Raw genomic sequence first — 142,962 nt, forward strand, 5'->3', positions numbered from 1 at the left:
CCAATGGAGGCGAGCTTGGGCAAACTCAGGGGGATAGTGTGGAGAAGGAAATGGCAACCCACTCCAGTATTCTTGCTTAGAGGATCCGGTGGACAGAGGAGCCTGGTGGGCTGCTGTCCGTGGGGTCGCACAGAGTCGGACACGACTGAAGCGACTTAGCATGCGTGCATGCCTTGGAGAAGGCAATGGCAACCCACTCCAGTATTCTTCCCTGGAGAATCCCAGGGACAGAGGAGCCTGGTGGGCTGCCGTCTATGGGGTCCAACAGAGTCGGCCACGACTTAAGTGACTTAGCAGCAGCAGCAGCAGAGGGATAGTGAGGGGCAGGGAGATTTGGCGAGCTGCACAGTCTACGGGGTCGCAAAGAGTCAGATATGACTTAGCCACTAAACAACAACAAAGGGGTCACAGGCCTCCAGAACCAGGCACACATGTAAATTTCAGGGGCTCGCGGTCTTTATCCTCTCGGTCGACCTCCCTCCTTCCCTCATCCCTCCTCCCTCCCCTCTCCCCCTCCCACCTCCCCCGTCCCTCCCGCGTCCCTCTGCCCTCTCTCCTCCCTCCGGGCCTCCCCGCCCCTCCCCGCCCTCCGACTCCGGCCTTCGCGGAGGCTGGAATCCTGGACGGCCACTGGCCCGCCGGGATCCCGCCGCGCTTCGTCACCGCGTCCACTTCCGTCTCGGCCGAAGGCGCCTCCCCGTTCGGCTGGTCCCCGACTGGCTCCCCTGGGTCCCGCAGGGCTGCGGCGCTGCCCTCTCCTGTCCAGTCCCCTCCTCCTCGCGGGGTGGACAGCGGTCTTCAGGCGGCTGGAGGAGGTAAGTGTGCTTTGCTGGCCCGAGGACTGCGCTGCAGGTCGGCGCTGTTCTGACTTGCGTGCGTGCGTGCGCAGGGGGCAAAGGAGGTCTTTGGCATACGTGCACAGGGAATGAACCTATCCAGTTCACTCTCGACACCCGCTTTTAGTAAAGCAGGACATTGTCCCTTGCAGGACCGCCAGCCCGCCATCCTGCTTTGGAGTGTTTTCCTGTATTACACTTTCACTATACATTTTGAAAAGAAAGTTGAACTCATACTCTGCATAAATTTGCAATCTTTTTTATTTTTTTCCATGAAACACCATGTCACAATCCTTTCCTGCATGCTACTCTTCGTGACTGAGTTCCTACGGTTGAACATTTTGGTTGTAAAGTTCTTCCTATTAACGTAAAAGTGTGCGGGGGTGGGGGGGTGGGGGGGTGGGGGGGTGGGGGGGGTGGGGGTTGGGAATGAGCATACCCGGGTCCAGTCGGTTCTCCACACTTTGAAGCATTTATTAACACGTGATGGAGAAGGGAGTGACAACCCACTCCAGTATTCTTGCCTGGGAAATCCCATGGACAGAGAGGAGCCTGGCGGGCTACAGTCCATGGGGCTGCAGAGAGTTGGACACGAAGCGACTTGGTGCGCTGTTAAGAGAGCCTGGGGCTGGTCTAGGAGTGTGGCATCCTGGGTGCTGGCTGGGTCCTGCCAGCAGAGACTGTACAGTTCCCGCTGGGCCACGTGTGTCAGGAAGGCCCAGGCCTTGCTGACACTGGGCCCTGTGATTTAGGGCCACTTGCTGATGGGAATGCCACCTGTTGTTTTCAAAACCCATTTAAAGTAAGGTGGTCAGAAGTGAGCCTTGTGGGTATCAGTGGGAATGCCATCTGGGCCTCGCCACAGTCCAAGAAAAGGCCAAAGGCAGGTGTCTGGTTGCCAAGTTCACAGGCCAATCTAGCCTCGTTCTCAAGACTGTGTGCTCTCTGGAAAACACAGCCCAGACTGTGTGCGTGTCAGTCGCACGGTGGTATCCGTGTAGCCCACCGGTCTCCTCTGTCCAAGGGATTCTCCAGGCAAGAATACGGGAGTGGGTTGCCATTCCCTTCTCCAGGGAATCTTCCAGACCCAGGGATCGAACTCGGGTCTTCTGCATTCCTGGCTGATTCTTTACTGTTTGAGCCACCAGGGAAAGCCATGATTACTGAAAAACAAAAATAACTGGAGGAGTTGATGTTCACAGGACCATCTCTAAGGGTAGAGACTGAAGATCGATTGCCCTGCAAATTCCAATGTTGGCCCTTAAAGGAAGCCCCCCAGCCTTTCCCGGTCCTGTAACATTCCTCAGTGTTGCTTTCAATGTCTTTGCAGGGATCTCCATCTCTAAATCTCCGAGGCTGCTGGCACTTTATTCCTTGACTTCTTTGCTAGTTGCATTTCCCTCAATGCCCATTTGCTTCACTCATTGAGATCTGCTTCTCTGTCTCTGTTAGAGAATCTTCATTGCTTGGGAAGTGTGTCTCCTGAGTTATTTAAATCCTTGGGAGGATGAAAGCAGAGACCAGCTTTACCACCCATTTCTCTCGCCTTCTGCCCTCCAGTGAGAAAAGGAGAGTGTTCAGTTACACAGTTAAAGGGTACTTTTCTGCGAAAGGCAAAATCATGACTCTAATACAAACATGAGCATGTGCTAAAGATTCTGTTTTATTCATTAAAGAGGGAACTAGGCAGGTGTTATCATTGCTTCAAAAGAAGAAGTCAAGAGGCACACATTCGTATGGAGTAAAAGGATGCCTCCGGAAGGTGCATCTTAGGGGAAGAGGGAGGACACAGCAGCCCCTTGGACTCTGCAGATGGAACATGCCCCAGGGATCTCCGTGGGTCTGCTGCTGCTGCTGTCGAGTCAGTCATGTCTGACTCTGTGCGACCCCATAGACGGCAGCCCACCAGGCTCCTCCGTCCCTGGGATTATCCAGGGAAGAACACTGGAGCAGGTTGCCATTTCCTCCTCCAATGCATGAATGTGAAAAGTGAAAGTGCAGGTGCTCAGTCGTGTCTGACTCTTTGCCACCCCATGGACTGCAGCCTACCAGGCCCCTCCGCCCATGGGATTCTCCTCCGTCCATGGGACTCAGTCCATGGCAAGAGTACTGGAGTGGGTTGCCATTGCCTTCTCCCTCTGTGGGTCTAGACTTGTAATTTGGTGGAGACATTTGCTGTGCGAAGACATTTTGCAGTAGGAGAGAGGCAAGGGGCTTTAACTCCAAATGTCAGGAAAAGTGGGAATTTCTAGCCAGGGAGCAGAGTAGGGGTCAGTGGATGAAAATAAGGGGATTCCGGCTTAAGCTGACGTAACAGGATTCTTGCAGAAAATGAGCCAGGGTGAGCAGACATCCCCTGGGGGTTGGTGGAGGAGGAGGAACCGAGTCAGATATGGAGAGTGGGGGCTGAACTGACTTAGCCCGGAGTCTTACTAACACTGCACGAAGCCCAAAGTCAGAGCCTGGCTGAGAAGAGAGTTCAGAGGGTCCTGACTGGAGTCAGATCAAGGAGAGCATCTTTGTCGAGGGATGAGAAAACCGGTCTGTAGAAGGTGGCTCTTGCAGTCATTCACAGTTGTGTGGGATCTTGCATGGATGTGGTGGGCAGATTGCGGGCTTCACTGCAGCATTATGGGTGGCCTTGCCAAAAAAATTGTGCCCCTCGAGGTCTCCCCTGCTGGGGTCTGTCCTGGCCACCCCTGGTGTCATACAGAGGACTCTGACTTCTGGAGGTGTCCGTGGTGAAGACCACAGGTCTGATCTTGGCGTGGCTGGCACATGTGGCTTAGCCCACCTGCCATGATCCAGAAAAGCCCTTCTCGGTACATTTTATGAGGCCCCCACCATAGGTGTCAGCCCACAGTCTGATCCCCTTACAGGAGGAAACCTTATCACTCACCATGACCTTGTCATGTCATTGAAGGAACTCTGTTTCAGTGGGAAAGTACCCGTTGACTATAGCACATCCTCTGAGCTGTGTGGTTCCAGGCCTGTTCACTGTATTTGAGCTCTTCTGCAGCTCTGTGAACGTTGGGGGTTGCTGATAGGTTTGTAAATTCTGTCCTGACTGGTGATAAACTAATTGGCTTCCTCCCCTATGATGGAAAAATCTGTTTGGTCTCCACGTACAGTTCATATCAAGATCACTCTCCTGGGGAGACATCTGTGCCCTTTCCTTTTCCCCTTAGGCCCAGTTACAACATCTGCTTTATTTCCTCATTACACGAATAATACACAAGCCTTAACATGAAGTCATTTTGATAACTCTTCAGGAGTCAATAGTTTTCCTTTGTTTCCTGAAAGTTATGTTGTAACAAGTGTGTACTTGGGGGGTAGGGTGAGGGAAGGGCCCAAATCCTAAAGTGTCTGTGCAGAAAATTTATGTCTAGTACAGTCAGTCGAGCGTCAAGGGCATGTTTCCCAAGGCTCTTGCCCGCAGAGTAACTGTCTGCCCTGCCCGCCGTGGCCTTGGGCTGGGGCACACAGGCTGGGCTGGGCTGCTGTGCCACGTGAAGGCTCTGGCAGGAGTCCAGCCTTCGTGTGTGGCATGGCCAAGCCTGCCCTGGCCACCAGCCCTTTCTGCGGGAGAAAGACCTTTCGGGATCAGCCCAGAGAACGGCTCTCTTGGCTGTAAACATTCCCTTCAGAAAGTGGATAGCAGTGGAAAGTCCAGGAAAAAGATTCTGATTCGAGGTTGCTGCTTTTCTGCTGTCTTGCCTCCTCATTGGACCGTCCAGGTAAGAAATTAGCCGGAGGAATTGCTTTTCAAGAAATCGTGTGCAGTGGCACATGAAATTCACTGCTGTTGATTGCTCTGACTTCTCTTACTAATCATCGTTCTATAACGTTGTTTACGGAAGCGAAGCCGTGAAAGATGCAGTCAGAGTTTTCTACGATCCGGTGGCCCACTCTGTTTGTATTTTTTCTGGTTTCCAGAGCTCTGCTTAGCGGGCAGTCTTGTTGTTGTTGTTGTTGTTGTTTTTAGCCCGACTCTTTGCAGCCCTGTGGACTGTAACTCGCCAGCTCTGTCCGTGGGATTTCCCAGGCAAGAATACTGGCGTGGGCTGTCTTTCCTTTCTCCAGGGGATCTTCTCGACCCAGGGATCAAACCCGAGTCTCCTGCATTGGCAGGTGGATTCTTTCCTTACTGAGCCACCAGGGAGGTTGTCAAATGACTAACTCTTAATTTCTCTTTCCTTAAAATGTATTTATTGCTAGTTATGAACATTTAGAATCTGGTAGAAAGTACAGAATAGCATGTAACAGCCACCTATAGTTATATGACACAGATTTAAGATATTAATATTTTGTCCTATGTACTTGAAACCAAAACTTAAAAAAAACAACAACAATTTAATTTATTTATTTGATTTTCGCTGTGCTGGGTCTTCGTTGCTGCACAGGATTTTCTCTAGGTGTCGTGAGTGCGGGCTACTTTCTAGTTGCACTGGGAGGGCTTCTCACTGTGATGGCTTCTTGTTGCGGAGCGCAGGCTCGAGAGTGCTCGGGTTTCAGTAGTTGCAGTCCCTGGGCTCAGAAGTTGCAGTCCCTGGGCTCAGAAGTTGCAGTCCCTGGGCTCAGAAGTTGCAGTCCCTGGGCTCAGAAGTTGCAGCCCGTGGGCTCAGAGGTTGCAGCCCGTGGGCTCAGAGGTTGCAGTCCATGGGCTCAGAGGTTGCAGTCCCTGGGCTCAGAAGTTGCAGTCCCTGGGCTCAGAAGTTGCAGTCCCTGGGCTCAGAAGTTGCAGTCCCTGGGCTCAGAAGTTGCAGTCCCTGGGCTCAGAAGTTGCAGCCCGTGGGCTCAGAGGTTGCAGCCCGTGGGCTCAGAGGTTGCAGTCCATGGGCTCAGAGGTTGCAGTCCCTGGGCTCAGAAGTTGCAGTCCCTGGGCTCAGAAGTTGCAGTCCGTGGGCTCAGAAGTTGCAGTCCGTGGGCTCAGAGGTTGCAGTCCCTGGGCTCAGAGGTTGCGGTCCGTGGGTTCAGAGGTTGTGGTCTCTGGGCTCAGAAGTTGCAGTCCGTGGGCTCAGAAGTTGCGGTCCCTGGGCTCAGAAGTTGCGGTCTGTGGGCTCAGAGGTTGCAGTCCGTGGGTTCAGAGGTTGCGGTCCGTGGGCTCAGAGGTTGCGGTCCCTGCGCTCAGAGGTTGCGGTCCGTGGGCTCAGAGGTTGCGGTCCGTGGACTCAGAGGTTGCGGTCCGTGGGCTCAGAGGTTGCGGTCCGTGGGCTCAGAGGTTGCAGGCCGTGGGCTCAGAGGTTGCAGGCCATGGGCTCAGAGGTTGCAGGCCGTAGGCTCTCCAGTACAGGCTTAGTTGTTCTGGTGCATGGGCTTTGTTGCTCCGCTGCATGTGGGATCTTCCTGGATCAAGGATTGAACCTGTGTCTCCTGCATTTTCAGGCAGATTGGTCACCCCTGAGCCACCAGGGAAGCCCCAAATCAAAGCTTTTTAAGGAAATAAGATGTAGCAAATACAGTTAAAACCAACAGTCTCCGTCCCTTACCTCCTGCCAATAACCACTGTGTAATGTGTGGTGTGTTTTATTGCCATGTGTTACACTTTTCCTACAGTGTATTTGTTAATGGAATATTATTATTTGGAGGTCTTAGTGTTTATTTAGCATCAAAAAGCCATTGTCTTTTTATAAAACATGAGATTTCGAGATTGAACATTTTGGTACATATGTATGGAGTTTGTTCACTGAACTTGCAGTGTTGTTTATAAGAATGGATTAGCTTCCTGCAGCTGCTGTAACAAATCACCACAAACTGGCTGATTTAAGACAACAGAAGCTTACTCTCTCGTTGTCCGGAGGCCGGAAATCTGAAATGAAGACGTTGGCAGGGCCATGCTCTTCCTGACACCTGTAAAGGAGTGTTTTTCCTTGTCTCTCTTCTGGCTTCTGGTGGTGGCTGCAGTCTTGGGCATCCTTGGCGTGTAGATGCCTCACTCCAGCCTCTGCCTGTGTTGTCCCGTGACTGTATCTGTACCCAAATTCATTTCTCTTCTAAGGACACCAGTCATTAATCATATTAACACCCACCCTCCTCCAGGATGTTGTTGTTCGGTCTCTCAGTCGTGTCTGACATTTTATGACCCCATGGACTGCAACACGCCAGGCTTCCCTGTCCTTCACTATCTCCTGGAGTTGGCTCAAACTCATGTCCGTTGAGTCGGTGATGCCATCCAACCATCTCATCTCCTGTCGTCCGTTTCTCTTCCTGCCGTCAATCTTTCCCAGCATCAGGGTCTTTTCCAATGAGTTGGCTCTTCCCATCAGGTGGCCGAAGTATTGGAGCTTCAGCTTCAGTATCAGTCCTTCCAATGCATATTCAGGGTTGATTTCCTTTAGAATTAACTTCCTTGCTGTCCAAGGGACTCTCAGGAATCTTCTCCAGCACCACAGTTCTAAAGCATCACTTCTCTGGTGCTCAGCCTTCTTTATGGTCCAGCTCTCATTTCCGTACATGACTACTGGAAACACCATAGCTTTGACTATATGGACCTTTGTTGGCAAAGTAATGTCTCTGCTTTTTAATACGCTGTCTAAGTTGGTCATAGCTTTTGTTCCAAGGAGCAAGCGTCTTTTAATTTCATGGTTGCAGTCGCCATCTGCAGTGATTTTGGAGCCCAAGAAAATAAAGTCTGTCACTGTTTCCATTTTTCCTCATCTATTTGCCATGAAGTGATGGGACCAGATGCCATGATCTTGATTTTTTGAATGTTGAGTTTTAAGTCAGCTTTTCCACTCTCCTCTTTCACCTTCATCAAGAGGTTCTTTAGTTCCTCTTCTTAACCTGGTTACCTCTGCAAAGACCTTATTTCCAAATAAGGCCACTTTCATAGGTTCTGTGTGTTCAGACTTGAACTGTATCTTTGGAGGGGAACATGATTTAACCCATGACAGTGAGTAAATGACAGTGTATCCCATTCTCCTCCTGATGGTCCTTAGGTTGCTTGCATAGGTTGCTTGAAATTGTTGCTACATCTTGATGGCAAGAATAGTCTTCCACATTCTCTGCGGGTGTGCGTGGTGAGCACATACACACATATGCATGAATTTCTCCAAGGAATACACCCAGTGGGGGATTTCTGGGCTGCAGGGTGCGTTCATTGTTGCCTTTGCTGACCTGCTTCCCAGAGTGTGTAGCAGTTTTTACTCCCTTCCTCCTCCCTACATGGGCATCATCTCTGGGTGCTGAAAGACTTATTGCTGATCTGCAAGAGGTAAAATGGTATGTTGTGTTGTTCTTAGTATAATTTCCTTAAATACCATTGAGGTTAAGTATATTTTCGTATATGTTTATGGACCATTCATAAACATTGTGAATTGCCTATTCATATCTTTGGAGCATTTTCTATTGGAGTTGTCTTTTTCTTGTTAATTTCTAACAATTCCTCATGTATTTTATCTGGATCCAACAGCCTCTACTTTGAAAAGAGTAACTTCATTTAGTCTGCATCTTGTTTTCCTCACTGTTTTTTTATGGAATCTTTTATCTTACAGTGTTTAAAATTTTAATGAGAGTTTGAAAGCTTTTTGTTGTGGAACATCTAAAGGGTGTGTGAAAGTCCAGAGACTAGTACAACAGACACTCCTGAACCCCTCACTTCCAGCACAGTCAGAACTTGGACACTCTCTGCCACCTTCATGGCCTACTGGGAGAGCCCCAGACTTCTGGTCATTTATTAGTATGTGTGTTAGCATGTTGCTATAAAAGATAGGACTCATTAAAACCAAAACTATTGCTGATATAATACTATTCCTCTTTGCCTTCCCTCACCGCACCCCCCCCCCACCCCGTTAAAATGATTCTCAATATCACCAAATACCCAGTCCGTCGATTTTCTCCAATCTTTTTCAAGTATGTATTTACTTATTTGGCTGTGCTGGGTCTTAGCTGCAGCATGCAAACTCTTACTTGCAGTATGCAGGATCCAGTTTCCTGATCAAGGGATTGAACCCAGGCCTCCTGCATTGGGACTTCGGAGTCTTAGCCACTGGACCACCAAGGAAGTCCCCTGTTTTCTCATAAGTGTGTTTTAGACTTGGTTACATTGGCACCTTCTTGCACTTAGAACAGTAGACAGCACTTCAGCACTTCCCATGAAATCATCAGCAAAAAGCACAGAATTACAAAAGACATGGCTCTAAATAGACCATGAGAAGGACACTTGTTCACAGCATGCGAGCTGAAACAGGAAGTGAGAGCACAGCCTTGTTCAGCCTTGGCTGGGCATGCGCGTCTCGGTGGCTCAGATTTTTCGCACCTCTACACGGACCTGCAGATGACGCAAAAGCCCTGCAAGTATTGATTTTGGCCTGCCGAGTAAATGTAGCAAGTAGGCAAGTTCATGAATATAGAATCTGCCGGTCATGAGGTTCGACTGTGTGTGCTGATCACTCTCAAATGCATATCTTCAGCTTGGCCCCCGGCCCTGAGCTCGTGTGTTGTCATCCAACTGTCCCACTCAGGGCGTCTCAGAGCCATTTCAAACTCTCATGCCCCAGACTGAAGTCCTGGTCTCAAACCTGCTCTGTCTCACCCTCCTCTTCTCGGTGAGACCTTCTGTCCTTTCCCAGTTGCTCAAGCAAAAGACCTAGTCACCCCTGACTCTTTTTGGTCAAGTACCCTACCCATGCCATCTGTCAACAAAACCAATTGGCTGCACTTGAAAAATCTACTCAGCCCCTGACTTTTCTCCCTCTTTTCTCCATTGCCCCTCTTGCAGAAATAATTTGGCTTTTCCTCCATATGCGATGGGAGCTGTTGGAGGATCCTAGGAAGTGGAATATCCCCCACCACCCTCCCTGATCTTTCTGTTCCAGTTACACTCTTCCTTGTTGTTCTTCACAAACTGAAAGAAAGGGGACGTCCTGGGTGGCTCAGTGGTGAAGAATCCGCCGGCTGATGCAGGAGACAGGTTCGATCCGTGATCCGGAGACATCCCACATACCACAGAGCAACTAAGCCCGTGTGGCACAACTATTGGGTCTGTGCTCTAGAGCCCAGAAGCCACAACTGCTGAGCCCACGTGCGATGACTCCTGAAGCCCACATGTCCTGGAGCCTGTGGTCCACAAGAGAAGCCGTGCAGTGAGAAGTCCGCACACTGCAAGTAAAGGAAAGCCTGTGCGGCAATGGAGACCCAGCACGGGCAAACACACACACACACACACCCACATACACACTGAAAGCAAGCCAAACTTGTGTACCGATCACCTAGGTTCAGTAAGTGTTTGCAGTTTGCCATAACTGCTTTACGTGTCTATATGTGTGTCTTGCATGTCTGTTTGATGAATGATTTGAGGGTAAACTTAAGATGTTGATACTTCATGCCCACTTGAACATACATCTTCTAAAACTAAGAATGTTCTCCTGCATAACTATCAGTTCAGTTCAGTCCAGTTCAGTTGCTCAATTGTGTCCGACTCTGCGACCCCATGAATTGCAGCACGCCAGGCCTCTCTGTCCATCACCACCTCCCGGAGTTCACTCAGATTCACGTCCATTGAGTCAGTGATGCCATCCAGCCATCTCATCCTCTGTCGTCCCCTTCTCCTCCTGCCCCCAATCCCTCCCAGCATCAGAGTCTTTTCCAATGAGTCAACTCTTCGCATGAGGTGGCCAAAGTACTGGAGTTTCAGCTTTAGCATCATTCCTTCCAAAGAAATCCCAGGGCTGATCTCCTTCAGAATGGACTGGTTGGATCTCCTTGCAGTCCAAGGGACTCTCAAGAGTCTTCTCCCACACCGCAGTTCAACAGCATGAATTCTTCAGTGCTCAGCCTTCTTCACAGTCCAACTCTCACATCCATACATGACCACAGGGAAAACCATAGCCTTGACTAGACAGACCTTAGTCGCCAAAGTAATGTCTCTGCTTTTGAATATACTATCTAGGTTGGTCATAATTTTCTTCCAAGGAGTAAGCGTCTTTTAATTTCATGGCTGCAATCACCATCTGCAGTGATTTTGGAGCCCAAAAAAATAAAGTCTGACACTGTTTCCACTGTTTCCCCATCTATTTCCCATGAAGTGATGGAACCGGATGCCATGATCTTCATTTTCTGAATGTTGAGCTTTAGGCCAACTTTTTCACTCTCCACTTTCACTCTCATCAAGAGGCTTTTTAGTTCCTCTTCCCTTTCTGCCATAAGGGTGGTGTCATCTGCATGTCTGAGGTTATTGATATTTCTCCCGGCAATCTTGATTCCAGCTTGTGTTTCTTCCAGTCCAGCATTTCTCATGATGTACTCCGCATATAAGTTAAATAAGCAGGGTAACAATATACAGCCTTGATGTACTCCTACTATCACACTGTAGAAATTTAATATTAATTCATAATATCAACTATCATCCATATCCATTTCCTTGATTATTCCCCAAATGTCTCTTATAGCTGTTCTTTTAAAAATAATTTTAGGTATTTATATATGTATTATTTATTTATTTATTTATTTTTTCTTTATTTTATTTATTTTTGCTGGGTCTTCATTGCTGCTCAGGCTTTTCTCTAGCTGTGGAGAGTGGCGGCTACTCTTTGTGACGATGTGCAGGCTTCTCATTGCAGTGGCTTCCCTGGCGTGGAGCACAGGCCTAGGTGACGCGGGCTTCAGGAGTTGAGGTACACGGGCTCAGTAGTTGGTGCTCCCCGGCTTTGGAGCACAGGCTCTGTTGTGATGTACGGGCTTAGTTGCACCGAGCCATGTGGGGTCATCCTGGATCGGGGATTGAACCCACGTCTTCTGCATGGGCAGGTGGATTCTTTACCAGAGTTACCAGGGAGACGCTTTAACTGTTCATAATTTGGAACCAGGATGCAGTCAAGATTCACACAGTGCATTTGGTTTTCTTTCTCTTTAATCTCTTAATCTCCTGCTGCCTCGTCCTTTACTTTTTCTTTTCCATTGATTTCTGAAGTTAGGAATGTTTCCCTCTCTCGTATTCTGTGTATCTGTCGGTTTTTTTCTGTTTCCAAATTTAATAGCATGAGGTTATTCGTACTTACTATCTATGAGTTTTAAAAGGAAAAATGTAAGTTTTTCATTCCTTGTGCGATTATGTTGTTGCTATGTGTCTTTATCATTCTGTCATTTTCACTGATCCGGTTTCCTGGAGATATACCTATTTTATAACTCTTCAAAAAAACTCAGATTTTAATCATTTTCTGTTTTCTTCATTGTTTATTTTCATCTCATTATTTTCTTCTTTGGGGTTTATTCTGTTTTTTCCCCCCCTCACTTCGTTTTTTTTTTTTTTTTTTTTTTTTTTTAAGCTGAGCTTTAAAGGATCTTAGTTCCCTGACCACGGATTGAACCCTGGGCCCCTGCAGTGGAAGCTTGGAGTCCTAACCACTGGACTACCAGGGAAGTCCCTTCTCTCACTTCATGAATTGGATTCCTAGCTTATTTATGTTCTTTTCTTTTGTCAATTACATACACTTGAAGAGCATCAGAGAATGCCATCCTCAAATATGGCACTTGGGCATATTGATTATTTTGAGCTGAAGGCAATTGAGAAACAGCAGATGAAAAAAGAGTTGTTTTTCACTCCCACTTTCTACTTGTCTGCCTAAAATTAGGCCATAACTACCCCCTCCCCCGCTCCCCCGCAATGAGAGGAGCAACTGTTATCACCAGAGATGAAGAGCTGTCACTGAGACAAGTCTGCATTAACAAAGTGGGCTCAAAGATCCTTTTCTTTTTATCAATTCCCCATGTCTTTCCTGGTCACATCTCCACAATTTATCACCCTTTGTTAAAATGGTATATAAGCCACGTGTCTGCTTCTTGGGCTTTCACTTCTTTTCTGCAAAGCCCCTGTGTACTCATTAAAAATATTAATAACATGTATGCTCTCTCTCCTGTTAATCTGCCATTTTTTAAAAAGGAACTTTCACTGAAGTATGATATATTCACTCCTTTTAAGTGAACAGTTTGCTTGATGCTGAAGTATCGAACTAGGTAGCCACCACCAAAACCAGGGTACAGAGCATGTCCATCATCCCAGTAAGCTCCCTGTCCTTTTGCAGCCAGTCTTCTTCCACTCCCAGCCTCTGGCAATAGTGGTTTAATTTCTTTCTCTATTATTTTACCTTCCCTGGAATGTCATAGGGGCTTCCCTAGTGGCTCAGCGGTAAGGAATCTGTCTGCCAATGTTGGAGGTGCGGGTTCAGTCTCTGGATCAGGAAGATCCTTTGGAGTAGGGGCTGGGTACCTGCCCCAGTATTCTTGCCTGGGAAATCTTTCCTATGGACAGAGGAGCCTGGTGTGCTGCAGTTCATGGGGTCGGGTTGCAGAGTCGTACCTGACTGAGCATGCCTGCACATACTCTTGTACTTCTCATGTTTGTAATGGGAGTGGATTCTGATCAGCCTTCATCTTATCACTCAGAACTAGAAGTGATCATTGACTTCTTGCCTGAATACACTTCCCCAGTGGCTCAGTGGTAAAGAATCCGCCTGGCAGTGCAGGAGATGTGGGTTCGATCCCTGGGTCAGGAAGGTCCCCTGAAGAAGGAAATGGCAGCCCACTCCAGAATTCTTGCCTGGAGAATGCCACGAACAGAGGAGCCTGGCAGGCTGTAGTCCATGGGGTGGCAAAGAGTCAGACACAACTGAGCAACTAAACAACATCGTAGTTAAAATTAATTTTCCCTGTGCTCTTGATTTTAGTTGACTTGTTGTTTGTAAGCTTTGTCTTTGCACCACTCAGAGTATAATGCCTGTTCTCTCTCTGTAGCCCGAGTTGAGTATCTCCAATGGCTAACGAAGCTCATCCTTGTCCGTGTGACATTGGCCACAGAATAGAGTATGGAGGGCTGGGGCATGAAGTTCAAGTGGAGCACATCAAGGCTTATCTCACCAAATCCCCTGTGGACGCTGGCAAAGCTGTGGTTGTCATTCAGGATATATTTGGCTGGCAGTTGCCCAACACCAGATATATGGCTGACATGATTGCAGGAAATGGATACACGTACGTATGAAATTCTGTGTGTGGGTTTTTTTTGGGGGGGCTTAAATTCGCGTAAATTACTGTATTTTGTTTCCTTCAAAGGAAACAAAACCAAAAAACCCTGACTGTGTTGTGACGTACATTATCTATTTTCTTATCTCACTGAAAAGAAAAACGGAAGTGAAGTCACTCAGTCGTGTCCGACTCTTTGTGACCCTATGGACTGTAGCCTACCAGGCTCCTTCATCCATGGAATTTTCCAGGCAAGAGTACTGGAGTGGGTTGCCATTTCCTTCTCCAAGGGGATCTTTCCAACCCAGGGATCGAACCTGGGTCTCCTGCACTGCAGGCAGATGCTTTACTGTCTGAGCCACCAGGGAAACCCTTAAAATGGAGAATGTCATATGATAGCCAATATCCAATGGAAGCCAACTGCTCCCAACTCAATCTCTTGCCTTCAGATCCTTTGGTTGGCTGGCCGTGTAGACCTGCCGAGTGCTGAGAGAGTTATTTCCCCATGTGGGGCCCCACACAGACACTAGTGCAGGACAGCTGGGACAGAAGTCAGCAACTCTGAAATGGACCCATTACTTGGCTCCTGAAGCATCTCCACCTGGGTCAGCTTTCACACACAGGGCGCCCATGGTTATCCTGGTCTGAACACAAACTGTCATGTCAGAGTGAGATCTCCCTCACCTCCTGAAGGTCATCTCTTGGTCACGTTGCGTGGGCATGACCACCTTTGGTGAATGCTGTCATCTGTTTGCTCCTCACCACCCTGGTGTTGGTAGTAGCTTCAGTAAAGCTTCTCTGATAGCTCAATTGGCAAAGAATCTGCCTGCAATGTAGGAGACCCTGGTTCAGTTCCTGGGTTGGGAAGATCCGCTGGAGAAGGGATAGGCTCCCCACTAGAGTATTCTTGGGCTTCCCTGGTGGCTCAGCTGGTAAAGAATCCACCCGCAATGCGGGAGACCTGGGTTCAATCCCTGGGTTGGGAAGATCCCCTGGAGAAGGGAAAGGCTACCCATACCATATTCTGGCCTGGAGAATTCCATGGGCTTTATAGTCCTTGGGGTTGCAAAGGGTCGGACACGACTGAGCGACTTTCACTTTCTTTTCAATAAAGCTTGGAGGAGAGAGGGGAGGGACCCCTCCTCTGTCCAGCTTCGCTAAGTGGAACGCCCAGCAAGCCCCGAGTGTGGTGCGCTGGATTCCCTTTTCTCAAAAAGAGGAGCTGCAAAGCAGAGGGAGCGCCTGCCTCGTTCTCCTACAAGGAGAACCCATTTAAAGAGTGCACGCCCACTGACGAGTGATGTGGATTTACTGTTGACCGGAGAGAGGGTCTTCATTTGACTTTTCCCGTTTTCGTGCCCTCAGGTTTCTTTTTGAAGATGTGTGCTTAGCTGCTTGGTCGTGTCCGACTCTTTGCAACCCCATGAACTGTAACCTTCCGTGCTCCTCTGTCCAGGCAAGAATACTGGAGTGGGTCGCCATGCCTTCCTCCAGGGGATCTTCCTAACCCTAACCCAGATCTCCCGCATTGCAGGCGAATTCCTTACCAGCTGAGCCACCAAGGAAGCCTCTTGGAGATGAGGCAGCTTAACTCTCCAGGGGCTACCCCAGTATAAAAACAACAGCCAATCCTGGTTGCCTTCTGGCTCGGCCAGACCGTGGGCTAGGGTGGGTCCTGGGCAATTCTCCTTCATCATCCTCCCAACAACTCTGCCGAGGTAGGGCTGTCGCAGTTCTCATTTTGCTGGTCAGGAAACTGGGGCGTGAAGGCAGAAGTCTCTGGGGCCCTAGGTCACCTGCTGTGACCAGGAGGCTGGATAGGATGGAGGTTTCTATTGTCTCAGTTCCGTTCAGTGCAGTCTTCAGTCGTGTCTGACTCTGTGACCCCATGGACAGCAGCATGCCAGCCTCCTTGTCCAGCACCAACTCCCAGAGCATGCTCAAACTCATGTCCATCGAGTCGGTGATGCCATCCAACCATCTCATCCTCTGTTGTCCCCTTCTCCTCCTGCCCTCAGTCTTTCCCAGCATCAGGGTCTTTTCCACTGAGTCAGTTCTTCGCATCAGGTGGCCAAAAGCATTGGAGTTTCAGCTTCAGCATCAGTCCTTCCAATGAGTATTCAGGACTGATTTCCTTTAGGATGGACTGGTTCAGGTGGGTCCATTAGCTTGGGACGGAACATAAAAATTGGGTAAAGATGCCTGTGACTTACAAAGTCCCTTCATACTTGTCTATTTTCCCTTCAGAATAGTCTTCTGAGGTTGGGTGGTGCTTGTCAGATCAAGAAAAAGAGGCTGAAAGTGATTAAGTGACTTGTTAAGGTTCCAGGGGGATGTCCCTGGTGGCTCAGTGGTAAAGAGTCTACCTGCCGATATAGGAGATGAGGGTTCGATCCCTGGGTTGGGAAGATCCCCTGGAGGAGGAAATGGCAACCCACTCCAGTATTCTTGCCTGGGAAGTCCCATGGACAGAGGAGCCTGGCGGGCTACAGTCCATGGGGTCGCCAAAAGGCAAAAAGTTGGACATGACTTCGTGACAACATAAGGTTTCAGGGCAGAACGGGGCAGTCCTGGGACCTGAACTTAGATTCTCCTGACCCGATTTCAGTGTTCTTCGTCCCACCACCACCCCCCGCCCCTGCAAGAGGAGGAGCTGTGTTCCTCTGTCCATGGCCGTGACCTTTACTTTAGGGACTGGGTCTCTGGCTGGAGCCACGTTGCCCAGTCCCTGGGCTGATGCTCATGGAAGGGGCTGACGTGGACCCCACAAGCCATCTTGTCTGCTCCTCAGCCCTTTTAGAGCCTGCCCAAGACCAGACCCTCCAGGCAGGAGACTGTGCCCCGTTGGCCTCTTGGGCGGAGGCTGAGAAATTGCTTGGTCATGGTGACTGGACTGCTCAGAGGTGTGCCCGCTGGCCCGAGGCTAACTCAAAAGGCCTGCTGAGAGGTGCGGCTCCCCAGGGGTAGGTGCCACCCAGAACCTTTGTCCCAGGTGTCACACCTCGTGGGCATTGTGCTGAGGCAGGCGTTTCGGAGGGGTTGGGCTCTGAACAGGCTGCTGGCGGCCATGCACCTTGGGTTGTGAAATCCAAGATGCTCCGGCCTGGGGCCAGCTGGCCTGTTGGCCGTGATCACAGTCCACCTGGTGGCCACTGCTTTTTCTTTTCGCGTGGTCCAGAACCTCCAGCTTGGTAGGTTTCGTAAGGAAGGTAAACAGAGCTCGAGCCCCAGCAGCTCGGACACTAAGACGGGTGGCTCTCCTATTTTACAGAACCATTGTTCCAGATTTCTTTGTCGGGCAGGAACCATGGCATCCCTCGGGGGACTGGTCCACCTTCCCGGAGTGGTTGAAGACCAGAAATGCCAGAAAGATTGATAAGTAAGTTAACGAGTGTGTCACCAGCCGGCATGGCGGTCTTGGTGGAGCCCCCAGGGACCCAGGAAGCAAGAGGCTGGAGGGAGGGGTGGGTCTGGCTTCTCCATCACATAGGACCTTAGAGGCTACTGCTCACCGAGTCCTTCCTGAGGCAGGAAGACAAGGTCTATGCGGTGGAGGGGTAGAACCGCACAGGCACCCTGCCGCCAGCAAGCTCACTTGCTTTGCCTTCTGGGAAATTCTTCATAGCATGGATGCTGAGGGAGCTTTCTTGAAGTCTCTGGGGTCCCCTCTCCCTTGGGCTCTCGGGGGCTATAGATCAACATGCCTTCCTCTTCCTCGGGCTGCAGAACCGCTTGAAACAACAGGCAGAGAAGAGAGACTCGAGAAAGGCTCAGGCCCGTTTCTGCTCAGCGGATTGGAAACAAAGCCTTGAGTGCTGTTCTCCCCCAGTGAGCCTCCCCACCTCCCTGGGGAAACTGCGGGTCTTTAGACCAGACCTGCCAGACCAGGGCTGCTGTCTTGCCAGGGTCCAGGGAACAGTGGGAAGAAAAGTGGGGGGTGGGAAATCCCCCAGATTGCAGCCTTTCATTGAATTGGCTCCAGCCAGTTCAGAAGCAAGGACCAGAGTGCTCAGCTGCCACTCGGATCCCTTCTCTGTCTGGAGGGTGAAGGATGGAGACGGGGGAAGAGGCGGGATGTTCTCCAGGGCCAAGCTCCTCCTGAGTTAGAGACCTGAGTCCCGGGCAAACGACTCCACCAACCCCTAGGCCTCGGCTCCCATCATTGGACTTTGTCCTGCCATGCATGTGAGCCTCGTGTTTGATAAGTTGCCCCCAAGCCCAGGCTGGGGCAATTGCAATAACAAAAGGCTCCCTGCCGGTGGCCACCTGGTCCCTGGACTCTCCGCTCCTCTAGAGCTGACCCCGGGCTGTGGGCCCCTCCGTCCCCCGACCTGGGGGACCCCACGCTGACCCCTGCCCCCAGCCCCCAGGGGCCCGAGAATGGAGCTGGCATCAGACAAAGGTGTGGAGATGGGCATCCCGGGGATACCTTCTGAGCTATGGATCAGCCTTTGCTCAGAGTCAGAAGATACCTCCCCAGCCTATCCGCCGTCCGCTGCAGCTCCTCGGCCCCCCTCCCCACGCTCACTGGGGTTCTGGACACCCTCTCTCTGGGTGCCTGTGCGGAGCAGCCATGACGCTCTATGGCTCAGGCCAGGGTCTCCCTCGGGTCCCTGCACAGTCCGTCAGGCTGGGGAGATGCTGCAGGCTGCCCTGGGAGCTCCCCTCTTGCCGGAGCGTATCAGCAAGAGTAACAGCCTCAGGGTCTCACTGCGGGGGAGACCAGGGCCAGCGGCTCCCTTTGGAATTGCCTCTGGGGTGTGAAGCACCTTGTCTTGCGTCCCATCCCGGGAGATCTCACTGCAGGGCTACAGAGGCCCGGCTCCCTTGCCCCAAGCTGGGGGACCCTCAGAGGTCACCCCAGCTCCAAGCTCCCCGAGGAGCCAGGTGAGGCTTTTGTAGAGACTGTGCCACTCCCCACTTTCTGTCCCCATCCTGCTTTCTCCCTTCCCCAGGGTGGACCCCGAGATCACTGGGGACCCAAGCTCCCACACATTTATCTATTTCCAGGCCTCCCTCCCGGGGGTTCAAGCTGCAAGCCGAAGGAAAACAAAATAAGCAAAGAGTTAAGAGTAAATTAGAAGTCGAAACACAAGAAAACCCAAGAGCCTGGGATGTGACTGTGAAATTCAGCTTTGCGTGTGGGGGTGGGCTGGAGAGACTAGTTAGGACATTTTGAGGAAGAGCCCACGGGGCTGCCTCCCGTTTGTGAGTTCAGATCTGGGTGGTCCTTTCTGGCAGGCATCAGAGCAGCCCTAAGGGAACCCTCCACAGGGGATAAGGAGAACTGCACCTTTTCAATCAAAATGAGACATAAAATGCAAGCACTAATTTGGAAAGTCGACCGAAGTCCTCGTGCCTGGTCAAGTCTTTTGTTTGAAAGAAAAGCCATCTTGAACTTACTGCTTAAGCAGTCGTGGGATTTGTTGGCTGACAGAACTGAAAAGAGGTAGTTTCTGGCTCTGAGCAGAGGTTGATCCGTAGCTCAGAAGGTATCCCCAGGATTCGACCTCCACACCCTTGTCTGATGCTGGCTCCATTCTCGGGCAGCGTTTGCCTCTGGATGACAAGATGGCTGCAGCAGCTCCAGCCTCCTGTTGACTCTTTTCCTAGCAACCCAGCAAAATTCCCATTTTGTCCTGATGGTTATGATTGGGTCATAGGTCCATCCTTGAACCATTTATTGTGGCCAGAGATCACTTATACTCTGACTGGCCAGGCCTGAGTCACATATTACACTCCTGGAACCAAGGCCCCCAAGGTATATGGACCAAGCATGGGGATGAGAGATTCGTCTAAAGCTAAATCCTGGTGTTCCTGGGAAAGTGGGGAATATTCGCAGCAACAAAAGCAAAGATAGGGTCACTCGAGTCGGTTAAAGAATTTTTACAGAAATGCCCTCTTCCTTCTTGTCCCCTCCAATTAAGGCACTTATTCTTCAGATCAGAGCATTTGAGAAAACCCAAAATGACACAAACAGTGGCTTATTCCATTTCATTTTGCAGAATTACTCAGTTACTGCCCTTCTAACATTGTGAAAACTACTTGCACCCAGAATGGTATGATACAAATGTTTAAGTATGTTCCAAGATATCTTATGATTAAAGGAGAAAAAAAGTGCAAGAGAATTGTTTTCTCTCTCCCGTTCTCTTTTTTATCCTTAATTGCAAACAGACAGCATTTCTTTCTTATCAGAACAAGCAGAACTTTCTGGGCAGGGCTTGCAGCCCTACCTCCATTTTGGCATCTTGCGTCTAAAAAAAAAAGTTGTATGAGTTCCAAATGACCAGTTTGCAAAAGAGCCATTTGCGAGAGGAGGGCCACTGTCCCGGGTCCCCTCGGACTTGCCTTGTCTTTGTGGCTTTCCCAACACCGCTGGGCTCCTGGGCACCAGAGGAAAGAGGCGAGGCAGAGTTAGAGTGCTGGGCAGGGAGCACGAAGGTGCCCGGTCAGACAGGGCTGGGGGGCTGCCTCCTGGTTGCGGCTGGGCCCTCCTGGGGAGGAGAGAGAGGAGCTGGAGGTGCTTTCTGGGGCAGGACTTGGATCAGGCCCTCGAGCTGAGCTGCAGTCGTTGGCTTTGATTCCAAGGCTGTGGGAGACTGTTGCTCAAACTCGTCCTGTTTGTGCCGCCCTGTCGGGTGGTTGGAAGAGGCTGGGCTTGGCAGGGAGACTTCCCGGGGGATAGGGCACTGGTTACTCATCAGCTGGGCAGGAGGGCAGGGCTCTGAAGGTACGAATCTCAGACCTTCCCAGAACAGCTGCTGACAAAGCCCTGTAACCATTGGCACTTGCTGCCCGGCTCGCTTGCAAGGGGCCACACGATACCTTTTTTTTTTGGCGGGGAGGGGTGGGGGGTCGTGCTGTGCAACTTGCTGGATCTTAGTTCCCTGACTGGGGATTGAACCTGGGCCCTGGCAGTGGAGGTGCTGAGTCGTAACCACTGAACCACCCGGTTATTCCCCTTGAATGACTTTCCTTTCTGTTTCTTAGAGAGTTCGATGCAGTCTTGAAGTATCTGAAGCAACAGTGTCAGGCCAAGAGAATCGGCGTCGTGGGATTCTGCTGGGGTGGAATTGCTGTTCATCATCTGATGTTGAAATACCCAGAGCTCAGGGCAGGGGTGTCCGTCTATGGTAAATCTGCCTTGTGTGTTTTTACACAGTGAAAGCCGGAGCGGGTGTTGAGGGACAATGGCCGCAAGCCGCTTCCCCAGCTGAGGGTCTCGAATGTAACACAAAACCCAGTTGTGTAGAGATGTTGTGCTGATCTTCAGGAAACGGTTTTAAGAATCTGAAGCTAGAGGTGGATGTTCTAGCTGACCAGAGGAAACGAGGGCCCGGCAGCGTGCCTTTGGGAAAACCCCCTAGCCCACGGGCTCAATTTTTCACCTAGGATGGAGGGGAGAATGTTTATTTCCACGATAAGGTTAATATCAAACAATATTGTTAGCCACAGCTTTGAAAAGATTTTTTTTCTAAGATATGAATTCTCAACTACTCATACATGTGTGCCCTCCTGCACACACACACACACACACACACACACACACACACACACACACGTTTCCCAGGTGGCACTAGTAAAGAATCCGCCTGCCAGCGCAGGAGATGGTTTGACCCCTGGCTTGGGAAGATCCCCCGGAGGAGGGAATGGCAGCCTGCTCCAGTATTCCTGCCTGGAGAGTCCCCATGGACAGAGGAGTCTGGCGGACTCTTTAGTCCATGGTGTTGCAAACAGCTGGACACGGCTGAGCAGCTGAACACCCGCACATGAAGAAAGGGAAAACCCGCTCTAAAATGTAAATAGCAACATAAACATTTCATCCAGATAGACCAAAGGTATCACAGCAGTGACATAAGAACGTTGTTATCTGTGTCAGTCAGTTCAGTCTCAGTCCTGACTCTTTGTGACCCCATGAACCGCAGCACGCCAGGCCTCCCTGTCCATCACCACCTCCTGGAGTCCACCCAAATCCATGTCCATCGAGTCGGTGATGCCATCCAACCATCTCATCCTCTGTCATCCCCTTCTCCTCCTGCCCTCAATCTTTCCAAGCATCAGGGTCTTTTCACATGAGCCAGCCGTTCGCATCAGGTGGCCAAAGTATTGGAGTTTCAGCTTCAACATCTATGTACAGAAACATTGTTAGGATGTGAAACGTTTGATTTTGGCTTTTTTTCATAGTCGTATATTCCATAGTTATGCTAGAGGTTCTTATTTAGCTTAATGGTTCCTTACTGTGGTATTTTCACTTACTTTTAGCGTTTAAAAAGCCCTTTACCTGTTAACTTACACAAAGGTGTTAGTAAGTAGCTAGTTGCTGCTGTGCGCAATGGGGCTGGCCACCCAGGCGCTCCGGCGTGGACTGCTCGCCGACGCCCCCTCGTGGTCGCTGCTGCGAAGTGCCAACTGCGGAGCCTAGCTGGTCTTAGAGCCCTGGGGTCTCAAACGGAGGTCCAGCCACCCAACCTGGCCTTAACAAGATAGTGCAGAAAGCATGGCCCTCTTTCCCATGCCTCTTCTAGAGAAGAATTGCAGCTAAAGGGAGGCTCTCCGGGTTACCTAACTTTGCTACAGAAAATGGGGAAATTTTATCTCCTCCCTCCTAACCATGAGTCCCCATGACTACCCTTGAGTCAGGCTCCTCTGTGAGTCCTGTTTGCCTAGGTCCCGACCTTGGGCTCTGTCCTTGGCAAGAGTCCTCCACCCTCGATACGTGATCAAACTCCTCATGTCCCACCCTCGATGTCTTGTCACCCTGGCCTGCCTCCAGCAAGGAGAAAGTGTTAGTTGCTCAGTCCTGTCCGACTCTTTGTGACCCCAAGGACTCTCCGTGGATTGTACCTCTGTCCATAGGATTCTCAGGCCAGAATACTGGAGTGGGTAGCCTTTCCCTTCTCCAGGGGATCTTCCCGATCCCAGGATCGGACCCGGGTCTCCGGCACTGCAGGCAGATTCTTTACCGTCTATGCCACCAGAGAAGCCCTGTCTCCAGCGAAGGCTTTGTCAAATGCTATCTGGCCAGCATCCCCTTTCCGCTTGGTCCCTTTGTGACTTTCCATCCACCAGTCCTCACTCTGCTTTATTGTCAGTAAATCCTTCTTGTCCTTACAGTGTGGTTGAGTCTGGTCTCCCTCTGCCGCTGCAGATTCTCATTGAATAAAACATCCATATCGTGTTTAATAGGTGCCAAAATAATCTTTTCTTAAAGCTCCTCTTGAGCTTCCCTGATAGCTCAGCTGATAAAGAATCCACCTGCAATGTGTGAGGCCCTGGTTTGATCCCTGGGTCAGGAAGAGCCCCTGAAGAAGAGAAAGGCTACCTACTCCAGTATTGTGGCCTGGAGAATTCCATGTACTGTATAGTTCATGGGGTTGCAAAGTCGGACATGACTGAGTGACTTTCACTTAGAACTTCTCTTATTTCAAAATATCAATGGATGGCAAAACTTTTAGAGATTTTCCTATAGGACTGAGCACACCCACAGCTGTCTGAATCCATGAGGATTTTGACTAAATGATCTCTAAATTTCTAAAGGCACCTTTAGAAGGATAAAAGCCAATTATTATAAGTGACCCGCTAGGACCCTGCGCTGTCCCCGGGGACTTCATACGCTTGGTCTTATTTGAGCACAAATACCCCGTCGAACACTGAAGTCAGAACCTCGGGGCTTGAGTAGACTGTGAGAAACTTCCAGAACAGCCCTGGTCAGATGCTCCAGGTTAGAAAGTTATCAGTTCTTGGTAAATGAAGGCACAGCCCGGAAGGGAGCATTTTTCAGGCTGCTCCGCCGCATCTTTACCAGCCAGGCAGCCGGCAAGGTCTACAGTCATCATTTAATGGCCCGATTCCTGGTGAGTGAGGTGGAGAGAAGGGAGAGCTGACTCAGCAGCCTTCTCTTTGAGCCCAGTTGTATGGGCCAGGCCACTTCTGTGGAACTGCTAAAAAAGAGGAGAGAGAAAACCCCCAAAGCACATGTCTTCCTTTGGAAAATCAAGCTCGCGTCATTTTCTGTGGCTCGCGTACGGGAATCATACCCTTGTGTCTGCCCCTTCTCCAGGCATCATCAAAGACGCTGAAGACGTGTACGGTCTGAAGAATCCCACGCTGTTCATCTTTGCTGAAAACGATGCTGTGATTCCTCTCGAGCAGGTAAGCTGGCATCTTGTTTAAGAGGATGACTTGACATTTCGGGGAAGATATCCCAAAGGATTTGTGTGTTGCTCCAGATAGTTTTCAACATTGAAATTTTAAAAGTGGGTTTTCTTTTGGGGGGGATTGTAGAGAGAGAGAGAGCTGGCATGGAGGCTCCTGGTAAGCAGGTCCTGCCTCCCTGTGCCCCGTGTGTAACCCACCAATTACCATAAGTTCTCTGTCCTTGAAGACATGGTTTTGTTAAATCCAGTATGTTGATAAGGAAAAGGCAGAAGGGAACTGTGGTTCAAAGCAGTTGTTTGGAAATTACTGTAGTTATTCATAACCCTTGTTGTTGTTCAGTCACCAAGTCGTGTCTGACTCTTTGGGATCCCATAGACTGCAGCACGCCAGGCCTCCCTGTCCATCACCATCTCCTGGACTTTGCCCAAGTTATATCTATTGAATTGGTGATGCCATCCAAATACAGTACATCATATTACAACCAATGCATTATATTAATGTTGAATATACATTTCAAACAACTTATATTTGAATCTACTGAAGTACAGATTGAATCCACTGAATATTGTGTGGTCAAATAGATTGAAGTATATTTTGAGTAATATGTGAATATATTAATATAACTTCAAAATAATGGATGTATCATTTTTATCAACATACTGCTCTGAATTCTCTCCTTTGCGAGAGGTTAGGATGGTGTCAGTTATAAAATTAAAAGTGAAAGCTTCATTCTAACTCTGGCGCTTAAAGCACGGACGTTAAAGCTCTGTGATGAGCATTCAGGGAAGGAGTGGAGACCGGAACATATTGCTGGAGGGGTAATATCCTATCTTCATGACATCTTTTTCCAACCAGGTCTCTTTGCTGACTCAGAAGCTGAAAGAGCACTGCAAAGTGGAATATCAAATTAAAACGTTTTCCGGGCAGACGCATGGCTTTGTGCATCGCAAGAGAGAAGACTGTTCGCCTGAAGACAAGCCGTACATTGACGAGGCGAGGAGGAACTTACTCGAGTGGCTGAACAAGTACGTGTAGCCACGGGCAAGGGCAAACTTTCTACAAGTAGCTCTCATTCGGAAATGTGCTTTGACACGTTTAGATCATTTTACTTTCACTTTACAGAAAATAAATCAAGGAGTCCTGAAATTCATCGTGTCATTTGAAACACAAATTCAGAAGGAAAAGTTAATGTATGAAATACGTTCATCTTTAACATATGCCCAAAATAAGATTTTTAACAACAGGTCAATACCTGAAGAATTTGGGCGATAGAGTAATATCCTAACTATTAGCAAAAAATCCTAGAGGTCCCCAAGGAACACATGACGACTCAGGTATGGCCTTCCTGGCTTGAATTGAGCGCATTCTCTAGAACAACTAAATTAGTGAAAGCATGAAATGTAAACTCAGGTAGAGCAAAAGCCCACCGTCATTGTACTTTTATCTCTGTCTTTACAGGAATGAATTTGTCATGATCATATACATATTGAGATTAAAGTAGGGTTCCATTGAACTAATTATATAAAGCTTATAACCTTGATTTTTTGGGTTTTTGAATCTGTGGCTTTTTCTAAAATCTAATAAACAGTGGATGAGAGTTGCCATCTGGCTGTCTCATGGTTTTTCAAACACGGCCGTTTTTGGGCCCCCGGGATTGGAGCTGCATCAAAAACTGCTCCTGTATTCAACCAGGAGGTTGGCGGTGTCAGAGGTGAAGCTTCAGTGTTTACATTGAAATTCATTAAAATGAAATCAAAGCTAAGGGATTTCCCTGGTGGTCCAGAGGTTAAGAATTCACCTCTTCATGCACAGTGGTGTGGGTTCAATCCCTGGTTGGGGAGCTGAGATTCCCACATGCCTTGTGGCCCCCAAACCAGAACATAAAACAGAAGCAATATGGTAACACATTTAATAAAGGGCTTTAAAAAATGATTCTCATTAAAAAAAAAAATCAAAGCCAAGCCCTGGCTCCTCAAGAGCCGCCTCCCGAGTCAAGCCTCGGTAGCCGCGGGTGGGCACAGCTTCTGAGTTTCTGCATCTGTGGCTTTTCCCGCATGCCATGGCCACACCCTGCTGATGCCATGAGACCTGCAGCCGTCCTTCTCGGCTGCAACTTGGAGACTCTCCACCCAGCCGGGTCCTCAGCCTTCCCTCCCACTGCCCCTGGGGTCTGCAGACACTGAAGGCTGCTTGTGTTCCCCCCGGGGGCCTGGGCCCTGCAGGCAGTACTCCTCACAGGCTGGGGGAAGGGAGCTTGCTTACGTACTGAGCTGCGGTAGGCTTTTGGCCCAAGGTGCATGGGCTACTAGACCATTTCTTGTCAGGGCTGGGGTTTTGGGGTAAGGGCGAATCGGGACCCTTCTCTTCTAGAAGACGGGGAGTGAGATGATCCCTTCAGCCCCAGGGAACCTCTCTTCTGGGCCTGCAGGAGCCCAGGGAAGGGGTGGCGGCTGATTGAAGCTCTTCCTGGAGGGACACCTGAGGGGCCAGGGCTGGAGGGCTGGCCCCTCTGGAGAGTGAGGGGGCCAGGGAGCAGAGGTGCCAGCCTGACCCTGTGGGGGTGGGGAGGGGAAGAGGGGCGCTAGAGCATTAGGAAGGGAGCTGGGAAGACACAGGGTCACCTGAAGTCGCCGAGAGACCATGCAGGAGCAGGGATACCACAGAGAAGTGGAGCTGTGGGGAGCAGAGTTTGGTTTCGGTCCAGCCTGGAATATCAGGTCTTCTTAGGCTGCAAATAACAGAAAGGCCCACTAACAAACAGTGGCTCAGACAGTCAGAGCTACGGTGTTTCCAGTGGTCACGTACGGATGCACGAGCTGGTCCATAAGGAAGGCTGAGCAACAAAAAAATTGATGCTTCTGAACTGTGGTGTTGGAGAAGACTCTTGAGAGTCCCTTGAACAGCAAGGAGATCAAACCAGTCCATCTTTCATTCATTGGAAGGACTGATGTTGAAGCTAAAACTCCAATACTTTGGCCACCTCGTGCAAAGAGAGGACTCATTTGAAAAGACCCTGATGCTGGGAAAGATTGAAGGTGGGAGGAGAAGGTGACGACAGAGGATGAGATGGTTGCATGGCATCACAGACTCAATGGACATGAGTTTGAGTAAACTCTGGGAGTTGGTGATGGATAGGGAGGCCTGGCGTGCTGCAGTCCATGAGGTCGCAGAGTCGGATATGACTGAGTGACTGAACAGTAAAGAGAGTGATGGTGAAGTCTCCCCCAGACACCCTTAAACGGACCAGGAGTGGCTCAGGAGTGTCAGGATGTGGTAGGTGCCTGCTGCTCTGGGCCTCTCGCCTCCAGGCCTCGTGGGGAGGGAGGGAAATCCTGTCAATTTCTGTTAGGAGGGAGCTCTCCCAGAACCCAGCCTCTCCTCCCCCTAGCTGTCCTCCTGCCATGAAGGAGGCTGAGTGAGCCTGAGCCGAAGGGGGTCCATGGTCAGGACTGACTGGTTCCTGGCGCACCCCAGGGTGGGCCCAGTGGAGGCCTCCTGGTGGGTGGGCAGTAGAGGAGCCCCACGTGGATCTTGGGATTTGGGAACCAACTGCCAGGTGGCTGTGCCCCACGTGGGCAGAGGCAGGTGTGGAGCAGGATGAGAGTGAGGTGGGCGGGGAGGGGTCCCAGTATCCAGGCCCCAGCGTGTCAAGCTCCCGTGTGGCTTTGGGAAACGCCCTAATGCTCTGACCTCTGGGGTGGTGGTTTAGGTGCTCAGTTGTCTGACTCTTTGTGACCCCACGGACTGTAGCCCGCTAGGCTCCTCTGTCCATGGGATCTCCCAGGCAAGACTACTGGAGTGGGTTGCCATTTCCTCCTCTAGGGGATCTTCCCGACTCAGGGACCAAACTGGTGTCTGTTAAATCTCCTGCACTGGCAGGCGGATTCTTGACCACCCACACCCTCTAGTTCTTCTCAATGGGAAATCTACAAAATGAAGAGTAACATTGTTTTGCAGATGGGTGTGGGCTTGTCATCAGGTGCTGGTCAGGGGGCTGAGCTGTGGTTGCTTCTGACTGTGTGTGTCAACCTGCCTTCACGGGTGCTGCAGAGGAGAGGGGCGGCGGAGCCCGCGCTCAGGACCCAGAGGGCTTTGCTCTGTTCTGTTTTGTGAGGTGAAATGGTGAGAGACTATTTTTTGGGTACCATCTCCAGATAGTGACTGCAGCCATGAAATTAAAAGACGCCTGCTCCTTGGAAGAAAAGCTATGACCAACCTAGACAGCAAATTAAAAAACAGAGTCATTAATTTGCCAACAAAGGTCAGTTTAGTCAGAGCTATGGTTTTTCCAGTGGTCATGTATGGATGTGAGAGTTGGACCATAAGGAAAGCTGAGCGCTGAAGAAGTGATGCTTTTGAACTGTGGTGTTGGAGAAGACTCCTGAGAGTCCCTTGGACTGCAAGGAGACCCAACCAGTCCATCCTAAAGGAAATCAGTCCTGAATATTCACTGGAAGGACTGATGCTGAAGCTGAAACTCCAATACTTTGGCCACCTGATGTGAAGAGCTGACTCATTTGAAAAGACCCTGATGCTGGGAAAGATTGAGGGCAGAAGGGGACGACAGAGGATGAGATGGCTGGATGGCATCACTGACTCCATGGACATGAGTCTGAGTAGGCTCTGGGAGTTGGTGATGGAAAGGGAGGCCTGGCGTGCTGCAGTCCATGGCGTCACAGGGTCAGATATGACTGAGCGACTTCATTTTCACTTTCAAGAGGGCAGGGTGAGGATGCAGAGAAGAGGTTCCAGCCCTGCCCTAGGGCAGCTCGCTCCTGCTCCGTGCCCGTGGCTGCTGGCAGGAACTCCTGTCACTATCACCTCCAGGGGCCAGGCTGGAGGCCGCCCTGGAGCAGGCCCTGGCTGTGCCCAGAGGGAAGTGCCCCTCGGGGCCCTGCATGGCGTGTCAGTGCTTTGACCTGGAAATGATGCTTCTTTCTGTTCATGGGCCCGAGCTGCTTACATGGCCCACTGGCCACAAGAATCCAGAAGTGTGACCCTGTCGGGTGCCCAGAAAGTGCTGGTGTGACAGACACGCACAAACTCTGTGGCTTAAGGACAGATGTATGACCCCACGGTTCTGTGGACTGGAAGCCCAGATTGGCTCATGTTGGTTTCTCCACTCTGGGTCTCCTGAGGTCCCAGTGCAGGTGCTGGCTGGCCAGGCTCTGGGGAGGATCCGCTTCCAGATACAGCTGACTCTTCAACAACAGGCTTGAACTGCAAGGGTCCTCTTGCAGATTTTGCAAATGAGATTTCTCAATAGTAAACCCAACAGTACTACATGTTTGACGTTGGCTGAATGCTCAGATGCAGAACTGAGCCCATGGAGGACAGGCTGTAATTTTTTCTTTAAACGGCACAGATGGTCAGCGCCCCAACCTGTGTTTAAGGACCAGCTGTTCCTTGCAGCTTAGGACCGAGCTCTCGTTTCCTTCCTCAGGACCTAGAGGCCTTCAGGGCCTGCACGCGGCCCCTGCATCTCAGGGCCAGCAGGTGGGCGTCCAGTCCTTCGCACCTACCCGCCCCCCGCTTCTGGGTGTGGTTGCATGGGGCCCACCCACGTCAGCTTTCTAAGGTCTGCCAGCTAGTACTTGACTCCACTTGCAAAGTCTCTTCACAGCAACACCTGGATTAGTGTCTGACTGACTGCACCAGCAGGCTGAACCCTGGTATACATTCCTGCCTACCACAGGGAGGGGGTGGGTGCGTGAGACTCTAGGTGGGAGCATGGAAGCTGGAAGTCCACATGGTCAACTTCAGTTGTTTTTGAAACAGGAGTTGAGATTATAATGCAAGTATTGATAAAGCTCTTAGTGCTTATCTTCAAAATATCTGTTATATGAACTTGAGTTTATTTCAGGCTGGTGCGAATTATGTAGCACCTCTTGAATCTGTCCATGACCAGCACTACTCATGAAGATTAGACGTACTAACAGAGCAGCTCTCAAACATTTTGATTTCAAGATCCCTGAATACTTGTCAAGCCCTGCGGAATGCCCTACCCCCTGCTGCTTGTTTACGCCAGTTACACTAACCGGCATTCAATGTGTTAATGTAATTTCATATTTTCCAAAATGAAAAAAGGGAGCAGCAGCATTATTTTCCACTTTTGCAAACCTCAATGCCTCTTTACAGAGGACAGTTAAGTTCTCCTATCTGCTTCTAACGTGCTCAGTCCCTCAGTCGTGTCCAACTCTTTGGGACCCCATGGACTGTAGGCCCCCAGGCTCCTCTGTCCATGGGATTCTCCAGGCAAGTATACTGGAGTGGGTGGCCATTTCCTTCTCCAGGGGATCTTCCCAACCCAGGGATCAAAACCATGTCTTTGGCATTGACAGGCAGTTTCTTTACCACTGAGTCACCTGGGAAGCTCTATTTCTGTGTGATTGCTTGTAATTAAAGATCAAGCCATTTAACAAACATCAAATAGAGACTTCCTTGGTGGTCCAGTGGTTAGAACTCTGCTTTCACTGCCAGGGGCTGAGGTTCTATCCCTGGCCGGGGAACTAAGATCCCAGAAGCTGAGTGGCATGGCCAGAAAACAATAAAGCAGATGAGTGGCATCGCCAGAAAACAATAAAAAACTCGCCTCCAACCCCTGAAACACTGAATAAAGCTGGAAGTGCAGGAACTAGGAACCAACAGGACAGTGCTGGGTACTGTGTGGGCATGTGGTCTCAGGGTCAAGGGCTTTATTGGCATGAGATACTGCTGCTGCTGCTAAGCTGCTTTAGTTGTGTCCATCTCTGTGCGACCCCAGACAGCAGCCCACCAGGCTATTCTGTCCCTGGGACTCTCCAGGTAAGAATATTGGAGTGGGTTGCCATTTCCTTCTCCCATGCATGCATGCATGCTAAGTCACTTCAGTCGTGTCCGGCTCTGTGCGACCCCATAGACAGCAGCCAGGCTCCTCCATCCCTGGGATTCTCCAGACAAGAATACTGGAGCAGGTTGCCATTTCCTTTTCCAATATCTGAAAGTGAAAGGTGAAAGTGAAGTTGCTCAGTCGTGTCTGACTGTTCGCAACCCCATGGACTGTAGCCTACCAGGCTCCTCTGTCCACGGAATTCTCCAGGCAAGAATACTGGAATGGGTTGCAATCTCCTTCTCCAGGCATGAGATGGGGGTCAGCCAAAGCACAAGGGATGTAAACAAGCCATTTGGAATTGAAAGATAAAGGGCAACGTGGTACCTAGAAGAGGTGCTTTTCCTGGAAAGAATCAAAAGCATGTGAGCAACACATCTACGAGTTTGTTCATCAACTACGCAGTTTCTTTCAACCAAAACCCTTCAGGAACGTCTGTGGTTCCCTGTTGGAGTGGTTTAGTCTTCACTCAACCACAAACCGCTTCACGTAAGACTCTGGTTCAAAGCAAGCTGTTGGATGTTCTTCACAGGCTGAAATCTGCCCTTGTAAATCAACTCATCCAGACAACTAGGTCACGACAGTTATCTGAGTCGGTCTGTGTCTGCACTGAAACCAAATTTGAAATCGATGCATTCTGACGCTGCACCCAACAGGTAGTAAATTATAAACGAGCCACTTCAGAGGCCATTTTACGATGAGATACATACTAGGTTGTACGTTCATCAGGAAGAATGATGTTAGTGTTCCTTGCTAAGTTTTCTAATGAAACCACCAATGTATTAACATGGAGCAAACACAACGACCCAACAGTTAAGACTGGCCAGCGTCCAGGTTCTCAGGAGAAACTAACAGCTCCAAACTCTCTCCCCTGGGGGCACAAGAGTGCACGTCATCATCACATCCTCTACGCAGCATGCTTTTAGAAAAGCAAACACAAGCCAGCAGGGGGCAGAACAGCACGGGGAGGGGGCACCCCAGAGAAGTTGGCCAGGGTGTCCGACCCCACTCCACTGAATGCTGGCTGGAAGACGCTGGCCCATGAGGCCATTTGTAAGATGTGAACAGTAAGAAGGCCTTCTCCAACACACGGTGGTAACAGGTGAAGCGCTCGGAACACAGCCTGGCCTCTGCCAAGGGCTATGCCACTGTGAGCCAGTAGTGTTTAGTTGCCAAGTCACGGCGATTTGCTTCTTGACTCCATGGACCATGGCCCACCAGGTTTCTCTGTCCATGGGGATTCTCCAGGCAACAAGACTGGAGTGGGTTGCCATTTCCTCCTCCAGGGGATCTCCCAGACCCAGGGATCAAACCCACAGTAAACAGAACTAACTTAATACCAACCTACACACATGGTAATTGCAAGGTGTTTCCTTCCACTCAACCCTTTTTTTCTGTTTCACTCTAACCTTCACTTGGTTTGTTCCCTGGAAAAAGCCCAACTGGCTTCTGAATGGCCTTCTAAGCACCTGAGGGGGGGCCAGTCTGTGCCCACCCAGGCCTTCTCTGCATGACACTGGCCAAGGCTCTGGGTGGAGCCAGGCCAGGATAATGCTAGGGGGCTGTGTGAAGATCACACCATTAATGCTGGTCTACTCAGCACTGTGGGAACACCCCAGTCAGTATAACCCAACAGCACAGAAGACAGTCCATAGTCGTATGGTGGATACTCATCTCTGAAGGGTCTCCACAATCAAAGATTCACCCATTTAGACAGATGCAGCACTTAAATAAATTTAATAGGACCAAGCCCATATTCCTCAATGTTAAAGTAAATCTTGAGACAAACCAAACGTTTAAAACTGTTAAAAACAGGTCGTACATTAAAAAAAAAAAAAAAAATTAAACTCAAACCCCTTCAATTAAGGCATTTGATGAATGTTATAGTGAATGTTTAACTTAAAGAGCAGAATATAAAGGCTGTTTAGAGTTCCCTTTAATATAACAAATACAAAACCTTGTGAGATCACCTCTACACTTCCATGTCTCTAACAAGTGAAACTATGGTTACAAACAGCTACTGTTGTCACAGCATCTACGACAGTGTCTGATACGGGACGTAACAATAAATAGCTGTAGATGCAGCACAAGACCCCCATTTATTTAGTCACAAGAGTGGATCTTACTCCTTATTTTACTCTAAATTCTCTTTACTCTTCAGATTCTCCAGGCTTACGGATGTCGTCAATCTTCAAAATCATTCTGACCATTTGTGTTGCAAGAGAGATCTGTTGCTTTTTGCCGATCAAAGTTTCTATGACATGTTGATGTTTCATATCTGAAAAACACAAATTCATTACTCTAAAACAGCATACTCTGATCATTAATGGAAAGTGAACATCGCTCAGTCGTGTCTGACTCTTTGGGACCCCAGAGACTGTAACCCGCCAGGCTCCTCTGTCCCTGGTGATTCTCCAGGCAAGAAAACTGGAGTGGGCAGCCATACCCTCCTCCAGGGAATCTTTCCAACCCAGGGATTGAACCCAGGTCTTCTGAATTGCAGGCTGATTCTTTGCTGTTTGAGCCACCAGGGAAGCCCGTTATCATTAATACCTTGTTCCTATTTATCAATCAAAGTAAAACTTAAAAGACACAGAACTTTGAAAGCCACTAGTCTCGGTTATGTTTTCAGAAGAATACAATTTCATTACTTCCCAGGACATCCTGGAATGTGGGCCTGGTTACTGGAACACTGTGGAGGACAGGGAGTCCTCTTCAATAACAAGGTGAATTTCTCAGTGACTTGCTAAAGAGGCAATCATTCAGTGACTTCTCACCCCACAAAGTTCCCTACGCTATCGGTTAGTAAGCCTGAAGTCAGATCAGACGGTGCCTGACATGTAAAGCTGCTTCAGCAAAACACAGACATTCAGGTTAAAGAAATGTAAACTGTCTGACAAGAAGTTGCTGCTATTACTAAATCCTCGGGTTGTTAACCTAAAATCCAGAATACACCTGTAGTTCTGAGTAAAAAAAATAAGCCATCAGATTCTGTGGTCAGGATTGAGACAGAACCCCAGAGATGGCCCAACTAGTAAGGAATCTGGGGATTCACCAGGACCACCATCCCACATGCTAGGGCTGCGCTACCGTTTCAGCAATGAATGATGAAGTGCTATGAAGCCACAGTACACACTCCATTTATAAAACACCCTCTGATTTACGGGACACACCCACAGAATCAGTGGTAGACTGAAAGTCAATTTCACAGCTGTTCACTGACAGACATTTGTATAAAAGAAATGGGATGGGAATGACTTTCTACAATGGAAATCACCTTTGGAATAAATACTGCACTGCAGTTTTTTGTTGTAGCTTGCTAAAACCAGCATCCTAACAATTCCCCAGGTAATTATATCAAACACTAAAACTCAGGACCTGGGTACCTGAAGTGTGTTCAAGAATTTAAAAAGCCAGGACCAGTTCATGGTACACGCTATGCAGCAATAATTCCCCAGCTTAGGTCAGATTGCACCCAGTGCCTCACCATTGGTCCCCTTGTGCAGACAGTCGATCCCAAGGGCGGGGTTCACCTCCTTCACTTGTCTGGCCCGGACCTCGGTCATGGTCTGGATGGGGTTCATGCCGCTATTCTCGGCGAGCGCCATGGGGATGACCTCCAGTGCGTCGGCGAAGGCGCGCATGGCGTACTGCTCCAGGGTCGGGCACTGCGAGGGCACAGGGTTACGTCAGCGTACTTGACAGAACCCCCAGCAGCTATTTGCGGACATTACAGAATGACACCCTTGGACAAGCTAACTCAGGACGAGTCCTCAGAACAGGCCATCATATGAGTCGGCTACAGGGCGAGGGTGCAGAAGGTACATGTCAGAAGTCAAGAGAGCCAGTTTTCCTGCTGCACCTTTAGTTACAACGTCTAAGCAATTCTCAATTCCAGTTAATACTAAGTGTGCAGAGATCTGTGTCAAGGCTGCAGTCTGAAAAAGGCTGACAGACGCTGGCCTGTGGTAACCCACATCCACATCCTCAGGCACAAGGATCAGCTCAGATCAAAGGCCCGGAGTCCAGCCCCCGCTGCACACCATGCGGTCGGTCACACACTGCGGTCACAGGCCCTCACCTTGTCGGCCTCCTGGCTGACTGCCAGGGCGCAGGAGATCTCCGCAGCGCCTCCGCCGTACACCACGCGGTTGTCCCGGATCAGGTTGCGGATGACGCACAGAGCGTCATGAAGGGAACGCTTGGCCTCCTCGATGATCTGGGAAAGCAAAGCTGCCCAAGTTAACAGTTCTATCTTCATTCTACTTTTCCTCCCTATAACGTACTTAGGGAAAAAACTCCCAAAATACCGGAGTGAGCCTAGGACTCAATCCAGGACATATGACCAAGTGGTAAAGGGGGTCAAACAAAAAAGACAAAGCAACAGCCTTACAATGAATGAGTCTTACTCATCGTGATGCACTAGAAACCCATCCCTGGAGAGTGGAGAGCGCACCCACGCTCCCTCAGGTCTGCGTTTCTACCTGAGACTGAGGAAAGGCAAGTGTGCCCTGTAGGCCCAACAGTGGCACATGGTCTTCAGGGTTTTACACTGTGACACAAACTTATTTTATCTTTTTTTGGGGGGGCGGGTAGGGGAGAGGCCTGCACTGCATGGCTTGAGGGATCTTAGTTCCCCGACCAGGGACTGAGTCCAAGCCACAGCAGTGCAAGAGCAAAGTCCTAACACTGGACTGCTAGGGAATTCCGGAGGTGTCCCTGCTTCTCCAAGAAAGATGGCCCCGTCCTTCTTCAAGTGTCCCAGCTAAATACATTATGTGAAAAGCCCAATCACATTCCAGAATCAGAAAAAATGCAGGACAAATAAGCGAGTCCTTACCATCTTATTTCCTCCTCTGATGAAAATGGTGACGGCTCTGGAGTTCTTACACTGCTCGATGACCAGCATCTTGTCTTTGGTGGTCCCAAACGAGATCTCTTTCACAAGACCCGCAAAGCCCAGCTTCTCAGCTGTGAGCTCTGAGAACCGAGGGACAATGCGGCCGCCTGTGGCGATGGCAATCAACTGACGGGAGGAATGGAAAGACCAGCGTGGTGAGCAGGGAACTCTCAACACCAGACCACAGATGAGCCGATCGTGACCCACGACCGCCGTGCTCCCTAGAACCACTGCCCAATCCAGCCCAAGAATCAAGGTCCAGCCCAACGCCTTGTTCAGGGAACAAGGTTCTGAAGGGCGGGCGACCTGCCACTATGACCCTGCACACACTCTCAGCTCTCCCCCTTTCCCTCCCGCCCCCATGAGGACCAACTACGCCTTGTCTGTGGGGCCACAGACCATGTCTGGGCAGCTCTGAATGTTTATGAGGCTGACACAGAAGTGCACAACCAGTCTGCCCCCTCAGAAGGCCAAGCAGACAGCAGTGAGAAAGGAAAGCACCTGAAAATGCCACGGAATGCCAGAAACACATGCATAAACAGCAGGAAGGTTCTAGCATTTCCCCCCTTGCAGCTCAGCCTCTGGTCTGTGGAGCCTCAGCACAGCATGGGAACCACAGCAGGGCGAGGTCACGGGGGCTTCGAGCAGAGATGCTCCGTGAGCTCCAGCCCTACACGCAATCTCCTCGCAGGGGGCCTCCTACCTCAATTTCAGGTCCTCCGACCCAGCGAACCGCCGGCAGCTCATTCTGGAGAAGTAAATGATTCGCTTCATCGTCAAAGCCCCATTGGCAAATAGCTAGGTTAGCACCAGTTTCTTTAATCTGGGAAAGAAATGCCACAATCACGTTAACAGAAGTATTTTTTATGCTCTTCTATTGGAAAAATGGTTGAAACCAAGGTGAGAAACACAGCTGGGTATGTAGGTGGGAGCATTAAAGTACAGAAAAGAGAAAGAAATACACAAGTGGCTATGTTCTGTCAGCTCTAGTTTAAATCTCACTAGGAGCAGTCTTAAGGCGCACCTGCCGGATCATCTCTTCAAACTTCTCCTTTTCGTACTTCTGAAGAGCTTTAAAATCTTCCACAGATGTCACATCCAGCTTATGCTTCGTCTTTGGTTTTGGTGGCTCAAATGGACACGTGAGGATTGCAATCTTAGCATCTTCCACTTGCTGCAGGAAGAGACAGAGACGTATGAACTACCTGGAGGGCTCAAGAGGGAGAAGCCTGATGCCATGGAGGCACGGCTCACCTTGGGCATCTGCGGGTGACTGAAGTCCTTGTCCACGATCACGCCCTTGATCAGCTTGGTGTCCTCCAGCCGCCCGCCCACCTTGCCTTCTACCTTGATGAGCTCGAAGTCAACGTCCCTGCGCTGCATGTCGGCCACGGTGAGGACGGCATTCACGGCGATCTCGGCCATTTGCCGGTGACAGCTGTTAACCCTGAGGGGACACACAACACTGACCTTTCCTGTCCACGCGACAGCAACTGCAGCCAGAAAGAACACATGCTGCAAAACTCAGACAGCACGGCACAGCATGACCCACAGGTATGTTACACAACTAACATATTCAGCGTCCCCAGAAGAATGTCACCGCTACCTGTACTTTCAACAGTCTGGGGAGGGACGCTTAACCCGGGTCCAGGGACTCCAAAGGGAATCATAAACTGGGATGGGAAAAAAATTGTTAATAACTGTACTGTACTATTTTCTTCCATTATGAATGTACACGAAGAGACCACTAACGTATGTCAAGAACCAAAAATTTACCAAGACCACTACTTGGTAGTAGCACTAACACTTTCAAGTCAAAACAGAACAGCAGAGAGAGGAAACTACCAAGGAGAAGCCAATCTTATCTACGGGACGTGCACCACTCAACATCTGAAGCGACTGTTCAATTTCCCATCTGATTCTGAAAAAACCACAAAGCAACTGTAGCCCTCCAAATACAGTGCCTGGAATCCTAAGTTACCTGGAAAAGATAGCGGAGAAACTACAAACATTGTGTGTCCTAAGTAACTGACAAACAATGTTTCAAAGTATGTTGAGTGTATCTGGCCCTTGTTGGTCCATTTGAACATTTTCTATAGAAAAGATCTACACATACCGGAGTTTTCTAAAGACTTGCAAATAAAGCTGAGTCAACTTAGAAAGCAATAACACAGAATGTGTGCATTTCAAGAAAGGGTAACGCCTTCCTTCCAGGAGAACCAGAGTGCTGTACTTACAATAAAGGCCACCCCGGGCAGTCACCCCTCCGAGGCATGGTCTCGGCTCAGACCTGCGACAAGGGGGCAGCTGGCACCACAGAGGACAGAAGGAAGCAGGCAACTCTGCTGCACTTGCCCCACCCTCTAAGTTGAGCCCATGTCATCCTTTAGGGCACAAATTTAAATACTTCCCAAATTGATGTGGATTAAGACAAACCGTGCAATAAGGTACCTTACATTAGGTTTTTTTTTTTTACCTTAGGTTTTTATACTACATTTTAACAAGAGCCCCTAAGTCTCCACTGTTGTTCAAGGTGAGCTTGTCTCGTGGCTGAGGCGGCTGAGTCTCCAGGGGCAAGAGCTGTTTTGTGTCTCCAAGACTCCAGCTCTAGGCCTGGCAAGTAATAAGCACTATGTAAATGTTAGCAACAGCCCGTGTTAAGACAATTTCAAGACTGCCCCTTCATACTAAACTAAAATTCTGGATCATTCAATTCCCTGTTGAATGAATAAGGAGCAGAACCTCTCCATTAAAATGCTTCCTAGCAAAGAAATGGTAGAAAGTGTTAGAAAAAAACGAGTACTGCCCACTAGTAGGACCCTTTACCACCCTAGCCTATTTTGAGAAATAAAGAACTAAATAGCTTACAAAAACTATCAAGGGGACTTAACCAAACCTGGAAATCCAGCCTCTAACAGAAACACAAAATGCCCATATTTATATCTGCAGTAAAGAGAAAGTAAACCCAAGTAACAAAACCAGAAGGCAGTCATTAAATCAGTATGAAGCCACCGTGGATAATTCTGAGCTGTCTTTAAGACCCAGCACACGACCACAGCCTCCTGCACGAACGTGCCCTGCAGCCCCGCACTGTACACGCACACTTTGGAGCCCAGCGTGGTCTTCGCCGTCTGGATCAGGGGCTCAGTGTTCTTCATGTCGACAAGGACACTGTCGCTGATCTTGTCCAGGTGCTCGATAGCGATGCGGGCGGCCTGCTCATAGCCGTCGGCGATCCTGATGGGGTGAATGCCGCGGTCCAGCAGCTGCTCGGCCTCTTCCAACAGGGCGCCAGCCAGGACTGCGGATAAGACAGCACACCTGGCTCAGGAAACCGCTAGAACTCAAAACACATGAGATGCTGCCCTGGAAATACCAAGGTTCCAGATGTAAGCTAAAAGTGTCTCAGAGGTAGAGGCCATCCTTAAAAATGGAGCCTCGTGTTTTGGTTCTAACAGGTACACAGATGGATGCTCAACTCTCAGTGATGTACAGAACGCAAAGAATGTAATACACAAACATTTTTATAAGGGAAAAAAACTTCCTGTTTCCTGGGCCAAGGGTTTTCTATTCAGTGAAATTTATGCTGGCATTATACAGTATTAAATAAAATTTGTTTACTATCCCTCCCATAACCTGTTACCCTCCCCTCTCATTTTAGCATCACAAAAATTAAGTTTGAATGCTGCCGCACTCCAAGTACATCCAGAACAGTGTTTGGTTCCCAATGAATATATAAGATATTTGCTGAATTAATTAATTCAAATTTCAAATGCAGAAAAAATAACACTGAAGATATTCATCTCATCAATTCTCTCAAACTTAAAAAATTTTCAAACACTGAAAACAAATATCAAGAGTAATATAATGAATAGTTTACTTATTAAATCAGACATGTCACTCCTGAGTATTTTAACATTCAGCTCCTAAGGACAGGCACAGTCTCCTGCATCGCTGTAACAAAACTGTCACACTCAGGAAATCTTTTTATTTTTAAGGAAATCTTGACGTTGGTAAGATACTAATACATGACCCACAAATGACCCCACATATCCCAAACATCCTTCAGAGCTGGGAGAAAGAAATCTGGCACCCAGCCAGGTTTCACGCATTCGAGCTGCTGTCGCTTCTCTTGAGCTCCCTGAATCCAGATGAGCTGCCTAACTTGACTCCCCACCCCCTTCCTCTTCTTTTATACTGACACTTTTGAAGCGCCTGGGCCATTTGTCTTGTATCGTGTCCTTCCACATGGATTTGTCAGACTGTCTCCCCATGATGTGATTCAGAATAAACACTCAGCAAGCGTGTTAGGCTTGTAACATTCTTTGCAACCCCATAGACTGTAGCCCATCAGGCTCCTCTGCCCACAGAATTCTCCAGGCACGAATATTGGATTGGGTAGCCATTCCCTTTCTCAGGGGATCTTCCTGATCCAAGGATCAAATCTGGGTCTTCTGAACTGCAGGTGGATTCTTTAATGTCTGAGCCACCAAGAAAGCCCTTAATATTAAATAACTCCTGTCAAATGAGAAAGGACATTTTCCCTTTTCTTACCAACCACTCCTGTGGTTCCGTCTCCGATCTCATCATCCTGTGATTTGGACAGTTCAACCATCAGCTTGGCGATCTGGTGGTCAACGTCCATCATGCTTAAGATGGTGGCGCCATCATTGGTCACAGTCACGTCACCATCTTTATCCACCATCATCTTATCAAGCCCTAAGAGACAACCATGTTTAAAATGACTGAGGGTGAAAAAAAACCAAAAACCTTACACTAAACCTATAAAACAGTTACTTTGACTTCTTGACCCAGTACCTATCTAGGAGCTTATTAAAATAATTCAACATACATGAAGGAATATCTCCATGAAGACCTTTTTAGATTGGCTAACCTAAAGCAAAACATTGGAACAATTTAATGATGGCTAAAACCAGAGAAATTGCAAAAAAAAAAAAAAAAAAAAAAAAAAAATTATGGAGCATCACTAAATGTAACATCACAAAATATAATGTTGCAGAAGACAATAGCTATGATTTGGAAAATGCTAATGAAATTATGTTAAGTGGAAAAAACGCCTGACCTAAATTTGGATGTAGCATGATGACTTTAACTGTGCTGAAGGTCTGGGATACATCCTAAACATCTGACCATATTAGGGGGAGGATGAGCCCCCCTGTCTCCTAACTTTCTGTAAACAGGTTGAGTTGACTATCCTATACAACGTTCCTGAAAAAACACAGAATGTTAAGTTTCTTACCGTTTGGTCCAAGAGATGTTTTCATTGTATTTGCTACAGCCTTCGCTGCCATTATATGAGACTAAATGAAAAAGAAAAAGCCAATATTCAAGTTAGACATAATTTTAAGTTAAGAACATATAACTGATGGCTGTAAAACTCATGACACAGCTTCTATTCTCAAGAAAAGGCAGCAGACAGGTCCACATCTACCTGTGAAAACTGTACAACTCCTAGTGTTAGAAGACAATTCTTGTGTAAAACAACAGAGCCAAGTGCTCTGTGCTCACTCTGCAACCCTCAACACCTCTAACGAGGCAGGTTCTCCCGGCCCATTTTACAGGCAAGAGCAGGGACAGTCTGACCCGAGGGGCCGTGCAGGACCACACGAAGCTGACTCCATGCGAGGAGTGCAGCTGTCAACACACAACACCCCGAACTGTCACACCGTGGTTTACTGTACACTCCCTCTCCCCAAAGGTCCCGAGGTACACAACTCCTCTCCCCAAAGGTCCAGTCAGTACACAACCCACAACCAAGAACTGCCCACCAAGGGAGTCAATGCTGAAAATAACAGAAGCCCAAATGCATCCTTTCCCTTCCCATACATAATTACACTCATATTGCCTCCAAATACCTCATTTCCTGTCTTCCTATTCCTGCCGTCACCAACCTAACTGATCCACCACACCACAGATTTCCAGGGTCTCATTCACTGATCCTTCAGATTCATCCAGCTAAGTCACCCATTTTTCCGAACGTGTCGTTTTCCGCAGTCCCCAGCCCTTAAAAGAATTCACCAGTACTCCGACTCTCAAGTCTGTAAGTTTCAGGTGTTCTTCAAAGTCTGAGACCTCGCTCTGTGCCAGTGAGGGCGGCCAAGGCCTGCTCTCCAACTTGCCCTCTGACCCCTGAAGCCTTGATGAAGACCTCTGCTCATTAAATCCTGACCAGTTTACACAGCAGTTCAAATGCAATGTTCTGTGCAGCCTTCCCTTGTCACCCCATCTCACAGGTTAACAAGACACAAAGTTCACTAGGTTTGTAAAAATACTGGTTGTTCTTAAAATACATCTTTGACTGATAGGTCTGCATGATGAAATACGTAAAGAATAATGACCACAAACAGGTGGTTCATAACCAGGGGCGAATGTGCCCCCAGGAGACATCTGGCAATGCCTGGAGACATCCCTGGTTGTCACAATCAGGGAGGGACCGGAGAGGGTGGAAGCCAGGTGCTGCTATGCATCCAGTACAGGACAGACCTCACAACAAAGCAGGATCAGCCCCAAGGCTGCGGAGCAGGCTTTAGACCACTGGCTGCAGAGTCAGACAAGGCGGGTCTGAACGCTGGTCCTGTTTGTTCTTTACTACCTCTGGGACCACGTTTCTCTCTAAGACCTGTCTCAAGAGACCGAGGATTTCAAAGATGTGGCAGAGGCAAAATCACCTGCGGCTTCTGTTATACTGGTATTTTGGGTGCATGTGTTGGGTGTTACTTTCTCTGCTGGTTGCTTCCCATGAAAAACAGAACTGAACACGTAACACAAGTGGCCTGAGTGCCCACCACTGGTCAAAGGCTGGGTGACCACTTCTTAAGTTACCCCATTTAATTCTTGTCCTCCGCTTGACAGGGATGTATTGCCCCCACTGGGAAAGGAGGTGTAACTTGCCCTAAGTCCAACAGCCTGGGACAGACCTGTAAAACCTCAAGACACTAAGGGACAGCTCAGACCTGATGACACGGTCATACACACCAACTTCATGGACTCCACCCCAATGCCACCTCCTCAGGCACAGTTCTACCTAAATTGTTACTCTGTCCAAACGCCCTGCAATGGCTCTCTCCCATCCCTGGGGATAACATGGTCACGTCAAGGTGCTCAAGAACTTCCACCTGTGCGAACCCCTGCAACTCAGACTATGCTGCTGAAACCAGACTGCTGTCTCCTCCTCCAAGGTGCCACGCGTTCTCCGGCTTTTGCTGTTCCTCTCCCTAGCAGCTAGCTCTCTCCCGTTCAAAACAGCGCTCCGTCCCGGACCAACAGCCAATCCTCTACCCAAAGTATTAAGGACCCCCTCTGACTTTTGACCAGCACGTACGCCCTCCCATAGTTGGTGACTCAGGTCACACACTGCCTTGTACTACGGTTATTGGTGACCACTTTTCACTCTTGCACCTGTATTTTCTTCCTTAAAAGCGTACGTTTTTAACTTTTACGAGACCACACCCAGAACACGCCATATATAAAGGAACTCAAAAATGAAATCACGCTGTCAATGGCTAAACCTTTAGGATGCCACGACGAAAATGACCCTCATTTCCTTTGAGGCCGTTGCTGGGACACCGACTGAAAGTTAAGAGCCAGCGTCCTAACCGGGCAGGTGACCTGAGAACAGCCCCCTGCATCCTACAGACGAAAACACTGTTCGGAAAACACTGTTCGGTTGGAGAAACCAGTGGGGACGCGCCTTCACCGCCTGAGAATTCAAGCCGCCCCACCCAACTCTGAAGAGCGCCCGCGGGCCACCCTAATCCCCAAATGAGACTAAAGGCTTAGACATCGATTTTCCCGGGCGCGGGGCGAGGGACTGGAGACCAGAGTGGGCTCCCTCAAGCTCCCCCCGGAGCACATGGCAAAACGCCTCGGACATTGCGCAGGCGCAGAACCACCGGCTTCGGCCGCCTCCCCTCATCCCACCGCCAGTGCGTCCCGGGCCCGTTACCTTGAGGGCCTCAAGTCCCATAAGACGAGACTTGCGGTCCTGATCCTTGATGATGAGGAAAGGACGGCCATATTCATCGAAGGCGAGGGTCCCCACGGACGCCATGATGCGGCAGCAAGAGTTACACTCTCTCAACCGGCGGAGACCACGCCGGAACCCAGAGCCCGCCTTCCTCTCGCGGGAGGGCTCAAGAGCTCGCGCAGGCGCAGTGCAGGCCGCCCGAGACCTATTTCTCACTTGAGACTAGTTTAACGCCAGACAGTACCTTCTGGAAGCAACGACCTTCGGAAACTTCTATCATCTAGGAAGCTCTGGGGGGGGTGGAAGTTTGAAGACAGAACGGGAACTTTAGAATCCAAAAGCTAGGAATATATGTAAATCAGACATTCATTAAAGCTCGAAAATTGACTGTTTCTTGATAGTGTTTCCCAACGAGGAGCTCATTTACTTAGAACATTATTTTCTCCCTCGTTCCCCTCCCGGCTCTGGGAAGGTGGTAGAGTCCACTTCCGGCTTTCTAACTGCCGGAAATCTCGCGATGGATGGAGGAGGCGGTGAGGCCCCCCGCGCGCGGGAGTGGGCGTTTTGGGGCGCGGGCGCGACGTGGGGTTCGCGGTCAGTCCCCGAAGCACCGTGTCCGAATTGGGCGCGGCGGGCGGGGGATCCTGGCGCTCGGTGCTCAGTGTTCGCACCTGCGGTGCGTGCTTGTGCTTGGCCCTGGTTTCTGCCCGCCCGGAGCTGTTCTCAAGCGCCTAGCGGCGAATAACTCATTCAGTTCGGCACGATATTCCAACACGCGGGCCCTGGAGTCCCGCTGTCCCGGTTGGGGAATCACAGCTCCGCTTCTTTTTCTAGCTGCGTCTTTGGGGAAGTGACCTGTCTGCAGCAATGGCAATAATAACACTAGCATCTCTCTTTACGGGTTGAGGGAGAACCGTGCCTGACCCTTGGCAAGCTATGTGTAAGAGATCACTTGTTTTGCGCAAATACTTCGGTAACTAGCCCAGAGTTAACGCAGCTCCTAAGAAGAAAATGGACCTGGCCTTGCACTGAATTTCCACCCCCTGAAGCCCGGAGTTGTGCTGCTTCTGAAAGTTTTTTCCTGGCAACCCTAGCGAAGTCCCAGGTCCTCAGAATCCCTCCAGATGCTTTTTCTTCAGAGCGCTGATTACGACCTAATCGCTTGTAGGCTTAAATTGATTTGTTGTGGGTTTCCAGCCTCAGCTGGTAACGAATTCGCCTGCAATGCGGGAGGCCTGGGTTCGATCCCTGAGTTGGGAGGATCTCCTGGAGAAGGCAAAGGCTACTCACTCCAGTATTCTGGCCTGGAGAATGCCATGGACTGTATAGATCATTGGGTCGCAAAGAGTCGGACACGACGGAGCGACTTTCTCTTTCCAGCCTCCCACCATTCTGGCTGCCATAGAACAGGGGCTTTCCCTGTTGTATTATTCCTAGCCTTTTATTGTTTTGCTCAGAAGTTGAATGTGTGGGGCTATAACATTTAACCGTGGCCTGACAGTTAGGAACGGGTTTTGTCACTGGAGCCAGTGGTGATCATTTAACCTTTTCTTAGCTTGGCCCACTTGAGTGATGCTCCAAGGACGTTTAAACTTCTGGAGTCAGGTCTCAATTCATTTTAGCTTGGCCAGTTCAGTGTTTCCTCGTTCACAGTGATGAATCTTGCAATCCATTTGGCTCCTTAGATTGTCGTGTAGTGCAGGGAATGTCTAGTGAGGTCTGCTATGCAATTTATCTTTATTTTCCGTCAAAACATGGGGAAATTTTTTTTTTTCTAGTATCAGTACATTCTGTATTTCAAAAAGATACAAGAGATGTTAGACCAGTACAGGAGAGACTTCTCCAGTGGACAAAATAATGCACGTTAAAGGGACGTAAAATATATGCTGTAGTTTTTCATCCTGTATGTATATGAAAGTACACAGTGGATAGCCCTAAGATAGTGACGTGCAAATACAAACCCCCGCTTTAAACACAAATGGCAGGTCATAATCCCGGAAAGGCCTCTCCTTTTTTCCTGGCCATTTTACTTTGACTTGAATAAGAACCTTGTACCTTTTTGTGCCTCTTGCTCTAGGTGACCCAAACTTGTCCCTGAAAATTGAGGTCTTCAACTATTATCAGAAGTCACTTTTTTGGGTCTTCATCTCAAGGACTGGCTCCCTCCAACCCCTCAACAGAAATAGCCAGTGGTCCCCCACAGCTCCCATCTAAAGAGCGCATGTGATGGAAATCTTGTGTAATTTATTTATATGACAGTGAGTAGACTTAATCTAACACACTGCATCAAAAAGATTTAGAGATTTGTAGAAGCTGTCTTTTTTTTTTTAATGGGTAAGAAGTGGATTTATTTAGAGAGAAACACTCCATAGACAAGAATGTTGGCTGTCTTAGGCAAGAGTGGCCTCGAAATATGGTGTGGCTAGTTTTTTGGCTTTTTCTTTTTAGTTTTAAGTCGTTTAAATTATGAAAGTATGATAACATGTTTACAGGAGACTTGAGAAACACAGAACAAGGTTACATGTAGTTCCACTATGTAGAAGCAGTCTTGATTTTAGTTTTTAATCTTTAGTGACTGGTTTTCACTGGTAAAGGTCAGTATATTTTTTGTTGAACTGATAATAGCAATATTTTGGATATATAGTTTGGATTTACATAGTAACTTCTTCAAAAGTTTATGTAAATTTTTGTGATGTTGAAAGACTTGTAGCTGTAGAGACTGGAGGCAGAAAAGTGCGTGATACCATCAAGCGACACATTGCTGCTGGTGTTGCCTTTTTTAAAACCAAAGTGTATTGCCTTTGCCCAGAAAGTTTCATCCCAGTGTGTATGAATAAAGGACAAGTTTAGCCTGGTGGTCAGGGACTCACACCCCATACTCCCCAAACACTGTTTGGCTTGCCTTACCTTGATTTCCAAGGCAGCCTTCTTTTGAGAATGTCCCTTTTTCAATAGAAGCCTCCCCTGCTTTTTTAAACTTTACACCACTTTGGTTTTATGAAAAACCTACATTAGTACCTGTTTTTCCCAAACCGAAGTCCAAAGAGGATTTTCACTTTCATGCTAAAAGGGGACAAGGGAAGTGGCCTTCTGAGTTTTGCCTTCTGAGCTGTCCCCGGGGGCAGCATTCACCCTGGGGGCTAGAGCACCCCGAGGGGCTCTTTCCTGGGAACCACACTCAGCATCCAGCCGCCACAGCGCTGATCCCTGTCCGTTAGCACCTGTGGTCTGTCTAGATGTGTTCTGTGCATCCCTTAGCAAGGCGTGCCCTAAGGTAATTGCTTCTTCACTTTAATTCCGTTCGGCTTATTTCACAGAGACACTGCTTTTGGACAGCGTGGGAGACCTGTACGCTTAGGTCCCGCTGAAATCCTGTTTCTACCCTCACCTTTCCTGTTCCATCATTGGGATCAGCCTTTCGTCCACCACCTCTCATGTTCCCCACCGCCTTTGGTACACGTTAGAGCATCTCGTACGCTTGGTAACTGTCTCAGTATAACCCACCATTCACACAGGCTAAAGGGGTGCCCTGGAGACCAGGAGCGCTTTATTACATCTTTTTGCTGGTTAAGTTGAAGAGCACATGTCTACACAGGTGAAACAGTTGTTTGGGTCCTCTGACTTGAGTTTATCTAATCAGCTGCCTATTGGCTTATGCTCGCTAGAGAAACGGATCCGTTACCATCTGAGCTACCAGCGAAGCCCAACTAGAGAAACGATCCATCAGCAGATAGTTGGGAAACAAAATGTGGGCTGTCCATACCGTGGAATATTGTTTGACAGTAAGGAGAAATAAAGCACTGGTGCGATAAAGTGCCACACCGGGGTGAATCACTCACTAGGTGAAGAGTCAACCGCAAGATCCACGAGCTGCGTGATTTCATGAAAGTCTTCTTTCTTTAGTTTATTTTTAATTGGAGGATAATTGCTTTATAGTATTGTATTGGCATCTGCCATACAACAACGTGAATCAGACATACGTATGTCCCCTCCCTCCTGAACTTCACAGCCCACCTCATCCCATCCCACCCTTGTAGGTTGTCTCGAGTACCGCACTGAGCTCCCAGTGTTACACAGCAGGAAAGTCTGCTTGCTTTAGAGACAGGAAGTAGATTTGTGTTTGCTTAGGGCTGGAGGGGAGAAGGCAATGGCACCCCACTCCAGTACTTTTGCCTGGAAAATCCCATGGGCGGAGGAGCCTGGTGGGCTGCAGTCCATGGGGTTGCTAAGAGTCGGATGCGACTGAGCGACTTCACGTTCACTTTCATGCATTGGAGAAGGAAATGGCAACCCACTCCAGTGTTCTTGCCTGGAGAATCCCAGGGACAAGGGAGCCTGGTGGGCTACCGTCTATGGGGTTGCACAGAGTCACACGACTGAAGTGACTTAGCAGTAGCAGTAGCAGCAGGGTTAGAGGGGGCAGGGAGGATGAGGGTAATGGCTGAAGCATAAGGGTTCATCCTATGGAAGTAATGAAAACGTTCTAAATTTAACTGGTGGTGGATTTAAGGAATTGGCTCTTGTGACTCTGGAGGCCCATACCCACTGAGTGCTCAGTCGCTCAGTCGTCTCCAACTCTTTGTGACTCTGTGGACTGTAGCCCACCAGGCTCCTCTGTCCATGGGATTCTCCAGGCAAGAGTACTGGAGTGGGTTGCCATTTCCTTCAGGGGATCTTCCCAATCCAGGAATCGAACCCCGGTCTCCTGCATTGCAGGCATATTCTTTACCAACTGGTCTATGAGGGAAGCCCCAACAACTCATCTCGTGGTACACAACTCTGAGTTCTGAGACTCCAGAGCTGTGTGACTGAGATCTTTACGATCACTGTCCTCTACAGTTGAAACACCGGCAGAAGGACTTCGTTCATACAAGGCAAGGCAGACGTGCCTGCCTTTAAAAAAGAAAAAAATCAAATGCTCTTCCATTAGCATGTTAAGTTCCTCCGTGCAATGCTGAAAAGTATGAATGCGAATGTACTTAAAACTCTTGCTTTCTATCAAACACCATCACTTTTCTAAACTCTACTCTAATTTTACCTCCATCACTGGCACTGCGAGTAGGCTTCTGTTACTGTTTCTGAGTTGGTCTTCTGCCATGACACCAGTTGTAAAACTCGCTTTAGGAGACCCCAGCCTTCAAGAACAAAGCCACGCCGAGCGGGAGGTGCTGGGGTGGGTCAGCCGCGGGCTTCTGGTGTGTCCTGAGCCCACGTTTGGGCCTCACCTCAGTTGCGGTAAGTTACCGCATCTCATGGGCTCCTCTGGGCGGCTCGAGTAAAGAGCCTGCCTGCCAGTTCAGGAGATGCGGGTTCGATCCCTGGGTCAGGAAGATCCCCTGAGGAGGAGATGGCACCTACTCCAGTATTCTTGCCTGGAAAATTCCATGGATCGAGGAGCCTGGTGGACTGCAGTCCATGGGCTTGCAAAGAGTGAGACACGGCTGAGTGAGCATGCACACCCCGGGATGGTAAGCAGAAGTAAGTCCAAGTCTTACTTCCCAGCACCTGTGAGGACGCTGCCTGAGCCGCTTGGCGGATGTGGTTGAGTGAAGGATTTCAAGACGGGAGGCTTGTCCTGGCCTGTCTGGGTGGCCCAGTGTACTCTCCAGGAAAGGATTCCTTTTTAAGAAGGAAAGGGGAGCAGGGGTGTCAGAGGAAGTGTCTTCTGGTGCCGGTGGCTGGACTGGAGTGGGGCCACTGGCCGAGGAGTGCGGGTGGCCCGCAGTACCCTAGGGCTTCCAGAAAGGACAGGCATGCCCACCCTGTTTCAAAATCTGACCTCCAGAACTGTACCTTTAATAAGCGTGTATCGTTTTTAGCCTGCCTAGTTTATGGTAATTTCTTATCGCAGCAGTGGGAGACTAAACACAGTGACCTTTTGAACAGAAACTGTGGACACTAATGTCTTCAAACGATGAGACTTGTGTGCCCCTTCCTCTTACTCTGTTTGTCTACAGATTCCCGTGGTCTTGGCATTAGCGCCTCAGCTAGATGGAGAGCTTGGTTTGGGGCACGGTGGTCTTGTTCCGGTGGGGTTCCAGTGCTGCGCACTGTTGTGCATGCTCTTCCTGTATCCCCTTGTCTCATCCTCACAATGATCCCGTGATCCCCACTTTACAGATGAGGAGACTGAGGTTCCGAGAGGTGAAGGGTCACAGCTGTTAGTAAGGGGTGGAGCCAGGATCCGACCTCGGCAGGCTCTGTAGCAGTGCCCTTACTCTCTGTGCTGTGCCCATCGTTAATCCATTTCAGAATTAATTTCAAATAAATTTCAATGTAAAAAATGTGAGATCCTATTACGAATACATTCTAAAGCATAAAACTCAGGAGGATGTTTAAGGTACCATTTATTCCCTTGGTAATCAGTGATTAGAATTTGTTTTATTCTCTACTGTGATAGCACTGAAATGAGTGTGTTTTTTTTTTTTTGTCCTTCATGGATCTGCTTTAAAAATCTCCTTATTACCATGGCTATTTAAGATTTTTAGTAAAATTTTGTCTCCTCTGTTAACTTCAGAATTGAATTTGTACCACTGGATTTTTGATGCCTGACCAATTTTGATGTAGAATGCTTTCTTCCTATTTGAAATAGGATAATGATTAGACATTTTTATGCTTTTTATGAAGTTTTGTTCTGAACCACAAAAATACAGAGTGCATGGTTAATATTTGTATTAATGGATTGTTGTTTAGTTGCTAAGTCATGTCCGAGTCTTTGTGACACCATGAACTGCAGAACAGCGGGCTCCCCTGCTGTCTTATCTCCAGGAGTTTATTCAAGCTCATGTCCATTGAGTTGGTGATGCCATGGGTACTGATTCATACCGATACTGATTCATAAGTAGATTTGAACACATTATTTTCCGGGGATGACTCCTCGGGGGAAAAAAATCAGTATGTTGGAAAGAAAAGATTTCAGTCTTCCATTAGTATTGAATAATTTTCTGTTAAACACACTAGTTGATAGACTCTAGAACTCATTGTGGAATTCTACATTTGTAATTCCAATTGTTTTGAGCAAAATTAGCCTTTAAAAGGCACGAGTTTATTTGTTAATAAGAACTGTGGGGGAAGAAACCCTACCTTGGATTTCTGATTTGATGTTTCATATATCTTTTTCTGCTCTCAACCCAGGGACACACCTAGCAACACTTGAAGAAGGACGGCCACCAGAATGCGTTCCACCTGCAAGTCTTGAAGCCAGCAGTTTGAAGAAAAGCAGCTGGGGGGCCTTATTTACTGGCATTGTTGGGGGGACGCTGGTGGCTGTGTATGCTGTGGCCACACCATTTATAACACCAGCCCTCCGAAGAATTTGTTTGCCTTTTGTACCTGCAACTACGAAACAGATCGAAAATGTTGTGAAAATGTTGCAATGCAGGAGCGGACCCCTGGTGGACATTGGTAGTGGTGACGGACGTATTGTGAGTTACTCGAAGACGTTTTAAGGTTTACGTTTTCTTAGGTTTTATGTTTTAAAATTTTTGTTTCACATTTCTTATGAGGCTTATGCAAAGCCTTGTTAAATTGATAGCCTAATAAAGTAGTCATTTAATTTTGTGTTTGTTTGGCTGAACTACTAAGTCCTTCAGCAGGACTTTGGAATTTATTTTTCTCAGATTAATTGTTCTTAAAGGGGAAAGTGCTCTGGATGTCTGGTAAAAAAGAACAATTGATTGATGATTATGAAATTGTTCATTAAGAAACTTAGGCCAACAGAAACATGTTAAGTCATGTAGTTTGACTATTTTACATTTTTTTCCAAGGATGACTCCTAGGGAAAAAAAAAATCAGTATTTTGGGAAAAAAAAATTTCAGTCTTCCATTAGTATTGAATAATTTTCTGTAAAACCCTGTAGTTGGTTTTGAATTAATTCTGCTTCTTGTGGGTTCAATCCCTGTGTTGGGAAGATCCCTTGGAGGAGGAAAGGGGTGACCCACTCCAATATTCTTGCCTGGAAAATCCCTCAGACAGAGGAGCCTGACAGGCTATCGTCCATGGGTTCGCAAAAAGCTGGACATGATGTAGGGACTCAACAACAGTAACAACTTAAGTAGGTAGTTCCATGTCTTTTTCTGATCTTGAATACAGCCTCTCCCTGCAGGTGATCGCAGCTGCAAAGGAAGGGTTCACAGCTGTGGGTTATGAGTTGAACCCCTGGCTCGTCTGGTACTCCAGGTACCGCGCTTGGAGGGAAGGAGTGCAGGCATCGGCCAGATTTTACATCTCAGACTTGTGGAAGGTACGTATGGCAGAGGGCATGCTAGAGTACTCCACTCCCAAACTTTATGATTCTTGATTAGTATGACTGAAAACTGAATTAAAATAGAGAGTTAAAGTGTATATTTCGGCATTATGAAATGTGAACAGCTTTTAAATTGATAGATTTTACAAATCAGCCCTACGTTAGAGTAGAAATTTAAGGTTTATAACTTTACAGGTCATGTGAGTACTTCTAAGGCTTTATTTACTCAATTTTAAATGTTCTCATTTCTCTTTATCATGCAGTGATAAGATTTTTTTAATCTCATTTGTAAGTCTTGTATGTCTTATAGGCATTAACTTGTTAATGTCATTCTTGGTAAGTAGTTTTGTGTGTGTGAGTGTGTATTTATATGCACATATAAATACGTGTGTCTGAGTGTGTTTGAGACTGTGTCTGAGTTTGTGTATGTGTGTTTATGTGTGTGTGTATATGTGAGTGTGTGCACGCTAATTTGAGAGTGTGTGTGGGTACATGTGTGTACGTGTATATATACCTAGGGAGAGACAGAAGCAGTGCAGGAGAAAGGAAAGGACCCACCAGCCATGCTGTGATGCTGCTTTGTGTCTTCAGAAAGTATAAGATATTTCCAAGTTTACTTGTTTTCTAAAAAATGCCTGTAATTTTGCTATAGGAATGCTCCATAAAATGCTTTTTCTTAAATAAGAATTTTCCTTTGTAATAGTGTCATCAGTAGCTTATAAAAATTCACTTGAGTTTTGTTTGCCTTGGTTTTTATTCCATATATACGTAAATGATCTCTCTATAGAGTAAATAAAACTTTTATTGGGTAATAAGAATTTTGACTGGCGAAGCACTTTTTCCCTCCAGTTTTCCAACTAAAGACCATTTTATTGCCATTTTTACTTAGTGTTTTAGAGAAGAGGAGGGGGACCAGAATTCTAAGGATGACTCCATAGGAGAAACAGGTGGTTGTGAAAAACCTGGAGTTCTTGCTAAGCTTTTTTGGTGTAGAGCAGAGTAGAAAGTGGGTCGGGGTGCAGATGGCCCAGTCTACCAGGGTGACCACCACTGGTCACTGGTGAGTCCCTGCTTTTCTGACCATCGATCTGGGTGGCCCTGGGTGGAGTGGCTGTGAGGATGAGCTGGGATAGCTTCTGCAGAAACTTCTGGAAAACTGTAACAGATGAGCCAACATGGGTGAAAGTATTAACACGGGAAATCTTAAAAAGGGCCACTGTTTGTGAAAACCCACTATTTTTTCGAACTTCTGTTTTGTATTGGGGTATATATTGGGGTATATATGCTGGAAAAAACTGAAGGCCAGAAGAGAAGAGGGCAACACAGGATGAGATGGTTGGTTGGCATCACCAACTCAATGGACATGAGTTTGAGCAAACTCTGGGAGGTAGTGAATGATGGGGAAGCCTGGCATGCTGCAGTCCATGGAGTCACAAAGAGTCAGACAGCTTAGCAACTGAATAACAACAATGGCCGATTAACAATGTTGTGACAGTTTCAGGTGGACACCAAAGGGACTCAGTCATACACATACATGCATCCACTTCCTCCAAACTCCCCTCCCATCCAGGCTGCCGCATAACATTGAGCACAATTCCTTGTGCAATGCAGTAGGTCCTTGTTGGATATCCACTTTGAATATAGCAGTAGGTACATGTCCATCCCAAACTCCCTAACCGTCCCTCCCCAGTGGCAACCAGAAATTCGTTTTCTAAGTCTGTGAGTCTCTTTCTGGAAAACGGACCATTTTTTGAAATGGGAGATTGCTACTCATTTTGAAGTAAAGCTGATGTTTGACTTTCCAGAATTAATCTGTGAATTGTTTCTCCCTTCTCTTCAGGTCACCTTTTCACAGTACTCAAATGTTGTTATCTTTGGCGTGCCCCAGATGGTGAGTACACCCTTCCTGCCACCCAAGTGTCTTTTCTAGGTTAGGAGGGGGTTTCTGTCCTGCTCCCCCGTGTGCAGAATGACAGATCATTGGTTTAACAAAGTACTTTAGGGCCTTAATAGTTTAATCATGAAAGATTCAGTCTTGTAGTTTAAAAGTTCTGCTTTAGATGAAGGTCTCAGGGATCTGCCTAAGCCCTAACAATTTGAGTCTGAAAACTGCTTTATGAGCTCCTGGTGTCTAATGTGAATGGGTTTTCACAGTTGCTCACTTATTATATCCAGCTGAAATCACTTGGGAAAGTTAACGGGAGGGGGCTTCCCTGATGGCTCAGTGGTAAAGAATGTGTGTGCAATGCAGGAAACATGGGTTCAATCCCTGGGTCGGGAAGATCTTCTAGAGAAGAGAATGACTACCCACTCCATTATTCTTGCTCAGGGAATTCCATGGACAGAGGAGTGTGGCAATTTATTGTCCGTGGAGTCACAGAGTTGAACACAACGACTTAGCATGCACACACAAGCGTTGACTAGTTTCCATTGACCTCAGTTGGCTGATTTGTATTGAATTCTGACTCTGTACTTTGGAAAGTGAAAATGCTGCAGCATTGGACTGCAAATGGTCCTAAATTTAGCCTTTGGAAAGATGACCAGAATGGGAGGCTTTCATTGTAATTGTTGGTTTACTGACTGTAGAAAGAAATCCTCCTTCACTTTTCAAGCTCTATAATTGTAGGCATAGTAATCCTGGCAGATTTTGTTGTTTGCCGAAATGCCACTAAGTAAGTGATACGGTTTTTATTTAAAAAAAATGGACTTTGTTGTTATGCTTTCTTATTCATATCTCAATTTTTCCTTAAGATATCTCATGCTGGAGACATTTTTTTCTGTTAGAATTTTCAGTGAACTGCTTTTTTCTCTCTTTTTTTAAAAAAGTATTTAGAAGTGCTTTTGTTAGATACTCTTTAAAGTGATAGGATTCTGTATGTTCATGATTCTTAGCAAGCCTAACATGAAGATGAAACCTGGGTGTCTATACTTTTGTTATAAAAATGAAAAGAGGTAGAAAGGCATGATCTCTGATCATTTAAAAAAAAACCTAAAAACGTATTTAGTATCAGAATTGCTATGGAATTTGATGGGTTTTTTTTTCCTACTTATTGTGAAGTTTGAGCATTCTTTTGGGATAATTGGCATTTTGAGGCAAAGAACCTTAATTTAAAATCCATGCTTTACACAGATAGAAAGCTGGCATGTTTGTGCCGTTATGAGAGGCCCCGAGGTGCTGTCCCAGCAGCGGGCAGCACTGGCCTTCTCCCGGCTCCAGCTCCTTGGCTACTCACCGCATTTGAAGTGTGGTCAGTTTTGGGAACTGTTCACCCAAGGGAAGAGTGTTATTTTGATAAATACTTTTGCGATTATGGGCCATTCTTCTGTACACAGAGAAACCTTAAATAAGGCACTTGCAGCATTTCACCGTTCCTAGGAAGAAGGAAGCAGCTGAAATGCAATAAGTGCCCACGTCTCCTGGCACAAGAGGGATTCAGCCAACTTGGAGTCCTCCACACAGGGGGATGGATCAGGGTGCTGAGGCCCGGATGGCCTCGGTGGGTCTGGGAGGCTCGGTTTCCCGGGTGGAGGTCCCTGTTTTCTGCCCTCCCCAGGCCTTGCCTGCATGGAGACAGTGAGAGGAGGGAGGGGGCTGCCAGGGGTGTCGGGCCAGGTCGGCCCTTGGGATCCTTAGAGCCCTGGAAAATTCTTTTAGGCTGTCTGGGCCCATTATGCCATCTCCTGTTAGAACGTATTTCCTTTCTCCGCACACTGGCCGGTGTCCCGGTAGGGGCTTGATGGCTGGACAGAGCCAGCATGGCAGGAAGGGTTTCCTGTGGCCGCTGGGGTGCACGTGGGCTGTGAGAAGCCGGAGGCGGCCTTGGGAGCGTCAGAGGGCGAGACCCTGGTGTTATGTGGCCTCCCTCTCCTGCTGCTGCTGGACTGGTGGTCCCTCATCTCTGTCTCCGGTGCTGGACTGGCGGTCCCTCACAGCCTTGCGTGTCCGGTGCCAGACTGGCGGTTCTTCACAGTTCTACACAGCAGCGCTCGGCTTACAGTGGCCCGAGCCTGCATCATGCGTGTGTGTCCAGGGTAGCAGGAGTGAGAGTGCCACTGGACCTGGCAGACCAGTGCCTGGATGGGAGATCGCTTCTCAGGCTTTTGGCTAAGATCAAGTGTGGTATCTGTCCTTATCAGTTTAATGTCTGGGGCTTCCCTCATAGCTCAGTTGGTAAAGAATCCGCCTGCAGTGCAGGAGACCCCGGTTCGATTCCTGGGTCAAGAAGATCCGCTGGAGAAGGGATAGGCTATCCACTCCAGTATTCTTGGGCTTCCCTTGTGGCTCTGTTGGTAAAAACTCCACCTGCAGTGTGGGAGACCTGGGTTCGATCCTTGGATTGGGAAGACCCCCTGGAGAAGGGAACAGCTAATCATTCCAGTATTCTGGCCTGGAGAATTCCACAGTCCATTGGGTCACAAAGAGTCAGACAGGACTGAACAGCTTTCACTTTCACGTTCACTATGAACTCACCTACGAGGAGGGTGGGACAGATAGGTTGTGTCCTTGTTGAAAACCCTCCGGTGACTTGGTCATGCTTTAAACCAGCGATGATAAGGCCCAACCTTCCATCTGGCCTTGGCACCTGGCTGCCCCTAGCTCTCTGTGCACTGGCCCTGCCCTCCTCATGGCTGCTGGACCACACTGTGTGGGGCCGTGTCCTCCCCGAGACTCCAGTCCCCCCAGCTCTGGGCCTGGTTAGTGAACGTCTGCTGACCACTCACAGGTCAGATGTCTCTTCCTCCGAGAAGCCATCCTTGATTGCCCTGTGCGATGAGCCCCGATACCACGATTTCCAAAGCTTGTTCCCTTCCCTGTGGACACGTGACTGCACTTCTCCTCATGTGATGGCTTTGGTGGCGTTGGCCGTGTGCACTGCACTGTGAGCTCAGGGACAGGGCAGACCTGTTGAGCTCTGCCAGACTCCCAGCTCCTGGCTCAGAGTGATCACCTAGGAAATGTTTGTTAAACGAATGGATGAATATGGTATAAACATGCGCGTTAAGTACACTCTTCCCCTGGGCTATTAAGTTTCATAACTTCAAAGGATGACTCATTTAATTTCAGCTACAAATTCTGTTATGAATCCATGAGTGAAAATGCTGCACAGTGCTCTGATAAAGAAACAGCATTCAGGACCGTGCATCCTGCATTCAGTCCTTCACTGAACAAGTGCTCACTCAGGGTCACTAAGCATCAGACCCTGTCCAAGTGCTTCAGTGAATAAAGAGGAAAAAGGAAACATCCCTGCCCCAAGGTATTTACATGCTAGTTGGGAGAGCAGGTATTCAGTGAGACGGGAGTGTAGACCGTGGTACAGTAAGGGGGGTCAGTGCTGTGGGCTCACCAAAGCGCGAGAGGGAGACTGTCTTCGAAGAGGGGACTTTGAAAGTGAGGGGGAGCCGTGCGGCCATGTCTGGAAGAGCGCTCCAGGTCGAGGAACAGCCTCTGCGAAAGGAAAGGTGCTGAGGGGTGTGTGCCTGTGGGTCCAGAGGCAGCGAGGAGGTGGTCGTGGTGGGAGGGGGTGAGCAGGGGTGGCGGGGGAGAGAGATGGGGGCCAGGCGGGAAGGACAGGGCCTGCTGTGGGGAACAGAGGGTGGGGGAGATGCTGGGAGACGGGTCTGAGCTCTTGCGGACATGCAGGCCATCAGTGGGGGAAGCCAGTGCCAGGGTGGAGAAGCCGGTGACAGGTGGTCAGACTCTGGATGCTCGATGAGGACAGGAACAACAAGGTGAGCTGGCAGATCCAGTGGGGGGCACCCTGAGGTGTCTGACCTGAGCTGCTGGAGTCTGCTGAGCTGGGAAGCTGCAGGCAGACTGCGTAGGGGTAGGGTGGGGGGATCAGGAATTCCTCATGACACACGCAGTCTGGGACATGTGTGGGGTGACATGTGTAGGCAGCGGCCAATACCCGGAGGTCTGGGCTCAAGGTAGGGGACTTGTGGGGCATCAGCGCCCAGGAGCTGAAGCCGTGGGGGGCTGAGATCACCCGGGGAGGGGCCAAAGCCTTGCTGGACCTGAGCCCTGGCCTCAAGCACATGAGGGGCCCCCGGCAAAGGATGCAGAGGAGTTGGGGTGGAGGAAAGGGAGGTGGAGTGACCCAGTGGCTCAGAGCTGTGGACGGGCCTGGCTGTTGTGTCTTGTGCCTTTAGCTGGTTTCAACTTATGTTTCAAGTTTTGAAGAGGTAATTAGAATAGGATGAGTTCATGTCACTTTGAAACGTATAATTGTATGAATTCCTTTGAGTTTCATTAGGCGGAGATGACACATCACGGCTTCTCTTTGTGTAAGATATCAAGACCCAGGTTTGTTGCATATTTATGTGTAATTTAGTCCGTTAATTTCTTATGATTGAAATAGAGCCTTTCATTCATAGGTTTATCTTGACTTAGCATATGACAGTCATTTGGAAATAAAAGATCTGTAAAAGAGAAAAGAATAGTAATCTGAATAAATTTACAGTTGTCCTTTTTATGAACAAAATTAGCATAAGAAACCCCTCACATTTTGGAAAAACACATATTGTCTTATTCTTTGCTTATTTAATTTTCCCCTCAAGGAACAAAATTTTTGCTTTTTTTTTTGTTTAAAGAGCAATCTTTTGCAAGCTGTTAAAAGAATAAAAATATTCCATCCTTCAGTGGAATTTATTTATTGTTATCTCGGTTTTGATTATAGTAAAGAATCAGAATTTTGGCTCACTCCAGCCACAGGTCATATAGAGGAATTTTTTTTCCAAACCGCTTTTTAAAGACACAGGTGAGGAATCAAACTGTCGTAGAAAATTCGTTCATCTTAATTTAACAGATTACTTTAATTAATTTTTGTCCGTGCCGGGTCTTCATTTCTGTGCTTGGGCTTTCTCTAGTTGCGGCGAGCGGGGGCTCCTCCCTAGTTGCGGTGCACAAGCTTCTTATTGCAGTGGCTTCCCTTGTTGTGAGCACAGGCTCTAGGTGCGCGGGCTTCAGTCGTTAAAGCTCACGGGCTCAGTAGTTGTGGTACGTGCGCTTAGTTGCTCCGTGGCATGTGGAATCTTCTGGACTAGGGATCAAAACCCGTGTCCCCTGCATGGGCAGGCAGAGTCCTATCTGGCACATACAGTCTGGACACGTGTGGGTTGACACATGCAGGCATGTCAGGTGGGCAGCAGCACATGCCCGGAGGTCTGGCTCAAGGTAGGGGGCTCGTTGGGGCATCCGCGCCCAGGAGCTGAAGCCAAGGGGGTACTGAGATCACCGGGAAGGGGCCAAAGCCTTGTTGGACCTGAGCCACCAGGGAAGTCCAGCTTAATTACTTTTAAAGAGTGTAGCTTTTGCACAGGTCTCGGTTTCGAAACATTGCTTCTCACTCAGAGGAACCAGGAATGTTTGAGAAGTGGCTGATCCCGGGGCTGGGAAGGGAAGATGTGAAAGCCTGGAACATTTAGTTGAGTCTGAATGTGAGGAAGCGCCCAGAAGGTTTGGTCGGGGCACATGCACAGGAGAGAAGCCAGCTTGAGGGGCTCCAGGTGACCAAACCGGACAAGTTGAGTGTTAGAAGAAATGAGGATGACAGCGGATCGTAACCCGTTGATGAATCCGTGATGAATCCATCATGCTTACAGTGATGGAGACAGCGGGGGGAAAGCTCTTCCTTGAGATTCTGACTGTTGATCTGAAAGGAAGGATGGACTTGGCAAGTGGCCGCTTTCAACCTGTGTGGTGAAATGGACTCAGGCAGAGTCATCGAGAACGCAGCACTCACTGGGGGACAGTTAGACGAGTAACAAGACATTCACATCTTCCCAGGTGTCTGCCCACAGTATGGTGTTCATTTTGAAGGAGGAATAGTAACCACACTGTGGAGACACTGAGATGCCTCCTCAGCCGAGTGGTATGTCACCCTCAAAGCAGAAGGACCCCACAGGCTCAGGACTCTCGAGTGTGCCAAGTTCACAACCCCTCTGCTGGGTTGTTGCCATGGACACACACACCGCACATCACAAGCAGACGCCCGAGGGACTCGCCTGTATCCTTTTGTTTTTCTTTTTTTGAGTTAAAATTTTATTTGGGGGCAAAATGAGGACTGTAGCCTGGGAGACAGCCCCTCAGATCGCTCTGAGAAACTGTTCCAAAGAGGCAGAGGGATAGGGTAGTATTTATGTGATTTTGGTGAAAGAGGAATACTTATAGTCAAGCACATACGTTTTTTTTTGCAGAAGGTTTCTGCTGGTCACAAGAGACAGTCATCACCATGAAGGATTTTAGTGCTTTTTTAGATATGAGGAGGTGCAAGAATTGGGCTCATGAAATCAGCTCCTGAAGATACCTGTCTCTCTGAAGGCATGTCCTGTCAGTTTTTCCCGAGCACAGAGTGCCTCCTTTCTGCTGTCCAACCTGAACTCCCTTCAGGGGGTGTTGGCTGTCAGAAGCTGCAGCAGCATGTGATTTAACCCTTGTAGAGGTAGGTGGCAAATGCCAGTTTGCAGTCAACAGGGCCTACTCATGGTCGTAAATTCGACCATCCTTTGGGAGGCTTTTCATGACCGTTTCATCTGACAGTGCTAGGAAGGCTCATTCCAAGGGCCAGCGAAGATTTTGCAGGCGGCTCACTCAGCGTGCACTGAACTAGGTCCATCAGCAGCAACCAGGGGGCTCTGGACCAGCTGTCTTACTCAATCTGTCATGTCCGGGCAAAACTCCCTCTTGTATCTTCCCATATTTAGAGTTACACCATTACAATCATTGACCATATACAGGAATATGTATTTGATCAACTGCTTCAAGTCGACTGGCCTGTGTTGTTAAAGGAGGTTATTGTCATGAGAGACAAAGAAAGGTGAGAGATTGTTCCAGATTCAAGGAAGCCAAGGAGCCGTTACAGCTCTGTGCACTGTGCGACCCTGGACTAGGGGGAGGTGTGAAGGACGCTCCTTGGGCATTTGGTCGGGTGCTGTTGGGATGATTGTTGTTGGGATACAAAGTTTCCTGAATTTGATAACTGTGTTGAGGCTCTTTCTCAGGAAACACTGAAGTACCAGGGAGTAAAGGGGCATGTTGTAGGCAGCCTGTTCTCAGATGGTTTAGAAAAAGTGTTCTGAGGGAGAGGGGTGTAGAGCAAGTCAGATAAAGCAACTGTGACAAGCTGTTGAAAACTGGTGAGCCCGGGTAAAGGAATATAGGAGTTCTTTTGCTCTATTCTTGTATCCTTCCTGTAAATTTGAAATTATTTGAAAATAATAAAAGAATAGAGAAAAATATATTTAAGAGGTGAAGCTGGTAATATATTTTTAGGACCTGAAGATAAAATTTTAAGCAGCTGTTAATTTGCTAATATAATCACAGTGTCAGTACTTTTAGTAAAACTCTTACTTCACAAATAGATTACTTATAAAGTTATGTATAAGTGATACGTAAGAGAATTTTACTTTTCGTAAATTATATTGACTATAAAGAAATTAATTATTGGTATGTTATGGATCTTTTTTAAAGAATTGTGAAATGTTTGATCATATTTCAATTTGGTAGAATGTGTATTTTTTTCATGGTCTAATTCCATGTTTCTTTAGTTAGGAAAGTAGAAATCTGTGATACACATTTGCTAAAAATGACAGATTTTATATTTGATGATAGAAAATAGTCTTAAAACGGTGGTTCACGTGACTTCTGTATTTTGGTGGATTGTCGCCCAGGAGTGCTCTGTTTTACAATCAATAATTTGGCACAGATATTTTCAGGGACACAGAAGGACACTGAAGAGCCCCTTCGTGTGACCCCCTGCTCCCTGAAATGATGGCTGTTGTTCTCCGCAGATGGCGCCGCTGGAGGAGAAGCTGGAGCTCGAGCTTCAGGACGACGCGCGGGTCATCGCCTGCCGCTTCCCCTTCCCGCACTGGACCCCGGCGCAGGTCACGGGGGAGGGGATAGACACCGTGTGGGCCTACGACGCGCGCACTTTCAGGGGAGGAGGTGGGAGGCCCTGAAGACCCGTGCGCTTCCCGTTGGTCGTTCCCATACAGCCTCTACCCAGAGTTTTCTGAGGTGTTGGAGTCTTTGATCTTCTAGGGACTTAAGGCTGTGTCTTCAGCAAAGATTATGTTTTTCACCACTGTGGAATGAGAAATGACAGTTACTTTCCCTGACTTTTGGAGCAAATAAGCAGAAGTTGAGGCCAGCAGGTAGATGAAAAGCCCTTTTTGCGGTGTACGCCAACAACTGTGCTCACCACTCTTCACGCACTTGGCCGTGAGAAGATTCGAGTAGGCTGTGCTCATGCTGATGGCTGGGAAAGACGTTAGCAGCTCTGCACGTTGTGAAGGATATGATTGGATGCTGCAGATGACAAGAAATAAGTTTTAAAGAGGGAATGTATTGTAAATGGTTGCTGTTTCCTATAACTTTATTCATACTTTAGATTTATCACTCTTTTTTTTTCTTTCTTTCTGTACTTCAGGACAAGATTAATTTTCTAAAGGTTTGGAGAAGTGTTATATTTTATAACACCTTTTTTGGAATAACTTGTTCCAAGGCTATTGGATTACTGTATTTTGTCAATCTAAGATCTATATGTGTGTATAAATCTGTGTACATACATACACATTTTAACATTTCTGAATTGTGACATATCTTCCAGTTGATGGTGTTTTGTAACTTAATTGGCAGTGTGGCACTTCATGGCACAGTTGTATGTCAGTCGCTGTTGGCAGAGTCTCAGATTTGATGAACTGTGGTGGAATAGTTGGTATGATTTGATAGTGAAATAAACCATCCTGAGCTTTGGTAAGGCAGACCTGGGTTCAGAGCCCTGCTTCAGCAGCAGCAGGGCCTTGTCCAAGTGGCTGGGCCTCGGTTTCCTGAGCATCGCTGTCGTTTGGATAGTTAAACGCTGAACAGGGGGCTGGAGACCGATCTGTAGAACTCTCAGCATGGAGTCTGAGGCCTGTAAGTGGTGTTTATTATTTCAGACACTAAAGAAAAGCTTGTTCACAGAAGCTACAGATTATTTCTGCTAGTCACCTCTTTATTTTATTAAAGCAGCCATTTATTTAATATTTCTCATTTGTGAGAAGAGACTTAACTAATTTAGATAAAGACACGTCAAGGAAAACCTTTGAATGTTAGTAGATAAACTTTACACATCTGAAAAATGAATATTGACTTGGCTCGCACAATCCCCATGTATCACAGAAAGGAATTAAACTCCCAGTAATATTACACCTGAAACCTGAACACCAAACCATCTTAAGAGAGGTTTGATAAAATGAGATGGTTTGCATTTTTAACTAAACTGATAAAAATATGATCAGTTTGATAATCTTCACTTTCACGAGCAGCAAGTTGGGACTCATTCATTCAACAAATGCTTATTGACTGTCTGCTGTGCAATAAACTTTTCTGATTCAATGGTGGGTGATGTGCAAGTCCCCAGATCTTACGGGGTTTATGTTCTAGAAGAGAGACAAACAGGTGAGTGAATGTTACCATGTGTGAATTCTCTGGAAGACGTAAGCGGTGTGATGGTGTAACAAGAAGTGAGTGTGTCTGGGGTGAGAGGGTGGGATATTGTGGACATTCATCAGAGCGTACGGCAGGAATCTCCTTAAATCTCGACAGGCGAGCAGACAGACCAGAAGCACGTTCCTTGGTTGTGTGGTGTGTCTTGTCCCCCACTGGGGCTGTAGAGGGCTGTTCGTTGTTCAGTTGCTGAGTCCTGTCTGACTCTGGCAATCCTATGAACTGTAGCCCTCCAGCCTCCTCTGTCCTTGGGATTTCCCAGGCAGGAATACTGAAGTGGATTGCCGTTTCCCCCTCCAGGGGATCTTCCTGACCCAGGGATCAAATGTCTCCTGAATTGGCAAGCAGATTCTTCACCGCTGAGTCACCAGGGAAGCCCTCAGGCTACCTTGTTAATGATAAACCCATGTTGTTCTTAAGCCGCTTTCACGGGTGCTATGATATTTGCAACCTCAGCAGTCTGATGGAGACAGGAGGAGTGAGGGGGGAAGCCTGCTGGCAAGGTTGGAAGGTGTGTCTGAAGTGTTCCAGAGGGATGGCAAGCCCCCAGGAACTCCCACCTGCTCTCAGAGTGGCGTTTAGGAATCATACCAAGTCACGGGGTCTATGACCTTGGGCCCGGCCTTCACAGCCGACATCCCGTGAGAGCATCTTGTTCTTAGGGACATGGGAAGCAGAATCTCCACTGTATCCTTGCTCCTGGGGAGTTCTGTTGGGGGAGAGATGATTTCTCAGGCTTGGAAAGGACTTGGGGAAAGGAAGGGAAGAACTCACCTTGGATTGCCCTTCAGATAGAGGAGCTATTATGGGCTGCATGTTTGTTTCCTGTGTTGAAATCCTAACCTCCCCAGTGTGTTGGCATCAGGAAGGGGGGCCTTGGCTTTAGGTTATGAGGGTGGATTCGTGCCCTGATGAAAGAGACCCCAGAGTGCTCCCTCGCCCTGTCCACCACAGAAGGTCACAGCGGGAAGAGGGCCCCCACCAGACCCCACAACAGTCAGCACCTTGATCCTGGACTCCCCAGCCTCCGGGACAGTGAGAAGTAGACACTTGGTGTTTCAGCCCCTTTCTGTGGTATCGGTCAGAGCGGCCTGATCTGACTGAGACCAGCCAGCGCAGAGAAGAGCCGTGCCAGCCCTTCCCAGACCTGTTTGTGCTCCAGCCAACATTTTCTTAGCCCCAGCGAGGAAGGGAAGTGAGAGGGAGCCTGGCTTAAAGAGGACTCTCCTGGGAACCCACCGGGAAGGGCAGGAAACCAGCCCACTGCCCTGATGAGCGCGGCCGAGTAAGCTCCCGGTCGGTTGGAAACTGTGGGTGGACACTCTTAGTGAAGGCGGCCTCCGTGGGAGGGATCTTCTCTCTGGATCTCCCCTCCTGACACTCACGGAGGGGATGCTTTGAACACAGTTTGTCCCTGGACTAACGTGGGTGATAGAAAGAACTGGAAATAGAGAAAGGAAGAGAAGAAACTGCTCTGAGAAACAGTGAATTCTGGATGGTAAAGGGTCTTGAGAACACACCGAAAGAGGCACAGTCATAGAGGTGGTGATGTGGGCTTCCCTGGTGGCTCAGTGATAAAGAATCCGCCTGCCAACGCAGGAGACACGCGTTCGATCCATGGTCTGGGAAGATCCCGCATGCCAAGGGGCAGCTGAGTCTGTGTCACAGCTGTGGAGTCCACGTGCCAAGACCGTGCCTGGGGCCTGTGAGCCACAGGAGAAACCACCTCTATGAGAAAGCTGCACACTGCAGCTGGGGGGCAGCCCCTGCTGGCCATAACTTAGAGGAAGCCCCCACACAGCAACGAAGACCCAGTGCAGCCAAAAAATAAGTGGATTTATATTAAAAAATATAAGGCTGTGGTATTTACCTTGGATGAGAGAGTTCGGAGGAAAGATCCCTCAGAGTTTACAGGGTTGCCAAGCAGCAGCAGAAAGGAAAGTGACAACACGGCCGTGCGGTGTCCGTGCACTGGGAGCGTCCTGGTCTCGTCTTCAGGGAGGTGGCACTGTATTTATTTTTCCTTTTTAGCCAAGGGTGGGTGTATGTGTGTGTGTGTGTGTGTGTATATGTATGAGTGTGTGTGATCATTAACTTGCTCAGTTACAAACTTCTCCAGTGTGTGTGTGTGTGTGTATATGTGTGTGTGAGATCATTAATTTGCTCAGTTACAAACTGCCCCCGTGTGTGTGTATGTATGTGTGCGTATATGTATGTGTGTATGTATGTATATGTATGTGTGAGTATTCATTAACTTGCTCAGTTACAGCCCACTCCAGTGTGTGTGTGTGTGTATGTATGTGTGTGAGATCATTAACATGCTCAGTTACAAACTGCTCTGGTGTGTGTGTATGTATATGTGTGTGATCACTAACTTGCTCAGTTACAAACCCCCCCTCCCCTTTGTGTGTGTATGTGTGTGTGTGTGTGTGATCATTAACTTGCTCAGTTACAGCCCGCCTTGGGAGCTCAGGGTCTTACTGCAGTTGGCTGCTTCTCTGCAGTTCGACCTGTTCCGTGGCTCCGTGGTATGAACTGGGGTCATCGGGTGGGAGCCGGACAGATGTGAAGTTCACGCTTAGGATGAAGGCCTTGCAGGACCTGCTGAGTCGCTGGTCCCTGGAGAGGCTGGAGCCGAGGCAGGCCGGCCACTGGGTGGAGATGTTGCAGAAGAGATCCGTCCTCCAGCAGCCTGAGTGCTGAGACCTGGGCTGATGACGAGCTCCGCAGTCCTGGCAGGGCCGCCTGCGTCCTGTCTGCCAACCTCTGGGGTCTGGGAGGCATCAAGACAGGCTTCAGCTGTGAAGGTGAGTCGCACAACTCCACAGAACTCAGCACCCCAAACACAACTACCTTGGGATGTGCTGACAAGGTAGTTGAATTGTTGGGGCGCAGGCAAGTAAAGAGAAACGTACCAGAATCTCCAGCTGGGAAATGTGCAGGAGCAGAGAAGGAGGTTGGAATCTACAACCCATCAAGGGCTCAGCTGGAGAGGACGTGGTCGGGTTCACTGGGCATTGATTAACCCGGGGGACTGTTTCTGAAGCCTCTGATGGAAACAGGTCACTAATGACACCTCACTCCCTTCTGACATCGCCTGACCTTGGGACCTTGTCCCAGGAGCAGCCTTCTGAAGACCAGGAACCCCCCTCGACCCTTCCCCAGCTTGTCTGACCAGGCTTGGCATCTGAGACGGGAGCTGAGCTGTGGAGTTTTGTGTTGAGAATTTTAATTGAGGAACAGGAGGATTGGGGACCGTCAAGTGGGAGCTCAGGTCAGGAAGTTGAGGTCAGAGGACCTTGGAAAGGTGTGAGAGACAAGAGACAGGCTTCTCTTTGGTCAGGGGCTCAGTGCAGGGGGCTGGCCATGGGCCTGGGGGGGTGGGAGCTCCTACCAGATGCCGGCCCTCGACCACCGACCTCTGGGTGGCTGGGGGAGCTGTCACTGTTTCTGGGATGTCCCAGCTCCCTCTTCATTGGATTCAACAGAGTGTCGGTTCCTTGAAGAACTCCGTTTAGGAACGGGGTTATTTTGTGACGATTGAAAATACCACTTGTCATAGTGGGTATTAAACACAAGGAAATAATTTTCCCCCAAGATGTTGCAAGTTGTATTGTCATTTAGTTGATACATCATGTCTGATTCTTTTGCAACCCCTGGACTGTAGCCCCCCAGGCTCCTCTGTCCATGGGATTTGCCAGGCAAGAATACTGGAGTGGGTTGCCATTTCCTTCTCCAGGGGATCTTCCCGACCCAAGGATTGGACCAATGTGTTCTGCATTGGCAGGAGAGTTTTCTACCTCTGAGCCACCAGGGACTCCCACAAACTATATACTTAGGTGGAAGAAGTGGATATTTGTATAAACGTAAGAAAATTTCCATCTAAGTAACACAATATAGTTCAGGTAGAAAACTTTAGTGGTCTGGGATCCTCGGGCAGGACTCCATCTCCCTTTAGAGGGGAGCGTTCCTGTAAAAACACCAAGTTATGATTGTGTTGGAATTGTCCCACTTGTGACCTTATGGACTGGTGCAAATTGAACGTGAACAACAACAAAAAAAATCGCATTGCCTCTTCTAGGTGAGGGAGATTAGATGTGTTTTTCTAACAATATTATGGTGTGAACGTTATCCGAGAAGGATGGATAAAACAGTAGCTCGTCAGTCACTATCTTCAATTCAAGGATGTGAGGGAGGAATCAAGTGATTTTTCTTCTCTGTAATATTGTAGGATGAGCAATTGGGCAGCCAAATTATTTTTCCTACGAATGAATGCAAATGTCAAATGATTTTCCCCAAAACTCCATCTGTATCCCAGACTTGGTGGATGCATTTGCGTGGTGGAATCGCGCAGGGTTTGCTGTAAATTCAGCTTTGTCGTGTTGTGCGTGCAGAGCGTGACAGCTGCAGAAGGGACAGTGAGTCACAGTCTGCTGCTGCCAAGCTGCTAAGTCGCTTCAGTCGTGTCCGACTCTGTGCGACCCCAGAGATGGCAGCCCACCAGGCTCCACCGTCCCTGGGATTCTCCAGGCAAGAGCACTGGAGTGGGGTGCCATTGCCTTCTCTGTGAGTCACAGGACATCAGGCGCAATACCGATACCAAGTAGCTGGCAGTCAGCAGAATTGTGAGGCGAGTGAGGCTGATGGTTCCCGGTCTTCCCTTTACCTCCCCCTGTGCCAACCTTGTCCCAGGCTCTAATCCTTTACCCTTTAAAAGAATATATTAAAAATTTTTATTTATTTTCAAGTGGACCACTTTAAAGTCTTTATTGAATTTGGTACAGTATTGCTTCTGTTTTACATTTTGGTTTGTTGGCAGTGAGGTATGTGGGATCTTAGCTCGATGGCCAGGGATCAAATCCGCACTCCCTGCAATGGAAGGCGAAGTGTTAACCCCTGAACCTCCCGGCAAATCTCTACCCCTACCCCTTTTTTTGCACATTTTTTTCACACTTAGCATTTCTTTTTTAAAAAAAATAATTGAAGTATAGTTGGTTTACAGTGTTTTAATTTCAAAGTACAGCAAACTGATTCAGTTGTACATGTGAATATATATTTTCAGATTCTTTTCCTTTATAGGCTATTATAAAATATTGAGTATAATTCCCTGTGAAACACAGTAGGTTCTTGTTGTTTATTTATTTTATATACAATACTGTGTATCTGTTAATCCCAAACTCCTAACTTATCCATACCCCTCATCACTTAACCCCCTTTTTTTTTTTTTGCACCTCTGCTTTTAAGCATTATATTTTTAAAGATACTTGTATTTTGTTAAGGAGAATGTTAATATAAATTTGAATTTTAGTAAGGCTGAAAGAGATGAATTTGTAATGGAGACATGTCAGATTCCTTGCTTCCATCTGCCCTTACCCCAGTCTCACCTAAACTACTCAGTTGGTGCGACTTGGAAACCAGAGCATCCACAGAAAGAATCACTGGTATCTGGGGAGACTCCCTGGGCCGCCCAGACAGACAGCTCTGTGGCGCTGGAGACTGCCCAGGGGAGAGTAATTTATACAAACAGCATGGGAATGCTGCTCTGGGGGAAGTGTATAGACACGATGAGCCTGCGAGGGCTTCCACTTGCTACCAGCCTGGGACAGCGCAAGCCCTGGGTCATTGCAGATGCTGCTGTTACAATTTCTTGAAATACAACAGAAAGGACTTCACGTTGAGAGCCACGTCCCTTCCAGCCGAAGCTTCCAGTTCTACTCTCATCATTCAAACCTAAGCTCCGCTTGCAGGAAAATCCGATGTGAACCAGCATGACTTCTAGGTGATTCTCTCCTCTCTGCACCAGTGGTCTGCCCGCTGACTGGTGTTAGAGCAACAGGTATCGCTGCGGTGCAGGGTGTTGTCAGGTGTAATGAACACGAGGCGGAACAGCACAGATTGCTTCTATTTATGTCATCATGGGGTATTCACGCGCTCACACATGCCTTCTCGCTCCCACACACACACACACAGACACACACAGCGTACCCTACCTGAAGTAATCTGTGAATATATGAGAAACTGGTACTAGCTTTTGCATCTCAGGAGGGTGGGTGGCGTTTGGAACTTGATGTACAAGGAAGACATCTTTCATTACATATTTTAAAACATATATACATTGTTTGCATTTTTACCATACATATAACTTTTAAATGAAGAGTTAATTTTTACAAGTTCATGCACATAGATTAGCTCCGATTCACATACCAGACACCACTTTTTAGAGCACACTGGAGAGAGAACGGCTCAGCAGTGTGGCACTGAAGTGGGCCAGGCTGTTGCAAGACTCTCCTCTCCACAGGATTCTCTAGGCAAGAATACTGGAGTGGGTTGCCATTTTCTTCTCCAGTTTTCTTCTCCAGGGGATCTTCCCAACCCTGGGATCAAACCTGTGGTCTTCTTCATCTCCTGCATTGGCAGGCGTATGCTTTGCCACTGAGCCAGCTGGGAAGTCCACGCTGGTAAATAAGAGCAGAAAACCGGAGACCTGGACCTTCCAGAGCAAATCTACTGGCTGTCAGAGCCAAGCTTTTGTGAAGATGGAGAACTCAGTTTCAGTGGTTTGTGTGGGTGACACACTGTTTGTGATTTTTTTTGTATCTTCAGATTTTTTCTTCTTTCCTCCCTGTTATATGTCTTTATCATAAAATGAAAGTGAGAAACAAGATTTGTGAGATTTTAGGCCAGTGGTCCCCAAAATTAGAGGCGGAGACGAGGCGGGTGGGCGAGGTGGTGGACTCAGTGGGCGAGGAGGAGAGCGGGCAGCGCTGGGCAGAGCCTCCCTTTGCTGGACCAGCCCTCCCCTTCCTGCCCGCCCCCTCGTGGCCTCTGTAGGTCATGTCCAGCCCTTCCTCTCCCCTTCATCCTCGTCGTCCTTTCCCGCCACCTCTGGGAGATGGCTGCTAACTTCTAGAACAGGTCAAGCCCAACTGGCCCTGTTGCTTTCTCTTTTGTACCGTCTGAAAAACGACATCCTGGGTAGATTAGCAAGTGTCACGCACGGACCGTGCTGAATGGAACGTTTAGGTTATTGATTCTAAGTAACCATAACTCCTGTCTGAAGCCTTTCCTCTGTGTCTAGGGAGCCCCGAGGGTATGATCTCCGGGGCTAGAGGTTCGCTCCCAGCCCTTCAGAAAGCCCCGTTTACCGTGGACACCCCTGTTAGAAATGCCTTTCTTAAACCTGGCTGAAACCTGGCTCCCTGGCATGTCCCATGCACTGGTCTAATATTACACCCTGGGGACCACCCCTGAACATGTCTAGGACTTCCTCCATGGGCTGGAGCTTCAAAGATTTGAAGAATTGTCTCCCTTCCTCAGTTTATCATCTATTCTCATAGTTCTTGGTAACAATTAACTTCCCTGGGCTGGTTACTGCCCTCTTAAGAAGCTAGATTCAGTGTGATCTTTCTAAAGTGTGGCTGCTGGACCCAGATGTGGCCCCAGGCATGGCTGGATCAGCGAAGAAAACAGGCTCCTTCCTTATCTTCAAATTAGCTGAACACGTGACAGTCTCAGTCATGTGGACTTTTTAGTTTTGCTCCTTAGTCATGATCTGTCCCCAATTATACAAACCACATTCATGGAATTAAAAAAAATTTTTTTTAAATTTATTTTAATTAGAGGATACATTACTTCATGACTCAGGGAACCCAAAGCTGGTGCTCTGTGACAATTTGGAGGGATGCGTGGGGAGGGAGGTGGGAGGGGGGGATTCAGGAGGGAGGGGACACGTATATACCTATGGCTTTCATGTTGATGTATGGAATTTTTTGTGTGTGTGTGTGACCCAAGCGGGTTTTCATTTGTGAAGCCAGTGAATAACAGATACGTTCTGAAATCTTTTATCGAGTTTGATTTGCCCACCTGCCGGGGGACTTGAAGGGACCGCTGGATCTTCATCTCCGCATCCGTCATCTGGTTGTCCCTGAGCCACCTGCAGCTGCGACAGCCACGCCATCGGTGTTCGCAGCCACCCTGGGTGGAGGGAGCAGGCACAGGCTCCCAGTGGGGCAGAGCCCTGGAACCTCCCCTCCTGGAGCCCGCGTTACCTCCACCCTGGGTGCAGGGAGCAGGCACAGGCTCCCAGTGGGGCAGAGCCCTGGAACCTCCCCTCCTGGAACCCGCATCACCGCCACCCTGGGTGCAGGGAGCAGGCACAGGCTCCCAGTGGGGCAGAGCCCTGGAACCTCCCCTCCTGGAACCCGTGTCACCTCCACCTGGGCTCCGTCGCTGGGTCCCAGCTTCGGGGCAGTCTGGGCATATCTTTGGTGGTCGGTCCATATGTATTTGATGAATAAATGGGCAAATGAAGGGTGTCAGGGGAGGCTGGGCCTCTGGCCCCCCTGTCTTACTGAAGTGGGCTGTTTTCCTTGACCCCACACCCTGTGGTGTTGGCTTCCTGGTTAAAAATGAAAACTCGCTACACTGCCAGGGTTCATTCCTAGCCATCCACACTGTCTCTTGGAGTCTCTACTTTTTTTTTTTTTTTTACATTTTTTTATTATGTGCTTTCTCACATTTTTCTTTAAGAAATAACAGGTTAACCGAGGTCTAGTTGATATTCAACCCCCTCCACCCCAACAAAACGCAGGACATTTTGACATATACAGTTTGGACATGCACATACCTGTGGAACCATCACCACAGTGAAGGTAATAAACATATCCGTCACCTCCAAGGGTTGTCTCCGGTTCTTCTGCGTTTTGTAGTTGTTATGGTGGGAAGAACACTTAGCGTGAGGTCTGCCCTCCTGACAGACTGGGACGTGTACAGTACTGAATTGTTCACCCTAGGCACTGTTTTGGGCAGTAGACTTCTAGAATTTACTCGTCCTATACAACCGAGACTTTATACCCATGGAACACGTCTCCCTTTCACCTCTCCACCAAGCCCTTGGCAACCCCCTCTCTACTCTCTGCTTCTGGGAGTCTGCCTCTATTAAATTTCTTACAAAAGTGGAATCATGCAGTATCTGTCTTTTTGTGCCGACACGGTGTCCTCCGGATTCATCCATGTACTCACACATGGCAGGGATCTCTGTTTCCTTTTTGCTGGGGTATGTAAACCTCCGCCCACCTCTTTCCTGAGGTTCAGCCCTCGTCAGTCTACAGTTTCCAGAATCGACCTTCCTCCCCTTTTCAGGACTAATGTCTGCACACTGCCAGGAGATCACTATCTCCCTCCTGTCGTACACAATTTCTCCAACATCCCCAGGGATAAAGTCATTTCTGGGCAATATTTTATTCTAACATGGATTCATTAAGAGCCATTAACTCACCCGGCTGTCTCTCTGTATATTAAAAAAGCCCAAGTTGGATTACATTTTGCTATCCATTCTGTTTTTTAAAACTTTTTCATTTATATATAAACTGTGTATAGTTTGATGACTATAGAATTCTCACAATGCTGATTTCTTCCTGAATAAAAGTGAAGTCACTCAGTCGTGTCCGACTCTGAGACCCCATGGACTGCAGCCTCCTAGGTTCCTCCGTCCATGGGATTTTCCAGGCAAGAATACTGGAGTGGGGTGCCATTTAAATGAGTCTAAATTTGAAATTTCTAATGAAAAATGTTTCTTACTATAATCACTAATTGAGATAAGCTTTACCCCTATGAACAATTTTTCATTTATGGTATTTCAGTGTAGAAATCTTAAGTATTTGGGGAGTGGTGGGTTCCAAAATAAAACAATGGATTTCACATTTACCACATGATTCTGCTTGTATTTACAATTTACAGATCACTTCTGGGTAGTGGACTTCCCAGGTGGTGCTATTCCAAGTAATAATTTCTTTTTTTTTACTCTCTTTTCTCTCTTCCCTTGGACCGGCACCTTCATCTGACTTTTTGTCTTGTCTCTTGCATCTTAGAACCTGGCATTTGCTGTGTCCTGTTTCTGTTCTTGAAAGGGTCTTTTCCTTCCACATTTTAATGTTTCCAAATACAGTTTTTGATCTTGAAATTCATGCTGTAACAAAGCCTCTTGTTTTGTTTTGTTCGCATTTAAATAGGTGTCATCTTGTTTCTTCATGTTTTATTTCGTAGCCTGTATGCTGACACAGCATCACTTTTGTTTCCAGTAAATGAAAGGAAAACATTTCCACCCACTTAGTAGTTAGGCAGAGAGAAGGGAAAAAAGCCTGAGTGCTCAGCAGTTCTCTGAGATAAGCGTGTGGTGGATTTACGTTTTATTCTGTTTTGCTGTTTGGTTCACAGGTCAGTGTTTTGTGTCTTCAGTAGTTGTGGTGATTGTCTGTTAAGGTTTTTACCTGATGCTTTTTAAGACATGGATTTTGAACCTATTTAAAAAGAGTTTCCATTAAAACAGAAAGTTTTGATTTTTTTTTTTTCAAGCATAAAGAGTTACTTTGCTACAGAATGAAATGGATTATGTTTAGAGCAATAGGAACAAACAAATATTTCAAATTATCCATATGACTACTGGTCAAATCCTACAAAACTGCTAAGCAAACGTGCAAATAATTCAGATGGACTATGATGAATTCTGTCCCAGAGGAAATGAACTATTGCTAGAATTAAGACAAGGAAGAGGATCTTACTGCTTGATTTGTATGTGGAAGGAGATGATGAAGGATGGTGATTTGCTATTTACAACTTCTCCCCCACAGCAGGAGAAAGTTTCAAAGTGGGTTTGATATGTTTTTTTTTTTTTCCTTTCAGTTTTCAATCCTTTGTTCAGAAAAACCAATATTCTGGCCTAAGGAAATAGAAATAACTTCCAAGGGTAGGCCAGTAATGATACCATATAAAAGAACTGTTTAGGATGTTTTGACCTAATGTTTTAAGGTGTTAATGGTAAAATATTAAAGCTATATACATAAAAATTTGCAGTATAATTTACAGAAAAAGAAAACCCTTTTTAGTTTACAGGGCTGTTAGTTTTGACAGATACATGAGGGTCACATAATTATACACAATGAAATATAGAATAATCCCATTATCCACAAAATTCCCTTGTGCCCCTCTATGGTCAGACCCTCTCCCAACCCCTGCTCCCTGGCAGCCACTCATCTATTTCCTGTCCCTCTATTTTCCAGAATATCCTGTAGATGGAATCTTACAGGATGTAAGGGCTTCTCAGGTGGTGCTAGTGGTAAAGAACCCACCTGCCAATGCAGGAGACAAGAGATGTGGGTTCCATCTGTGGGTTTGATACCTGGGTTGGGAAGATCCTCTGAACTAGGAAGTGGCAACCCACTCCAGTATCCTTGCCTGGAGAATTCCATGGACAGAGGAGCCTGGTGGGCTACAGTCCATGGGGCCCTAAAGAGTGGGATACAGCTGAGCGACTGAAGACATACAGAGTGCAAACCTTCGAGTCTGGCTACTTTGGCTTCGCAATATGCATTTGAGATTCATCTGTGTCGTGTGTTTATTAATCTTGATTGCTGAGTAGCGGTCTATTGTATGGGATACACCTGATTTTATCATTCACCAGTAGAAAAACATTTGGATTTTTTTTGCAGTTCTTGATGATTATGAATAAAGTTAGTGTAAACATTTGCATAGTGTTTTTTTTTTTTTGAACACAGTTGTTTGTTGAAGTTGGATAAATACCTAGAAATAGAATTGCTGGTGTATGTTATGTTTTAAGAAACTGCCAGACTGTGTGTATATTAATATTGTCCATGTTCCCACTGGCAGCTTTGGAGAGTTCTGGTAGCTTGCTATCCTCATCAGCCCTTGGTTATCTGAGTTTTCTCCCCTCGTTCAAATAAGTTTGTACTGGTTTTTTATTAGAGCATCATTTTGCATTTTTAAAAAATGATGTCATGGGGAGCATCTTTTCATAATCTTATCTGCTACCCATAACATATCAGTTCTTTAACCAAGTGTCTATTCAGGTATTTTGCCTGTTTTTAAAATTGGGTTGTTTGTTCACTGATTACTGAGTTTTGATAGTTCTTTATATATTTAGGATACAAATATATAGGAGACGTGTGTTTTGCCAATATTTTCTTCTAGTCTGTGGCTTTGCTTTTCTCCTTCACTGAGCAGTATATTTTGCAAAGCAGTTTTTAATTTTGATGAAGTCCAACTTAATCTTTTATGAGCTGTACTTTCATGTCACATCTAAGAAATCTTTCCTAAAGTCACAAAGATTTTCTCCTATGTTTACTTTTAGATGTATTGCAGTTTTAGGTTTTATGTTAAGGTCTGTGATTTATTTTGGGTTAAATATTGTGGAATAAGATATGGATTAAGGCTTATTTCTTTGCATGTGAAAGTGTGAAAGTGTTAGTTGCTCAGTCATGTCCAACTCTTTTTGACCCCGTGGACTGTAGCCAGCCAGGCTCCTCTGTGCATGGAATTCTCCAGAAAGAATACTGGAATGCATAGCCATTCCCTTCTCCAGGGTATCTTCTCGACCCAGGGATTGAACCCAAGTCTCCTGCACTGCAGGCAGATTGTTTACCATCTGAGCCACCAGGGAAGCCCATTTCTTTGCATGTGTGTGTGTGTTAGTGGCTCAGTCCTGCATGACTCTTGGCGACCCCATGGGTTGTAGCTCCCCAGGCGCCTCTGTCCGTGGGGTTCTCCAGGTAAGAATACTCGAGTGGGTTGCCATGCCCTCCTTCAACAGATCTTCCAGTGCAGGGATCGATCCCAGGTCTTCCACATTGCATGCAGATTCTTTACTGTCTGAGCCACCAGGGAAGCCCTTCTTTGCATTAAGCCATTCAATTATTCCAGCAGCATTTGTTGAAAAAATTGTTTTTTCTCTTTTGAATTGTCATTGCATTTGTGTTGAAAATCAATTGACAAAATATATGTAATTCTCTTCTGGACTGTGTATTTTCTTCCATTGATTTATGTATCTGTCCTTTCTTTAATTTCATATAGTCCTGAGGACTTCGGTTTTATAAGGTTCAACTTTGTTTTTTGTAAAAATTGTTTTGGCCATGTGGTTCCTTTGGCTTTTCGTGTAAATTTTAGAATCAGCTTGTCAATTTCTACAAAAAGATCTACTGGGATTTTGAAGGAATTTTCATTAAATATATAGGTTAATTTGGGAGAATTGATGTCTTAACAATATTGAGTCTTCCAGTTCATGAACACAGTATGGCTCACATTTGCTTAAGTGTTTACATTTTTCATCAGTATTTTGTAGTTTCTGGCGTTTATTTTTTTGGGCTCCAAAATCACTGCGGATGGTGATTGCAGCCATAAAATTAAAAGACGCTTACTCCTTGGAAGAAAAGTTATGACCAACCCAGATAGCATATTGAAAAGCAGAGATATTACTTTGCCAACAAAGGTCCATCTAGTCAAGGCAATGGTTTTTCCAGTGGTCATGTATGGATGTGAGAGTTGGACTGTGAAAAAAGCTGAGTGCTGAAGAATTGATGCTTTTGAACTGTGGTGTTGGAGAAGACTCTTGAGAGTCTCTTGGTCTGCAAGGAGATCCAACCAGTCCATTCTGAAGGAGATCAGTCCTGGGATTTCTTTGGAAGGAATGATGCTGAAGCTGAAACTCCAGTACTTTGGCTACCTCATGCGAAGAGTTGACTCATTGGAAAAGACTCTGATGCTGGGAGGGATTGGGGGCAGGAGGAAAAGGGACGACAGAGGATGAGATGGCTGGATGGCATCACTGACTCGATAGATGTGAGTCTGAGTGAACTCCGGGAGTTGGTGATGGACAGGGAGGCCTGGCGTGCTGCGATTCATATGGTTGCAAAGAGTTGGACACGACTGAGCGACTGAACTGAACTGATCTTGCACAGATTTTGTTGGATTTGTACCTAAGTATTTCATGCTTTGGGGTACTATTGTAAATAATGCTTTAAAGATGTCAATTTCCAATTTTTTTTTTATTGCTGGTACATAAAAGTACAACTCATTTTAATATATTGACCATGACTTTGCTAAACCCACTTATTAGTTATAGCTCCTTTGTAGATTCTTTGGGATTTTTAATGTACAGAATCTTTTTTATTTTGGTTATTTCTTTTTTTAACGTTAAAGAAAACCTTTTCATTTTGTTTTGGATTATAGCTGATTCCCTGGTGGCTCAGATGGTAAAGAATCTCCCACAGTGTGGGAGACCCAGGTTCGATCCCTGGATTGGGAAGCTTCCTGGAGGAGGGACTGGCACTCCCGTGTTCCGCCTGGAGAATCTCAAGGACAGAGGAGTCTGGCGGGTTACAGTCCATGGGGTGGCAAAGAGTCGGACACGACTGAGTGGCTGAGCACGCACTAGACTTTTATCAGATGTATAATTTGTAACTGTTTTCTCTTATTCTGTGGGTTGTCTGTTCACTTTTTTTTTTTTTGAGGACTCTTTTCCTGTAGGAGGCCACCTTCTCATTGTGAGCCTACATGGCCTTTCCTTTTTCCAGGTGCGTGGGGACAAAAAGAGAGGAAGGGAGCGTGCGAACTGTCTCTTCTTTTTTGGAAACTTTATTTGGCTGTGTCAGACCTTAGTTGCAGTGCGTGGGCTCTTTGATTGCGGTGAGCGGGCTTTTCCTTGTAGCCCCCAGGTTTTTCTCTAGTTGTGGCATGGGGGGTTCTAGAACCCGTGGGCTCAGTGGTGGTTTAGATCTTAACTTCTTTCAACAGTGTTTTATAGTTTTTCATGTTCAAATCTTGTACTTTTTTTCTTAAGAGTATTCTTTTCTTTGCTATTGTAAATGGAATTGTTTGCTTAATTTCCTTTTCAGATTGTTCATTGTTAGTGTATAGAAATGCAGTTGATCTTGTACTTTGCAGCCTTTCTAAACTTGTCTGTTAGCTCTGATAGTGTACTTGTGAATACTTTAGGATTTTCTGTGTATAAGATCATATCATCTAATCTGGCTATTTCAATTTCTTTTTCTTGACTAATTGTCCTGGTTAGAATGTCCAGTACAGTGTTGAAGAGCAGTGGTGAGAGTGGATGTCCTTGTGTTGTTCCTGGTCTTAGGGGGGAAAGCTTTCAATCCTTCAGCATTAACTATGCTTTTATCTGTGGGCTTTTTGGGTAGATATCATTTGTCAGGATGAGAAGGCTTCCTTCTATTCCTAGTTTAATGAGTATTATGATGAAAGGTGCTAGCTTTTGTCATATGGTTTTCCTTTATCTATTCAGGTGATCTTGTGATCTTTGTTTTTAGTTCCTGGATTCAGTTTCCTAGTATTTTGTTGAGGAGTTTTATGCCTATAGCCATAAAGAATGATTTGTGGTTTTCTTTTCTTATGATGTCTTTATCTGGTTTTGGTACCAGGGAAATGCTAGACTCATAGAATGAGTTTGGAAAATGTTCCCTTCTCTTCTATTTTTTTTGTAGATTTTGTGAAGGACTGACATTAATTCTTCTTTAAACAGTTGATAAGATTCACAAGTGAAGCCATATGGTTACCCGATGCTTTAGAAGAAAATAAAATATGTTTTATTTTTACATACATACTATATTTAGGTTTAGGGCTTTCCTGGTGGCTGAGCAGTAAAGAATCTGCCTACAATGCAGGAGACCTGGGTTCAGTCCCTGGGTTGGGACAATCCTCTGGAGAAGGGAAAGGCTACACACTCCAGTATTCTGGCCTGGAGAATTCCAGGACTGTATAGTCCATGGGGTCACAAAGAGTCGGACATGACTGAGCAACTTTCATTTCATTTCACTTCAAGATAAAGCAATTTAAAATTTCTGTTGTTTCCAAGCCTGTTATAGCTGACATTTTCTTCTTTAAGTAATTAATTGTGATTTAACAAGGGTGATTTCACCTTAAGACTTTAAGTAACATTTGTGTTTAAGAGATTTGGTACTATCATGAATCAAGGAAGATGAACATGAAAATATGATCCTAAGAAAATTTTCTAATTGCTAATTTGATGATTTCTTATAATTCACCTTATCATCGTCTCTCCTTTAAACAAAACCAGTTACAAAGAAAATATTCTTAGGTGAATAAAAATATGTCCTTTCCTATGTTTAAAACATCAACAAAAAGTTTAACTTTATTACCCCCTAGTTCAGAGAATTCTAAAGTACTCTTCAGTCTGAAGGATATTCTTAGAGGTGAAAAAAAAGGAATCTTGCGACATACAGCAAAGCAAATGAGAGTCTCAAAGTGAAAAATCTGTAGTGAGATGAATCGTCAATCACTCTGCAAGGTCTAATTCTTCCTGTTGCATTTTCTTATTTTGGCCCAGTGACACATTCAGTGAAGGATCATGATTTTATGCAATTAATTCCATGACTATAAGTACTGAAAAGGAGAGGTTATTAAAACTCGGGAGACTTCTGAGTTCTAGCAAAACCATTAAAAAGGAACTAATGTGATAATAAAATGAAAAGCAATTCAAAACTTATCAGCCTAATAAAGAATATTACCAAATATCTTACTGTAATAAAGATCTTTGAAAATGAAACAAAGGAAAAAAAAAGGCTCACCAGCTCAGATTAACAATCTGTTATGATGGGTTTGGCCCTCATTAAATGAGCCACGATATCTTGAAGAGGGTATTTAATTACCAAGTGATTTGTAACCAGATTCACTGGAGAATTATAGGAGGAATTGTAAACATGTTGACATCAACGCCACACACAAAGTCTGGCCACAAACATTGTCTATATTTGGTACTCAGTGCTTTTTCTGTGATCCAGACAGAAGCAGTTCTTGCCTCTGCAAGGCAGTGAATTACACGTACGATGCATTGAAACACCACCATCGTGCCAAGAAGGACAAGGTATTTCATCTCTATGAAGGGAGTTTGATGTCAAGAAACACACTGTGGCAGATGGCAGTACATACGGGTCTTTTCCCTTCCCCACTGTAGAAGTGGAGGGGAGAAGTCGATTAGTTGTCCACCCTTGGACGCTAATTCCCAACCGCAGAAGAAAGGCTGCCTTCCTCGGCAGAGATTTGTGCCCATTTTATCTTGTCGACACACAAGATTGTAGAGCTCACAATGATTACATTTCAAAACCACCAGAAAGCCTGAGAGGAGCCACTGAGCAAAATGCAGGTAATCAGAATCACAGAGATGTCAGGTGCCCTCCTGCTCCAACAATAGTCAACCCTGCATATTCACTGGAACGACTGATGCTGAAGCTGAAGCTCCAATACTTTGGCCACCTGATGCTAAGAGTCGACACATTGGAAAAGGCCCTGATGCTAGGAAAGATTGAAGGCGGGAGGGGAAGGGGATGATGAGATGGTTGGATGGCATGACTGATTCAAGGGACATGCGTTTGAGCAAGCTCTGGGAGATAGTGAAGGACAGGGAAGCCTGGCTTGCTGTGGTCCACGGGGTTGCAAAGATTCGGACACGACTTAGGGACTGAACAACAACTCCTGCTCCATCTGCTCTGCCCTCGACACTGTTACGAATTTCCCTCCATCACTCTTTCATTCCTGTTTCATGTCCTTCTCCCTCATCTCCTTTTTTTCAAAGTTCTCCTCCTCCCAGGACCCCTAAGTTACTTCTGAGTGCTGTCGATTGAAAATAAATGCACAGCCTAAAACTGTCAGTTAGGTTTCATCTGGGAAATTACTGACGATGGTGGCCAGGAATGTGGCGTCTCAGGTAGCTCTGAGGATGGCTACAAAGAGGAAAGGGAGGAGCCAGGATACACAGTTTTGGTGGAAAAAATAAAAACAACCCTCGTAGAACATCAAAAGATAGCTGCTAATCACAAAACCCGGATATCTCAAGTTAACAATTTTGGTGCTTTTCTACGTAAGGGAAGATGCAGGATCCGGCTTATTGCGGTTACTCCTCTGATGTGCACCCTCACCGTCTGTGGTCAGTATCCTGTTTATCTCCATCCTGAATTCCCCTCAGGGCACACCGTCAGGCGGCTGCAGTGACTGATGGCTTGATGACCACAACATCCTTTGTTTACTGAAACGGCTGTTGACACTCTTTGTCCACAGGATCTCAGAAATCTCACTGTTTTTGACTCCGCTCTCACAAAAACCATGCCTATGAGCTTTTCCATAGCAATCTCTAGTAATTATAAAATTGGAACAGACTTTAAGAAAATTTCATCAAACCCCCTCAGGTTAGATAAGAGAGAAAGTGTGCCCCTGGTCACAGGGAAGTGGCTGGACTGGAGTGGGAACACAGGGTCCTTCAGTTCAGTTCAGTTGCTCAGCCGTGTCCAACTCTTTGCGACCCCATGAATCGCAGCACGCCAGGCCTCCCTGTCCATCACCATCTCCCAGAGTTCACTCAGACTCACGTCCATCGAGTCCGTGATGCCATCCAGCCATCTCATCCTCCGTCGTCCTCTTCTCCTGCCCCCAATCCCTCCCAGCATCAGACTCTTTCCAATGAGTCAACTCTTCGCATGAGGTGGCCAAAGTACTGGAGTTTCAGCTTCAGCATCATTCCTTCTAAAGAATTCCCAGGGTTGATCTCCTTCAGAATGGACTGGTTGGATCTCCTTGCAGTCCAAGGGACTCTCAAGAGTCTTCTCCAACAGCATAGTTCAAAAGCATCAAATCTTCGGTGCTCAGCCTTCTTCACAGTCCAACTCTCACATCCATACATGACCACAGGAAAAACTTGACTAGACGGACCTTAGTTGGCAAAGTAATGTCTCTGCTTTGAATATACTATCTAGGTTGGTCATAACTTTTCTTCCAAGGAGTAAGTGTCTTTTAAATTCATGGCTACAGTCACCATCTGCAGTGATTTTGGAGCCCATAAAAATAGTCTGACACTGTTTCTACTGTTTCTCCATCTATTTCCCATGAAGTGATGGGACCGGATGCCATGATCTTCATTTTCTGAATGTTGAGCTTTAAGCCAACTTTTTTGCTCTTCTCCTTCACTTTCATCAAGAGGCTTTTTAGCTCCTCTTCACTTTCTGCCATAAGGGTGGTGTCATCTGCATATCTGAGGTGATTGATATTTCTCCCGGCAATCTTGATTCCAGCTTGTGTTTCTTCCAGTCCAGCGTTTCTCATGATGTACTCTGCATAGAAGTTAAATAAGCAGGGTGACAATATACAGCCTAGACGCACTCCTTTTCCTATTTGGAACCAGTCTGTTGTTCCATGTCCAGTTCTAACTGTTGCTTCCTGACCTGCATACAGATTTCTCAAGAGGCAGGTTAGGTGGTCTGGTATTCCCATCTCTTTCAGAATTTTCCACAGTTTATTGTGATCCACATAGTCAAAGGCTTTGGCATAGTCCATAAAGCAGAAATAGATGTTTTTCTGGAACTCTCTTGCTTTTTCCATGATCCAGCAGATGTTGGCAATTTGATCTCTGGTTCCTCTGCCTTTTCTAAAACCAGCTTGAACATCAGGGAGTTCATGGTTCACGTATTGCTGAAGCCTGGCTTGGAGAATTTTGAGCGTTACTTTACTAGCATGTGAGATGAGTGCAATTGTGCGGTAGTTTGAGCATTCTTTTGCATTTCCTTTCTTTGGGATTGGGATGAAAACTGACCTTTTCCAGTACTGTGGCCACTGCTGAGTATTCCAAATTTGCTGGCATATTGAGTGCAGCACTTTGACAGCATCATCTTTCAGGATTTGAAACAGCTCAACTGGAATTCCGTCACCTCCACTAGCTTTGGTCATAGTGATGCTTTCTAAGGCCCACTTGACTTCACTTTCCAAGGTGTCTGGCTCTAGATTAGTGATCACATCATCATGATTATCTGGGTCATGAAGATCTTTTTTATAAAGTTCTTCCATGTATTCTTGCCACTTCTTCTTAATATCTTCTGCTTCTGTTAGGTCCATACCATTTCTGTCCTTTATCGAGCCCATCTTTGCATGAAATGTTCCTTGGTATCTCTAATTTTCTTGAAGAGATCTCTAGTCTTTCCCATTCTGTTGTTTTCCTCTATTTCTTTGCATTGATTGCTGAAGAAGGCTTTCTTATCTCTTCTTGCTATTCTTTGGAACTCTGCATTCAGATGCTTATATCTTTCCTTTTCTCCTTTGCTTTTTGCCTCTCTTCTTTTCACAGCTATTTGTAAGGCCTCCCCAGACAGCCATTTTGCTTTTTTGCATTTCTTTTCCATGGGGATGGTCTTGATCCCTGTCTCCTGTACAGTGTCACGAACCTCATTCCATAGTTCATCAGGCACTCTGTCTATCAGATCTAGGCCCTTAAATCTATTTCTCACTTCCACTGTGTAATCATAGGGAATTTAATTTAGGTCATACCTGAATGGTCTAGCGGTTTTCCCTACTTTCTTCAATTTAAGTCTGAATTTGGCAATAAGGAGTTCATGATCTGAGGCACAGTCAGCTCCCAGTCTTGTTTTTGTTGACTGTATAGAGCTTCTCCATCTTTGGCTACAAAGAATATAATCAATCTGATTTCGGTGTTGACCATCTGGTGATGTCCATGTGTAGAGTCTTCTTTTTTTGTTGGAAGAGGGTGTTTGCTATGATCAGTGCATTTTCTTGGCAAAACTCTATTAGTCTTTGCCCTGCTTCATTCCGCATTCCAAGGCCAAATTTGCCTGTTACTCCAGGTGTTTCTTGACTTCCTACTTTTGCATTCCAGTCCCCTATAATGAAAAGGACATCTTTTTTGGGTGTTAGTTCTAAAAGGTCTTTTAGGTCTTCATAAAACCGTTCAACTTCAGCTTCTTCAGCATTACTGGTTGGGGCTTAGACTTGGATAACTGTGATATTGAATGGATTGCCTTGGAGACAAACAGAGATCATTCTGTCGTTTTTGAGATTGCATCCAAGTACTGCATTTCGGACTGTTTTGTTGACCATGATGCCTACTCCATTTCTTCTGAGGGATTCTTGCCCGCAGTAGTAGATATAATGGTCATCTGAGTTAAATTCACTGATTCCAGTCCATTTTAGTTCGCTGATTCCTAGAATGTCGACGTTCACCCTTTCCATCTCTTGTTTGACCGCTTCCAATTTGCCTTGATTCATGGACCTGACATTCCAGGTTCCTATGCAATATTGCTCTTTACAGCATCAGATCTTGCTTCTATCACCAGTCACATCCACAATTGGGTATTGTTTTTGCTTTGGCTCCATCCCTTCTTTCTTTCTGGAGTTATTTCTCCACTGATCTCCAGTAGCATATTGGGCACCTAATGACCTGGGGAGTTCCTCTTTTGGTATCCTATCATTTTGCCTTTTCATACTGTTCACGGGGTTCTCAAGGCAAGAATACTGAAGTGGCTTGCCATTCCCTTCTCCAGTGGACCACACTCTGTCAGACCTCTCCACCATGACCTGCCTGTCTTGGGTTGCCCCACAGGCATGGCTTGGTTTCATTGAGTTAGACAAAGCTGTGGTTCTAGTGTGATTAGATTGACTAGTTTTCTGTGGGTATGGTTTCAGTGTGTCTGCCCTCTGATGCCCTCTTGCAACACCTACCATCTTACTTGGGTTTCTCTTACCTTGGGTGTGGGATATCTCTTTACGGCTGCTCCAGCAAAGCACAGACGCTGCTCCTTACCTTGGACGAGGGGTATCTCCTTACTGCTGCCGTTCCTGACCTTCTGGCCCTTCCTAAATGCCTGATGAGTTAATTCACACCAGGCTGGTCATAGCACTGCTGGTGTGTTATCCAGTCTCTAAGATTTATCTCAGAAGTGTATGGACTTAGTCGCACAGCTGTGTCTGACTCTTTGCAACCACGGGCTGCAGCCCACCAGGCCTCTCTGTCCATGGGGATTCTCCAGGCAAGAATACTGAAGTGAGTTGCCATGCCCTCCTCTAGGGGATCTTCCCAACTCAGGGATAGAACCCAGGTCTTCTGCATTGCAGGTGGATTCTTTACCATCTGAGCCACCAGGGAAGCCCCTCGTGTTTCTCAGAACTGTTTCAGGAGATTTTTTTCAGAAGTGTGTAGAGCCATGAAATTAAAAGGTTCTTGAGAGTCCCTTGAACTACAGAGTGGTCAAACTGGTCAATCCTAAAGAAAATCAGCCCTGAACATGCATTGAAAGGACTGATGGTGAAGCTGAAACTCCAATACTTTGGCCACCTGATGGAAAGGGCCAACTCATTCAAAAAGACCCTGGTGCTGGGAAAGATTGAGGGCAGGAGGAGAAGGGGATGACAGAGGAGGAGATGGTTGGTTGACATCACCGATTCAATGGACACGAGTTTGAGCAAACTCTGGAGATGGTGAAGGACGGGGAAGATTGGCATGCTGCAGTCCTTGGGGTTGCAAAGAGACACAACTGAGTGACTGAGCAACGTGGAGCCATTGGATGAATCCATATGGTACATCTTCTTAGAGCATCAAGTCAACTAGAACTGATACTTCAGGAAGAAAAATTAAGGACTGTGTTGATTAAGCTATTGTCTCTCAGCTCCCCCTACCTTTCTGTGGTCAGTGTGCTGGTGTTGGGCTAAGTGTCTGCAGGGTGAAAGTTGCTCAGTCGTGTCCGACTCCTTGCAACCCCATGAACTATACAGTCCATGGAATTCTCCAGGCCAGAATACTGGAGTGGGTAGCCTTTCCCTCCTCCAGGGGAATCTTCCCAACCCAAGGATTGAACCCAGGTCTCCCGCATTGCAGGCAGATTCTTTACCAGCTGAACCACAAGGGAAGTCAGATTGTCTGTAACCTAGGTTCTGTTTCTGAGCTGCTCCTTTTAAGGCACTGCCAAAAGGGAGTGCCAGAGGGTGGCTGCTAGGCTGGAGGAGGAAGAAGGGTCCTCCTTGGTGCTTTTTCCTGTTAGTGACCACCCAGTGACTGCCTGCCTGCTGATGGTTCCTTACCCCGCAGCATCTGATGTTGCAGTAATAACAACTGCAGTTTTCCCATGTGCACACAACCCGTTTCACTGATCCCCTTAGAAACACCCACACGCTGTTCATGTCTCCACCCCAGAGACCTTCATACCCTGTGGGACTCGCTTCTCTGGTTCTAGGATTTAATGATCCCAACCTCTTCCTTTTGTTTCCCAGCCCTGGGGTGTTTAGTTGCTTTCTGCATTATAACCTCTGGGAACCTCAGTTCAGTTCGGCTCAGTCATGCCCGACTCTTTGCAGCCCCATGGGCTGCAGCACGCCAGACCTCCCTGTCCATCACCAACTCCCAGAGTTTGCTCAAACTTATGTCCATCGAGTCTATGATGCCATCCAACCATCTCACCCTCTGTCGTCTCCTTCTCCCGCCTTCAATCTTTCCCAGCATCAGGGGCTTTTCAAATGAGTCAGTTTTTTGCACCAGGTGGCCAAAGGATTGGAGTTTCAGCTTCAGCATCAGTCCTTCCAATGAATATTCAGGACTGATCTCCTTTAGAATGGACTGACTGGATCTCCTGCAGTCCAAGGAACTCTCGAGAGTCTTCTCCAACACCACAGTTCAAAAGCATTAATTCTTTGGCGTTTAGCTTTCTTTATAGTCCAACTCTCACATCCATACTTGACTGCTAGAAAAACCATAGCTTTGACTAGACTGGGAACCTCACTATCCCCTATTTGCATTTTTTAGGTCACACCAGTGCTTGGTTATCAAGCTTTTATGTTAAATTCTCAGTCAAAATAATGGGCGTGGTTTGTTTCCCCTATCAGACTCTGAGTGATATAAGTACTTCAGTCTGTGTTTATGATTATATTAAGCATAAATATCTGTGGAGTATAGCACAGAAATTATTTACATTTAAAAGGCAAAACAGGGACTTCTTCAAAGGAATTTGGCACCCTTTCAGAAATGCCTCCTGCATTTCCTTCCAGATACCTTCCTTATCTTCTATTAGGGTTACCCTAGTGAGGAAGTCTGGGAAACATTTTAATGAGTTGTTCCTGAGGGCTTTTTAATGCCAGGAGGGGGAATTTCCAGAGACTAAGACTTCATTTAAGGAGGTGGAACAGGCAGTTTGACAGAGAGGATGACTTTTAGCAGCGCTTTACAAATTTTACCTCTGAGCAAGTCATACTGCCTTCAATCTTTCCCCTGCCTTCAGTCTTTCCCAGCATCAGGGTCTTGAAGGCAGGAGGAAAAGGGGACAACAGAGGATGAGATGGTTGGATGGCATCACTGACTCGATGGACATGAGTTTGAGCAAACTCTGAGAGTTGGTGAAGGGCAGGGAAACCTGGCATGCTGCAGTCCATGGGGTTGCAAAGAGTTGGACACGACAGCAGTTGAACCGAGCTGAAGTCATACTGCGATGACGAAAAGAGTATGGCTTTAAATGGCATTATTCAGGTAATGATCAGAAAACAGCAATGGGTTGTTATCAGAAGCAGTTTTCCTGAATTCTGCATATAAGTGCTCAGTCAGGTCAGTCCCACTCTTTGTGACCCAAACTTCGTGGACTGTTGCCCACCAGGCTCCTTAGTCCATGGGGTTTTCCAGGCAAGAGTACTGGAGTGCGTTGGCATGCCCTCCTCCAAGGGATCTTCCTGACCCAGGGACTGAACCTTCGTCTCCTGCATTACAGGTGGATTCTTTATCACTGAGCCACCAAGAAAGCCTTCCTGAACTCTATAAAATTCTAGGAAAGTTTTAGCTCAAGCTGAGTGGCCCATCCCATATGGGCTGGGTAGTTCATGTGTGAATCAGAGCTTTAACCAGCCCTTGGAGGTGGGATAAGTTGCATCTTCTGATTCAAGCCAGAGCTAAACTAGCAGCTGTGGTTTGTTCTGTTCACTGATCAGTGAAGCTTCTCTTTCACATTGGAACACCCCTGCATATGCTTGGCAGGCTGATGGTGTCTTGTTTGCAGCTCCCAGAGAAGACATAACCACGGAGCATCGTCCTTCTCAAGCAGACTCCCAGTGTTCTTCTTGAAGTAAATAAGGCAAGAGAACAACAAGAGAGCAGACTCATTCTTGAGTGTATCACACATAAAATTGCTCATAATGCAGTTTAGTGTCTGGAGATAATAATCAGTCTTGCATTTCTAAAGTTGTAACCACGTGGGATGGGAGTGAGTGGGAGGGAGGTCTCAAGGGGAGGGTATATATGTGTACATACAGCTGATTCATTTCCTTGTATATGAGAAACTAGCACAACATTGGAAAGCAATTCTATTCCAAAAAACAGTTGTAAACACAATGGTAATGATGTAAACAGGTACACAGCCTCCTTGTCCTCCAAACAGAAAACCAGAGCTTGGAAATTACACTGTGGTCAAAAGCAAAGAAATGTCTAGAGACAGTTGGGTAAGATGTGTGGAACAGGTTGGAAGCAGTGAAGCTGCACAAGTGAGTTTAGGTCTGGTCCACGGACGTTATGGAATCTAGAGGCAGCTTTCTTCTGCTGTTAAGTGAGTACATAGCAGGAGTATGAATGACAAGATAGTCTTTATGGGAAAAGAACTCCAAAAACAGGGCAGCTTGAGAAAAGAAGACGACCCACTCCATCCCTTTGCCTGATTAAGGCATAGAAGTAGAGAACAGAATCTGTGTTAGAAGAGTTATCTACATATATGAAAATATTTTTCTATGTTAACTGCCAGGAGTCTCTTAAAATCATGGAAGCACAGACTACAAAGCTCTGACATGCTAGAGCTGGTTCCATAACACAGAGATATCCTTCTGCAGTTACAGGTCTTTTTTTTTTTTTTTTTTAGATTCCATGGCTCATATCCTCAAAAAATAACCAAGCCTAGAATAAATTCACCTGAGAAACAAATTAAACACAGCCCAGATAATTCACTTACTGCCGTATATTCTTAGAAATGAAAGCCATTTTCTCTCCAAATGGGTTTCAAGGTTCTCTCATTCCATGAGATGTTCCTGAGAAGTTCTGCAGTGAAGAAACCCATTTTAACTTTCGACCCATTTTTTCAACTTTGTTGGAACACAGAATTCTTTTTTTTTTTTTTCCACGTATAGTCTCGTAAAATCCAATGAAAACTACATTTTAAAGACTGGGAGATGGCCTAAGGCATTCTCTTGCATATAGAACCACAGAGGAAGACTGGTGTCTTCTTTTTTTATATATAATCTATATTTATTTATTCAAGTTTTGGCTGCACTGGGTCCTCGTTGCTTTGCATGGGCTTTCTCTAGGCGAGCAGGGGCTACTCTTGCTTATGGTGAGTGGGCTTCTCATTGTGCAGACTTCTTTCGTTGAGCATAGGCTCTAGGCACACGGGGCTTCAGTAGTTGTAACCAGCAGGCTCAGTAATTATGACTCACGGGCTCAGTTGTTCCCTGGCATGTGGAATCCTCCCTTGACCAGGGATCAAACCCAGGACCCCTGCGCTGGCATGCAGATTCTTACCTACTGTGCCACCAGGGAAATCATGGTGTCTTCTTTTTGCTTGCAGTCTTTTGGAAAGTTTATTCGAGCTTATTCTCAGGGGTCTTGATCTAAAAAAACGAGTATATAATCATAAGGACTATTGACTATTATTTTCACAGTCTTCTTCCCTGATGGCTCAGATGGTAAAGAATCTGCCTGCAGTACAGGAGACGCAGGTTTAGTCTCTGGGTCGGGAAGATCCCCTGGAGAAGGGAATGACAACACACTCCAGTATTCTTGCCTGGAGAATCCCATGGACAGAGTTGCCTGGCGGGCTACGGTCCATGGGGTCTCAAAGAGATGGACACGACTGAGGAACTAACACTTTCACTTTTTCAGGCACATAGTAGGATTGGAATTCCCCAGCTCCTTTAAATTAGGTATGGCCATGTGACTCAATGTGGTCAATAAAATATGGACAGAATCATTAAGATTCAGTGCATCAATTATTACACTCCCCTGGTGGCTCAGATGGTAAAGAATCTGCCTGCGATGCAGGAGACATAGGTTTAATCCCTGGGTTGGGAAGATCTCCTGGAGTAGGAAGTGACAACCCACTCCAGTATACCTGCCTGGAGAATTCCATGGACAGAGGAGCCTGTGGGGTCCCAGAGAGTCAGACATGACTGAGTGATTAGCACTTTTTTCACTTTTACTTCTTTCTACCATAAAGTAGAAGAAGTAGTACTTTTAAAGTAAAAGAAGTACTTTTACTTCTTTCTACCATAACAGTTCCAGATGATGTTACCTTTGTCAGACCCTGCTGCTGCTGCTACTAAGTCGCTTCAGTCATGTCTGACTCTGTGCGACCCCACAGACGGCAGCCAACCAGGCTCCTCTGTCCCTGGGATTCTCCAGGCAAGAATGCTGGAGTGGGTTGCTATTTCTTCTCCATTGTCAGACCCTATCTCTTAGCAAAAGTGACATGGAGCAGTATCTGCTCTGCACCCCCTACTGGCCAATGCATAGTGAACAGGTAACATGAGAAAACTAATTATATTTTCTAGCTGTGAAAGTATGGGTCTTTTACTTACTGTAGCATAGTTTATCTTATTCTGACTGTAACAGAAATTGCTACCAGGAGTTGGATGCTAAGAGCAGGAAAATTATAATTTGTCATTGGCTTGAAGGACTAGTCATAGGCAGTGAAGAAAGTGTGATAACGTCTGGAAAGATGACAATCCTTGTTATGCAGGTGCAAACATTTTGGTGAAACTGTTGCTCACAGTTATTTGGAAGGCAGATTGTATGCCTAATGAATTTATAGCTAGAAAAAGATGCAGACAGACAATATAGTTGACTCTTAGACAACCATGGATCGTGTAGTACTGTAGCATTTACTGTTGAAAAATACCTGCGTATAAGCGGACCTGCGCAGTTCAAATGTGTTTTGTTCAAGGGTCAGCTGTATTACTGACATGTCGGTTTCCATTGGCTGCACTTGACAAAGTATTGTAAAAAAAACAAGGTCAGAAAAGAATTAGCTGGATTCCAAGCAGGAGTTCATGGAAGATTTGAGACTGTGGAATATTGAAAAAGCTGACTGATTCTTAGACTGCAAACAGCAGAAGATAAAATTGAGAAAACCTCTTAGTAATAAAAAGGAATTAAATCTGAGTCTTGCAGCCCAAGGCATGACCTCTGTGCCTACTGTTAAAAACCATTCAACCGATTATATTTCCTCGGCTGTCACACCATTATTAAAACCTCTGCAAGGTTTATTTCATCTTGTAGAGTATTTATTTTTATTTATTTATTTTGGCCATGCCATATGGGATCTTAGTTCCTGGACCAAGGATCGAACCCATACCTCTTGCACTAGGCAAGTCCCAAGACAGGTCTTAATAACTGGTTGTGCCTGTTGGCGCATGGAGTTTTCTGGAATCAAACAGATAAAAGACTGATGAAGTTGTTGCAAGAAGTATACTTCTAAAAGAATCACCAGGCCGGATTAAAATTGGATTAAAATAAAAATTGTTTAGGACCCTTGGACCCTAAACGTTTAGGTTGGGAAGTGGGCTGAGTAAGCCACACAGCTCCCAAGCAGAGCATGTCCCCTGAGGCTTACTTCAGATGAGTCAACGACCCATGTGTGAAGCCAAGGCCTGTGGAAGATGAGGGATAATGAGGCTTCTTGCAGGGAGCATATTCAGGGACTAATGTCCCTCACCCCCAGGATGGAACTCATAGTACTGGGTTGGCCAAAAGAACAAAACTTTTGGCCAACCCAGTATTTGTCCAGGGGATTTCAGGACCGGTGAAGAACACTGTCTGTTATATATCTCCTATTTTCCTTCTTTCCAAAGAGAAATGTTTGTTGGCGTTGTCTGTTTCTTGTTTGCTCTTTGTAAACTGGGTATCTGTGTCTTTTTATTTTGTAAGTCTCCAGAATGAGAGATGCTGTATCCGGGACCACTTTAGTTGCTGTGTACCACTTGCTGTCACGGGCTGAACTGTGTCCCCCCAAATCAAACGTTGCAGCCTTAACGCCCAAGGAGACTCCACTCAGAGATAGGAACTTTAAAAGAGGGAATTAAGGTTAAGTGAGGTCCTAAGCTGATACGATCAGTTTCAGGGGCGGCTAACCCTGCTGACACCACAGCTCTCCTCCAGAGCTGTATGAAATAAACTTCTATTGCTTAAGTCCCAAGTCGGCAATATTTTGTCACACCAGCCGGAAGAGCCTAATATACCTTTGGATGAAGGGACAAGCGTATATCACCCAGAGGTGCTGGATCAGTGACTGGACGGATTTTTATGTTGTCCTTCTTGGGGAGGGAATAAGTGAATTTTGTCTAAGGGAAGAAAACAGAGCTGACTGGCCACCAGAGAGGCAGATTACCATTAGAACTCTTCAGCCATTAAGATGGTACTTCCACAACCCCTTGAAGATTGGCATGGTCATGTGGCTCCCTTGGCCAGTCGGATGTGAGCAGACGTGACCTGGTGTTTGTCTAGGCAGAGTCCCTTGAGAGCTAATGCGTGATGTGCTGACCCCCCTTCCCTCTGCCGCAGCATTTGTGATGTTCCAGATGGTAGAGTGTCTGCCAGCCTGTGTCCCTGAATACTGACAACATGGAGCAGGGTCCCAGCCAATCCATAATAGTCACGAGCAGGGTGAGAAATGATGTTTACGATCATTGAGATTTCGGGGAGTGTTTATTACTGTGGCATAACCTAGTCTATCTCGATTGATGTAATCAATAATATGGGTAGGAAAAGTCTCCAAAATGCTCATAGAAAATTTGATTGTGTCATATGATTAATCCAATATATTGGAGCTTGTCCTTCATTAGATAAAGAAGTAGAGCTGATGTTGGAGGATGCCCATCCATCATTGCATTGTCCTCTGTCTTCAAAGGTGATGCTGCTGAATGACTATAGGAAGAACATGTTTTAGGTTAATTTGTCAGTAGCGGTAATGGATTCTTTTATAACCATTCACTCTTCTCCTCTCAGCTACCTCTTAGGAAGGCAAGGGTTATATGTCATCAGAGTCAGTCGGGGCCTCAAATCCACCATGTCAGTTCCATTCACTTTGTGCCACAATAAATGGGCACCACCAGTTGACAGCAACAAGGCAGAGTCACCAGGGAATCCTCAGGTCCTATTTAGCTTAAACACGAACCAGAAGCCAGGAGCATGGGGCAAGGTATGACCACCTACAGATTGCAGACATTTGCAAGGTCAAAGTATAGTGACCTGAGGAATATCTGTTGTATTCCTTTGTGAATAATGAGCTTGCAAGGAAGTTTTACCACGTGCATTGCCAATAAGTCATCAATAAAACTCTTCGCATGTAGACTGGTGTGTTGTTATAATAGGAGTTAAGACTAACTGAACCCATTCTGTGGGGTAGACTGCATGGCTGTCTTGTATGGTATGTTGTTTGCTCTCCAACAATGCTTCAGAAAGCAGAAAACCTCAAGAGTGTGTGTGTGTGTGTGTGCTGTGTGAGGTGTGTGTGTGTGTGAGAGAGAGACAGAGACAGAAGAATCTAGAAGAAGAAAACTTTTGGGAAAGATTGGATATAAGGTTGGAGAAGGAAATGGCAACCCAGTCCAGTATTCTTGCCTGGGAAATCCCACGGACAAGGGGAGCGTGGCGGCTACAGTCCATGGGGTCACAAAGAGTCGGACACGACTGAGTGAGTGAGCATGCGTGCAGGCATATGAGGTTAGAAGGTGGAATTGTAGTCTTCAGTCAGAGCATCGTCCCTGTCTCCCGGGAGCTGTCTTTGGCCACGTTTTTCTCAACAGTCCTTCTGTGCAGTGTGGCCTTCCTGCCTCTGCCCACAGCTAATTGTCCAAGGGGGCTCTTGACCCAAAGAGCCTCTAGAGGCAGAAGTCATGAGAGTTGAAGCTTGGAGTTGAGCTGACTGAGCGGTCTGGCCCCTCTGGAAGGCCTGTGGTGAGAGAGGGAAGAAGAAAGTGAGCTGTAGAGGGGAAGGGCTGGAGACCAAACCTGGAGGGTCCCAGTGGCTGGCTCCCCCTGGTCTTGTCCTTGACGAACTCAAGGACAACCCAGCGTCCTTATGCATGAGTTTCCTGTGGCTGCTGTAACCAATGACCACAAACTGAAAGTGAAAGTTGCTCAGTCGTGTCTGACTCTTTGTGACCCCAGGAACTATACAGTCCAAGGAATTCTCCAGGCCAGAATACTGGAGTGGGTGGCCTTTCTCTTCTCCAGGGGATCTTCTCCAACCCAGGGATCGAACCCAGGTCTCCCGCATTGTGGGTGGATTCTTTACCAGCTGAGCCACCAGGGAAGCCCAAGAATACTGGAGTGGGTAGCCTATCCCTTCTCCAGCAGATCTTCGCAACCCAGGAATTGAACTGGGGTCTCCTGCATTGCAGGTGGATTCTTTACGAACTGAGCTATGAGGGAAGTCCACAAACTAAGTGGTTTAAAATAACAGAAATGTAGCCTTTCAGAGTTCTGGAGGCCAGAAGCCCAAGGCCAAGGTGTCGGCTGGGTTGGCTCCCTTCGAGGTCTCTGAGGGAGGGAATCAGTCAGGCGCCTCTCCTGGCTCCAGGGGATGGGTGGCCGTCCCTGGCAGTCCCTGGCGTCCCTGGCGTGGGCTGCGTCTCGCCAGTCTCTGACTCTGCTGTTTCGCGCACATTCTCCGTGTCTTTTCACACCGCCTTCTGTCTGTATGTCTGTCTGTCTGTCTCTTCTCCTTTATTTATTTTTAAAGATTTTTTTTGATGTTGACCATTTTTAAAGTCTTTATTGAATTGAATTTATTACAATATGGCTTCTCTTTTATGTTTTGTTTTTTTTTTGCCCCCTCGAGACGTGTGTGACGTCCGCTCCCTGAACAGGGACCGAACCTGCACTCCCTGCATAGGGGGAAGGCAGATTCTTAACCACTGGACCAAGGGAAGTCCCTTCTCTCTTTATAAGGACACCAGTCATACCGGAGGAGGGCCACTCTAATGACCTCAACTTGACTTGATCCATGTCCACCAAGACCCTATTTCCAAATAAGGTTCATTTACAGGTGCTAGGGTTCAGACTTGAACGCATTTTCTGGTTGGGGTGCGGCGGTGGGGGGGGGACATAATTCAACCCATAACGCCTTGTATTCATCTTTTCCCTTAAGCTTCCTGGGCATGATCTCTGTCTCTGGCAGTGTCACCTGGGTTTGCAGGGAGGGGGACCTGAGGCAGACCCTGGGGCCCTGGAGGCAGAACAGGTGTAGGGGAAGAAGCGCTGATATGAGATATAGAACCCCGCCCCCCCACCCCACCGCACCTGTGGTGGGAAGGGATGTGTGATCAGGAGCTGAATTAACAGAATAACTCAAAGGAGAGCCGTGTGAGGCTGTCTATCTCTTGGCCCCGCAGAGGTGGACAGACAGGGTTAGAGCTACTGGGACTCTTGCCTTCAGAAGAGAGAGAAGCCCGGCTCAAAACTGCTTAAGTAAAGAAGAGGGAGGTGGGATTACTGACACGTGTAGCTGGGCAGACAGGGGACACTGTGTATAAACCAGAGTGAAGCGTAACCAGTGCTCTGTTATGTGGAAATATCAAAAAGAGCCAGGAAATATCATGTCTAGAAATGAATAATAGCAATAATAATCATTTTAAAAGTGTATATTTGAATACATTGTTGAATGGCCATTTTTTAAACTGAATATGACACAACAATGATTACTTCAATTATACATAATATAACAAGGGTCTAAAAAAGAAGAAAGGTTTTTGCTGAAATAGAAAAGGTTTCAGGAAGAGTTAAAATACCAGCTATTATTTGTCTGATGAATTACATTAGATATTTATCATAGGTCTGGAGTTGTAAAGAGTGACTTGAAGCTGGAATTTTTCAGGGCTCGTGATTTGAAACGCAGTTTCAGTGTTACTGGAATTCAAATTATCACCATTCCACGGAGGGCATCCATCAGTTGTCCAGTCTCTAGACAAGGATGACAAAATTTAAAGAATGTGGATTCTATTCCCAGCTAGTCAAGGTACCTCTTTTTTTGTTCATTCTTTTTTCATTAGAGGTAAGATATGAGAGCAGTGAAATCAGTCTCTTAAATTTATCAACCAAACGACAGTAGGAACTTCAGCTCAGCAAGATAAAGAGCATGGATTTGAAATTTAAGGACTAACTAATGTTGGAATAGAACAGGGAACATGTAGGTGTCCATGCAGCTTCTACCTCGTCTTTGGGGCATAAGGAGAGAGTGTTAGACAGTGTGAACGGATGTAGAAAATCATTCTCAAAAGAGTGAATGGACATTATTCTAAAATGCTCTAACAAGAAGGTCAAAGTCCTCATCTCCAATTCGTTTTAAATTTCCAGAAAAATGCAAAACAGAGAGGAAAAGGGAAGAAAGTATGTTGTCCAGCTTGTTGATGCCTCATTGGCCTTTCATGATGATGATGTCATCTGATTAATTAGTAGTTTCTTTTTTGAAACACGTGCACATGACAGAATATTCAAGAGTGAAAATGTCTTGGCTCTACCTCCCACTCCTGATTCGTTAATTTTTCCTGAAAGGTACCCTTGGTCACTGGTTTCTTATGTATACACATACCTGGCAATCTCCTTTGTATTTACTACACGAATTAATTTGAAATTCTTTTCATTGCAGAGGGACGCACATGGATCCATGAAGCACTGTGCTTCCCCCGCCTCCAAAACTGGAAATGGCACTCTGTCATATAGATGCATCATGATATTTTTAATTGTCCACTATCTATCTCTCTCTATATATATATGTATATTTTTTTTTTAGGTCTTTTGTCACGAGAAATGATTTTTTGTGTGTATACATTTATGAGTATGCCTGTAGGATACATTCTCAAGATAAATATGTCAGACCAGGGTCAGCAGGAAAACAGAAGCCAGTCCATGTAGTTCTGGTGTTAAAGATTTTAATAAAGGGAGTGAGGGCTTACACATCCTTGGCACACTCAGGTCAGCAAAGATTAAGTAAATGTTAGTGTCTCAGTCATATTCGACTCTTTGTGACCCCATGGACTTTAGCCTGCCAGGCTATGGAATTCTCCAGGCAAGAATACTGGAGTGGATTGCTATTCCCTTACTCCAGGGGATCTTCCTGACCCAAGGATCGAACCCGGGTCTCCTGCACTGCGGGCATATTCTTTACTCTCTGAGCCACCGGGGAGCTAAGGTTAGAAAAGATGCAAAAAGCAATCTCAGGTTGAAGCCCCTGAGTGGGTGGTCCTTACAAGCCGTGAAACTGCTGTAAGCTCCCAGAAACCCTCACCAGGGACCTCACACTGTAGCGCAAGGTGGTGGTTCTCAAGAGGTGCCAGGAGCAAGCCGCAGGCCCGCTGTCCCCCAGCCTAGCTCCACCTGTGAAGGCAAAACAGCGCTGGCCCCTCCCCTTCTCTTATCCACGAGGGTTTCTCATTGGAGGAGTAACTCAGGACCTGGGAGGGGCTTCTGGGGGATGTAGCCCCTCCCTTTTCTTTTATGATTCAGAGACTTTAGAAGGTGGTGATGAAGAGTTGACAACAGACCATCCGGTGTAAGCAATGTGTAAGGAAGTGCTGGGTTGATGGGTGTGTGGACTTGAAAATTTTAATCACGACTGCCTAATTGCTGCTCAGAGAGGCTGTACCCATTTATATCTCCAGCCCAGAGTATAAAAGAGTATTTATAAGAATGCCTCTTTCCTTGCACTCTTGCCAACACAACGGATTCTAAAAAAGATTTTAACTTTGCTAAGTTGATAATAGAAAATAATATTCTATTGTAGTTTCTAATTTGTATTTTTAAATGATGAGATTATTTTTTATAATTTTAAAAACCACTTTTTCTTCCCTGGATTGGGAAAAATCCCCTGGGAAAGGAAATGGCAACCCACTCCAGTATTCTTGCCTGGAGAATTCCATGGACAGAGGAGCCTGGTGGGCTACAGTCCATGGGGTTGCAAAGAGTCGGACACGACTGAGTGACTAACACACTTTTACCCCCTGTGACGAGTCTATTCATATCCTTTGCCCGTTTTTATATTATGCCGTTGCTCTTTTTCTTACTGATCTATAGGAGCCTTTTGTCATGGTGCTACAAACATATACCAGTCCTGGTTTCTTTTTTGCTGTGCATAAAATTTTAATGTTCTTTATCCAGATTTAAAAAAACCTCCTATTTATAGCTTTTGGATTTTGCGTCGTCCACAAAAGTCCTCCCCTACTCTGAGAACATAAGGGACTTTGCCTGAATTTTCTTCAGCAGTATTTATGAATTTTTTAAAAAATGTAAATGTTTGACCCACTTGTGATTTATTTTGGTACAACAAGTGTCACAGGGATCTAACTTAATATTTTCCACATGGACTAAAGGAAAGCAGAGAGTTCTAGATTAAGCTGTATTCTTTGTAGAAGTTGTGAATTGCAGACATCCCACTGGCAGGCTTGGGCAGCCCCAGGTCGGGTAGTGCAGGGAGAGACTTTTCTGGGGTTGGGGCAGAGCTGGAGGCAGAAGTGAGCTCCTCACAGTCACAGCTGGGAGTGACACTGGCCGAGGATGGGTCTAGTGATGCGAGGAGGAAGCAGATGGGTTCACCAGAAGGATGCTCCTCAGCGTCAGCCCAAGGTAAAGGAACGGGGCTGTGAACAGACAGCTGCAGTCACTGTGTTTTGGGAAGTCTGGCCGGATGTATCATTGAGGGGAGGGCAGATGGCACAGCAGGGGAGCCTGAGTGGACGTGCCCTCCCAGCGCCAGGCTGAGCCACCGACTCGGGGCTTCTTTCTCAGGACTGAGACAGAGGAGCTGCTTGCAGACAAGGGGCACGTTTTAAACCAGGACTCTCAGGTGCATCCCTGGAGTCAAGAGTGCAGTATCCTGGGGTGGGGCGGGGGAGGCTGCAGGCCTGGGGTTCTGTTTCTGCTCGGGACTCAGCCCCTGAGCACTTTGCATCAGACCGAGTGTCCTTGTGGGATCCGTGGCTCAATAATGAGACAATATATTTGGAGTGACGTTTTCGCTGTGCCAGGGTGTAGGTGGGCTCTCCACTCACCATCTCTTTGCATCTTTACCTGCTGCTATCGGGCTTCCCAGGTGGCACTGTGGTAAAGAATTGCCAGCCAGTGTAGGAGATGCAAGAGACGGGGGTTCCATCCCTGGGAGAGGAGATCCCCTGGAGGAGGAGATGGCAACCCACTCCAGTATTCCTTCCTGGAGAATCCCATGGACAGAGGAGCCTGGCGAGCCACAGTCTGTGGGGTCGCAAAGATTTGGACACAACTGAGCAACTGAGTGCACATACAATTCTGCCATCACTTGGAAAAGCAAGAGTGGGATTGGGACAGATTGGGAAACTGAGGCTTAATTCCCTGAATGTCACAGAGATTGAACTTGAGAAGAGTGTCTCTGAGTCTAGAACCGAGCTCTTGACTGCTCTGAAGTTGTGTCTGTGACTCAAGGTCAGCTAATGTTTCTGCTCTTGGTTATGATTCATGTACATGTATAAAGTGTTCAATTATAATTAAAAATGTACCTAGATATTGGGATGTAAGAGAACAGAATTGCTGACGTACACTCCAGTCTGAGCAAGTCAATGCCTCCATAGATTTTTAGGAACTTCTTTGGGGCAGTCATCCCTTTCTTCCCGAATTGCCTGTCCCAGCTTCTCACAGATGCCTGTCTTTCCTTCAGAGGAGACAGGGCTTTCATAAGAGATAAGTTTTGTTCTGAAAGCTGGATGGCTGTGTGTCCTTCTGTGCCCTTCATGTCCTCTACAGGGCACACGAAGCAGAGGTTTGATTATTTTTTCTAGAATACAGGAGGAGAAAAGGTGGCTTTAAAAGCAGTGTTTAGCTTTCACATCCACTCGCTATTTTTGTGCAATTATTTGATAAGAAAACCAAAGTTATAGGATTGACCGTGTTTCTGTGAAAGGGAGTCTTTCAGCTCTTTCTCGGCAAACTCTGACCCTCCCTTTCACTAGCAGCGGGCTTCCTGAGGTCTGGAAACCAGGGCTGGCTGCTGGGACACCACCCCTAGGGGGTGGTACAGGGTCCCCCGCTTAGAAGGGCTCTGTGGGGGGTGGTGGTACAGGGTCCCCTGCTCAGAAGGACTCTGTGCTTGGTTTAACACTGTCGCTGTCTTAAAAGTTTTGCATAAGGAACCTTGCGCTTCCTTTTACTCATGTTTATTTATTTTCGGTTGCATCGAGTCGAGTCTTCGTTGTGGCGCACGAGGTCTTTCGTTGCGGCGTGCAGGCTTCTCTCTGGTTGTGGGGCCCTGGCTCAGCAGTTGTGACCACTCAGGCTTAGATGCCCTGGTGGCATGTGGGCTCTTAGTTCCCGGACCAGGGATCAAGCCCCTATCCCCTACAATGGAAGGCAGATTCTTAACCGCTGGACCACCAGGGAAGTCCCACCTTGCATTTTCTTTCCGCACTGGGTCCTGCAAATTACATACATGTTCCTGCCTGACATGACGTGGTGAGGGGGCCTTGCAGAAACCTGGGATAGAATACTTTATTGACCTCCAGTGATGTCCTCATTCTCCCAGGTGCAGGGAGCCAGTCTGCTAAGGTATTATGTGGGCTGCGGCCCGCATCTCTCTACAGGCACCTCTGACACCTTTCTGCCCTCTGCCCTGCTGTAACCATCCGCAACCTGTAATTAAAGTGGCAGAGCTGTTATTGAGAGAGATGGGAGAAACAAGCTCGCAACTAGGACCTTTGCCCCAAACTCGCAGTTGTTTATCCTCCGAGATTCTGTGAGCCTGTCTCCTTGGGGCTCTTCGTATCTTGTGATATATGGTACCTGTCCATTAACACGGGGATAATTTCCAGGCGGATCCTGTTTCTCCTGACAGCCTGGCACCAAGGACAGCGCTTAGGTGAGTGGGGTTTTGATCTGGCTCATGTTAAATCATTTGTAGAGGCTCAGGAGATAAAACATAAAACAAACTGGTGCTTGTTGAAGCAGAGATGCCTCCACCGCTGCATCCCACCTGCCCTCCCACCTCTGGGATCCTAGGGAGAAAAGCTCATAAGCTCCTGGCTTAGATCCATGTATGGTCCTTCCAGTGTCAAAACCTAAGCTTACTTAGATACCTAAGCATTCCTCAGAGCACAAAAATATGGGAAGAGTGAAAAGTTCTCTATGGTGAAAGGTACTGCAGAGTATTAAAACAGTTCAAGGGCACTGTTCAGCCGGACAAAGGAATTGGAGAGAAGAGGCCAGAGGTGTCCCAGGTCGGGTTTTTCCAACCTCTGGGATTTAAGGCGTGATGATCTGAGATGGAGCTGATGTAATAATAGAAATAAAGTAAAAGTGAAGTTGTTCAGTCATGTCCGACTCTTTGCGACACCATGGACTGTAGCCAATCAGGTTCCTCCATCCATGGAATTTTCCAGGCAAGAGTACTGGAGTGGGTTGCCATTTCTTTCTCCAGGGGATCTTCCCGACCCAGGAATCAAAGTCAGGTCTCCGGCATTGCGGGCAGACGCTTTACCTTCTGAGCCACAGGGAAACCTAAGTGCACAATCAAATGTGATGTGCTTAAACCATCCAGAAACCTCCCCTCCCCAGGTCCAGGGAAAAACTTGTCTTCCACAGAACTGGTTCCTGGTGCCAAAAAGTTTGGGGGCTGCTGAGCTAGGATATTTCAGCTTAGACACCCCTATAGATTCTTCAGGTCTTGAGTATCTACTTTTTCAGTCTTGTCATGATATTCCTTCATTTACTTATTCTAACAACTGCAGAAAGTAAGATAGTGGGGTACGTTGATTACATGAATGGACCAGTGAATGAGCCCGCCTCATCCCTAACCTTTTAGACTCCTCCCACTCTGAAGCTGGGCTTGACCGTGTCACTTGCTTTGACCATTGGGAAGTAGAAAATGGGAGCCTGTTGTGCTCTGCCCTATCAGTCAGGGTTCTCTGAAGAAATAGAACCGATAGGATGTACATTGATACAGACGCGGAAATTTATCAGAGGAATGGGCTCGCGTGGTTACGGCGGCTGAGAAACCACACTGTCTGTCTCTGCAAACTCGAAAACCAGGGAAGCAGATGGTGTATTTCAGGCTGAGTCCCAGGGCCTGAGACCAGGGCGGCGGTGATGATGGTGGGACAAGGTCAGTCCCAGTCTGAGTCTTGAGAGCCTGAGCACCAGGAGAGCCTTTGTCCAAGGGCTGGAGAAGTCGGGTGTCTCAGCTCAAGCAGAGAGAGACAGAATCCACCTTTCCTTTACTTTTCTGTTTTGTTCAGGATCTCAGATGAAGCGCACCTGCCATAGTGAGGACCATCTTCTTTACTCCGTATACTGGTTCCAAAGTGACTCTGTTCTGGAGACACCGTCACAGACACGTCGGAAACAATATTTTCCTAGCTACGTGGGTATCCCTTAGCTGGGTCAGGTGAATACACAAAACCAACCATCACAGGCTATGCTGCAAAAGGCCGCCCTCTCCTCCCAGCCCCACACTTCCGTCAGCAAACACTTTCCACCCCTTTTTGTCGTTTCCTCATGTATTTCCCTCCATAACTCTAAATAGGATGCTTTTACTGCTGTTTATTCACTTTCAGCATAGATTACAGTTTTATTACTGTTGAATTTATATTATGAAAATGCAGGACTTAGCTGTGTTACATGATCATACAATCGTCACATGAACATGTTTCCCTTTCTCATATCTCGCCTTAAAATGCTGAACACATTGTGTGTGTGTGTGTGTGTGTGTGTGTGTGTGTGTGTGTAATTCTTTTTCTCCACATTCAGGGATGGATGGGTTTAGAGATCTAGTGTTGTCATAATTTTAGCTGTGTAAATCTTGTTTACAATTGAGACACATTATATCTCAGTGATTATATTTCATTTCCTGTGGATTTTTTCAGTTCCTTCTCCTGGAAATTGTTTTCTTCTCTCTTTTCTGTGTTTCTTCATCTCTCTCTCTCTCTCTCTCTGATATTATCTTTTCACACACTCAACCAGTTTTTTCCCCCAACTTTTATTACAATTTTTCATAAGGTCAAACCTCTCAGATAACTTCTCAGATATTTGTTTGGATAAGCCACTGAGATGTTATGGTTCTCCCCCCACCCCCCCACCCCCGGTTCATTGAGTTGCAGTTGACATGTCACATTGTATAAGTTTAAGGTGTACAACATGATGATTTGATACACTTACATGTGCAAAATGATGCCCGCAAGAGGTTCATTAATACCTCAATCACCTCACATAATTGCCATTTAGGAATTTTATTTATTCTTAATTGGAGGATAATTGCTTTATAATACTGTGTTGGTTTCTGCCATGCATCAGCATGATTCAGCCACAGGTATGTGTATGTCCCCTCCCTCTTGAACCTCCCTCTCAGCTCCCACCCCAAAAACGGCGAGAATGTTTAAGATCTACGTTCTTAGCAAATTTCATGTATATACTGTCAAGTGTAGTTGACTGTAGTCATCACGCTGTACATCAGGGCCCCAGGACTCATAATTGGAAGTTTGTACACTTTGACCAACTTCTCCTCATTTCCCCCGCCCCAGCCAGCCCCTAGCAGCCACCATCCTTCTCTCGACTTCTGTGAGTTCTGCTTTTTTAGATTCCACATGTAAGTGAGATCAGATAATATTTGTCTTTCTCGGTCTGACATTTCATTTAGCATAATGCCATGAAGTTCCATCCATCCTTCCATTAATTTTGTTTCAAAAGGCAGGATGCTTTCTGTTTTTAATAGGTGACTAGCAGTCCGGTGTGTGTGTGTGTGTGTCTCTCACATCTTTATCTTTGCATCCGTAGATGGACTCTTAGGTTGTTTCCATATCTTGGCCATTGTGAATAATGCTTCAGTGAAAACGGGGGTGCAGATACCTCATCAAAATACTGATCTGGGGAATTTCCTGGTGGTTCAGTGGTTAGGACTTGACACTTTTACTGCTGGGGCCTAGGTTCATTCCCTGGTCAGGGAACTGGGATCCCCCAAACTGTGAGCTTTGAAAATACAGTTTGAAAACTATTTTCCAAAAAAAAAAAAAAAAAGGATATCAATTCCATTTTCTGTGTATTTATACCCAGAATTAGAATAGCTGGATCGTATGATAATTCGAGTTTTGATTTTTGAAGAATCTGCATACTGTGTTACAGAATGTGCCAACTCACGTTCCCAGCAACAGTGCACGGGGTCTCCGTTTCCACACCCTTGCCAGCACTCTTCTAGGCATGTTACAGTTTCAGCTCTGCATTTAAATCTTTAAAATCCATTCTGAGTTAGTTTTTATAAGTGGAAAAAGATAAGAGGTTCAGCTTCTTTCTTCTGGTTGGGATTATGCGGTTTTCCCAACACCATTTATTGGAGAAACTATCCTTTCCTCATCAGTGTTCTTCGCTCCCATGTCGAATATTAGTTGACTGTTTATCTGTGGGTTTATTTCTGGGCTCTTGATTCTGTTCCAAGGCCTATGTGTATATTTTTATGCCAGCAATGTCCGGTTTTGATTACTATGGCTTTGTAATGAAGTTTGAGAAACCAAGAAGTGTGAAACTTCCAGTTTTTCAAGATTTCTCTGACTATTCTGAGTCTTTCGTTGTTCCATACAAGTTTTTTTTTTTCTATGTCTGTAAAAATTATCATTGGAATTTTTACTGCATTGAATCTATAGGTTGTTTTGGGTAGTGTGGCTATTTTAACAATGTCCTTCCAATCGATGAACACAGGATATATTTCTATTTATTTCTGTCTCCTTTAATTTCTTTCATTAAGTCTTATACTTTTCAGTGTACACCTTCTTGGTGTTAGTTTATTCCTAATTCTTTTATTGTTTTTGATGCTATCATAAACACTATTGTTTTGTTTATTCTTTTTCAGATAGTTTGTTGTCAGTGTATAGAAGTGCAACTGATTACTGATTTGTTCATTTTGTACCCTGCAACTGTACTCGACTTTATTAATCCTAGCAGCTTTTTGGTGGTCTTTAGGATTGTCTCTATATAAGATTATGCAGTCTGAAAATAGAGACAGTTTTACTTTTTCGATTCTGATTGGAATACATTTTATTTCTTTTCCTTACCTAGTTGTCAGTCGAGATTTTGTGGCTATTTTCCATGTGGGATTATTATAGCAATACCTGAGTGATAAGGAGGCTTCCTCATATGTCTAGAGATCTCTGGCTGGCAGCTCACTTTTAAGAATGAAGCACTCAAGATAAGAGAACATACTCTGTATGATTTTAATACCTTTAGACCATGAAATTTTTGTGCCTTGTTTTATGTCTATGAATATATTCCAGTGTCTTCTAGTTGATAGTCTATGGGAACCTGAATAGAACCTGTATCCTACTGTTATGTGAAAGTTGTATAAGTCTTGATTATGTTGAATTGGGTCATAGTGCTTTTCAGGTCTACTATATTCTTTTACTTTTCTGTATATTCATTCTATTAATTTTTAAGGGTGGGATATGGAAACTCCAGCTAAAAATATTAATTTATCTACTTAAAAAGAATTGTAATATATAGTGGAACTGTATGTAACTCTGTTCTTTATTTTCCACATCTCCTGTAGATGTGTTGTCATGCTTTCATAACTTAAAAAAATAGATAAAGCAATTTTCTCCCCCCACCCCCCCCAAAAAAGAATGAAGCACTGAAAAGGGACCTGAGACCTGGTGTGCTTGGATGGGGCTTGGAGACTATGGGGACTATGGAGACTGAGTGGGGGACATAGGCAGTTCATAGGGAGCCTCCAAATGTCAGTGTCTGCAGATCTTGCTATGGTGCCCCCACTTTTCCTGGGATGTCCTTGTCCCACTACTGAAATTTTACATCTTACTTCCTGCAGTCTCATGAATGTCTCTCTAGTATATCCTCATATGGCAGGAAGAGTGAGAAAGCTCTTGTGTCTCTTCTTATAAGGGCACTAATCCCATTCAGGAGGGCTCCGCCCTCAAGAGGAAATCATCTACCAAAGACCCTCTGCCAACACCATCCGTTGGGGGTTAGGATTTCGACATATGAATTTTTAGGGAGCCATCAACATTCAGCCCATAATGCATCATGAGCTAAAGAGTCAGATGTGGATAGTGCTGATCCCTGAGAGTGCTGATGCTAGCTCACCTCTCATACTTGTCAGGAAGTGCTTTCCTGGTCTCCTTGCCTCTTCTTTCTTTCCTGACCCAGAGGATTCAGAGCTGGATTCAATGAACAGGAGAAGAAGTACAAGCTGAAAAAAGAGAAAAAGGGCAGCTCCCCTCCTGACTGCAACAACCTGACCTGGAGAAGGAAAAGAAACCTGATCTTGGAATCAAGGTTTGAATTTTGATGCTTATGTGGGACTGGATATTTAAAATGTGGAACTGAACTTCTATTTTGTGATTAAGGTCTTTTTAAAGTTTTTAATTTAACAGTGGCCAGAAAGTTCAAGAGGCTGAGTTTTTGCCCAGGAGCAGAAGAACCTGTCCATTAGCGGTTTGAAAGGGAAAATGAGAGTAGATACTAACAAATTTCAGCTGCTTTGTGATTATATCCCAGAATCCGAATCAGTCAGTTTAGTTCAGTCACTTAGTCATGTCCACATCTTTGTAATCCCATAGACTGCAGCACGCCAGGCTTCCCTGTTTATCACCAACTCCTAGAGCTTGCTCAAACTCATGCCTGTCAAGTCTGTGGCCGTCCAATCATCTCACCCTCTGTCATCCCCTTCTCCTCCTGCCCTCAATCTTTCCCAGCATCAGGGTCTTTTCAAATGAGTCTGTTCTTTGCATCAGCTGGCCAAAGGACTGGAGTTTCAGCTTTAGCATTAGTCCTTCCAATGAATATTCAGGGTTGATCTCCTTTAGGATGGACTGGTTGGATCTCCTTGCAGTCCAAGGGACTCTCAAGAGTCTTCTCCAACACCACAGTTCAAATGCATCAATTCTTTGGTGCTCAGTTTTCTTTATAGTCCAACTCTCACATCCATACATGACTATGGAAAAAACATAGCTTTGACTAGATGGACCTTTGTTGGCAAAGTAACGTCTCTGCTCTTTAATATGCTGTCTAGGTTGGTCATAACTTCTCTTCCAAGGAGCAAGTGCTTTTAATTTCATGGCTGCAGTCACCATCTGCAGTGATTTTGGAGCCCCCCCAAATAAAGTCTCTCAGGGCACTCAGGTCCTGTGCACTGGGATGACCCTGAGGGATGGGATGGGGAGGGAGGTGGGAGGTGGGTTCAGGATGGGGGACACATGTACACCCATGGATGATTCATGTCAATGTATGGCAAAAACCACTACAATATTGTAAAGTAATTAGCCTCCAATTAAAATAAATAAATTTAAAAAAGTCTGTCACTGTTTCCATTGTTTCTCCATCTATTTGCTACGAAGTGATGGGACCAGATGCCGTGATCTTCATTTTCTGAATGTTGAATTTTAAGCCAACTTTTTATTTTCCTCTTTCACTTTCATCAAGAGGCTCTTTAGTTCTTCTTTGCTTTCTGCCATAAGGGTAATATCATCTGCATATCTGAGGTTCAGTTCAGTTCAATCGCTCAGTCGTGTCCGACTCTTTGCGACCCCATGAATCGAAGCACGCCAGGCCTCCCTGTCCATCACCATCTCCCGGAGTTCACTCAGACTCATGTCCATCGAGTCCATGGTGCCATCCAGCCATCCCATCCTCGATCGTCCCCTTATCCTCCTGCTCCCAACCCCTCCCAGCATCAGAGTCTTTTCCAATGAGTCAACTCTTCCCATGAGGTGGCCAAAGTATTGGAGTTTCAGCTTCAGCATCATTCCCTCCAAAGAAATCCCAGGGCTGATCTCCTTCAGAATGGACTGGTTGAATCTCCTTGCAGTCCAAGGGACTCTCAAGAGTCTTCTCCAACACCACAGTTCAAAAGCATCAATTCTTCAGCGCTCAGCCTTCTTCACAGTCCAACTCTCACATCCATACATGACCACAGGAAAAACCATAGCCTTGACTAGACGGACCTTAGTCGGCAAAGTAATGTCCCTGATTTTGAATATGCTCTCTAGGTTGGTCATAACTTTTCTTCCAAGGAGTAAGCGTCTTTTAATTTCATGGCTGCAGTCACCATCTGCACTGATTTTGGAGCCCCCAAAAATAAAGTCTGACATTGTTTCCACTGTTTCCCTGTCTAATTCCCATGAAGTGATGGGACCGGATGCCATGATCTTCGTTTTCTGAATGTTGAGCTTTAACCCAACTTTTTCACTCTCCTCTTTCACTTTCATCTGAGGTTATTGATATTTTTTCTGGCAATCTTGATTCCAGTTTGTGCTTCATCCAGCCAAACATTTCGCATGATGTACTCTGCATAGAAGTTAAATAGGCCAGGGTGACAATATACAGCCTTGACAATATACAGACAATATACTCCTTTCCTGATTTGGAACCAGTCTGTTGGTCCATGTCCAGTTCTAACTGTTGTTTCTTGACCTGCATACAGATTTCTCAGGAGGCAAGTAAGGTGATCTGGTATTCCCATCTCTTTAAGAATTTTCCACAGTTTGTTGTGATTCACACCGTCAAAGGCTTTGTTGTAGTCAATAAAGCAGAAGTAGATGTTTTTTGGGAACTCTCTTGCTTTTTTGATGATCCAACGGATGTTGGCAATTTGATCTCTGTTTTCTCTGCCTTTTCTAAATCTACCTTGAACATCTGGAAGTTCACGGTTCACATGCTGTTGAAGCCTGGCTTGAAGAATTTTGAGCATTTCTTTGCTAGTGTTTGAGAGGAGTGCAATTGTGTGGTAGTTTGAACATCCTTTGGCATTGCCTTTCTTTAGGTTTGGAATGAAAACTGACCTTTTCCAGTCCCGTGGCCACTGCTGAGTTTTCCAAATTTGCTGGCATATTGAGTTCAGTACTTTAATGACATCATCTTTTAGGATATGAAACAGCTTTACTGGAATTCCACCACCTCCATTAGCTTTGTTCGTAGTGATGCCTCCTAAGGCCCATTTGGCTTTGCATTCCAGGATGTCTGGCTCTAGGTGAGTGATCACACCATCGTGGTTATTTGGGTCATGAAGATCTTTTTTGTATAGCTTTCTGTGTATTCTTGCCACCTCTTAATATCTTCTGCTTCTGTTAGGTCCATACCATTTCTGTCCTTTATTGTGCCCTTCTTTGTATCAAATGTTCCCTTGATATCTCTAATTTTCTTGAAGAGATCTCTAGTCTTTCCCATTCTATTGTTTTCCTCTATTTCTTTGCATTGATCACTGAGGAAGGCTTTCTTATCTCTCCTTGTTATTCTTTGGAACTCTGCATTCAAATGGGTGTATTTGAATCTGAATAGTTCATCCTAATAGCTACACTTATCTGAGAATCTTTTTATTTTGCTCTTCCTCTTGAGAGGATAAAATTCTAGGTTATTATTTTTTCATCACTTCAATAATATTATTCCACTGTCTTCCAACATCTAATCCTATTGAAGAGGAGTCTGTGTCACCGTAATTGTCATTTGTGTTTCTGCACATCTCATAAAGGAGACACTGACAACTTCTGTTCCAGACTATCTTTTTAAGGGTATTTATAGAAAAAAACTGCTTTGAGAGACAGATATGGTGTCTTCTTCTGGAGACACAGGTAGGTTTGTTTCAGGATCTTTAACTCTCCTGCGTGAATTGAGGGCTTTTTGTTTCAGGATCTTTAACTCTCCTGCGTGAATTGAGGGCTTTTTGTTGTTGTTGTTGATTATAAGTGTTTCTCATTGATGTTGTGAGCTCAGCTTTGCCTTTTTTTTTTCTTGGAGCATAGTGAGTACCATTTAGACAAGAAGTTTACCAAATGTGAGTAAATAATCCCTTTAATGGACTTTTCTCGAGTGTTTAATTTTAAGGTAATGTAATTAATACTGGAGTTGCAGTTGTCATAGCAATTAACTATTGATAATTCCATTTAACGGCACTGATTTTAATTTCAACAAACACTGTCTATGTTTACTTCTCAACATTTATTAGAATACTTAGTCTTTTTTTTTTTCTTAAGCTTAACTCATCCAGCCTTCCTTATCATACACTGTCTTGGGACTTGCTGATCAGTGGTATTACTGTTCCTAAACTTTTGCAGTGATTCCGGTCCCATTCAACGCTCCGCACACTTTCCTTTCCCCTTGCTCACACTAGGTATGTTACATTTCCCATTTTATGACTTTTCACTTCTTCAAACTGCCCTTTATTGCTCGAAGTTCCACATTGTAATTTGAAAAGGAGAACACTAAAATATCTGTTTCTGAACGACCTGCTAACTACGGGGCTGTGATTGTATTCAAAATTGATAGTTCAGCTGAAACTTTATTTTATTCAACTCGAGAGGTATTTTTGTAGCTGATTATTCTTGCTTATGGCTTTACCTAGAGCTTTTTATTTCACGGTTACATTTTGTACCATGTTAAATATTTTTTCATCTATTTTTCACAAAGCTAGATAAAAATGTTAACAAAGACATAAAAGCCATAAGTTAAACCCGGAATAGTAGTGGAATCAGAAGTGATAGACTGCACCATCTTACTTTTATTGTTTTCTGAGATTTATTGCTGTGGAGAAGATTCAACCCAAGACTATGATGGCTAATAGAGTTAGACCAAATTTTCAGATATCTAAAATTATGGTACTAAAACTTCTTTCATATGCTAACTGGAAATGAAAAGGAAAATACGTTCAGATAAATGTCCTGAGGTAGGAAAAGAAATAGCAACCATACAGATGAGACAAGTCTTGCTTGTTATCTCTGTTAGATTGGCTGTTCTTACTGAGAGCTGCTCCATCATTCGAGTCCTTCTTCCTTCAGTGATAACCCACAATACACTGTCGCCCCAGGGAAGCCAGGAAGCTCTGTGCAAGATGGCAGAGAGTCACTGCCGTTCTCTTCCTTCCTCATCGTCAGCCTGGGTCCCTGGAGTCCCTGGGGTTCCCTGGGCTGGCTTTGTGACCAAGGGGGCAGGGCACTTCCTATTTATGGGACGTGGGTCCACATATTGCATCACATTCTTCAAGGGGTCCATGATCTTCCAGATGCCAAGAGTGGAGTCTAAAAGCATCTCTCTTTTACAGAAGACTCTCTTAGAAATTATTTTGATTATTACAAAAGGACTGATGGGTATTTAAAAGCAAAAATATCACTTTGCAGACAAAAGTCTGTTTAGTCAAAGCAACGGTTTTTCCCCTAGTCCTATATGGATGTGAGAGTTGGGCCATAAAGAAGGCTGAGCTCCAAAGAATTGATGCTTTTGAATTGTGGTGCTGGTGAAGACTCTTGAGAGTCTCTTGGACAGCAAGGAGATCAAAGCAGTCAATCCTAAAAGGCAATCAACCCTGGATACTCATTGGAAGGACTGATGCTGAACTCCAAATCTGGCCACCTGATTCGAAGAGCTCACTCATTGGAAAAGACCCTGATGCTGGGAAAGATCGAAGGCAAAAGGAGAAAGGAGTGGCAGAGTATGAGATGGTTGCATGGCATCACTGACTCAAGGGACATGAATTTGAGCAAACTCTGGAAGATAGTGGAGAACAGAGGAGCCTTGTATGCTGCAGTCCATGGGGTTGCAAAGAGTTGGACAAAACTTAGAGACTGATCAACAAGCAATGAATTGATATTAATCATATTATTAATAATAATGTATATGATTATGTGCCAGGACTGTCCTAAGTTCTTGGTTACAAAATTTAAAAAAAACTTATGGATAACTGCAAATGTATAACAACAGGGAAACAAAACTATGATTCTCCATGTGCTTATCACCCAGCTTCAATCACCATCAACATTTTGCTAATTGTTATTAGGCTTTGAAATGCGTGGCCTGATATAGTTGCCATTAGTACCCTAGGGGTAGGTACTCTTGATAAACCTTTTTTAGATGAGGATCCAGAGGCTTGGAGAAGCTCAGCTGCTGGCTGATGGTTGCACAGCTTGTGAGTAGAGTGTGGACTTGAACTAGGGGCTGGCCAGCTCTGGAGCCACCCTTATCTTAGGTCACTAGGGGTCTCCCTTCTTGAGTGACTGCCTCCTACCTTCACATGCCCATGTGTGTGTGTGTGTGTGTGTGTGTGTGTGTGTAGTTGTTCAGTTGTGTCCCACTCTTAGGGACCCTTTGGACTGTAGCCCACCAGGCTCCTCTGTCCATGGGATTTTCTAGGCAAGAATACTGGAGTGGGTTGCCATTTCCTTTTCCCTACAGTCTTCCCCACCCAAGGACTGAACCTGTGTCTCCTGCTTTGCAAGAGGATTCTCTACCTGCTGAGCCAACGGGGAAGCCCCTGTGCCTGGCTTCCCTGCAAATACTTTCATCTTGGGAGTAGCTCCATTTACTGAGCACCTCCTCAGCCTTTTTTTTTTTTCAGTTTTAGTGAAAGTCACCCAGTTGTGTCTGACTCTTTGCGACTCTATGGACCCCATGAACTATGTATGCAGTCCATGGAATTCTCTAGGCCAGAATACTGGAGTGGGTAGCTGTTCCCCTCCCTAGGGACTCTTCCCAACCCAGGGATTGAACCCAGGTCTCCCACATTGCAGGTGGATTCTTTACCAGCTGAGCCACCTGATAGCTGGGGTTTCCCGATAGCTCAGTTGATAAAGAATCCACCTGCAATGCAGGAGACCCTGGTTTGATTCCTGGGTCTGGTAGATCCTCTGGAGAACGGATAGGCTACCCACTCCAGTATTTTTGGACTTCCCTTAAGGCTTAGCTGATAAAGAATCCACCCGCAATGCCGGAGACCTGGATTTGATCTCTGGGTTGGAAAGATGCCCTGGAGAAGGGAAAGGTTACCCACTCCAGTATTCTGGCCTGGAGAATTCCATGGATTGTAATCATGGGGTCGCAAAGAGTTGGACATGACTGAGCGACTTTCACTTCACTTCCTCAGCTTTATGTGTGGTTTTATCCTGTTGTTTTTTGCCTGCATTTAAAAAAGTGTATTCTTCCTGCTTTTAATAAAGTGTCTCTGAGAGATGTAGTTTATCCTCAATTTACAGATGAGGAAACCTCAGGACAGATGTTAGACAACTCAGCCAGTGTTGTACCTAACCAGCGATGGAATTGATGCTGGAATCCAGACAGTCTGACTTCTCTCCAACACACACTGGGCTCCAGGCTCAGTTAAATGTGGCATGAAATTAAAAGAGTGTATTTTCTAGAGTTGAAAAGTGTTAGTCACTCAGTCGTGTCCAACTCTTTGAGACCCCCTGGACTGTAGCCCACTAGGCTCCTCTGTCCATGGGATTCTCCAGGCAACAATACTGGAGTGGGTAGCCATTCCCTTCTCCAGGGGATCTTCCCAACCCAGGAATCCAATCCATGTCTTCCACATTGTGGGCAGGTTCTTTTCTGTGTGAGCCACCAGGGAAGCCCATTTTCTAAAAGGGAGTTTATATTCATGGTGTCAACTAATGGTGGCGAGAATTGAGCACCTAGCTGGAGACTGCGGCTATTTCAGCACAGAGGAGGGTGAGGCTTATGGGGTTCCCCACTGCCTGCCCTCAGGGCACTGTGATGTCTCCGGGGACCCTTCCCACTCGCATCAGATCCTCAAGGTCCAGGGCAGGTTCTAGATTCCCATTTCTAAGCGGGGCCTCGGCTTTGTGCCATCTTTTAGAGGACGAAGAGACTTCCTGAAACTGGTGGGTTTCAGGACCATCCCTCACCCCTGGACAGTGAGATCTGTCCTCTGAGACCAGAGGCAGCATCACGCATCATCGACCAAAAGGTACCGTGGCTTCATCGTGCTTATAGGAGCACCCAGGCCAGTGACACCCCAGCATTTGGAAGACACTCCTGTCCTTCAGGGGGGTGACTGGCTCAGCTTAGTCTGTGTCATCCACTGCCTCAGCCAAACATGTTACCTTTATGCACAGAGATGAGGAAACCAAGCATTTTGCTTTGTGTGGAGGTAGGTAGGAAAGAAAAAGCTATAGGGAAGGGACTTCCCTGGTGGTCCAGTGGCTACGAGTCCCAATCCCTGGCTGGGGAGCTAGATCCCACATGCTGCAACTAAGACTGGGCGAAGCCAAGTAAATAAATAAATACTGAAAAAAGACTACAGGGAAAGTATCAGGAGCCTAAAGATTATTATTAAAAGTTGAGTTATGCTTATATTAATTAGTTAAGTGTTAGTTGCTCAGTTGTGTCCAACTCTTTGCAACCTCATGGACTTATGAATAGCAATAATTAATTTACATTTTCACAGTATTGCAAGCCTACATTACTTCTGGATCATTAAAATGCAATGATCGTTTGACTAAGTGGTTGATTAGAAAAGTCACGTATATTGACACAGGTATAGAAAGTGCTACTGGATACACATCTACTAATTACTGGGCTGGCTACCGTCCACTGGCTCGCACAGAGTGGGACACGACTGAGCGACTAAGCACACAAACATACAGCGAGCATGTGCTATTTCCCGTCATCAGAAAAAGAAACCCCCAAAGATAAAGCACAGACTAGGGAGGTGAGCTTTCACTTTTTAATCCCTGCAGCTCACCTGGGGAGGGTTGCTGTCAAAATCCCCTGGCAAGTGGCAGGCTTCCTGTCACCCCACTTCCCTCTCCCATCACTGCTTCCTGGTTTGAGTAACTCCAGGCACACCCAGACACCGCTTGTTAGGACAACACTGTGTGGGAGGCCCACTGGAGAAGACTTCACCCACGCTGCACCCCAGCCCTCATCTTAACTCAAGCAGTCCTTTGAGAATTCAGATGCTTGCTGGAGCTCGTAGCCACCCTCTTTGCTGCTGCAGTAGCATACTGATGGGGACTGAACTCACGCTTTCCATTCCAGGCAGTCTTAATACCCTGGCTAGACTCTGTGGTCTGGCCCAGCTCCCAAATCCATGCACAAATCAATCTCCATGGCTGGCGGATGCAATAATCTGTTTGACTTTAGCCAGGCAGGCACGGACCTTGAGTGGGGGGCGGGGAGGGTGGAGTCAGGCTCTCAACCACAGAGTTGAGTGGTGGAGAGGTTTGTAAAGGCCTTGAGGATTCTGTGCCTTGAAAAAGGGAAATAGTGCTGGGGGAGGGGAGACGTGCTGGATGTCTGCTTCACTGATGCGTATTTTCCAGATTCTATGTGCTCATCAGATGGCTGGACCAGATACTCCCAGACTTTGGTGTTTTCATTTTTTTATGACCTTTTCCTTCAGATGGAAAGTATAAGTCTTTGTTTTTCTGAGACCTGGGAGAAACTGTGGATAGCTTCACAGGTATAGATGTTGCGTTTGGGTTATTCAGTTAATGACAGCAGTGAGGCTTCCCTGGGGGCTCAGTGGTAAAGAATCTGCCTGCCAATGCAGGAGGCATAAGAGACCCAGTTTGATCCCTGGGTTGGGAAGATCCTGCAGAAGGGAATGGCAACCCACTCCAGTATTCTTGCCTGGAGAATCCCATGGACAGAGGAGTCTGGCAGACTATAGTCCACAGGGTTATAAAGAGTCAGACGTGACTGAGCACACGCACTTGCACACACACACACATACACACACACACACAATGCCTCCCGTTGTATAGAACAAGGCCATATGTAAACATTTTATTTCCCCCTTATATCTGTTTCTGATAAGCTATTTCTTGTTATTAGTGATGCTATTAAGTTTTATTTACCTCATTGCAGTTCCCATTCTCTGTCTTTGTCTCTGTTCCTTGGAAGAAACCAAATCCAGGCTTGTACTGAAAATTTGTAATGTTCCAGGTTCAGATTCCCATCCCTTTCCCATCAATTACAGCAACACACCTGTAAATATTAATACTTCCATTTTACGGATGTGGACCCAGGAAACATGGGACTTGTCAAGATGGTGCCTCAGTAGGGAGAGCGCTGTGTGTTTGTTGGGGCCACACCAGCTGCTGGCCAAGCAGGCCTCTAAGTCTCAGGCGTTTGTTGCTCACTCATGGGAAAACCCACCAGGGGGTTCCCAGGTGGTGGGTGGCTTTCGTCCCCCCTTGCCTTCTGCCTTGGGCTTCTGCTGTTCTCTGGGACCTTGGAGCACTCAGCGTGTAGCTGCCATCCACACAAAGTCAAGCCTCTTCATTATTCTGGAATCCCATCTTTCCCTTTATGGTCCGACTTTAAAGAAGGCTGAGCACCGAAGAATTGATGCTTTCAAGCTGTGGTGCTGGAGAAGACTCTTGAGAGCCCCTTGGACAGCAAGGAGATCCAACTAGTCCATCCTAAAGGAAATCAACCCTGAATATTCATTGGAAGGACTGATGCTGAAGCTGAAGCTCCAATACTCTGGCCATCTGATGCGGAGAGCCGACACATTGGAGAAGACCCTGATGCTGGGAAAGATTGAAGGCTGGAGGAGAAGAGGGTGACAGAGAATGAGGTGGTTGGATGACATCATCGACTCAATGGACATGAGTTTGAGCAAACTCCGGGAGGTACTGGCCTGCTGCAGCCCATGGAGTTGCAAAGAGTCGGACACGATTGAGTGAATATACTCGCACACGGTGACTTTCATCTTTTCACGTTGCCTGGTAAACACTGCCATTAACAACATTTTTAAAAACGAAGTTTGTAAAGCTTAATGTAGGTTTATTGTGTCTCCCAATTTTTAATTCCCAAACAGTAGCAGAGAAACCATATATTTTTCTCACTCTCAAATATTAGCCTTGTATTTCCCTTTAGCTTTTTTCTTTCAGTAAAACTGCATTTCTTGACAACGTCTGTTTTTTTTCATTGCTTTCCTCTCATTTCCCACCTCAAAGGTTGCTTCTGTAGGTGTTTTGACAGTTGCCTGGCTTGGCCAGGCTCCCGTGGAGAATGGATATTTCCTGGCTTTTCTGTGTTACTGCTCAGGCTATTAACAGCTCCTTAAATGGACTCAGCTTTCAAGTCACCACTGGCCTTTTCAAGGTTGTTGGCCACGGGTGGGGAAGTTTCTAGCCCTTTCTAAAGCTCTCTGAACCGTGTTTGGCACTTAGCTGCTTTTCAAGAAAGTCCTGGGATCCCCTGGAGGCTCAGATGGTAAAGAATCTACCTGCAATGCAGGAGACCTGGATTCGATCCTTGGGTTGGGAAGACCCCCTGGAGAAGGGAATAGCAACCCGCTCCAGTATTCTTGCCTGGGAACGAGCTACAGTCCATGGAGCTGCAAAGAGTTCAACTTGACTGAGTGGTTAACACTTTCATGAAAATCATAGATTGGTTAGGAGGAAAAAATTTCCCCTAGTCCTAGGATCAAGACTTTGAAAAGAAATGTCTACAGTGCGTTGTTTTTCATTCTTTCTTAGTGAGTTATGCTGAGGCCCAAGATGCGAGGTCTGAGATTTAATAGCCATGGAGGGTGAATGAACAAGAGGATGAAAGGTTACAGGTGACCCCACTATGCGGCAAGCGAGTCCCTGCTATTAGCTCCATCCCAGGACCAGGTCAGCATCATGCTTGGGCTCTGGATACTTTTCTCCAAGACGATCATTGTCAGTCAGGTGTTTCCAAGAAATGGACCACTTTGCCTGGTCGTTCCTGAAGCTGGGCTGCTGAACGAGGAGGCAGCTGAGCTTTCTGCAGCACTGCAGGGATGCTGACTCCCTGTCCCCAGGGCCCCACTGGAGGCAGAAGGCAGCGGTGGCCTTGGGGCACTCCTTTCTTAAAATCAAGAATGTGACATGGACTGAGCTCAGAGGTTTAACTCCACCCCTACGTCTCTGCTTGGTGTGCCCTCTGACTGATGAGAGGTGGGCTATTTCTTGGAGGGGGAGGGAGAACTTGGTCAGGAGGTCTACCTTGTAAGGACTTAAGTGAAGGCTTTGTTGTTTTTTAGTCGCTGAGTCATATCCGACTCTTTGTGACCCCATGGAGTGTAGCCTGCTGTCCATGGGATTTTCCAGGCAAGAATACTGGAGCGGGTTGCCATTTCTTCCTCAAGGGAATCTTCCTGACCCAGAGATTGAACCCGATTTTCCTGCACTGGCGGGCAGATTCTTTATCACTGAGCAATCTGGGAAGCCCCAGTGTAAGGTAGGTCTAATAGTTCCCTGGAAATCCCAAAAGTTGAACCACAGGGTCGCTGGGATAAAAATAAAAAAACTCTTGACGACATGGATGTGTGTGGGAAGCAACACTTAGCCACTCAGTATTATTTTTCTAATTGTTCTGTAAGATACCTTTTAACTCATGGCAATTACTGAATTTCCTAGATCCTCAGATATCACTGATTGTAAAACGCATTATCAATTAAATAACAGTATTTTTGATGTGATGAGAACAAAATACTATTGCTTAAAATGGGCTGTTTGCAAAACACATTCCAAATTTTAGAAATGGTAAAATGTGATGAAATGGTAATATTTTAGCTCAAGGAAATATATTAGAAAAGATTTTCTGCTCTAGACTAGAGCAACACCAGCTCTGTAGGTAGTAGAAGAGGCTTTTTGTTTTTTCCAGGTTAGTTATCCCTTTTCCTGAAGTTTGGGGTCTGCAATTACAGGAGCAGGCAGAAGCCAGTGGCTGTAGTGGTGAGGCTCCCGCAGGGCGATTTGTGGGTGTAATTTCTTGCTGTTGTCTGTTCTGCCATCCTCCTAGCTTGCACTGAAACCCGCTGTGAGCCAGCGGACCCCTAGGGAGTGAATTTGCAGGAAGATAAATTCCCCTGTCCCTGCCTACCTTTGAATGCTATTGTGGAAACTGAATAGAATACAGATCACCCCCAAATTGAATTCTGTGTACCTGCTCTGCTAGGTAGAAAATTGCATATCAAATAGGTTCCTAGACTCAGCTCGGTCTAGACACAAAACTTGCTTCCAGTTTTTAATGTTCTTGGTCATTCAGGCATATGACACCCGTTTGCCCCAATCATTTCAGGATCTCAGGCATTTTATTTGGGGGAAGTTATCACTGCTTCCTGCCAACCCCTGTCCCTGCCCTACCTGCAGTGTTCTCGAGGATACTGTGTTTATCTCTGTTACAGCATCAGCAGCCTCAATTGGCACTGCTTAGATGTAGGGACTGGGTCTCATTTTTATCATAAGTGTTTAGTATTAGCACACATCATTGTGCAAGAAATGCATATTAATGCGTGAGGGCAGGGAGAAATGGCTGGCATTAGGACCTCTAAAGATCCTTCTCACATGGACTTACCCCTGAAAGGCAGCCCAGTGCCCCTCTCCTGTGTAGAGCATGTGGGTAAGAGGATAACTAGCGTCTGATGATAATTCTCTCCTTGATGTAACTCCTCATTTGGTCCTTTGTTTCCTCTGAACACTAGTAGGTGCCTCTGTAGAGGAAGTTACAGAGCCTGGTTCTGCTACTGCAACTGTGGCAGTTATGCGCAACCTCCAGGCAGCTGCACATTCTGCAAAGCAGGAAGGGAGATGCCAACCACAAAGTGAAAATGCACAGACACTCAAGTTCCATCCAGGGTCAGTGCCAGTTGTTGGCAGACTGAGTGTCTCCAGACTGGGGATTATTTGGGGACCATCAAGAAGACCAAGGATGTGTCCCTCACTGGCGTAACAGCACATCAGCTTTGTGCTTTGCTCCTTTGAGGTGGAAACCTTTCATCTTCAAGTGCACGCTCAGCCGCTTCAGTCCCGTCTGACTCTTTGTGACCCCATGGACTGCAACCCACCAGGCTCCTCTGTCCTTGGGATTCTCCAGGCAAGAATATTGAAGTGGGTTGCCCTACCCTGTTCCAGGGGATCTTCCTGACCTGGGGATGGAACCCACATCTCCTATGTTGCAGGTGGATTCTTTACCTGCTGAGCCATCAGAGAGTCCTAAGTAAATTTACCTCCATGATAGGGATATATGTGGGGCACAGCATAAGTTGAGTGTCAGAGAAATTAGAACATGAAATGTGAGTTTTGTCCTGGGGTGGCTTTGCCAAGAGGAACCTTTGCTTGTGTTCTGAGACTTGTGAGACTCTCCCGAGGCAAGGGCCTGGGGGTGGAGCCTGAGCTGTTTGATTGGCAGGAGGCAGAATCCCAGAGCAGTGCACCCCACCCCCCACCTCCTTGATTTTTCTCTCTGGATCTTATGGTTTAGTTATGCATTTCTCGTGGCTTGCTGTAGAAGTGATTTTCCCTGAGGAGTGCTACACTGTGGAAATTGGAGGGGGCATTTTTGGTTGTGACAATGATGGGGGGTGTGCTAAGTCACTTCAGTCGTGTCTGACTCTTTGCGACCCTAAGGACTGTAGCCCACCAAGCTCCTCTGTCCATGGGATTCTCCAGGCATGAACAGAAGGGCCTCTGCTCTTGATAGCATTTAGTGAGCATGGCCCAGGGACATTGTGTCTTGCAGAGTGTGGGGCAGTCCTATCTGTGGAAGGATCTCCTGGTGTCCTGCTGGACTTTCTAATGTCCCAAGGGACTTTCCTCAGGCCATGGGTGTGATCTAGCCCTGGATAATGCTGACCTGGGATGCCTTTTGTAGCTACAGTTTTCTTAATGACCTTCTGTACAGGTCTCCCAAAGAAATTTTTCCATGATGTATCAGGGACCAACAAAATATATATAAAAGAAAATCATTACAATATTTCATGTGAGATTGTATAGATATTGACAAGTTCCTTTTTTTAAAAGTAATATGTATGGCCGCTCAATTAAACAGTCACCAAATAACAAGGAATTCACCAGTATTTCCAAATGCGCCGTCTTGGTGTTTGTAGCTCACCATGTGTTTGAAGTATGACATAATTCTTATGGAACACATTCAATTTGTTGCTTCCCAGTTTCAACAGGAGCAGTTAAATCTGTCTCCTTTTAGACAAATTGTTAATGAAAAGGCAGCAGAACAATCATTTTCCTGTGATACGCAATTCTGTCCCCTTAAATACAGGAGCCTGACAGAGCCATTCAGCACTGAGCACTTTCTCCTCTGTGAAGCTGAACTCTCTCTGACCCTCGGATACTAAAAACTGGAGCAAAAAGGGAAGACAGAGGGGGAAAGTTAGCTAAAACTAAAAACTCACCTGTAATACACAGAGTCCCGAAAGTTGAATGGGAAGTATATTTTACCTTATTGTTTTCAGATACCATGTGCTTCTGCTGCCAAATCTATTCTTATCGATTTTAAAGTATCTTAAGATGTGGCGGCAGTGTTTGGAAGATAGTGAGACTGTCTGAAAGATTCAGAGTTTAGAGTCCCGAGTTTTCCTCTCTTTTAGTAGTGAGTCAGTGCTCCTGCTAACGGCACGGTGTTCCTTCTTTCAAGAGACCCCGTGGATTACACAGTCCATGGGAATTCTCCAGCCAGAATACTGGACTGGGTAGCCTTTCCCTTCTCCAGGGGATCTTCTCAACCCGGGGACTGAACCCAGGTCTCCTGCATTGCCCACAGATTCTTTACCAGATGAGCCACCAGGGAAGCCCAAGAATGTTGGAGTGGGTAGCCTATTCCTTCTGCAGCAGATCTTCCCAACCCAGGAATTGAACCGGGTTCTCCTGCATTGCAGGTGGATTCTTTACCAACTGAACTATCAGGGAAGTCTTCAAGAGACCCATGCAGGAGAAAACAAAAGAGATTAGCCATCCATCCAAAACAAGCGTGTGATTTGACCTCATTTTAATATTTATTTATTATATTTTCTTGAATAGAATTGAACCAAGACAGTTTTACAGCCCATTATAAAGAAATAAAATATTCAACCATGTCTTTAGAACATAGTGTAGAATAGTGACCGGTGGTGTTTAATGAGTGTATATTCTCTGCCATTCTGTACCAAGGTTGTCAGCTGACCTCACCAATGCTGGGTGGATGGTCATGATTATCACCCATGCAGAAGTTGATGCAGAAATGTGAGTCAGAGAGGTTATGGTTGAATAGCATCACCGACTCAATGGATGTGAATTTGAGCAAACTCTGGGAGATAGTGAGGGACAGGGAAGCCTGGCGTGCTGCAGTCCATGGGGTTGCAGAGAGTCGGACACGATTCAGTAACTGAACAACGACAGAGAGATCACTCAGCAAGTTTGTGGCAGAGCCAGCTTTTACACTCAGGAAGGCAAACTGAAGTTAAGACGCTCAACCCTACATGATGCCACAGCTGGAGATCACTTCACACAGTAAAACCTTGTCAATTCCGACTGCTTTGGAGATCTGGGAAGAAATGGTCTGAATGACAGGACGTTTGAAAAGAAATGCCATCTGACACATCCAAGAGATGTGTGTAAAGTAAATACAGATTTTAAAATCAGGCAAGAAGTCTTGACAATCTCATTTTACTGTAAAGGAAGATAGCTGGTTTTAAAAATACTGAAGCATTTAATTTTAAGGGTCTTGATGCTAAGTGGGTGCTAAGTTGCTTCAGTTGTGTCTGGCTCTTTGTGACTCTGTACACTGTAGTCCGCCAGGCTTCTCCATCCATGGAATTTTCCAGGCAAGATTTCTGGAGTGGGTTGCCATCTCTTTCTCCAGGGGACCTTCCCGACCCAGGGATCAAACTCTCCTCTCCTGCATTGGCAGACAGGTTCTTTACCACTAGCGCCACCTTTCGTGATTCTAATCCATGATTTTTCACAGTAGAAATGTGACCTATTTGCGTGTTGATTACACATAGTGCTATGTGGACCATGGAAGGGCCATGCAGACGTGTAAGTTACAGATGGTGGAATCTTTGAGAGTGTAGACTCCAGGCTCAGGGCTGGATTCAAAGGCTTGTATAATGCCCCAGGGTTGAAGACTAGATTGATCAACAGGTATTCAGCAGCCCTTAGTGCAGAGAAGGGGCTCAACTGATGCAGACAGTCATCACTACTACAGCCAAAAAGAGGACCCTGGGCTCGGGAGTGAGCAGGAGACAGATACCACAGCTAACCACCCTCTGTAGTGCATCAGACGTGTGCAATCCTGTTGAAGGAAGTGAGTCTGGAAGGGAGATGTGGCCCGACCCCAGACAGCCTCAGCACAGCGTTTGGGCTCCATTTCTGCTGGCACTAGGGAGCAGGGATGATGCTGGTGTGAAATGGGGGGATTTAGGAAGGGATCTGATGAGGAGGGACAACAGAGACCTTGTCCGGAGGAGGACAGAGAAAGGAGACCAGAGCGAGGCAAATGCTCACGGTGCCTGTCAGGGTGCCCAGGCAGGAGGTTGAAGGCTGGGGCACATCAGACCCCCAGCCTGTGCCCACCACGCAGGAGACTACGTGGGTCACAGGGCCTGACCTCCTTCTCACCAGTAACCACTCATAAGTTTTCTCCCCAGGTTATGCATAGCAGAGACTGCAGTGGCCACATGAAACAGAGGGTTTAGGCCACTCGACAGTTGTATTTCTCCTTGTGAATTTGTAAGTCTGGGTCTGGGCTTCCCTGGTGGTTCAACAGTAAAGAATCCACCTGCCAATGCAAGAAATTCAGGCTCTATCCCTGGGTTGGGAAGATCCCCTGGAGGAGGAAATGGCAGCCTACTCCAGTATTCTTGCCTGGAGAATCCCATGGACAGAGGAGTCTGGCAGCTTACAGCCCATGGGGTTGCAGAGTCGGACACAACTGAGTGACTAACATACGCACAGGTTTTGTTTATTTACTCAAGGTAGAGACTTGCGGACATTTTTCACTCTCCTCTTCCCCCCATTAATTTGGACACCAAGCCCTTGGTGAAAGCTCTTCTTAAATATCACTCCCAGCCCTGGATCTCTGTCTATCACCTCCACTCAGAACTTGGGATTGGCGCCCAAGTCCAGGGGTGGCCATTAGCTGTCCCCCTCACCTCTTTTCTTCCTCTTTTCTAGCTCCAACACAGTCATGCTCTATGTTGCTGCTCCATAGATGATTTACCATCTCTGCTTCCTATACAAGGAAGCAACACCACCAGCAGCAACCAGCCAACCCACAGAACCCACAAAGCCTCTTCAGTGGCCCTCCGTTGCCTGCACGGTGAACTCCTGGATTCACAGTAAAGGATGCTTGTCATCTGGCCCTGACTTTCCAGCGCCTTTCCCGTCTTACAGTGCAGCCACTCTACCTGCCTCTCTGCCCCTGTTTCCTGAGAAAGCTGTGCATTTGTGAGTTGGTTTTGTTTTTAAAGGCACCTCTGTGCTTTTATACCTGTTGGGAATGCCATTTCTCATACCCCATCTCGTCGTTTGCTGGTTGAATTCGTGTTCACCAAGGCTTGGTTCAAAGGGGCGTGTGTGTGTGTGCTCAGTTGCTCAGTCGTGTCCAACTCTTTATGACCCCATCGACTGTAGCCCGCCAGGCTCCTCTGTCTGTGCAGTTTCCCAGTCAAGAATGCTGGAGTGGGTTGCCATTTCCTACTCCAGGGGATCTTCCTGACCCAGGGATCGAACCTCTATCTCCGGAGTCTCCTGCATTGGCAGCGGATACTTTACCCCTGCGCCATCTGGGAAGCCAGCTGGCAGACATTCCTTTCTCTGCGTTTTCGTGGTGACAGGAATGCACTCGTGTTCACACTGTATTGCACTTGCTTCTCTTCCAGCGGCTTATGTGGTCTCTGAGCTGCTGCAAGGCAGGCCCTGTGCATCGCGGTGCACACTGTGGGTGGCCCCGGCGGTCACTGGATGGAGGGAGGGATGGTGGCACTGTACCATAGATGGGGGGGCATGAAGAAGTGTAAAAGAGTCAGAAGCCGTGAGCTGTAACAGCTCAGGACTATGTGATTGACTTTTATGTGCCATAGAACCTTGCCCTATTGCCAGCAGTTTTGGGAAGCGTCTCAGCCCTAATGCTTTAAGCACGTTGCTGTAATTCCACTCTCCATAAAGTGGTCTTTAAATTGTGTTTTGAGGCTGGGAAGTAACACATCAGTGACATGCTTAACTGTACAGCCACAGCAAAACGGGAATCTAGACCTATCTGTATGCAAACACCAGGCTTCAAGTTCATCATTGTTATTAGGAAATGAAAATACAGCCGGAGCAGAAACCACAGTATATTTCCCTCTGCCTGTGTTGTGTTTTTGTCAATGGGGCTTCTGAAGGACTAGGCATTTACGAACCCATTAGAACGAACAATTTTATATCCTAAAGTAAAATTAAAGGAATTAAAGGATCTGCCTGAGATACACTTGTCTAAACCTCTATTAGCGTCTCTCTTGGTTTTGTTGTCTAGGTTAGTGATATATTATTGGAGTAGAAAATGTCCCAGTCCTGTGTATACTTTCTAAATCTCAATGTATTTTTTTTTTTCTGACAAGGTATAGAATTGATTTTCTTCTCTTCTGTCCAAAATATAAGATGTAGGGACAACAAAACTGTTCTTAAATGCAAAGCATACTATACTTCTTTTTTTCCAGTTCTTTATTATTATTTTTTAAAACTCTCATTTGTATCATCACATTGTGTATTTTCCAAAGATGGATGCTCTTGGCTTCTCCAAGCTCTCATGTGAGCCCATTAATTCCTTTTCCTTAAGCCCATCAAGCAGTATTTACTGTGGTGTTTACCAAGGCCTCCCCTAGCTTGCGTGGGATCCGGGGCAAATAGTCTTTGTGAGGCCTCTGGCCATGTTAACAATTTGATTGAAACATGTGTTCAAAAATGCATGAGGGGACTTCCCTGGTGGTCCAGTGGTTACGAATCCTCCTTGCAATACAGGCAACTTGGGTTCAATTCCTGGGCGGGGAACTAAGATCCCACGTGCAACTAAGCCTAGACTTCGCAACTCCTGAGTCCACACACCAGAGCTCGAGAGTCTGTGCACAGCCATGAAAGAGCCTACATGCCACAGCTAAGACTTGACACAGCCAAATAAATAAATATTTAAAAAATGCATGGCTCCATTGAGGTGTATTGATTTATCAATGAAGGTTTAGAATCATGTAGAGAAGAGATACTGAGGAACTTATTATTTTTTTTCCCAATCAGTGCATGTGAAGCTGCTTCCTCCTCTCCAGGCACCAACTCTATCTGTTCAAGTCTAGGGACCATGACTTCATCGTGTTCATGGTCCAAGGCACCAGTTCCTGATCATTCCACACCCCCCCACCTTGCTGTCACACACGACACATGGCTCTTTGGAACCTGTTTAAACTGAAACAACATGGTTCATCTTGCCCGTGTGGTTTCCTGGGGCGCTTACCGAAGCCACACTGTATCACACACAATGGACATCGTCCCTTCAGCCGTCCGGGAACACTGGCTTCCAGCGACAATCTCAGGGTGTTACTGTGCTTTGTCAGTGATGGTTATGAAGGCAACCCTTCCCCAGAGGATGCAGCAATGCTTGGATGATAACTTCTCTGTGGTCGTGGTCAATGTGCTGATTTTATAGCATAAGGGAGAACAGCACATCTGTGTCTTGAACTCTTTAGATGCTCGTCTCTGCAAGCTTCAATGTGCTCTCTCAGTGTCTACTCCACAACGCAGGGGCCAGGCCGGGGGAGAGGAGAGGTCTCCTGGCTCAGAGAACATCTGTCCCTTATCCTACACTCACCTAGGAAAGTACAGCCATAAAAGATTTCCTTTGGATTTACTGTTACTTCTGTAAAAATGTCAACCTGAAGGTTTGCAGATAGTCTCCTGAGTTATCCCAGAGACAGTGCACAAGGTATTCTCACATAACTGGGAATCTTGACAAATCCCGAATTGTCCAAGAGCCCAGTAGTTGATAAAAAAATCTCATTCTTACGTCCCGGCCATTGTGCATGTGTGTGTATGTGAGTTATTCTAAGTGCTTAGCGGTTCTCATAATTTTCTGCACCCATTTGTGAAGTGTATTTTGATGTTGATTTTGTTTTTCCTTTGTGAAAAAATATAATAATGGACGTAACAACTTTCCAAATGGATACTGATGGTGAAGGAGGCTCTGTGTGTGGCAGGGGGATGGGAGGTACGTGCAATGCTCCGTTGCTGTTGTTCAGTCGCTCAGTTGTGTCCGACTCTCTGTGACCCCCTGGACTGCAGCACATCAGGCTTTCCTGTCCTTCACCATCTCCCAGAGTTTGCTCAGACTCATGTACGTTGAGTTGATGATGCCATCCAGCCATCTCATCCTCTGCAGTGTTCTGTAGTTTTAGCCCAATTTTGCTGTGAATCTAAAATTAAAAAAAATACTACCATGAGGAAAATACTGACTCAGAAGACTGTGATGTCACCATGTTAACGGAGGTGGGAGAGGATGTTCTAAAGTCACACGGTACATGGGGCAATGATATGGAAAGTCCTTGCAGGAGATGGGTGCAGCCGCCTCTTAGGACTGCCAGACATATGACCTGGAGACTGAGGGAGAGTTGGGGTGACACCCCTGCCCTCCAGGGTAAAAGACATCTGCTTCCACCACAGCTGCCCCTGGGTGCTAAGGACCAGAGGCAGCACTGTAGTTGGAACACAGATGGGCAAAAGCCAATCCACAGACCTACGCACTTGGCTCCAGTCCAAGGATCAGCAGTGACCCTTTGTGAGCTCAGACCCCTGAACTTGCCCGGTGTCTGACACGAGTAAGAATCTCCAAAATCAGCACATCAGCACAGTTCTGCCAGCCTGTGTGGGTGCTCAGTTGTGTTTGACGTGTTGTGACCCCATAGACTGTCAGGCTGCTCTGTTCATGGAATATTCCAGGCAAGAATACCAGACTGGGTTGCCATGCCCTCCTCCAGGGGATCTTCCCCACCCAGGGATCGACCTGTATCTTTTGCGTCTCCTACGCTGGTGGGCAGATTCTTTATCACTGCTCCGCCAAACCTTTGAGACCAATATGGTACCACCTGGTGGGAGTCATCTGCTGGCCAGGCTGCCCTCCTGGAACCAGAGCTCAGTCAGGGCTGACAACCCAGCAGCATGAATCTGCTTGCTACTTGGCGCATCTGGTCGACCCATTTCCAAACCACAGTGTCTGGAAACTAGACACGTTTGCCCCTTAGGTAGCGGAGGAAGCCTGTGCTTCACTCCCCGTATCTTTTCTCCACCAGCAGTTGAAGCTTGAGAGGTCGATACCAGCTGCATGCGGTCCTTCCTGAGATCCCCTCGCAGCCTTGGGCCACTTTCCCGACTGGCCTGGTCAGTGTGCCTCATCTGGTCTCACTGTCAGACTCAGAACTGCCCTGTACAGCTGTGCGGTTTGCATGCTGCATAGTGGTGCCCGTTCCCAGGAGGCGCCACTCCCATCACAGACGGTGCAGATATTTCACTACAGCAGACGGCGCTAAACTGTCTTGTTCTAAAAAAGATCGGTGTATTAGGATGATTTGTTTTTTGATAAATGGAAATCTAGAAGAAGGGGGCACCTTTTAAGAATCTGCAGGAAATAGCCATATGGGCTAGCAGTGCTTTGAGCTACACCTGCCCACTCTCTGCTGGCCAAGCTGTGGAGGCACCTGCATTTTACCCTTGTTAACATCGTTCATTCGTGCATTCATTTATTCACTGACAGTTATCCAGTGCCCACTATGTGCCCAAACCCTGAGAATTTGGGAGGTTTTGTGAGCAGTTCCGCTATATGTTGGGGGGGAGGTGGCCCGTTGTCTAGTGGCCCAGGCCCCCCTAGGGTGTGTCCAGTTTTGGCCAGCAGACCATGAACAGGAAGAGCAGCGTGTGACTCTGGGCCAAGCAGTTGAGAAGAGGTATCGCTCTCACTCCTCTTCCCATCTGGGTGGATGCACAAGCCTCAGTGGCCTGTGGAGGCCAATCCATGGAGCTTGGCATGTGGTCACACAAAGTCCTGATGAGCACAGTCGACGTGAGCACGGCTTCCTTGTCAGATGGACTCGGATTCAAGCCCTAACGTTGCCGCTCATCAGCTGTGTGGCTTTAATCTTCAACCCCAAAGTCCTATTTCCTCACCTATAAAATGCAAAGAACAATCCCCCAGTGCCTCCATGGTTGGGAGGAATACAGGGTGTCACACACACACACACACACACACACACACACACACACACAGTGTGAGGAGAGAAGGCACTCAGCAAGTGGCCCCCACATTGCCCCAGGGCCAGGGTGTCTGTGGTGATTAAGGCTGTGGGCTCTGGACCAGGCAGCTTGGACCTGAATCCTGGGTTTGCCCTTCTGTGCTGTCTCGGGGATGTGACTTACTTATCTGTTAAATGGGGACAACAGCAGTCCCTATGTTATAAACAGGTTGGGAGGATGAAATTGAATTGAGAACAGGGCCAGGCACAGGGTAAACACTGGGTGTAGTGGGCTGAGTGGTGGCCTCCCAAATGGTAATGTTAATGCATGAACCCCTGACTGTGACCTTATTTGGAACAAGGGTCATGGCTGACGTCATTAAGGTGATCTTGAGACCAGATCGTTCTGGATTATTTGGATGGGCCCTAAGTCCGATGACACATGCCCTTGTAAAAGGCAGAAGAGAAAAAGGTGGACCGCAGAGCAGAAAGCCGCGAGGAGACAGAGTGGAGTGGTGCAGCCAGACGCCAAGGAACGCTGGCAGCCCCGAGATGCTGGAGGAGGCGAGCAGGGATCCTCTCCAAGGCCTCTGGAGGGAGCTTGGCACCTTGATGTCAGATATCTGGCTGTTAGGACTGTGAGAGCATCCATTCCTGTGGTTTGTACTTTTAAATTTTTTGTTGGTGTATAATTGCTTCACAATGTTGTGTTAGTTTCTGTTGTACAACAGTGTGAATCAGCTATCAGTTCAGTTCAGTCGCTCAGTCGTGTCCGACTCTTTGCAACCCCATGGACTGCAGCACGCCAGGCTTCCCTGGCCATCACCAACTCCAGGAGCCTACTCAAACTCATCTCCATCACGTTGGTGATGTTATCCAACCATCTCATCCTCTGTCGTCCCCTTCTCCTCCTGCTCTCAATCTTTCCCAGCATCAGGGTCTTTTCCAATGAGTCAGTTCTTTGCATCAGGTGGCCAAAGTATTGGAGTTTCAGCTTCAGCATCAGTCCTTCCAATGAATATTCAGGACTGATTTCCTTTAGGATGGACTAGTTGGATCTCCTTGCAGTCCAAGGGACTCTCAAGAGTCTTCTCCAACACTACAGTTCAAAAGCATCAATTCTTTGGTGCTCTGCTTTCTTTCTAGTCCAACTCTCACATCCATACATGACCACTGGAAAAACCATAGCATATGTATACATATATCCCCTCCCTCCTGAGCCTCCCTACCATCACCCTCCCCCATCCCATCCCACCTCTCTAGGTCATCAAAGAGCACAGAGCGGGGCTCCCTGTGTTATACAGCAGCTTCCCACTAGCTTTGGAGTGGGGAACCCACTCCAGTATTCCTGCCTGGAGAACCCCATGGACAGAGGAGCCTGGTGGGCCACAGCCCATGGGGTCGCAAAGAGTTAGACATGACTGAGCGGCTAACACTACTGCTACTATGTCCCCCTAGCTAGCCATTTGACACATGCTAGTGGACATATGGCAACGACACGCTCAGTTTGTCCCACCCTCTTCTTCCCCTCTGCTGTGTCCACAAGTCTGTCCTCCACATCTGTGTTTCTATTCCTGCCCTGCAGACAGGTTCCTAACTCTCCTCAGTGTCCCCAGCGCCCTGGGAGAGTCCCTCCTGGAGGAGAGCCATGGACCTCACTGCACCTGTTTGCCGACCTGCTGCGACCACACGTGGTGAGGCTGGTGATGCAGGAGGCTGTTCCTCGGAAGGAGACCTGGGTTCTGTTAGAAAGGGGATGACTGCTTAGTCATCCAAATGACAGATGTCGATTCCAGGGACCTGGGACATGAGTCCCGTTGGAAGGAGGTGGATGGTGGTTTTCTGGGGTCGGGGTGAGGTCATGGCTTCCGCAGGGGAGGCAGAGCCAGAGGGTAGTCGGGGAAGCAGGTGAGCACAGCTGGGTCCTGACTGCCTGGGTGGGATCAGGAAGGAGGAGGGTGTGGACGGGTAGAAAGAAGAGGAGCCCTCGGAGACAGCCTCACCTCCCACAGAGGTTTGGAGAATGTGCTGGAAGAACCTGGTGCCCTGGAGTCACCTCTCACGGAGGTTTGAAGGACCTAGCACCCTGGAAGGGCAGCGCCTTGCGGCTTTAGCTTCTTGCTCCTTGAAGATGGAGACAGCCAGCCCTTACCTGGCTCCCTTTCTGTTTCTAGCTGGGAGTTTCAGGGGTGACATGGACAGGCATCGCAAGCAGCAGCTGCTCTGCTGCACATGCGCAGGGGACGCAGGTAGGCTCCCCTTTGTTCTTGTAGCTGGTCCCCAGAAAAGTCCTACCTGGGCCATTCAGGGAGCGGGGGTGACAGGTGGGGACCACAGCCCTCCTGGGACCCATCCTCCTCCCTGAGCCCTTCTCACCCCTCCCCGCACCCCCAGAGGCATCTGGTCTCCGGGTGAAGACGCTGAGTAGGTCTCATGACCTTACTGATTTTTTTTTCCTCTAGCAGTTCTGAATTCGTGGATGCCCGGTCACCTGCTTACAGAAATGGAAACTGGTTCATAGAGTGATTTAAACCCCAGACCTGAGGAGTACGTTCCAGGAAAGCGTGGGGCGAGGGTATCTTTCCATCTGGTTTACGGCCTCCTTCGTTGAGCGGCTCTGCCCTTGGCCTCGCCGAGGTCTTATAACTGGCTCTCATTTTGGTCCGGCAGAGACCCCCTCCGGAGTCGTAGGGAGAGGACGCCGGCCCCTCACTTTCTCTGTGAGCGGATCTTTTCTCTTGCCTGATACAACAGTCGTAAGCAAGACGCCAGGAAATAAATCGCTCAGTTCCCACTGAAATTGCCTATGCTGGAATTTGTGCCTTTTAGAGACACATGAATGATGACTGGGGCGCAGCATCCTTTTATGTGAACCGAGATGATTCCAGCCCAGATAGTAGAAATGTGAGAAGCCTCAGCGAAGTCTGTTCTCTGGGTTATAAATTCCTTTTCTCTCTAAAGCCTTGGCCTTATCTGGAGATTCTCTTGGCTGTGCTTTCTTCTTTCATGGCTGTCTCTTTATTCACCCTGTTCCTTCTTTTCGGGGATTTTACTAGCTCAGCAGCTGCAGCTGAATTGAGCCAAGAATATTTGCTCGGGTGGCCGAGAGATGGTCTCACACCGCCTCCGAGGCTGTCTCTTCCTGGCACACTGGTGCCCTTCTGTAACTCTGTCCTTTTCAGAATCAGCTCTGCTTGAGCTTGGTTAAAAAAAAAAAAAAAAAAAAAAAGTCAGCCAATGACAAAACAATTTCAAATGACTGGGTTTGTTCACCTTTCTTTAGCTGCCCTTAAAATCACATCCCTTTCCTAACTAACTTTCAAAGTGTGTTTTTTGGCTGTGTCTACAGGATGTTTTAAAAGGTATTATTATTATTTTTAACAAAAGAACAGTGTGACCAGATGCATTTTAAAATAGCTTGTGCACTTGAAATATCAAGCCAGAGGTTTTGTTGCTAGAGCCTTGGAAATCCTGGTGGGGCTCTGATGAAATGGAAAAGTAACTGGTCATTTACACAGTTCTCAGAACTTGTGTATTTTGGGGGCAGTTATGGTATTCTTCAGGACCTCCTTGGTCACCCATGGTAAGGAATCCGCCTGCATTGCAGGAGATGTGGGTTCGATCCCTGGGTCAGGAAGATCCCCTGGAGAAGGAAATGGAAACCCATTCCAGTATTCTTGCCTGGAGAATCGTATGGAGCCTGGAGGCTATAGTCCATGGGGTGGCCAAGGGTCTGACACGACTTAGCAACTAAATAACAACAATGGCATTCTTCATAGAACCTAAATCTACCTTGGGAGTTGTAATTGAACTTGAAAACACCTGAGGCTAAGGCTTTGGGCGTGCAGAGGGGTAAACAGAAGTCAGGTTTGGGGAAGATAGGGTCAAAAGGAGCTTGGAGAAAGTGGGGCGAAGGGGAAAAATCTGTTGTAATGGCAGAGAGAGGCCCAACTTTATCAGCTGTGATGATGCAAAGATAAAATAAAAATTAAGGCTGAAACAAAACGACTCTGAAAGTTTTAGAATTCATTGAAAAGATAATGTAGCAATATTCATACAGATAAATTAGAACTCGAAATGAAAAGTGTTAAGGAAAGAGACAATTCGTATTAGTAAAAGTGAAGTTGCACCAAAGAAATATAACAGCTTTGACACTGTAAACACCTACTACCACAACTTTTTGTTTGTTTTTAGTGCCCCCCCATGTCAATATCCTCAATTCATTTAGTCCTTTTTAGTTCCTATTGAAAAAGTAAAAACTGTAGTATTTTTATTTTTTTTAAAAGATGCGTTTGTTTATTTTTCTTTATAGCTGTACTGGGGCTTCACTGCTGTCTGTGGACTCTCTGCAGCTGCTGTGCACAGAGGCTGCCCAGTGCAGCGGTTTCCCTTGTTGTGGAGCACAGGCCCCAGTAGTTCGGGACATGGGCCTAGCTGTCTTGCTGCATGTGCGAGCAAATCCAGGGGTCCCTTGCATTGGCAGGCGAGTTCTTTATCACTGGAACATAAGGAAAGCCCCTGAAGTAGTTACTTTTAAAAGATACTGAGGGATTTTCTGGTGATAGGCTTACATACCTTCCTATTGTATACAAAAAAATTTTATTATTTTTGTATACATACCTTGCAAGCACGTGTGCTAAGGCGCTTCAGTTGTGTTCGACTCTTTGTGACCTTATGGACGGTAGCCCCGCCAGGCTCCTCTGTCCATGGGATTCTCCAAGCAAGAATACTGGAGTGGGTTTCCATGCCCTCCTCCAGGGGATCTTCCCAAGCCAGGGATCGAACCTGTGTCTCTTAGGTCTCCGGCATTGGCAGGCGTGGTGTTTACCACTGGTGCCACCTGGGAAGCCCTGTATACATGCCTTATTCTTGTATAATTAATAGTCCACGGATCAATTTGACTTATCCCCTCTTAAATTCCACTGTCTACTTATGGCTTAAAGTAACCTGACAATAGGGCCATTATCTTGCCACATCTTTGAAATATTTACAGCTAAATTTCTTTGAAAAAGAAATTGACTAACCTAGAATTGAAGAGATGTTAACACACTGCTCTTGTAATGGGGAGAACTGTGGCCTTAAGATATGCTTACATACTGATCCCTCGAGCCTCTAAATACCACCTTACTCGTGAAGAGTCTTTGTAAGTGTAATAAACTGAAGAATCTTGAGATGAGAGCCTTCTGAATTACCCAGGTGGACTCTAAACGCCAGCACAATGCCATCACAAGTGTCTTTGCAAGAGAGAAGCAGAGGGGAACTGGAGACACAGAGACGGAGGCGACATGAAGATGGAGGGAGAGACTGAAGTGAGGTGGCCTCCAGCCCGTGTGGGCAGCCCCCAGAAGCTGGAAGCCGTAGACGGTGGATTGTCGCTAAGGGTCTCAGGAGGAAGCAAGGCCCTGATGACACCTTGATTTCAGACTTTTGGTCTCCAGAACTGTGACATCAGAGACTTCTGTTGTCTTCATGCAGATGTAGGGCAGAAACCAACACAGTATTGTAAATTATCCTCCAACTGAAAACAAATACATTTTAAAAAAGAAAAAAGAATTTCTGTTGTTTAAAGCTACTAGTGAAAGTGTTAGTCTCCCAGTCATATCCAACTCTTTGTGACCCCATGGACTATAGCCCACCAGACTCTGTCCATGGGATTTCCCAGGCAAGAATACTGGAGTGGGTTGCCATTCCCTTCTCCAGGGAATCTTTTCCACCCAGGGATCAAACCTGGGTGTCCTTCATTGCAGGTGGATTCTTTACCTTCTGAACCACCAGGGAAGCCCTTAAAGCCACTAAGTTTGTGGTAATCTGTTACGGCAGCCATAGGAAAGAACATTCTCAAAAACGAACAGATTAAGAAAAAGAATAACCAATTAGAATATCAAGGGTTTGAAAAATGGAATTAACTCTATGTCCAGCTGAAGTGTGCTCCTTTTAAATACATATATAGAAATATTTATTAAAATTGACCATGTCCTATGTCACAAAGGAAATGTGCAATTTCCCAAGTTGAAGTCATCGAGTCTTCATTCTTTTGGGGGCACTGCAATAGAAACAGCAACCACCCACAAAAAGATGGACAGAACATCCCCTGAATGCATTGGGAGATTAAAAAATAGCTTCTAAATAATTCATGTTTTAATGAGAAAGTCAAGATGGAAGTTATAGTACTTAAAAGCAAATGACTACCCGAGCTGTGCATATAAACTTGTGAGATAAAACCACAGTGTTACTCAAAGGAGAATTTCGAGCTAGGAATGCAATTATTAGAAAACAATAAAGATTGAAAAGAAATTAGCTGAGCTTTCTTAGCTGTTAAAAAAAAAAAGAACAGCAAAACAGATCTAAAGAGAGTAGAAGGAAGGAAATAATGTAGATTAGAGCAGAAATTAATGAAGCAGAAAACCAGAAAGTCCCATAGCATTAATCAACAAACAGAAGCAAGTTATTTAAAGTGATTAAGAAAAATCAGTGAGTTTTGGGCAGGTATGATCAATGAAAAAGAAAAAATATAAATAAATATCATGAGGAAACAAGAAAAGATCTATAGTTGTAAATATTTTTGACTCAAAATATTTCAAAGAATTCAATCTTTATACTAATGCTTTAAGTAGCTGATATTGAAAAGTTCCTAAGATACAAACAATCAGGATTGACCCAAGAACAAGTAGTGAAACAATCGTGAGCGGAAATGATGGACAGAGATCAATAAGCACGAGAAGTTGCAGAGGGGGACATGACTTAGTGACTGAACAACAAAGCCAAGTCCATGCTGTTCATAGATGTGCTGTGTGCTGTGCTTAGTTGCTCAGTCGCGTCCGACTCTTTGTGACCCCAGGGACTGTAGCCCGCCAGGCTCCTCTGTCCATGGGGATTCTCCAGGCAAGAATACTGGAGTGGGCTGCCATGCCCTCCTTCAACGGATCTTCCACCCCAGGGATCGAACCTGGGTCTCCCTCATTGCAGGTGAATTCTTTACTGTCTGAGCTACCAGGGAAACGCCAATAAATGAGTTCTACCAAATAATCAAGGAGAAGATAACTTAGATTCGGGGAAGCTATTCTAGAGTATAGAAAAAGATGGAACAAAGTCTTCCGTAGCCATCTGGTGGCTCAGACTCTGTGATCCCAGGGAAGACCTGGTATAGTCAAATAAATACATAAATAAAAATATTGAAAAAAGAAAAAGAATGCTTACAAACCCATTTTATGAAGTTAGTAGAAAACATGTTATCAAAACTATACAAGGAAAGAATAAAAAACCCCAAAGGCTCATTACACTTATGAATGTGTGTGCAGAAACCATAAAAATATTAGCAAATTGAATTTTACAGTTTATTAATAGGACAATACACCTTGAGCCAGTTAGGGTTGCTTCAACAAAGAATATTAATCAGTGTGGTTAACTGCCTGAAATTAAAAGAAAAAACCCCAAGCCTCCATGATTTTCATAATAGATGCTAACCTCCCTCCCCAACCCTATATAAATATTCGTTCACCACATAAACCTTGAGAAAACTGAATAGAAGGAAGCTCTTTGAACTAACAATAATATACACCAGAAAATCATAGAGGTCCCCTTACTTAATGATGTAACAAAATTTAAGTAGTCACTGCTCCTATATGTCTTAGCTACAGTTCAAGAAAAGAAATAAAAAATTTAAAGGAAGAAACAAAACTGTTATTATGTTCAGATGTTATAATTGCTCAAGTTGAAAAACCAAAGGAATCACCTGGCGAATGATGAAGACCAATCAATTAGTTTAGCAGAAAGGCTGAATGTAAGCTGAACATATGAAGAGCTTTAATTTTTCTTTAGCTCACAATGTGTAGTTAGAGATTACAATAGAAGAAAAATGATCTGCTTCATAATAGCAACGAAGTATGTTATGTACCTAAGAATAGACCTGTGGCCACCACGCCAGGAGCATAGCCAGTCTCCTCCCTTCTTTACTAAACAACCTCAAATTATGTTGGCAATATTCTAAAAAAAAAAAAAAAAAAAAACTTGATCTTCCAGCATGCTTTGTAGCTAAGGTTGCCCATGTGATAGCAGTCACATGCTTCAAGAAACATAGGCAGAATTCCATGGGAAGGCATTCCTTACCAGATGAGAATGTCACCTTTCTTCTTGCCTGGAAGACAGACAAGATGCTAGGAGGCACAGCAGCCTTCTTGTGATCACAGCATGAAAGCTTCCTGCTGGGGATGGTGGAAAAAACAGCAGAAGATGCTCTGTTCCCATGATTTCCTGGGGCAAAGCATTGGGCCTGGACTGCCTTGGGCTTGTTGGAGAGAGGTGGAAAGGAGGAAGGGGGGACAGGACAGGGGCCAGAGGGAGGGAGAACCTCACATGTTATAGTAACTGGTATTTAGATTTTCTCTACCTCACAAGTGAACACATTTCTAACTGATGCAAAACCTAAAAAATGTTAAAACCGAAATGAACAAATCCATAAAATTTCATAGTAGAACATGAAAGGTAGCCTAAAAAACACAGAGCTGTACTCTAATCCCAAATGGAAAGATTCTACATGGTAATGAGGTGGCTGCTGTTTTTATTGAGTTGCTAAGTTGTGTCTGATTCTTGGCAACCCCATGGACTATAACCTGCCAGGCTCCTCTGTCCCTGGGAATACTGGAGTGGGCTGCTTTTTCCTTCTCCAGGGAATCTTCCTGATCCAGGGATCCAACCTGCGTTTTTGTCTCCTGCATTGGCAGGTGGATTCTTTACCACGAGCGCCACCTGGGAAGCCCCAGGCCCCTCCTGGACAGCATGAGTGATCGCTTTCTTACCAGTTATCTGCACTCTAGTTGGCCGTCTCCTCAGACAAGTTATGTTGAGATGCCCCTCATAGGCTTGCTCTCCTCTCTATGAGCATCCTATCTCGAGAGGACCCCTCCCTTAGGTCCTCATCCAGATCACCAAATCAAAGCCCAAATCCTATAGGTGGTTCTTTCTAACACTCTCTTCTTGACCATCCCACCTCCCCCAGTTCTCCACAGTGCATGGTCTCTCTCCTCACAATGAGTAATAAGTGTGACTTGTTTACCAGAAATTCAAAGTATATTTCTGGTGGCTTTGCCTGGAGGGCATTGACAATACATGTACATGAAATATATGAAATAGAAATTAAAAGTGAGCCAAAATATGTAATATCAAGAATAGCATATTCCTGTGTATTAATGGTGTGAAACTTTCTAGACCATTTCTTTCTGTCCTCATTAGAGTACATTAAGGACTTTGTTGATGTGCAGTTGCTAAGCTGCGTCCATGGACTGTGGCATGGCAGGCTTCCCTGTCCTTCACTGTCTCTTGGAGTTTGCTCAGACTCACGTCCACAGCCTTGTGTAACTCAGTGAAGCAATGAGCCATGCTGTGTGGGGCCACCCAAGACGGATGGGTCATGGTGGAGAGTTCTGACAAAACGTGGTCTACTGGAGAAGGAAATGGCAAACCACGTCATTATCCTTGCCTCAGGAACCCCATGAACAGTATGAAAAGGCAAAAAGAACTTCTAAAAATAGTAATATAATCAAATATTCATTATGAAAGAAATCTTGTTTACTTTGTTGTGATATAGTGATCTGAAGGCTAGATTCCAAGTTCAGTTTATTTTGACAAGGGTTTTAATGTTGTCTTAGCTGAGAGTGTGGAGAAGGCAATGGCATCCCACTCCAGTACTCTTGCCTGGAAAATCCCATGGATGGAGAGCCTGGTAGGCTGCAGTCCATGGGGTTGCAAAGGGTCGCGAAGAGTCAAACACGACTGAGTGACTTCACTTTCACTTTTCACTTTTGTGCATTGGAGAAGGAAATGGCAACCCACTCAAGTATTCTTACCTGGAGAATCCCAGGGATGGGGGAGCCTGGTGGGCTGCCATCTATGGGGTTGCACAGAGTCAGACATGACTGAAGTGACTTAGCAGCAGCAGTAGCTGAGAGTGAGATTTTCCAAATATAGGTAGATCCAAATGGTTTTGCTTACTAAACCATGAGATTCATTTTTTTTGACAGTGAAAGTTTTCCTTTATTGAACTTTGTCTATATAATTGTTAGTAAATTTTTAAAAAAGTGAAAAATAAAAATTGCAATGAAGAAGAAAAAATTATGGACTCATAGGTTTAAAATTCCATTAAGATACTTTTAGGAAAAAGAGAAAACTTACATGTACATAATAGTTTTTTCCCCCTCAGTGGCAAATAGTATAATTAAATTTTCTGCTCTTAAGCCATAACTTCTGCACATTTGTTAATGACTTTAAAAAAATTCGATCTTGTCTTATTTATAGGCAATTTGCCATAGAGCTAGCTTTGTTAATCTATTTTCATTTATAGTTGAAGGACACCTCTTTATCATTTACATCATCTTTCCTTCACATGAAGAAGGAAAATTCATGTTTAAGATATTAATGGATGTTTGGCAAAGATTTATAAAAAATTCCATTTTACAATAAATTCCAGAAATTAAATTCTGTCCATGGTCAAACATTAAAAAAAAAAAATCGCATCTACCAGTTATGCAATTGAAAATATGTGGAATCAAAATCCATTCAAAATATTCTTTTGTAAGTCTTTTAAATAGATTAGAAAATTTTGTTTTAAGTGTACAGATAGGAGAGTTTAGCGGATGATGCATTATCTCATTTGGGGCAATAGAGTCATATAATAATGAAAACATTTCCATTTATCTGTATTCAGAAGCTCTCTGTATAACATGGCTCTTTCTTTCATACGTATTTAAAAAATGTTACTTTTACTTTGAAGGGACAGATGGAATGTGTCTAGTTTTTCAAAAGTATGATAGTGGAATACATACTAGTGGTTTTTAAAGTGGTTTTAAATTGGGACAACTTACTTTTTTGGTGCAAGTACCATGTAACAAACCTCTTTATAATTGACAACTCTCGCGAGTGCTTTGCTTTGGCTAACCAGTCTCTGAGAGGTCTCAAGAAGTCCTCGTGGACCTTATTTCATTGCTCATTCGGCTCTTGGAAGGAGTGCAATGTCCATGTTTCTAACTGGGCAGATATAACTCTATTGAGCCACCAGACCCCGAACAGAAGCCCTCATGTAGGGTCACTGGCCTGACCTGCCCAGCATGTCCACCCACCTCTCCGCATTCCAGGTGACCTTGGGATTGGCCATCACTGGACTCAGTGAGCTCCCCAGGATTCACCTGTATTTCACACTGGTCATGTGGCCTTGAACAAGTCACCCACTCTCTGGCCCGGGTTCGATGACATGAAGACCATCAGTCAGAGTGCTTCCTGGGGCCTCTGAGTGGATGAGATGGAGCCAGTATGGAGACAACTCAGCAAGAAAGTGGGGCTTGAATGCTGGGCCTTTATGATCCTTTTAGAGACAAGAGAACAAGGTCATTGTCCTAGCAGAGAGTATAGAGGACAGGGGAGCCCAGAGGCGTGAAGTCAGCACTCGGCTCGGGGATGGGGGACTTTTAGCTTCTTGGGGGAATGTGGCATTTTATGGGATCCCAACAGGTGGGTTTGATTTAGTTGACAGGGATTGAGGAGAGGAGCCTTCCTCTGAGTTGAGGCAAAGCAGACCAAGGAATTGAGGTGGAGAAGGCAGGCTGCCCTTAACAGTAAAATGGGGGAGGCTGTCTAGACCAAGGGATGTGGCCACGGTCTCAGTAGACCCTGAGACCCCCTGGGAGTCACAGTCCCTGTGAACCCCCTGGTCCTTCCCCTTCTCCCACAGCACCCTCTTACACTGGGTATGTTGGGTTAAACGCTTCTGTGTCCGTGCACAGGAGGACAACTGGCCCGGTCCCTTCCTCCCTCCTCGTATACCTACCCTTTAGCTGTGCCCTTGCACTTGTCTGATTTGTCTATAAGGGCTTAGTGAACTTGCTTACTTAGAAAGGGATGCTGAATGATGATCTTTAAATTATTAATGATTTCAGCACTTTGTAATTAAAATGCTCATTTTCTCTGTGAATTTCAAGCACACATATATCACAAATATAGACAGAATCTATTTTAATGAATAACATTAAAACACTCAATTTCAAGTAATGAGGTTATTTCCATGTCTTGGCTGTTAGTTCATATCTGACTCATTCATTTATTTATCCATTCACTCACTGAATACTTTTGTCCCCTGCTTGGAGTAAAGTATTAATACAGCTTTGTAGATGTAACTTCCATCCATTACATTGAAACAATATCTCTACACCTATTTGCCATGAAATGATGGGACCAGATGCCATGATCTTAGTTTTCTGAATGTTGAGCTTTAAGTCAACTTTTTCACTCTCCTCTTTCACTTTCATCAAGAGGCTTTTTAGTTCCTCTTCACTTTCTGTCATCTGAATATCTGAGGTTATTGATATTTCTCCTGGCAATCTTGATTCCAGCTTGTGCATCTTCCCGCCCAGCGTTCCTCATGATGTACTCAGAAAACAAAGATCATGGCATCTGGTCCCATCACTTCATGGGAAATAGATGGGGAAACAGTGGAAATAGTGTCAGACTTTATTTCTGGGGGCTCCAAAATCACTGCAGATAGTGATTGCAGCCATGAAATTAAAAGACACTTACTCCTTTGAAGGAAGGTTATGACCAATCTAGACAGCATATTCAAAAGCAGAGACATTACTTTGCCAACAAAGGTCCATCTAGTCAAGGCTATGGTTTTTCCAGTGGTCATGTATGGATGTGAGAGTTGGACTGTGAAGAAAAGCTGAGTGCCGAAGAATTGATGTTTTTGAATTGTGGTGTTGGAGAAGACTCTTGAGAGTCCCTTGGATTGCAAGGACATCCAACAAGTCCATTCTAAAGGAGATCAGTCCTGGGTGTTCATTGGAAGGACTGATGTTGAAGCTGAAACTCCAATACTTTGGCCACCTCATGAGAAGAGTTGACTCATTGGAAAAGACCCTGATGCTGGGAAGGATTGGGGGCAGGAGGAGAAGGGGACGACAGAGGATGAGATGGTTGGATGGCATCATCAACTCGATGGACATAGTTTGGGTGGGCTCCTGGAGTTGGTGATGGACAGGGAGGCCTGGTGTGCTGCGGTCCCTGGGGTTGTAAAGAGTCAGACATGACTGAGCGACTGAACTGAACTGAATGAGACATATGAGTGAAGATATCTCAAGAAGATTTCAGTCCCCAGTTATTAAATCACACCAACTCTGAGGTGTCTCAGAAGAGGTCCCATAAATCCTGCAGCAGAAAAAAGTTGTTCCTATTGTGCCCTATCTGATTCCTAATCCCTAGAATCTTCAGCATAATGCATTAAAAATATTTTTAAAGACTTCAAGAGAAATTCTAAGTTTGCGGCTAAATTGAGAAGAGGGTAAAGAGATTTCCCATATTTTCACTGCCTTAAAAATATGCTATGATTTACCTACTTATTCCTTCGTATTCCCCTGCAACACCCAACTTCTGACAACCACTTTTTACCTGACTCTTCCAGAATGTTATAAAGTTGGAATCATTCAGTATTTACCCTTTTCAGATTGGCTTCTTTCACTTGCTGCTGCTGCTAAGTCGCTTCAGTTGTGTCCGACTCAGTGCAATCCCATAGACGGCAGCCCACCAGGCTCTGCCATCCCTGGGATTCTCCAGGCAAGAACACTGGAGTGGGTTGCCATTTCCTTCTCCAGTGCATGAAGGTGAAAAGTTAAAGTGAAGTCACTGAGTCATGTCCAACTCTCAGCGACCCCATGGACTGCAAGCCCACCAGGCTCTTCCATCCATGGGATTTTCCAGGCAAGAGAAAATCTTTAACATTTAACATTTCTCTATGTCTTTCATGGCTTCATAGCTCATTTCTTGTTAGTGCTGAATAATATTCCATTGTCCATTATTCATGGAATGAGTAATATTCCATTTCATATATACATACCCAGTTATATGTCCTGGATATACCATGATTTATTTATCCATTCAGCTTCTGCAGGACACCTCGGTTGCCTCCTAATTTTGGCAGTTATTAATAAGGCTTCCATAAACATCTGTGTGCCAGTTTTTGTGTGGGCATGTTTTCCACTCATCTGGGTAAATACCAAAGAGCATGATTGCTGAATTGTATAGTAATATTATATTTAATTTTGTAAGAACCCATCAAACTGTCTTCCAAAGTGGCTGACCAACTTGTGTTTCCATCAGCAGTAAATGAGGTTCCTCTTGCTCTCTCTCTCCCTCCA

At 46.3% G+C, this 142,962-nt stretch overlaps 3 protein-coding genes across 6 annotated transcripts; 2 read left to right on the plus strand and 1 right to left on the minus strand.

Annotated features, from left to right (window-relative positions):
• Window positions 636-25,552, plus strand: CMBL (carboxymethylenebutenolidase homolog). 2 transcript variants are annotated; one of them, XM_005694861.3, is made up of 6 exons: window positions 636-815; window positions 13,566-13,799; window positions 17,062-17,169; window positions 20,781-20,923; window positions 23,851-23,942; window positions 24,804-25,545. In XM_005694861.3, the coding sequence occupies exons 2-6, from the start codon at window positions 13,585-13,587 to the stop codon at window positions 24,981-24,983; spliced, it is 738 nt and encodes a 245-aa protein (XP_005694918.1). In that variant the 5' UTR covers window positions 636-815; window positions 13,566-13,584; the 3' UTR covers window positions 24,984-25,545. The 2 variants fall into 2 exon arrangements, with proteins under 2 accessions (XP_005694918.1, XP_017921037.1); XM_018065548.1 differs by lacking the exon at window positions 636-815 and adding an exon at window positions 4,279-4,573 and having other exon boundaries at window positions 24,804-25,552.
• On the minus strand, window positions 32,537-43,951 carry CCT5 (chaperonin containing TCP1 subunit 5). The gene is made up of 11 exons (XM_005694862.3): window positions 43,683-43,951; window positions 40,977-41,037; window positions 40,271-40,435; window positions 38,819-39,017; window positions 36,971-37,163; window positions 36,741-36,890; window positions 36,420-36,539; window positions 35,657-35,842; window positions 34,898-35,035; window positions 34,304-34,484; window positions 32,537-33,094 (listed from the first exon to the last, which is right to left on the minus strand). Exons 1-11 carry the CDS (start codon window positions 43,785-43,787, stop codon window positions 32,967-32,969), a joined length of 1,626 nt encoding a protein of 541 aa, XP_005694919.1. The 5' UTR covers window positions 43,788-43,951; the 3' UTR covers window positions 32,537-32,966.
• Window positions 44,065-63,334, plus strand: FAM173B (family with sequence similarity 173 member B). 3 transcript variants are annotated; one of them, XM_013972873.2, is made up of 5 exons: window positions 44,065-44,236; window positions 50,838-51,127; window positions 51,809-51,946; window positions 53,790-53,840; window positions 61,739-63,334. In XM_013972873.2, exons 1-5 carry the CDS (start codon window positions 44,221-44,223, stop codon window positions 61,907-61,909), a joined length of 666 nt encoding a protein of 221 aa, XP_013828327.2. In that variant the 5' UTR covers window positions 44,065-44,220; the 3' UTR covers window positions 61,910-63,334. The 3 variants fall into 3 exon arrangements, with proteins under 3 accessions (XP_013828327.2, XP_017921038.1, XP_017921039.1); XM_018065549.1 differs by lacking the exon at window positions 44,065-44,236 and adding an exon at window positions 49,077-49,181; XM_018065550.1 differs by lacking the exons at window positions 44,065-44,236; window positions 61,739-63,334 and adding exons at window positions 49,077-49,181; window positions 59,736-59,792.

The sequence above is a fragment of the Capra hircus genome, chromosome 20 (assembly GCF_001704415.2).
Source record: "Capra hircus breed San Clemente chromosome 20, ASM170441v1, whole genome shotgun sequence".
Classification (NCBI taxonomy): Eukaryota; Metazoa; Chordata; class Mammalia; order Artiodactyla; family Bovidae; genus Capra; species Capra hircus.

Coding starts and splice junctions, on each gene's coding strand:
- CMBL (XM_005694861.3), top strand. CDS start 13,585: ATGGCTAACGAAGCTCATCCTTGTCCGTGTGACATTGGCCACAGAATA. Junction 13,800..17,061: donor ATTGCAGGAAATGGATACAC/GTACGTATGAAA, acceptor CCTATTTTACAG/AACCATTGTTCCAGATTTCT. Junction 20,924..23,850: donor GGCAGGGGTGTCCGTCTATG/GTAAATCTGCCT, acceptor CCCCTTCTCCAG/GCATCATCAAAGACGCTGAA.
- CCT5 (XM_005694862.3), bottom strand. CDS start 43,787: ATGGCGTCCGTGGGGACCCTCGCCTTCGATGAATATGGCCGTCCTTTC. Junction 36,540..36,740: donor TTGAAGAGATGATCCGGCAG/GTGCGCCTTAAG, acceptor TTTCTTTCCCAG/ATTAAAGAAACTGGTGCTAA. Junction 35,843..36,419: donor TCGGAGGACCTGAAATTGAG/GTAGGAGGCCCC, acceptor TCCTCCCGTCAG/TTGATTGCCATCGCCACAGG.
- FAM173B (XM_018065549.1), top strand. CDS start 49,088: ATGGATCGAGGAGCCTGGTGGACTGCAGTCCATGGGCTTGCAAAGAGT. Junction 49,182..50,837: donor CCCCGGGATGGTAAGCAGAA/GTAAGTCCAAGT, acceptor CTCTCAACCCAG/GGACACACCTAGCAACACTT. Junction 53,841..61,738: donor TCTTTGGCGTGCCCCAGATG/GTGAGTACACCC, acceptor TGTTCTCCGCAG/ATGGCGCCGCTGGAGGAGAA.